The sequence below is a fragment of the Pteronotus mesoamericanus genome, unplaced genomic scaffold (assembly GCF_021234165.1).
Source record: "Pteronotus mesoamericanus isolate MK-2021 breed Mesoamerican mustached bat unplaced genomic scaffold, CSHL_Meso_final scaffold_651, whole genome shotgun sequence".
Classification (NCBI taxonomy): domain Eukaryota; kingdom Metazoa; phylum Chordata; class Mammalia; order Chiroptera; family Mormoopidae; genus Pteronotus; species Pteronotus mesoamericanus.
In genome coordinates this window covers 35202146-35346324 of record NW_026555325.1, presented here as the reverse complement: position 1 = coordinate 35346324, position 144179 = coordinate 35202146, and the positions used below count along the sequence as shown (strand labels likewise).

The 144179-nt window shown below is 36.1% G+C and overlaps 2 protein-coding genes and 1 non-coding gene across 3 annotated transcripts; 2 read left to right on the top strand and 1 right to left on the bottom strand.

Annotated features, from left to right (window-relative positions):
* Positions 1 to 44794: 44794 nt before the first annotated feature.
* Positions 44795 to 44897, bottom strand: LOC129062003 (U6 spliceosomal RNA). The gene has a single exon (XR_008528245.1). It is a non-coding gene; the product is annotated as a U6 spliceosomal RNA (small nuclear RNA).
* A 6882-nt stretch (positions 44898 to 51779) lies between these two features.
* ATP5MC3 (ATP synthase membrane subunit c locus 3) lies at positions 51780 to 55127 on the top strand. Its single transcript, XM_054562782.1, has 5 exons — positions 51780 to 51902; positions 52086 to 52197; positions 53401 to 53478; positions 54002 to 54195; positions 54867 to 55127. Exons 2-5 carry the CDS (start codon positions 52159 to 52161, stop codon positions 54979 to 54981), a joined length of 426 nt encoding a protein of 141 aa, XP_054418757.1. The 5' UTR covers positions 51780 to 51902; positions 52086 to 52158; the 3' UTR covers positions 54982 to 55127.
* A 10127-nt stretch (positions 55128 to 65254) lies between these two features.
* On the top strand, positions 65255 to 139630 carry ATF2 (activating transcription factor 2). The gene is made up of 14 exons (XM_054562532.1): positions 65255 to 65409; positions 76478 to 76578; positions 85481 to 85555; positions 87020 to 87089; positions 95566 to 95662; positions 98680 to 98798; positions 98927 to 99055; positions 101303 to 101481; positions 102702 to 102816; positions 104607 to 104693; positions 120354 to 120503; positions 123299 to 123505; positions 132174 to 132279; positions 137064 to 139630. The coding sequence occupies exons 3-14, from the start codon at positions 85524 to 85526 to the stop codon at positions 137288 to 137290; spliced, it is 1518 nt and encodes a 505-aa protein (XP_054418507.1). The 5' UTR covers positions 65255 to 65409; positions 76478 to 76578; positions 85481 to 85523; the 3' UTR covers positions 137291 to 139630.
* Positions 139631 to 144179: the final 4549 nt, after the last annotated feature.

The following is a 144179-nucleotide window of genomic DNA, read 5'->3' as shown; positions in this document are numbered from 1 at the left end:
AGTGATAGAGGGGCTAACTATCACTATAATAACAACCATAATATATAAAAGTATTAAATCAATGTGTTGTACACTTTATATTTACAGTGTTATATGTCAAATAGATTTCATTCATTCATTAACTAGTTAATTTATTAATTAATCAGGGGCCTGAAGATTCCTCCACATGGAACTTATTTCAGAACTGAGAGCAAGCTCAGGGACCCACCCTAGCACAGTTATCCTATCTCAGTTCCTCTTTTAGATGTTTAGAAGTTTGACCTTCTGAGTCCATCTGAATACAAACTACAAACAAAACAAAACAAAACAAAACAAAACAAATAGCTTTCTCCAAGAGTCTTTTATATGTTTTTCAATGGGGTAAAGCTGCCCTAGGTTTAAGTGCTGTGCTATCAACTGATGGGAGACAGAGATGCACCCTGGAAAAAGTAAGGCCGAATTTCCCTTTTTCATATTTTCTCTCAAACTACCTGCGGGGTGGCTGTTTAATTAATGGGCAAACAGTGTTTCTGAGAAATAATGGAGTCTTTAGTGTTTACAGGCATATAGTTCCTAATGTTTTTTTCCAGCAATATATACAACCACTTCCTACTATTAAATAGTAGGCTAATCTGAATATTAACTATCTGCCAATTTCAACACACCTCTCCTATAAACATTTCCTTCCTGGGTAGGGAGGAAGCCCAAATGATGTGGTCCTGTGTAGTGCTTTAACTTTCTTTTTTATGATTGGTGCAGAGCATCTGATTATTTCCAGGTGTTTCAGATTTTCTCATGGTCTCCTTGTTATTTCTCCCCTGTTTGAGCTCCTTTGGCAATGAATGTGACCGTGAGTCGAAAGCTATAAAGGATGTGTTCACCACTTCCCTCTTATGTCTGTCTCTTTATTTAACCACAAGTTCACTGTCTTTATCCATGTTAATTCCCTGAGGTATTCACACAGCATTTGTGTTGACTGCCTTAATTTTGATCTTCTCTAATCATTCCCTGCCAGATGGTAGTTAAAGTTTAATGGCCCCTGTAAAAATAGTTCCCTTTCTTCTTTCATCAGTCATGTGTGTTTACTTAGCTAACTGCTGGATGTTCAGAGTGAACACAGAGTGACCACCAACAAAATGAATTCAACAAACACATTGGCTTAATACTTTTCATGGTAGCTAAAGACGTTGCCTGCCATTATCCACTCAGCAATTATCCTTACCTTTTATCGTCTTTCCTTTCTGTATTGTTAGTTTTCTTTCCTTTTTATCTCCCTTTTCAGGTTGTTTGGTGGAAAACCACAAGACCGTTAGGCCTGGCAGCCATCAGTATCCAACAATTAAAGTGTGTGGATATGTCCAGCTACAATAGCACTTAAGTGCTAGACAGATGACATTTGGCATATCTGTAGAGCTTTCTTTGCCCCACCCATAAGATGTGGGTAAGCATCATTCGCTATAATTCAGATAAGCTGAGCTAACTCTCAGCAGGCCACACAAGAAGCTGGGATAGAAACTTGGCGTTCTTAAGAAATAAAATCAAGAAGCATATAGATATAACAAATTTCTCTCTATATAAATAGTATGCCCTTTGTGTCCTTAATGCATCTTACCATCATTTCTGAGCTAGCTAGCTCAAAAATAGCAACTAAATAAGAATTATGTTATTTGCCATTTTACAGATGAGGTAACTGAGATGAGTCATATTATATGGCTCTTGCCAGGCCACACACACATCTCTAGAAGTATCCTGTCACTTTGATTTACAGTCAATTTGTTAAAATATGTAGGAGCTATTTAAAAATAAATAAAACTAACCAAACAAAAGATTAGCAGCATTTTTAGAGCAAGCATTCTGGGTGACTTTATACACACATACCACTTAAAGCCTATAAAACATAGGAGTCCAAGGCAGGGGTCTGCAAACTACAGCCTGAAGGCCAAATTCAGCATGCTGCCTGTTTTTGTAAATAATGTTTTATTGGAACATAGTCACTCTCATTCTTTTACATATTGTTTATGGCTGTTTTCACACTACAACAGCATTGTTGAGTAGTTTTAACAGGGACTATATGATCTGCAAAGCCTAAAATATTTACTATCTGGCCTTTCACAGAAAAAGTTCGCCAGCCCTGCTCTAGGCCTTTGAATTGTGACATTGCATAAATAATTAAGCTCTTCTTATGATTCAGGAATGCTATTAGGTGTTGTTACTGAACATTGCTTGAAATAATGTTGATATTAAATGGCATTTCAAATGCAAAAGGATTCTAAAATCATCTACTAAAATTCTTATATCAATTGTACTGACCTTTAAGAGTTAAGAAACTACAAATGTTCAACAACTTCTTAGTAATTTGGGAAGCAGTTGATGGCCACCATACATTCTACAGTTGGTAATAACCTAGAATGTAAGCAAAAGATATCCCAACTATTACTTAAGGTGGGAAATATGTTACCATTTGGCCAGTTTTTGCAATTTGGGGCAAGAACCATAATCTCCCTGGGCTTTTGTTTTTTTATCTATGAATCAATGCTATGCATTAAATAATCTCTAGCATCTCTTTTAGCACATTCTCTAGTGTCCATATTCCTCTCAAAATGCAAGTAGCCCCCTTCTCCCCTCAAATCCCCTGCCGAAAGAAAAGTTTCTAGGCTCTCATGGGAATGCAGTTAGTCCCAGTTTTTAAACAGCCCTTGTAGGTAGATTTTAATTCTAGGCAACTTTGACCTGAATCTCAGGGGGAGTGAAGGAGAGATGATACTCTAAAATGAAGAGTATTAAGCACTCTCAGGCCAAATATCTTATCTATGTCTTTAAAAACAGGAGACTTATAGCCTGTAGACATGAGAAAGTGTTTCCAGACACAGAACAAATAAGGCATCAACTTTCCGCAAAGATTTTGAAGGGCAAATTAAGAAATGTAACTGATTATTTAAAAGCTTCTTTTTATATTAAAACAAATAAAGCCATGTTTCTGAAGTAAAACATTAATTTTAAAAGTAAAATACAACCCTTCAAGGGAATTTTGTTCATGAGAAAGGGGCCTCAGATTTTACCCCAGAGCCTTCCTCATTCTTTGTCCCATCACACAAAGGGCTGTTCAGTGTTCATGGTCCCTGAGGAACTTCAAGGGAAAAGTCAGAGAGACAGTACCTTATGGAAAGTGAATTCTCACTTCCAGTGTGAAGAATATCACTTGTACCTTTGAATCAGTGCACCAGAATTTATATTCAGACTTACTACTTTATCTGAAAACTTCTGACTAGCTCTGAGAAGTTTATGTCAACAATTTGTGTGTAAGTGAACATTCAGACTGGCCCAGATTTATAAATTCCCAGGAGTGTGTCTATCCTCTCCTGATTTTTCAATAAATTACTGTGGGTAGAATTCAAGCATCATACATCAACCAAATTATCTCTAAGTTCCCTTCCAAACAAGGGAGGCAGTGGGAGGAGGTGAGGAATGGAGTAGAAATAAAGCAGGAGGTTCTGCCACTAACTCTGGGTGTGAACCTAGTCAAGTTTAACAACTTTGGACTGTGGCTTCTTTATCTATGAGAGGTTGGAAATAGAGGCAGGCCAACATGTGTCAAATATGAAATTCTTAGTAAATTACATGTGCTATAAAAATGTTATTTGTCTTGTCTTCTACTCACTACTCTGTGTCTGGTTCAGGATACTCCTCTTATTTTAGTACAGAGAATAGTAAACACAATAAACAATGCAGGTATCAGAAAAATAACTTGGAACACAATAATTGAAAAAAAGGCATAGAATTATTATATACCTAAAGGAGCTACCATAATGAGACTCAACAATAATAAGGCTTAAGAAGCAAAGAAGTTTATGTCTCTCTCAGGTAACAGTCACAAGAAGATGGGCAGCTCTGTTCCACAGAGCCATTCAGATATTGAAGCAGATGACAGATCACCCTCTTCCACATGTAGCTTCCAAGGCCATTGAATGTTTCCATTCCAGCCACAGGGAAGGCAGAAGCCTGGAAGTCCAGAGCCAGGACTTCATGAGAAGCAAGACACTCACCTCATTTCCACCTACCTTCTATTGGCAAGAGTTTAACCACACATACATACCTAGCTACAAGGGGAACTGGGAAATGGGAAACCTCATCCTAGCCATATCTCCATCATTATGAAAGAAAAGGAGAATAGATTTGGGAGACAAGATAATCCTTATGATCATTGGAATTAAAGGAGGTGAAAGAGGCAAGTTAGTCAAGTTAGTCTGTTACTCCAAGTAAAAAATGTACATATATATATAAATGTTAATATTTTAATATTTCATTTTCATATCTAAAACATTCAGATAAAGATAAAAATTCTAATGATTATAAAACAAATTGAGGACTTCCGGCCAAGATGGAGGCGCAGGTAGATACACTTTGCCTCCTCGCACAATCAAAAAGACAACAACAAATTTAAAAACAAAAAATAACCAGAACTGCCAGAAAATCAAACTGTATGGAAGTCCGACAACCAAAGAGCTAAAGAAGAAACATTCGTCCAGACCAGTAGGAGTGACGGAGAGGGGAAGCAGAGAGGACGCAGGCAAGGCGGCGGCTGGAGGACCAGGCGTTCCCACATTTGCATGTGGATAAACGGGGAGGAACAGCTGGTGAGTGAGACAGACCTCACAACCCAGGGTTCCAGTGTGGGAAAAGAAAGCCTCAAAATACCTGGAGGTAAAGTTTGTAGGAGTTCAGCAGTGGGAGAAACTCCCAGCCTCACAGAAATGTTTATTGGGGAGACCCACAGGGTCCTAGAGTCTTAAAGGCAAGTCTTATCATTTTTCCCTTATGGGAGATATGCAGATTTTCAGACTTTCTAGCTCTTAGTCTCTTGGTCTCCAAAGTGGATATAAAACTTTTAATTCCTACCATAGCAAAGGATAGTTCCCATTTCTCCACATAGTTTCTTAAATGTGGTGTCATTTAGCATTTTAATGTTTGCTAAACTGATTGTGCAAAGGTACCTAAGTGCAATTTTAACTTGCATTTTCCTGATTAATGGTGAAGCTGAGCATCTTTTAATATGTTTCATTATCATTAGTTTGATCTATAAACTATTTATATCCTTTGCACAATTTTTATGTTGAATATTTGGCCTTTTTCTTGTTAATTTTAGAGACTTTTTATATATTTGATATTTTTAAGTACTAGGCATTAAATATCTCTCCTCCCGGGTGGTGGATTGTCTTTTCAATTTTAAAAACTGCCTTATTATGGAAGTCATCAAGCATTTACAATATAGAATAATATAATAAATCCCAATATACCCATCACCTAGCTTATCGATCTTGTTTCATCTACACCACCATCCTGTACTTCCCAACACTAGGATATTTAGAAGGAAATTCTCAGATACCAGATATTTAAATGTGATAGTCTGAGGAAAAGAATTCTTTGTAAACCCAGAATGATAATATCATCAGCCTAATAATACATTTAAAAAAATGCCTTAGTATCATCAAATTATTTGGTAAATATTTGAATTTTCCCAATTGCTTCCTAAATGTTTTTACAGTTTGTTTGTTTCAGTCAATATAAAAAAAACAATTAAAATCAATATCCAATAGTCAATAACTATTCAATGGCTGGTATGTCTCAAGTACATTTTAATCCATAGGTTACCTCTCCATCTTTTTTATTTTTTGGAAATATTTTTGTTATTGCTGAAGAAGCCAGTTTTTTTCTTGTGGAGTTCTTAAGTTTAGGATTTTGCTTTTTGAATCTATGTGGTATAGTGTAACATGTTCTTCTACTCCTTGTATCTTCTATAAATTGGTAGTTATACTGAGACACTTAAACAGACTCAATGGCAATTTTGGGGGCAAGATTACATCATTGATGGTGTAGTCTAATTCCATCAAGAGGTACATAACATCTAGTTGTCTTTTTTTGAGGTGCTAGCAGCCGTTAATGATCTTTGCCCAGATCTTTTCATTCAGGAGGGGTTGCAAAGTGGCAATATTTTAATGATGCCAATCCATCTTAATGTGTTAATTGAAATTCTTCTTTTAAAACACAAAAATTAGAGCAAAAGAAAAAGTCCCTTACAAACTATTAATAACGTGCAGTACAGTTCACATAGGAAAGGCAATAGAAATGCTATTCTCCAAATACTGTTTTCCACTAAACAAATGAAGGATCCTTGGATAAATGGCTCTCTCCTGATCTGGAACAGGAGATGTGTAGGGTGAGTCTACACAGCCTAACAGGGAGTAACAGCTAAGAGTCTGCTCACGTTGCATCAGTAGTGCTCAGGAGCCAACCTGAAGAGGTTTCCACTGACCAAAAATAGGGTCATTTGAGTGCTTGAAGAAAAAAATAATTAAAGGATTGAAACACAACTTACATATTAAAAGTTGTAAGTTCATAATGATACCAGACAGAAAACTCTTCATATTTCTAATGGGATTCTTCTCTGTCCAAATGTTTTTTAACCTGAATGTAGTCAGACTCATTCATATTTTCTTTTAAGTTTGTGCTTTATTATGTCTTGTTTAAGGAATCTTTCCTTACCTCAAAGTCATAAAAGTATTCTCCTAAAAAAAAAATTGACTTTCACATTTGTCTTAATCCAAACTACTTTTGTGTATGGTGTGAGGTATGTCTCAGAGTTAACTGGAGTCTTAAGAGAAAAAAATTGAAGAGAATCAGATAAGAAATCTTTGGAGAAATAGCAGATGGAATTTTTCTGGAATTAAAGTATAAATAAAAAGAAATTCATTCTTGGATGTATCATGTAAAATGCAAAACATCAAAAGAAAAATCTTAAAATCAGTCTGAGAGTAAAAAACAGTTACAAAGGAATGACAAACTGATAGTAGATTTACTAATATCTATATCAATATCTATAGTGAAAGCCAGGAGCCAGTATTTCTCTCAAGTACTGAGAGAGAGAAAAAAGTCAAGAATTGTGTAACCTACAAAATTACTTTTCAAGAATGAGACTTAAATAATGACAATTCAATTTAAGCAAAAACCAGGAGAGTTTACTACCAAAGACCTGCCCTAAAAGAGGTACTTCAGGAATAATGAAAATAATTCCATAATAATGATCTGAGATATGAGAAGGAATAATAAGGATATAAATGGTAATGATGTACACAATTGCTATCTGTTTAAATAAAAACAATAGTAATATCCAAATTGTGAGACTGAGAAAAGGACAAAACTGAAATACTGGAAAATCACCTGCATGACAGTAAGGGAAAGGGTACAATTTAAATAGTTCTAACGACCTGTATTATTCCAAAGGAAATTAAGATAAGAATTGTGTAACTTTAGGCTTTGTTCAATTAAATATATATAATAAAATTTTGAGGATAACCAATAAAAATAGATGGTATAAATCTTCTCTTTGTCAGCAGGGGGGGAGAATAGTGAACTGAAAGAGATACACATGAGGATAGACATATAAATCAAATGGAATAGAATGGAGAGTCCAGAGATTAACTCATGTTAAAATTGACTGTGCTGACGATCACACAACTCTGTGAATATACTAAAAATGATCAAAGTGTACACTGAATGAGTAAATTGTATAGTATGTTAAATTCCAATAAAGCCATTAAGAAATAAATAAAACAAAGAAAAATACAGAAAGAACATGGAGCCAATGCCATCAGAGCTCTTCCTCAACCTCTTTTCTCTGTTTTTGTCGCCATCAGCTGCAGATCTTTTTCAACATCGAGAGGATTCATGGCTAGTCAGGGCTTCCAGACTCCCACCTGCTTAATTCCACAATTAAAGAGGAAGGAGGCTTCTCTTTCTAGATTCAGTCTGAAATAACCCAGTAAAAGGCCTTGATTGGCCTGACTGAAGTATTGTTTCTGCTCTTTAAACAAATCACAGTGACCAAACAGATGAAAGATTATGATTGGTCAAGTTTTGGCCACTGGGGAAAAGCTGTTACCAGAAAGGAGAGGAAAACATGGAGGCGAAGGGGGAGAAAGAAGAGAAGGTGAGGAGACGTACTCTAGAAATCACTTGCCTATTTAGCCCCATCCTTAAATAATTTGTTTCTAACTCACAGCAAAAAGTCGTATTTGAAGGTTTCTAATGAAAACACTTGAATCTGAATGATGGACTCCAGCTCACAAGCCAACCTGTGGACGCCCAGTTATCTCTTACATGAACCTATTATAAACCTTGTGTTCAAATGGGAACTATTTTTGTGAGTATTACAAGATACATAAAGGTTATACAATTACATGATTTTGTCTGGCTTTATGATGACATTTATGTGACTGCTTCTTGGCAATGACTAAGGCCAGAGTTCCTCTGATAAATTAATTACCTTTTATACCACCCTTAATCATTCATGTACTTCAGGATTTACTTGTATTTAATTCGCCTCAATAAAAAAAAATCTTAATTTTTTCTTCAGCTTCACATTTATCTTGCTACTTAAAGCCAATTTTATCATTGGAAATTGCCAAAGTACAAGGATGAATGTCAGAGTGTCAAGGGTTTGTAAATGAATTCTGACAAGACAGAAAAGGTCAAAGCAGATTTCTTCAACATGTTCAAATGTGGTCCTGATTAAAGATTTTTACAAGGAGTATTTAGGTTATTTCTTAAAATGACTGCAGTATTCTGCCGTACTTGATGGATTAAATTTTTCGTGGAACTCTTCTCTCTAGGGTCCTCAACTTCTCCCTTGCTCATCTCTTCATCCTTCTGCTCTTGATTTAGATGTCATCTCTTGCAACAAATTTTACCAGGTTCCCCAAGATATAGCCTATTGTCTCTTCTAATATCCTCTCCATACTCAGTGTTTACCTCTATTATTACATGTATTACTGTTTTGAAATTACTTGTTGATTTGTGCAACTATGATTCTTTTCACTAAAGAACCAGTTTCCTGTGGGCAAAGACTGAACTGGACTAAAGTACCCCAGAGACTAGCACAGTGCCTACAAGAAGTAAGTATCTGCTATGCATTTGTTAAATTAAGAAACATTCTTCAAAACAATTCCCTTGTACTCCAAAAAGCGTCGAGGTCATGAAAGACTAAGAAACTATCACATGACTCTGATCCTGCACTGAATCCTGAACCAGAAAAAGAACATTAAAGAGACAATTGGCAAAACTTGAATAAGGTCAGTAGGTTAGTTCATGGCGTTGTATAAATATTAACTGCCTGGTTTTGATCATTGTTACTGGGTAAAAGTCATATGAGAATTCTTTGAATGATTTCTGCAATCTTTTTTGAAAGCCTGAAGATTAAATACATTAATAGGAAAAGAAACATGCATATATGTTGACTCATGAAGGAAAAGGAAGGGATGGCAGTAACGGATGGAGTTAGGGAAAAAGGAGGGGAGGATAGAGGGAAGGGAGAGTAGGAGTAAGGGGAACAAAAGCTAAAAGCTAAAAGCTAGCTGGCTTTTAGAAGTATAACTAAGGTAATAAAAGGAAAAATTTGAGAGTTTTCTAACCATAGGTGCCTCAAATGCCATATCATTACCGCATTCTTAGCAGCCTAATTAGGAAATGCTGTTCATGACCACAACCTTATGTAATCCTTTCTTTGCTGTTTACTCCTGAGCTTTGTCCACATGTTTTCAAATTATTCAGTTGGATTTAGCAAGTACTCCCTGAGTGTGCTATGTGCCAGGCACAGTGATGAGCCCTGAGGATTGATGCAAATGTGGTAAGATTTTTTCCTCATCCTCAGAGAGGAGCACAACCTACAGGGGAAATTGAAGCCAAAAGAAAGTGAACAGTGGCAGTACAGTGAGAAATGTGCAACTATTCCCACAAGTAACAAATCAAGAGGCAACACCTGAGGGTATTATGCTAAGTGAAGTCAGACAAATACCGTATGGTATCATTTATGTGTGGAATCTTAGAAAAGAAAAGGAAAGGAAAGAAAAAGCAAAGGGGAATGGGAAGGGGAATGGGAAGGGGAAGGGGAAGGGGAAAGGGAAGGGGAAGGGGAAGGGGAAGGGAAGAGAAGAGAAGAGCCCTGGCTGGTATGGCTCAGTGGATTGAGCCCTAGCCTGCAAACCAAAAGGTCACCAGTTTGATTCCTGGTCAGGGCACATGCCTGGGTTGCAGGCCAGGTCCCTGGCTGGGGGCATGAGAGGCAACCAATCAATGTTTCTCTCACACATCGAAGTTTCTGTCCCTCTCTTTCTTCCTCCCTTCCCCCCTTTCTAAAAAAAATTAGTAAGTAAAATCTTTTTCTAAAACTTTAAAAAAATAGAAGAACACAAAGAATAGATTGGTGGTTGCCAGAGGTGGGAGTTAGGGATGGGCAAAATGGGTGAAGGCAGTCGAAAGGTACACACTTTATTTTAAAATAAGCAAGTTCTGGGGAATGTAACATCCAGCATGGTGACTGTAGTTAATACGGTATTATATATTTGAAATTACTAAGAGAGTATATCTTAAAAGTTCTTATCACAAGAAAAATAAATTTATAACTGTACGGTGATGGATGTTAACTACACATATTGTGGTGATCATTATGTAATATACAAATATTAAATCATTATGTTGTACACCTAAAACTAATATAGTATTACATATCAATTATATCCCAGTTAAAGAAAAAGAGGATAACACAGGAAAATACTTACTTTCCTGGGAGAACAGAAGCTTCACAGAAGAGAGGATGCATAAGCTGGGTTTTGAAGAATAAATAGGGATTGACCAGTAGAAAAAATTGGGAAAAACATTCTATGCACAGAATGTATAAGATCTCATGGGTGGGAACCAGCAAAGTGAGTTCAGCACTGTTAAAATGAAAAGAGACCACAGAAAAATGAACTCTTTCTGAGTAGATTTATGGGGATATAGTTCACATATCATAAAATTCATCCATTTAAAAGGTACAACTCAATGGTTTTTAGTATAGTCACAAAGTTGTACAACTCTCATCACTATCTAATTTTAGAACATTTCATCAGCCCCCAAATTAAATACCTTACCCATTAGAAGTCACTTTCCATTCCCTACCCCAAACCCTGAGCAAGAGCTAATCAAACCTACTTTTGCTTCCACAGATTTGCCTATTCTGGACATTTCATATTATAAGTGGCTGCACCATTTTACATTCCCACCAGCGATATATGAGGGTTCCAATTTCTCCACAATTCCACAAAAATTGTTATTGTCTATCATTTTTTTTTATTATAGCCATCCTAGTGGGAATGAAGTGATATATTAGATTTCTAGGACTGCTGCAACAAATCACCACAAACTGGGTAACTTAAGACAACAGAAATTTATTTTTTTCACAATTCTGGGGGCTAGAAATCTGAAATCGAAGTGTAAACAATGTCACGCTCTCTCTAAAGGCTCTCAAGCAGGGGCGTCCAACCTGCAGCCCAAGGGCAGCTATGAATGCGGCCCGACACAAAATTGTAAATTTACTTAAAACATTACTTAGTTTTATTACTGTTTTACACTGTTTTATTATTTAGATATGTACATTTTCTATATTAGTGATCACAAATTTCAGACCTGCTCGATGATTTTAAGAGATTATCAAAAGGGCCACTGCATAATTAGGGTTATTACTTGAGGGCTTTTTTGCTTCTCTGTGGTGGCAGTTATCACAAAAATTATGCACAGACCTTTTTTTCGCTCATCAGTTTTTGTTAGTGTTTGTGTATTTATTGTGTGGCCCAATACCACTCTTCTCTAGTGTGGCACAGAAATGCCAAAAGGTTGGGCACCCCTGCAAAGGAAATGCTGTTTCATACTTTCTTAGGTTGCTGGTAGTCTTTAGTATTACTTGGCTTGTAGAAAAATCACTTTAATCTCTGACTCTGTTATTACATGGAGTTCTCCCTTGTTTCTCTGTATCTCTTCTCCAATTATACTTTATTAGGAAACACCCATCTTGACTTGATTACATGTGCAAAGACTGTAGAGTCAAACCTCGGTACTTGTCGGCTTCAGAACTTGTCAAACCCTGTGCTCGTCATATTTTGACAAAAAAAATGTTTCAGAACTCGGCACTTGCTTAGGACTCATTGCACCTATTAGAACTAGTATGAGCCAAGACAATGCCCATCAAGAGAAAATGTTTCATCATTCAGTATTCATTGGTGTCGGCACTCATCACAAGTTATAGAACTAATTAATAACAAGCATCACGGTGCCACTGTATTTCCAAGTAAGGTCATATTCATAGGTATTAGAGTTAGGACTTCAATATATGTTGGGGGGATGGCACAATTCAACCCACAAGTGGTCTCCCACTGTAGTCTCGATTTACATTTTCCTAATAGCTAATTATGTTAAGCATCTCCTCATGTGTTTATTGGCCATTTGTATATCTTTGGAGAGATGTCTATTCAAATCCCTTGTCCACTTTTAATTAAAATATTTGTCTTTTAGTTCTTGATTTGAAAGAGTTCTTTATATATTCTGGACCCTTACCAGTTCTATGATTTATAAATATGTTATTCCATTCTGTGGGTTGTTTTTCCACTTTTTTAAATTTTATTTTATTCCTATTTATTCTATTACAGTTGTCCTAAATTTTCCCCTTTGCCCTCCTCCGTCCTGCCCCATCCCCTGCGTCCACAGGCCTTCCCCACCCTGTCGTCCATGTCTATGTCATTCATACATATTCTTTGAATACTCCCTTCCCTTTCTTTCCACCCTTCTCCCCTACCCCCTTTCCTCTGGCAGCTGTCAATCTGTTCCCTGTTTCCATGTCTCTGGTTCTGTTTTGATCATTAGTTTATTTTGTTCATTAGATCCTCTTATAAGTGATACCATATGGTATTTGTCTTCCAGTGACTGGCTTGTTTCACTTAGCATAATAGTCTCCAGTTCCATCCATGTTGTCGCAAAAGGTAGGAATTCCTTCTTTCTTTCTGCTGCATAGTATTCCATTGTGTAGATGAACCACAGTTACTGATGAACACTTAGGCTGTTTCCAACACTTGGCTATTGAAAACAGCACTGCTATAAACATTGGGGTGCATAAGTTCTTTTGAATTGGTGTTTTGGGATTCTTATGGTATAATCCCAGCAGTAGAATTGCAAGGTCAAAAGGCAGTTCCATTTTTAATTTTTTGAGGAAATTCCATACTGTTTTCCACAGTGACTGTACCAGTCTGCATTTCCACCAACAGTGTACTAGGGTTCCCTTTTCTCCACAGCCTCGCCAGCACTTGGTTGTTGATTTGTTTATGATGACTATTCTGATCGGTGTGAAGTAGTATCTCATTGTGGTTTTAATTTGCATCTCTCTGATGGCTAGTGAGTTGAGCATTTCTTCATATGTCTATGGGCCATCTGTATGTCCTCCTTGGAGAGGTGTCTATTCAGGTCCTCTACACATTTTTTTATTAGATTATCTGTCTTCCTGGTGTTGAGTCATGTGAGTTCTTTATATATTTTGTAGATTAAACTCTTGCCTAATGTATCATTGGCAAATATGTTTTTCCATATTGTTGGTTCCCTTTTCATTTTGATGATGGTTTCTTTAGCCATGCAGAAGCTTTTTAATTTGATGTAGTCCCATTTGTTTATTTATTCCTTTATTTCCCTTGCCCTAGGAGATTTACCATCAAAAATATTGCTATGAGGGATATCTGAAATTTTACTGCCTATGTTTTCCACTAGCATTTTTATGCTATCATGACTTATAGTTAAGTCTTTTATCCATTTTGAGTTTACTCTGGTGCATGGTGTAAGTTGGTGGTCTAGTTTCATTTTTCTGCATGTAGCTGTCCAGCTCTCCCAACACCATTTATTGAAAAGGCCATTTTTTTCCTCCATTTTATGCTCCTGTCCCTTTTGTCAAATATTAATTGAGCATAGAGACAAGGGTTTATTCCTGGGCTCTCTATTCTCTTCCATTGATCTATGATCTATGTGTCTGTTTTTATGTCAGAACCAGACTGTTTCAATTATAGTGGACTTGTAGGATAGTTTGATATCAGGTATTGTGATACCTCCAACTTTGTTCTTCTTTCTCAAGACTTTTGTCACTATTCAGGGTCTTCTTTGGTTCCATATAAATTTTTGAAGTATTTGTCCTTGTTCTGTGAAATATGCCATTGGTATTTTAATAGGTGTTGCACTGAATCTATAAATTGCTTTGGGTAATACGGACATTTTAATAATGTCACTTCTTCCAATCCATGAACAGGGTATATGCTTCCATTTATTTTTATCTTCCTCAATTTCTTTCTTCAGTGTTCTATAGTTTTCTGAGTACAGGTCTTTTACATCCTTGGTTAAGTTTATTCCTAGGTACTTTTTTGTTGTTGTTCCTATGGTAAATGGGATTTTTTTTTCTTAGTTTCTCTTTCTGATAGTTCATTGTTGATGTATTAAAATGCCATCATTTTTTAATATTGACTTTGTATCCTGCTGTTTTGCCAGATTCACTTATTATGTCAAGCAGTTTTTTGGTGGAGTCTATAGGGTGTTCCACATAAACTATCATGTTGCCTGCAAATAATGACAGTTTCACTTTCTCTTTTCCAATTTGGATGCCTTTTATTTCTTCTTCTTATCTGATCACTGTGGCTAGAACTTCCAGTACTATGTTGAATAAGAGTGGTGAGAGTGGACAGCCTGGTGTTGTTCCTGATCTTAAGGGAAACACTTCAGTTTTTGTACATTGAGTATGATGCTGGCAAAAGGTTTTTCATATACGGCCTTTATTATGTTGAGGTATGCTCCATCTATTCCCACTTTGCTAAGTATCTTTTTTTTTATCATAAATGGGTGCTGGATTTTATCAAATGCTTTTTCTGCATCTGTTGACATGATTATGTGATTTTTGTCTTTCTTTTTTTATGTGATGTATCTTATTTATTGATTTGCGAATACTGTACCATCCTTGCATCCCTGGAATAAATTCCACTTGATCATGGTGTATGATCTTTTTAATGTATTGTTGGACCCAGTATGGTAGTATTTCATTAAAAATTTTTGCAGCTATGTTCATCAGAGATATTGACCTAATATTTCCTATCTTTGTTGTGTCTTTTCCTGGTTTTGTGATTAGGATAATACTGGCCTCATAAAAAGAGTTTGAGAGTCTTCCCTCTTCTTGAATTTTTTGTAATAGTTTGTGAAGCATTGGTGTTAGATCTTCTTTGAATGTTTGGTAAAATTCATCTGTGAAGCCATCTGGTCCAGGACTTTTGTGTGTTGGTACTTTTGTTTATTACTGCTTCAGTTTCACTAATTGTTACCAGTTTATTCAGGTTTTCTGCTTCCTAGATTGTATGTTTCTAGAAATTTATCCATCTCACCCAGGCTGTCCAATTTCTTGGCTTGTAGTTGTTCATAGTAATTTCTTACATTCCTTTGTATTTCTGTGGTATCAGTTTTTGCCTCTCCTCTTTCATTTCTGGATTTATTTATTTAGGTCCTCTCTCTTTTTTTCTTGATGAGTCTGGTTAATGGTTTGCCATTTTTGTTTTTCTTTTCAAAGAACCAGCTCCTGGATTCATTGATTTTTTGAATTGTTTTTTAGTCTCTATATCATTTAATTCTGCTCTGATCTTCACTATTTCTTATCTTCTTCTTGCTCTGGAGTTTGTTTGTTGTTCCTCTAGTTCTTGTAGATGTAGGGTTGGATTGTTTATTTGAGATTTTTCTATCTTTCTTAGGTAGGCCTGTATTGCTATGAACTTCCTTCTCAGTACTGCTTTTGCTGTGTCCCATAGGTTTTGGGTCATTGTGTGTTCATCTTTGTTTGTTTCTAGAAACTTTGGCTTCTTTCTTTATCTCATCGTTAACCCACTCATTATTTAACAACCTGTTATTCAGCCTCCATGTATTTGAATGTTTTTGAGTTTTTTTCCCAAGGTTGGTTTCTAGTTTCAAGCTGTTGTGATCTGAAAAGCTTCTTGATACGATATCATTTTTCTTGAATGTGTGAAGGCTTGTTTTGTGTCATACCATGTGGTCTATATTTGAGAATGATCCATGTGCATTTAACAAAAATGTGTATTTTGCTTCTTTGGAGTGAAATGTTCCATAAATATTAAGTCTATTGATCTAGAGTGTGAATTCTGCAATACTTTTGTTGATTTTTTTGGAAGACCTATTCATTGTTTACAATAAGGTGTTAAAATCCCCTACAATGACTATATTATTGTCTATCTCTTTCTTAAAGTCCTCCAATATTTTCTTTATACACTTACGTGCACCTACATTGGTTGCCTATATGTTTACAAGAGTTATATATTCTTGTTGGCCTACTTCCTTAAGTATTCTGAAGTGACCTTCTTTGTCTTTTGTTATTGACTTTATTTTGAAGTCTCTTTTGTCTGATATAAGCATTGCTACCCCAGCCTTTTTTTAAGTCCATTTGCTTGGGACATTTTTTCCCATCCCTTCACTTTCAACCTGTGTATATCTTTTGTTATGAGGTGGGTTTCTTATAGACAGCATATATGTGGATCATTTTTCTTATCCATTCAGCTATCCTATGTCTTTTTTTTTTTCCATTTACATTTAAGGTTATTATTGATAGGTACTAATTCATTGCCATTTTTTCCCTTTGTACCTGTGTGTTTCTCTCTCTCTCTCTCTCTCTCTCTCTCCCTGCCCCTCTCTCTATCTCCTCCTCCTCCTCCTCCTCTTCCTTCTTCTTCCAGTCCCTTTAGCATCTCTTGCATTGCTGGTATGGTGGAGATGTACTCTTTTTGCCTTCTTTTGTCTGAGAAGCTCTTTATTTCACCTTCCATTTTCAATGAGAACCTTGCTGGATAGCGTAGCCGTGGTGGCAAGTCCTTGCATTTCATTACCTGGAATATTTCTTGCCAATCCCTTCTGGCTTGTAGTGTTTCTATTGAGAAGTCAGCTGATAGCCTTATCAGAGCTCCCTTGTATGTTACTGGCTGTGTCTCTTTTACTGCCTTTAAGATTCTCTCTTTGTCTTTAAATTTTACCATTTCCATTGTAATGTGTCTTGAAGTGGGCCTCTTTGGGTTGATCTTGATTGGGACCCTCTGTGCTTCTTAAACTAATGTGACTTTTTCCCTCACCAAGTTAGGGAAGTTTTCCATCATTATTTTTTCAAACAGATTTTCTATCCCTTGATCCTTTTCTTCTCCTTCTGGTATCTCTATGATGTGAATATTTTTATGTTTCATGTTGTCTTAAAGCTCCCTTAGATTGTCCTGGATCTTTGTGAGTTTGTTTCATTTTTTTTGCTCTGTGTGTTTTTTTCCACCTTGTCTTCCAACTCACTGATTCAATCCTCCACTTCATCTAGCCTGCTCTTAATTCCTTCTAGTATGTTCTTCATTTCAGATATTCCATTCTTCATTTCCATCTCGTTCTTGTTTAATGTTTCTATGTCTTTTTTCATACTGATGTAGGTCCCGCTAAGTTCCCTGTAGTTTTCACTAAGTTCCTTGAACATCCTTATAATCATTACTTTGAACTCTATATCCAATAAGTTTCTTGCCTCAATTTTGCTTAGCTCTCTTTCTGGATATCCCTCCTTTTCTTTTGTTTAGCAGTTGCTTCTGTGTCTCCCCATTTTAATTGTCTCTTTGTGTTAGATTGATTTGTAAGATGTATTAGATTGATTTGCTCTGACTCTCTGTCTTGTGGAGTGGCCTTGTGTGTTAGGACTCCTATGGGACCCAGTGGTGCAGACTCTTTGATCTCCTGATCTAGTTGCTCTAGGAATGAACTCTGCATGGGTTATGTAGACTCTTCTGTTGTATTTGGGTCCTGATTATCACTGGCCCATTCATTACTGGGAGCTCCCCTCCCTTTGACTGGCTAAGAGGCTTAACTCCCACCACGTGTTGTGTGCTGTTGAATAGGTACTGGCAGAACAAAGCAAAATAACACAAAACAACACCAAAACATAAACACCCCTGCCCACCACAGCAATATCAACAAGAGAGCAAAGAATAATGGAAGTGAAGAGAGAAATGAAATAGTAGGTAAAGGGGGAAGGCGGAAAGAATATAAGACCACAGGAAAGAAAAGTGATTATGAGAGGAGAAAGAGGAAGAGAGCTACTATTCATAATGAATTGAAAGAGGAAAATGGGGTAAAGGAACACAGTTAAAGTAACACAAATAGTAAATGGATAGAGGAAGGGAACAGTGGAGTACTCTTAGAGTAGAATAGGAGATATGAGAGAAAAATTAGAGCACCAAAAATAAAAGAAAAATAGATAAAAAACATAAATAAAATGGCTGAAAAAGAAAAAATAGTTGATAATGAAAAAAGAACCAAGTGGGTTTGTCTTAGCACAATTTAGATCTTTGCCCTCTGGTTTATCCCTTTGGATACCTCTCTAATGTCTGTGTCTGGCATAAGCCAATATCTGGTGCTATCCATGACTGGCTCTCAGCCACCTCTTTGAAGCTACATGTGTCCCACAGTTTGTGGCTGATTCCTCCAGCTTTGGCTGCCCCCAGATTTTGCCAAACTGCTCTGCAAAGCTGGCTTTTATCGGCACTGGGTCCAGGGGTGTGTCAGCAATTGTCCCAAGTCACCACAGGATCCACCTCTGCAAGTCTCTGCCTGCTGGCCTGCTGTCAACCTTAACCTAGTTGCAGATCAGGCTGTTTCTGGGAGGGTTTCTGGCAGAAACAAGGGGCTGTGTTTCCTGGATCTCCCATGGCAGGTGCCTTTCAGACTTCAGAGAAGATGATGGGTTTGTTCCCCCTCCCCTGAGCCACTAGTCTGAGTCTGTCCAGGATTATCTCCCTGTACTTGGCAGAGTGAGGCCCTTATTAGGGTTCCTGAGCTCAGCTTTTGGTCAGATGCCTGAAGAGTGTTTCTGTGGCTCTCCCATGAGAGGGGAGTACCAGTCTGTTTCCCAGGATACTGTGTGGATTGGCTGCACCATACAGCCAGTGTCTGACAACCCTTAAGTTTGTTTCTGTTGCTGTCTCCTCAGCAAGGGTTAAGATGCAAGATGGGCGAGAAGGCACAGGAAAAAGAAAAAACAAAAACTTAACACCAAGACAAGGCAAAACTGACAACAGAAGAAAGAAAAAAAGAAAGAGAGAGAGAGCAAGGAAGGAAGGAAAGGAAGGAGGGAGGGAGGGAGGGGGGAAGTGCTGAGTGGAGCAAACAGGTTTACAGAGATTTCCAGAAGGTTGGGGGAGTGGTATTTCACAGGGTAAGGTGATTGATTGTCCCCAAGGAGGGGCTGGCTCTCCTCAAGAGAGATTGTTGTTGTGGAGCCCAGGTATATCAGGGCCTGAAAATCCCACAGCCACTCCCCCAAGACTCTCCCCAGTGCCTCCCACTCCAGACCATCCTCACATGACTCCAGACTGCACCACTCTGCCTTCACTGGAGCCTAAGATGGGTGGCCACACACACAAAATCTGTGCTTTGACCCTTTAAGGGAGAAAAAAATGGTGGATTTCTCTCCAGCAGTTTTTGTCTCTGCCCCCAGGGAGAGAGCCCAGTTATGTGTAGGAGCTTTCCCCCATCTGGCTGACTAAGGGGCTCAGCCCCCACCATGACCTCCTCTGCCTTGAAAGGGTTTCTAAGTTTGGACTGAATCCCCAATTGGGGCACATACAGGAGGCCACCTACCCACACTTCTCTCTTATACCCATGCCTCTTCCCCTCTCTCCCAAATTGATAGATTATATCCTGTATGCATCGTCTTCTTTCAGGTTTTATATCATCCTGTTGGGGTGGTGGAAGGAAGGGGAGTCCAGTGGCTATATTATAACAGAGCTGGGCTGTGGGTGCTCACGCTGCTTCCCTCCAGTGAGTCAGCCTCCGGCTTCGGCTGCTGAGCTGCTGCAGCTGCACTGTTACTCTCTAAGGGTGGTCTCTGCCACCAGCCTCTTCAGTCAGACTCTGCCCTGTTCATGGTTCCTGTGGTGCCCTGGGTTGGGGAGGCAACAGCTCCCTCCCCAGTAAGTTCCACAGTTTCCAGACCCTGGCTCCTGGCAGCGGCAGGATGTGCCTGGCAGTGGCCCTGCTTTGGGCAGAGGGTACTGAGACAAGTCTGGGCACCCGCATGCAGAATATCTGGACACTTTTCCCAGATAGCATATTTTAAAATCCTCAGAATGGCTCCTGCCACAAATCTGCACTGCCAGAGGCGCCGGGCTGGGCAGCGGCAGCTGTTTTGCTAGGAGAGCCTGGGCCACACTTTCTCACGTGCCCACACACTCACCCGTGTACACATTCACTCACACTCAGCTGGATTTTTGAGTTGATTGCTCTGTGGTTTAGCTGCGAGACTAGTGCGCAGCTGGGAGCAAGTGGACCCCTGTTTTTTCACTTTTTGATGGTGCCCTTTGAAACAAAAAAAAAATTTAATTTTCATGAAGTCCAATTTATTTATTTTTTATTTTGTTACTTGAACTTTGGTATAATATCTAAGAAATCTGACTAATTCAAGGTCATGAAGAATTTATGCCTATGTTTTCTTTGGAGAGTTTTGTATTTTATATCTTACATTTAGGTTTTTACCAGTTTTGAGTTAAATTTTGTGTATGGCATGAGACATAGATCTAAATGATTCTCTTGCATGTGAATATCCAATTATCCCAGCACCATTTGCTGAAAATAATATTCTTCCCCCGTTAGTTGTTAGGACACTTTGCCAAAATATGAATTGGCCACGAACATACAGATTTGTTTCTGGACTCTCAATTCTATTCCATCAATCTTTATATCTATGCTTATGTTAGCATAAGGATACTTTTTACTATATAGTAATGTTGATTACTATAGCTTTGAAATCAAGAATACTGAGACCTCTACTTTATTCCTAGTTTTAATAATTTCTTTGGTTATTCTGAGTCTTTTGCATTTTTATATGAATTTTAGGAACACACTGTCAATTACTGAAAAAAAAAAACCCAAAAAATTTTTATAGGTATTATGTTGTATCTGGAGATCATTTTGGAAAGAATTGCTAACTGAACAATAGTAAGCCCTTCAATCCATGTACATAGATGTTTTTTATTTACTTAAATATTCTTTAATTTCCTTCAACAATGTTTTGCGGTTCTCAATATGCAAGTCTGACTTTTTTGTTAAATTTACTTTGAGTATTTTACTTTTCAAGTTATAAATGAAACTTTTCTTAATTTCATTTGCAGATTGTTCATTGCTAGTATATGAAATAAAATTGATTTTGTGTATTGATTTTGTGTCTTGCAACTTGCTGAATTCATTTATTAGTTCAATAGCTTTACTGGACCCATTGCATTTTCTACATAAAAGATCATGTCACCTACAAATTGAGATACTTTTATTTCTTCCTTTCCAATCCAGGTGCTTTTTATTTCTTTTTCTTGCCAAATTGCCTTAGCTAGAGCCTCTAGTACAATAACGTTAAATAGAAGTGGTGAGAGTAGACATCTTTGTCTTTTTTCTAATTTTAAGAGGAAAGCATTCAGTCTGTCACCACTAAGTATGATGCAAATATTTGGGATATTTTAATAGATTTCCTTAACCAGGTTGAAGATGTTTCCTTCTATTCCTAGTTTTTTTAGTGTTTTTGCCATGAAATGTTGTTGGATTTTTTCAAATGCTTTTTGTTCTTCATTCTATTAATGTAGTGTATTATACTGATTGATTTTTAATATGTTAAATCAAACTTGCATTCCTGTGGTGAATCCCATTTGGTCATGGTGAACAATTCCTTTTATATATTGTCAGAATGAATTTGCTGAGTTTTTTGTTTAGGCATTTTACATCTATATCCATAAAGGGATATTGGGCAGTAGTTTTCTTGTGAACTCAGTTGATATGTGGGTAACACTGGTCTCACAGAATAAGTTGCAAAGTGTTCCCTCTACTTCTGTTTTTTTAAAGCGTTTGTAAAAGGTTGGCTTTAATTCTTCTTTAAATATTCAATAAAATTTATCAGTAAAACCATCTGGTCCTGATCTTTCTTTGTGGAAAGACTTTTTGATTACTGATTCAGTCACTTTACTTGTTCTAGAAATATTCAGATTTTCCATTTTTTCCTGAGTCTGTTTTAATAGTATGTAAATTTCATTTAGGTTATATAATTTATTGGTACATAGTTGTTCTTGGCATTTCCTTATAGTCCTTTGATTTTTATTTTTTAAGGTCAGTGACTTTCATTTCTGATTTTAGTAAGCTGAGTCTTCTTTTTTTTTTCCTTATTTAGTTTAGTTAAAGGATTGTCAATTTTGTTGATCAATTCAAAGGACCACTTTTCAGTACCCTGATTTCCTCTATGATTTTTCTATTCTCTATTTCACTTCTTTCTGCCCTATCTTTATTATTTCAATACTTCTCCTTGCTTTGGGTTTGGTTTCCTCCTCTTTTGCAATGTCTTAAAGTGAAAAGATATTTATTGAAATCTTTTTTCTTTTTTATTATAGACATCTATGGCTATAAATTTTCCACTTAGCACCACTTTAGCTGCATTCCATATGTTTTGATATTTGTGCTTTTATTTTCACTAAACTCAACTATTTTCTAATTTTCTTTTTTATTTCTTCTTTGACCCAAATATCCATGTGTTTGTGAATTTCTCAAAGTTCTTTCCATTGATAATTTTTAATTTCATTCTCAAAATATTTATGCTGACTGAAATCAGACAAAAATGAGTACAGACTGTGTGGAAATTATTTTATAGTAAAGTTGCAAAGTCTAAAGGCCAATAATGGCTTTAAAAACATTTATTGAAGTATAACTGGCACACGATAAACTTCAGGTATTTAAAGTATATAACCTGGTAGGTTTTGATATATGTACATACCTGAATCCATCACCACAATCAAGACAGTAAACCTATCCATAATCCCCCAAAATTTCCTTGTTGTCCCCTTATAATCCCTCCCTGTCCAAATTGCTCCTTCTACTGCAAGCAACCACTGATCTGCTTTCTGTCACTATTTATAATTTTGTGTGTTCTGTGTTTTATATGTTTGATATATTTAGCTTTTCCATTTCTTCCTTTCTATATACAAAGGTTGATTTATTCAGGTAATTAGAAATTGTTCTAACGGAATGTTTCCATAAAGTTGTAATAGAATAGTAATTTAGTCTATAAACTTCATAATATCCCAACTAAAAAGTGTATGGAAAGTATACCTAATGTGCTGATTTACTACTCATAAAACTTTTGTGCACAGATGATCTCAATTTTTAATAAGCTGTCTTTCCAAGCTCTGTATCCATGTCTAAGCTATGTGCTCTGTTCTTGGATCATATTTTCTCAATGAAATGATATTGTAAATGCTAGATGAGTACATAGGCTTATTCTTCAAATCCTCTTACAGTATAACCACAAATCCAACCTTGAAAATAAAAAATAAAAAATTTTTCTTGAAAACAAATTATTACTAATAAAGAAAATAGTATTTAATCATAAAAAGGATTTCCTGTTCATTTAACTCCAAGCTGCCCCTCTACAACTATGTGTAGTTGGCAACTTGTATACAGAAGTTGGAAAGGTCAATGGAAACTTCTATAGAAATCCTGAAGGAGACTTCTAGACACTTTCAAGAGCTTTGGAGACTAATAAGGAAAGTTCACTATTATTTCTCTTCTTTTATTTTTTCTTCTTGTATTGATCCTAGAGAGAGGGGAAGGGAGGAATAGAGATGGAGAGAAACATGCAAAGGAGAGAAACATGGATACAAGGAAGAAACATCAATTGGCTGCCTCCTGCCCCCAACCAGGGACCAAACCCACACCCATGCATATGCCTGCCCAGGAATCAGATCAGTTTTCAGGATGACACCTAACCAACTGAGCCTGGGCTGATTATTTATTATTTCTAAATCCACTTTTAAGTATTACTTTCTTCATCTAATCTCATGAGGATAATTGGTAAATATTATTTTCCAGAGTCACAATTTATTATTTAGCTTTGCTTCACATGTTACAGTAAGAGTTTCCTTTCCCTGGAATTTGGGGTACATAATGCTTCAGACCCCTTTTCAAGCCCATTTAACCCAATATGAAATCCAACTATAGTAAAAAAAGAGGGCTATCTCTTTCTATTTTTTCTTGCCCAATAATTCTCTCAGGGCTAGATTCCTTTGTACAATTCCAGCATAATCAGTATGCTTTCTTTTTCTAATTATATTTTACTGATTATGTTATTACAGTTGTCCCAATTTCCCCCCTTAGCCCTCCTCCACCCAGCACCCCCCTCTTCCTCAGGCAATCTCCATACCATTGTTCAAGTCCATGGGTCATGCATATAAGTTCTTTGGCTACTCTATTTTCTATACTGTATTTTACATCCCTATGTAACTTCTTTTCTGTAACTGCCTATTTGTACTTCTTAACCCCCTCACCTCTTCACCTATTTCCCCACATACTCCTCCCATCTGGCAACCATTAAAACGTTCTCCATATCCATCATTCTGTCTTTGTTCTCCTTGTTTGCTTAGTTTGTTTTTAGGTTCAATTGTTGATAGATATGTATTTATTGCCATTTTATTGTTCATAGTTTTGATCTTCTTTTTCTTAAATTAAATCCCGTTAACGTTTCATACAATAATGGTTTGGTGATGCTGAACTCCCTTAGTTTTTTCTTGTCTTGGAAGCTCATTATCTGTCCTTCAATTCTAAATGATAGCTTTGCTGGGTAGAGTAGTCTTGGCTGTAGGTGCCTGCTTTTCATGACTTTAACTATTTCTTGCCAATCCCTTCTATCCTGCAAAGTTTATTTTGAGAAATCAGCTGACAGTCTTAAGGGAACGTCCCTGCAGGTAACTAACTACTTTTCTCTTGCTGCTTTTAAGATTCTCTTTTTATCTTTGACCTTTGGCATTTTAATTATGATGTGTCTTGGAATGGGCCTCATTGCATCCATCTTATTTGGGACTCTGTGTGCTTTCTGAACTTGTATATCTATTTCCTTCACCAGATTAGGGAAGATTTTTCTTTCATTATTTTTTCCAGATAGATTTCTAGTTCCTTGCTCTTTCTCTTCTCCTTTTGGCACCCCTAAGATGTGAAACTTGGAACGCTTGAAGTTGTTCCATAGGCTGCTTACAGTATTCTCATTTTTTGGATTCTTTTTCTTCTTGTTGTTCTGACTGGTTGTTTTTACTTCCTTGTGTTCCAAATCATTGATTTGATTCTCAGTTTCATCCACTCAACTGTTGTTTCCCTGTAAATTGTTCCTTATTTCAGTTAGTGTTTCCTTTATTTCTGACTGGATCTTTTTTATGCTGTTTAAGTACCCAATGAGTTCCTTGAGCATCCTAATAACCAGTATTTTGAACTCTGCATCTGATAGATTACTTATCTCCATTTTTTTTAGTTATTTTTCTAGAGTTTTGATCTGTTCTTTCATTTGAGCCATGTTTTGTTTTGTTTTTTTCGTCTCCTCATTTTGGCAACTTCCCTGTGATTGTTTCTGTGTATAAGGTAGAGTTGCTATGACTCCCCATCTTGGTAGCATGACCTAATATTGTAGCTGTCCTGTAGGGTCCAGCAGCACAATCTTCCCTATCACCCAAGATGGGTCCTCGAGGTGCACCCTTCATGTGTGCTGAGTACACCCTCCTCTTGTAGTTGAGCCTTAGTTGCTGTTGGCAGGTCAATGAGTGAGATTTATCCAGCCAGTGAGCTTCAAGGACCGGCTGCGACCACTGACCACCAACCTCCGCCCTCCATGGAGGATCAGCTGTGCAGAAGCAGGGTGGTGGTGCTCTGACATGGTCTGTAGCTGTCCACCAAGTGTGCAGGCTCTGGGGTTTCCCTGGCAGTGCAGGCCAAGGTCAGCCCCAACCTGTGTTCTGCCCAGGCAGGGCCACCCTGAATGAGCTATAAAGCAATCTGAGATGGCTGCTACTTGTGCTTGTCTTGGAGATTCCCAGGCAAAGCCAAACTGTGAATCTAGGCTGGCTGCTACTAATGCCAGACCTGGGGCTACTTAGCTGTTGCTTGTTTGGAAGGATTTAGGAAGTTGTGAAGCATGAGCTAAGACCAACCATTCATGTGGAAATGTCATAGTTAACAGTTTGGATGAGCCCATAAGTTGGGTGGGACAGAGTCTCAGGGGATCTCCAGGGTGGGACAAACAATGTTAGCCAGATTGATGGAATCTCAGATATGGCCCCTGCCTATCAGCTCTGTGCCTTTGTGAGGGGAGGGCTCAGAAAAGTGACAATGGCCTCTGCCTGCCTTTCTGTCTGGAGTAAACTGTCCCCCAGCTCGCACTTTGATATCAGATACTTAACTTCCTCCCTGTATGCCAATGGTGTCTTTCAAGCCACCGCCAGTGGGTCTGGAGCTCAGAGGGAGTGTGTCTGTGTAAGTCCGTATGTGGGTTCTTTAAGGGGAACTGCATGGGACTCCAGAAGTTTCTTCCACTGACTCAATCCCTTCTACTTTTGCAGCCAGAAGTTATGGGAACTTATCTTCCTGGCACTGGAACACTGGGCTGTGTGGGGCTGGGATCCTTGCTCCTGAGATATCTCTCCCAAATTTTTATCCTCCACACGTGGGTATGGAACCAGCCCATTCCGCATCTCTCCCCCTCCTACCAGTGTGGATGGATGTGGTTTCTTTAATTCTGTTGTTGTCACACTTCCATTCAACTTGAGTTCTGACAGCTCTGAGTAATGGTTGCTCTTTATTTTAGCTGTGATTTTCATGTGCTTTTGCAAGCAAGTAAGCCATGTTGACCTATGCCACCATCTTGAACCTATATGCTTTCCTAAAAGAAAGAGAAAATAATATTTTTTCAGGTCTTGTAAAATCAACAGCTTTTTTCTTATAAATCAATGGATTTCTTTTTGTATTGTTTTACTTTTTATTTATTCATTTTAAAGAGCTCAATAAATTTTGATCCAAAAACTAATATTTTAATCTAAAAATGTTCGAAGATCTCCTCATAGCCCAGGTTTGATTATGGACAAATGAAATAACATATATACTTTTATTATAATCAATGTAATTGATTTTATATGTGATTGGAACTCTATAGCAGAACTCCCCTACTCCCAGTCTAAATTTATAATATGCTACTTCTGTATTTAAGAATACAGAAGAGTTCAGAAAACTGGAGATAAAACTTAAGGGGTAAAAATCTACCTAAAAACAGAGTGAAAACTAAATAAACTTTTTCTAAAGCATAAAGAGAAATAAATTTTAAAATTAAAAATTTTAAATGTAAATAAATATTTAATAAGCAAAAAAATGATAATGACATTTATAAGTGAATTAAGTACAGCTGATCCAAACCTCAGTTTTAAATCATTTCATATATAAAGTCCTTAGGAATGGCTTCCAGCTCACCAAAGAGACAGTGTTTCTCTACATGCCAAATTACAATGCTAAAGCAGATTGAGGGAAAACAATCAACCATTTGTTGATTATTTATTTTTTAATCATGTCCTCAAGCATCTACAGATGTAAGGAAGCATGTGGCCTCACACTGAGGCTGTTTGCAAACAGCAGGATTGCCTGGCCCAAGAAATGGTGTTTGCTGTGTGATGAAAGCTACCCCTTTATAACCGTGTTTGGTTAGCACCTATGCCCTGCTGAAACTGGCAGAGCACATTCTCCACGGGCACGCTGCCAGCCTAACAGATGGGCATGAATGTAGCCCTGCCAAAGAACCTGTGTGCACAGTGACTTCACAACCATGGTTAGATTTCTTTCCAAGAGTGTTGAATCTACTTAAGCTGCCCAGCAAAAAAAAAAAAAAAAAAAAAAAAAAAAAAAGGTATGACTTAGATGTAGCCAAATGGCATTAATGAATATGTAAATAATTCTCCAAATCAGTGGTTACCTGGACCAGCAGCATGGATACCATTTAGGAGATTACTAGAAACGCAGATTTTCAGGCCCTACCCCAGACCTAGTGAATCAGAAACTCCACGGTGGGACCCAGTGATATGCCGTTTAAAACAAGCCCTCTCGGTGATTCTAATACACCTCAAGTTTGACAGCTACTGCTCTAAACCACGTTCTCAAACATTTAAATTACTTGAGAAATTTTTTCAAATGCATGCCCAGAGATTCTGATTTAATTGGTGTAGGGTGCAGCCAGGGCCTCAAGAGTTTTAAAATCTTCCTAGGTAATTCTGATGTGCCACAGAGTTTGAGAAGCAGCACTGTTCAAGCTATTCAGACTACCTCCCACAAGCTGTGAGAGGAAATACTTCAGTCTTTTGCAAATGCAGATAAGTCTTTATTGAAAGAAAAGTTGTATAGATCTTTCCTTAAATAATTATTTGATAAGGCAGCTACATTTTTTAAGCCCTTAGATAAGATAAAATTTATGTGTTCTGTGGCTTTTGGCAAAACCCTGTGTGCTGTGAGTCACTTCCCTCCAAGATCACCCGCTCTCTCAGCACCATATGGAAGTTTGCTCCCCATTTCAGTATACTCTTCTAACCTCAACAAACCTGACGTGACAGAGTAAAATAACATCCCAAAACTGTGTTCTACTGGTAGCTCACTCCTCTGTGTCCCAAATATTAAAACCTTGCCTTCTTCCCAGCCACAAAAAGATCTGATTTCAGAAAATCTGAACTTCAAACAGTCTAAATTGAGCTAATCAAAAGCAAAAATAAAATTCCCTTTAAGCCTCAAGCTTACTCAGTATATATAGTATAAATATTTGACTAAAAAGTCAAGAGCAGGAAAACCTCCATTAAATATCCATTAATTTGCTGCACTTTTGATACTGAGAGATATAAACAGATCACTGGGGAGAAGAAGGGAGGAGCTGTAGGAGGGGTTTGCCGGGGCAATGGTAAGCTGTCTAGCACTGGATTGGCTAAACTGAATTCCTCCAGAGCACACGTAAATAAGAGGTTCAGCTCACTGGCTCACAGGCTCTGTGGCTGCTAGGCTGGCTCTCTCTAGCTTTCTGGTTCTCAAGCTCTTTTCCTCGAGGATGCTTGGATGATTGTGCTGCAGCTGCCTGAGCTTCTCAACAGACGGTATTTTGGATGGGAAGTAACTCTGGGCGCAGCCTAGGATTGGGCTGGCCTGCCAGAGGGTGGCAGGTTTATTCTTTGGGAGTTCTAGAGGGAACAGGCTCTGGGGCAGAAAGCCTGCCATTCTTCCAAAATTGTGTAGCTTTTGTATCTTATGCTGTTTTGGTTTGTAAAATAACCCTATAGAAATAAGATAATTAAAACTAACAGGGGAATGACAGGAGAATTCAGGTGTTAGAGTTTAGCCTTAATTGATAGGCCTAAGTGACTAATTCTTGTGGAAAGCTGTTGTTCCCAAACTGTGAAGCTTTTGAATAGGAACTTCTTTCCTTGATCACCAAACCTTTGCCTCTGGAATTTGGCCTAGAGGGTGGCAGTGGGCCGCAGGACCCCGACTGCTGTTCGGTAACGCTTTCACTACTCGATTCACAAGGTGCACATAGACACGACAGTACTTGAGGATCCCAACAGAGTGAATGGGAGAGGTTGCTGACTGCCTGGTCCCATGGAGGGCAGGGGAGCAGGATCTCACACACACTCGATTCACTGCTGGGGAGCCCCGAATTGATGAAGACTTGGCTTCATGGATGAAATCTTAATATAATTTTAGAAAGAACGAGAAATAACACACTAATATCTGTTTCCCCTTCCATTTTTCAGCAACTGATCTATTCTAAGATGATGATGGCCTTTTGCACTGCTGCTGACTCTGTTGATGTCCAACTGAACCCTGACACAAAACAGAGTGAGGTGAAAAGTTAAGTGACTAGACATAACTTCCTACAGTAGAATCTCAGTTCTGTCACTTACCCTCTGTGTGGCCTTGGATAAGTAAATGGCGTTGTACCTGAATTTCTTTACCTGTAGATGCAATTATTTCTGATAGGGGTGCTATGAAAATTAAATGAGCTAATGTATGGAAGCACATAGTAAGCTATGATTAAGTGATCGTTATTCTTTATTAACAGTGATTAGATGATGACACTGTGTGGACATATTACTAGCCCTCAGCCTCATTTCCCTTGTCCTGGTCTCCTCTGGCTCTGACATGTGGATCCAATGAAGGAGTAGCCATTGAATCATCCTCACATATGAACAGAATGGGGTATAGAAGAATCTAGGGAAGTGGTGAGCCATGCTCTGCCATGAGACAGCCAGGTTCCCGGCTAGGTTCAGCACAGATCTCCTGGGCTCTGGGAAGGCAGGCTGCCCAGCGGTTTTCACTTAGGACAGTCCAACAATCTCAGAAGTGTTTGGAAATATTTGAAAATATTTCTGGCTGTATACAGCTAAGAAATGCTACTGGCATTTAGCCAGTGTTGCTAAATTCCTTCAAATAAGTAGAAGTAAAATGGCAATAGCACCCAGATTCAGATCAAAGTCAATAGAGGACCAGGCACCTGGATGACAACTGGGACATAAGGCAGATCACCAGAACAGGGGTTGATAACAGAAACTAAGAATGAGCACCAAACTATAAACTGAGCCCCATGGCAAGGTATTTATAAAGAAATAGCTTTAAGATAAACACCTGTGGAAAGAAAGGGACTATCTTTGTCTGGGCTGCTATAACAAACCACCACCAACTGGGTAGCTTATAAACAAAAGAAATTTATTTCCCACAGTTCTGGAGGCTGGAAGGCCAGGATCAAGGCACCAGCATGGGCACATTTTTCAGGCGAGGACCCACTTCTTGCTTCCTAGCTGGCACCTTCTTGCTGTTCCCTCACATGGAGGAAAGGGTGAGGGCGCTCTTTGAGGTCTCTTTTGTAAAAGCACTATTCCAGTTCATGAGGATTCCACCCCCATAACCTAGCCACCTCCTGAAGCCCCCACCAATTAATACCATCATTTTGGGGCTTAGGATTTCAATATAAGAATTTGGGGGAGACCAAACATTCAGATCATAGCAGGGATAGAAGCCAAATCGGCCAGAGGGAGAAATGAAGCTGGCTCAGCTGACTCTATGAAAAGTGGCAGAGCTAGAATGGCCCTTCAGTGTTGTCTCAAGATGGCTTAGATGTCAATGTCTTTATATCCCCCATTGATTAATCACTGAGTATGGGCTGCCCTAGTAAGGGTGCGACCTTGGGCAAGGCCATTCTCCTTGGGTAGGTAATTCCTAAAGTGGCTGGCAACTGAAGGCTGTCTGCTGACAACACTCCTAACAGCTGAGTTAATAAGATCCATTGCCCTGGCCAGGTAGCTCACTTGGTTAAAGTGCCATCCCCATAAGCCAAGGTTATGGGTTTGATCCCCAGTGAAGGCACATACAAGAATCAATAAATGAATGCATGAATAGGTGGAACAATAAATCAACCTCTCTCTCTCTCTCTCTCTCTCAATTCAATTAATAAAAATTAAGAAAAAAGATCATTGAAGGGCACATAACAGGGATGGACAAAGTATGTAGAATAACATGGAATCCCAGCGGTCAGTGCCATAACACCGTCTTCCAGGTCAGCTTTCAGCATGAATGCCCTGATCAAATACATCAGTTCCATGTCCAGAGTTTAGGGAAGCTGCATGTTCTCAGGACAATGCCCCCTTAGCCTTACATGAAATGGTCTAAAACAGGGGATTGGTTGATAAAGCCATGGAACTTCTCCAGGCTTAACAGCAGGCACTAGATGTTGCATTCTCTCTTCTTGCATGCTTGAACCCAGAAGCAAGACAATTAACACAGTCAACCTTTGGGTCAGTCCCACAGCATCGGTATGCTAAAGAGAACTAAACATGGCTGTGTTTCGGTACTGCTTCTCTCTCCTTTCATCAGTCTTGCCTGAAAGAGATGAAGAGCATTTTTTTTCCATAAATTACATAGAAATTCAGTTGGTAGGAGTGAAATTTTGATACCAGTTTTGGTTTACCTAATGTTCCAGCCCTGTCTTGAATGTGTTTATTTGGTTTCAAATGTATCAATCCACCTAGTCCTAGTCGATCTATTTTTTTGCCTGTACCTGGACCATGTGCCTAGGATCTTGTTTTCTTCTGAACCAAAATGATATCACCCATTGGGTATCACCAGCATGGCTACTGCTCAGAGAATCTGGCTGCAGGATCCCATCTTACCTTATCTGATACCTTAATTTGGATTTTGTTTGGACTTCATCCATCCTCCTTGGCAAATGGTCAGGTCATCCCCCACAACTCGCCTCATAAAGCTTAAGCTTACTCTCATCTCCTCATAGACCTACTGTTTAGGATCTAGGATGACCTCTGGCAAAATATACATTTTAGACAATTTAAAGATTCTTAGAGAGGTGTTTCAAAAGGATAGTCTTCAGGAATCATATTGATATAATAATTCTGTGCTAGCCAATTAGAGATGGCAGATCTTAACCTACAATTTCTTTGGCTTCCTATCCTCTCAGATCTTAATCTTCCCTCACCCCCCACAGATAGAATCATTTTACTTTATACAGCAAGGAGGCATTGCTCTGAACATAGCAACCTCTTTGCTAGAACATGGCAAAAGACCTTTGCTCAACATCCCAGACTCCCTTGGGGCTTCCCACTCAGGTTTGGTTTCCTGTCTGGTTCACATTCCATCTGCAGTTGATTGACTGAACACAATAAATAGTCTACACTTTCCAGGCTATTTGGGATAACTCCAGCTCCCCCAGAACTCTGGGCAGTGCCTTTGTCACTTACAGGTTTGCTTTATATATAATATCTCAACTATTTAATACCAACATTTTTCATTCACAAAGGACATGCAGAAATTCATGGATACAGAAGACTGAATACTGGTTGCCAGGGGCTGCAGAGAGTAGACAGGGGGAGTTATTGTTTAATGGTTACGGAGTTTGGGATGATGATAAAGTTCTGAAGACAAATAGCAGTGATAGTGGCACAACGATGTAAATGTGTTGTACTTAATGCCTCTGTACTGTACACTTAAAAATAATTACGGTGGCAAATTACATGTTATGTATATCTTACCACACATTTATTTAAAGACTCTGGAGAGATTTTTTTGAAAGACTCCTATTCTAGTTAATTTCTTTGGTTGGAGGGGGAAATGATATTTACTCAAGTTTCCACAAGTAATGCTATTTATTATAAGACTCAGTATGGAGTCAGGATCACATATCAGTTAAAGAACAGGGACCAGACTGTAACAAAAACTGGAACTGTACCCATGGAACCTCAGGTGCAAGAACTATGACTCTTCTCTCAAATGCTCCATAACAAACAAGTCTCTCCCTGTCTCTGCTTCTCCTTATATGTCTTCTTGATACACCTCCCAACAAAGATTGGTCCCTCTCCTGTATCTTTTCTCCTTGTCATAGCTTCTGCTTAACTATTGTCTCACCTTCTTCGCAGTTCAGCCTTCTTATAACCTAGCTTTGACCTTCACCTTTTTTCTACATTATACCCCCTCTGTACCTCCTTTCATATCAGTTCCTCCTGTTACCCGCCTCATTCTGTTTCCCAAATCAGGTTCCCATGACTGAGCATGTGACTGTTCTGGTTGTCCCTCTATGAGTAGAGCTTTTTGATCCAGGTGATCCCATAAGCTGCTCTCCAGTCTACACTTTGGCTCATTCCATTGCAATCAGCCATATGAGAGGTAGACTTATTAGGTACAAAACATGGTTGTCTTCATCTGCCTCTTGAGCAACAGTGGTAGATATAAAAGACGCTGTGATAGCCATGTCCAATACAACCTAATTTTCTTTTTTATTTATTTTTATATTTTATTGATTATGCTATTATAGTTGTCCCAATTTTTACCCCTTTCCCTCCCTCCACCCAGCATCCCCTACTCCTTCCAGCAATCCCCTCTCCTTTGTTCATGTCCATGGGTCATGCATGTAAGTTCTTTGGCTACTCCATTTCTTGTACTGTGCTTAATGTCCCCCTGTCTATTATGTACCTACCAATCTGTACTTCTTAATCCCTGCATCTTTTCTCCCATCCCCTCAGGCCCCCTCCTCACTGTCCACCACCTCAATGTTCCCCATATCTATGATTCTGTTTCTGTTCTGCTTGTTTGCCCTGTTTGTTTTGTAGATTTAATTGTTGAAAGTTATGTATTTATTGTCATTTTAAAGTTCATAGTTTTGAGCTTCTTTTTTTAAAATAAGTCCCTTTAACATTTCATAGTAATGGTTTGGTGACAATGAACTCCTTTAGCTTTACCTTGTCTGTGAAGCACTCTATCTGCCCTTCAATTCTAAATGATAGCTTTGCTGGATAGAGCAATCTTGGCTGTAGGTCCCTGCTTTTCATCACTTTGGATACTTCTTACCAATGCCTTCTAGTCTGCAAAGTTTCTTTTGAAGAATCAGCTGACAGTCTTATGAGAACTCCTTTGTAGATAATTATCTACTTTTCTCTGGCTGATTTTAAAGTTCTCTCTTTATCTTTAATCTTTGGCATTTTAATTATGATGTGTCTTGGTGTTCTTTGCGTCCACATTGTTTGGGGCTCTCTGTACTTCCTGGATTTGTGTGTTTTTTTTCCTTCTCCAAATTAGGGTAGTTTTCTTTCACTATTTTTCCAAATAGGTTCCCCATTTCTTACTCTTTCTTTTCTCCTTTTGGCACCCCTGTGATGCAAATGTTGGAACATTTGAAGTTCTTCCAGAGGCTCCTTACTATCCTCTATTTTTTGGATTCTTTTTTCTTCCTGCTGTACTTACTGGATGTCTTCTTCTTCCTTATGTTCCAAATCATTGATTTGATCTTTGGCTTCATCCACTCTGCTGTTGATTCCCCATAAATTGTTCTTTATTTCAGTTAGTATATTCTTCATGTCTGCCTTGATCTTTTTTATCCTGTTGAAGTACCCACTGAGTTCCTTGAGCATCCTTATAACCAGTGTATTGAACTCTGCATCTGATAGATTGCTTATCTCCATTTTGTTTAGTTCTATTTCTGGAATTTTGTTCTGTTCTTTCAGTCGGGCTATATTTCTTTGTCTTCTTATTTCAGCAACCTCCCTGTGCTTGTTTCTATGTATTAGGTAGAGCTGCTATGACTCTTTGTCTTGGTAATGTGGCCCAATGTAGTAGGCATCCTGTAGAGTCCAGTGACACAGCCTTCCCTATCTCCCAATCTGTGTACTCAAGGTGCATCCTCCATGTGGGTTGAGTACACCCCCTTCTTGTAGATGAGTCTTGATTGCTGTCAGCAAGTCAATGGGAGGGATTTACCCAGTCCAGACAGCTATAAGACTGGCCGTGACCCCTCGCCAGCAAACACCTCCCTTCGTGGCCTGTGGAGGTGGCTTGATGGTGCTCCGATGTGGTCTGTAACTGTCCACTGGGTGTGCAGGTGCTGGGGTTTCCAGGGTAGTGCAGGCCAAGGTCAGCCCCCACCTGTCTTCTGCCTGGTGTCCCTTGGCAAAAGCTATAAAGTGATCTACATATGGCTGCTACTAGTGCAGGGCCTGGGGCCACTCAGTGAGAGGTATGGAGGGCTGGGCTCAGTTGTTGCTTGTTTAAGCAGATTTAGGAAGGTCTGAAGCCTGGGCCTAGCCCAGCCATTCATGCAGAAAAGCCACTGTTACCAACTTGGGTGGGCCCATAAGTTGGATGAGGCAGACCCTCAGGTAATTGTCAAGGTGGGGCTTACCAGGTGAATCAGGTTGATGGAGATTCAGATATGGTGCAGATGCACTGTGGCTCTGTGTGGGGGAGGGCTCAGAAAAAGTACAAAGGTTGCTGTCTGTTGTTCTGTGTAGGAAGAAGCTGTCCCCCGGCATTTGCCCCGATGCCAGATACTTTGGTTCTTCCCCATATGCCATTGATGCCCTTTAAGTCGCTGCCCTGGTGCTGGATCCTAAAGGGAATGAGTCTGAGTGTGTCCATGTGTGGTACAAAGCCCTTTAAGAGGAGAGGCCTGAGAATCCCACAGTTTCTTCTCCCAACCCAACCCCGACTGGTTTTTATAGTCAGAAGTTATAGGGACTTATCTTTCTGGTACTGGAACCGTGGGCTGGGTGGTCTGGTGTGGGGGTGGGATCCCTCACTCCCAAGATATCTCTCCATTTTATATACACCACACATGGGTTTGGGACCAGCCAGTTGTGCATCTCCACATCTCCACCCCTTCATCCCTCCTACCTGTCTGGATAAGTGTGGTTTCTTTAATTCCTTAGTTTTCAGACTTCCATACAGCTCAATTTTCTGATGGTTTTGAGTGATGGTTGTTCTATATTTTAGTCGTAATTTTGCTATGGTTGTGAGAGAAGGCGAGCCATGTTTACCTACGACTCCATCTTGACAGGACAAATAATCAATTTCTCAATCTTCAGTACAACCTAATTTTCAATTTCTTCACTCCTTATGCTCTAGAATACCCCTTCTGAAAGAGTCACAGCAACTGCATCTGGATCAATGACATCTTTGACATCAGTGTATTTCAGGGGAATTTCTACTATCTGATGCTGCTGAGGACCAAATGTCTGACCTAGAGATGAGACCAGCAGCAGTACTTGCAGAAGTTTTCCTTGCTCTATGAAATACGTGTGTGGGTGTTTACACACCCACACACATATGTATATGTGTGTGTGTGTGAATATATATATGCATGCCAATGTCAGAGAGCTTGCCTCTGGTATAAACACAAGCAAGATCAATTTAAAACACTTAGTTTGATTTTATGGCACATTTTCTCACCTGCTGGTTAATTATTATGTTCCTAATTTTGGCATAACTTAAATCCAAAAACTCCATTGGATATAACTCCTTTTTAATCAGGAAATTATTTTTAGTTCTTGGTCATTAAATCCTAATAATGTGTCTAGGATATTTGGCCTCTAGCAAATGCACCAATTATAGTTTTTTGTGTGGGCAACATGCTAAATAAGATATTCCCCAAACGTAAAGATATAGGAAGCTATTCCTTGAGACTTCAGATCTGGCTCAGTTCTGTACAACAGACAATTCTTCAGCTGGCTCAGCTCCAGCTCTGCAGGGCTTGAAGCTTCTGGGCAGAACAGGCAGAATAGCTGCATTGTGGGTGCCCCCAAGTGGGTACATTTTGATGTGCATGCTGAGGATTTTTCTGGCTAGCTCCTCTAGCATTAGCCTGTGAAGTGTTTATAGGAATGCAAAAAAGCTATAAAGGTATGTATTTTTTCAGCAGGTACCTCATATAATACCAACTGAAACAATATTTAATGTTTTGGGTTATCACAGATCATTTATTTTCTTCATTTTTTTCATTCATTTATTTCATTTATTTTACAATAAAGTATTCAAGTTATGCTACCATATGTATGGAATAGAAAAAGGATGGACTTTAGTGTCAGATAAAACTTGGCTTTGGATTCTCAGCCCCTTTTCAGTTGTGTAACCTTGGGCAATCCACTTAACCTCCCCAATCTACAACTGTCTCATTTTGAAAATAGGATTTAGGAGTATTTACCTCCCAGGACTATGTTTTGGCAAAGATAATACATGTAATATGGACAATGTCCAGCACATTATAAGTGCCTAATAAATATTACTTATTATTTTTGTTTGCAAACAATATTGTTTGATATATATATGTGCAAAATAAAATGTATTTATTGAGATATGTCAAAGTTCTAGCACCTCCCAATACCTTTTCAATAAATTCTTTTCCTATCACAGGAATGTGAAGTACAACTCAGGAAATATAGTCAATAATATTACAATAACTATGTATGGTGTCAGGTGAGGACTAGACTTACCAGGCAATCACTTTTAAGGTATACAAATGTCTATTCACTGTGTTGTACACCTGAAACTAATATATTTCAACAGTAACTAAAAAATTTTAAGTTTTTCTATAAAAATAAATGAATGGATGAATTTCTTTCCTGCTTAAGTTAACCATAGGCAATTTCTGATATTTATGATGAGAACTGAGTAATGTACATGATTATGGCAATGAAAAAGAATGAGGTTGACCTATATTCCTCAAAAATGTCAATGTCATGAAATACAAAGAAAGGCTAAGGAAAGTTCTAGATTATAACCGAATAAGAAACAGAACAACTAACTACAATACATGATTTTGGACTGGATCCTGTACGAGAGGAGAAAAACTCTATAAAGGATCTTATTGGGACAACTGATGTTATTGGAATGTGACCTATAGATTGAGTAAAAAATATTTGTGAATCAAGGCAAATGGTAAACAATAGTTCTCTGCACTTTTCTTGCAATTTTCCTTTGTTTAATATTTAAAGTTAAAAAATCTAGGTTTGGAATTTTTTATATCAAAAATGTAAAAGATAGTGATATAGTCCCCCTAAATATATTAGATAACTATCCAGTACTTTGAGACAAACCCGCAAAACTATTGCAAATTAGTTGGGAAATAAAGTATGCTCATGTTAAAGGAAAACCTACTCTCCAAAGAACATTGGAATATATTAACTAATTCTTTTTGAAATTGAGAATTAAAGCATAAATGTTTTTTGTGAGCAAGAAAAGTTATGAGCTATAAGAGCTCAAAGGGACCTTAGAGATCACCTAGTCTAGGCTTCTTTCCTAGACAGAAAATCATCTAAATTTCCTTAAAAATATATCACCTGCTCTTAAACTATGGGATAAATCAGTCTGTATCCATTTTCTCATGGCTTAAGATTATATAGGACTCATTATTCTGAAAACTGGTAAATAAGGAGAAAGAATCGATAATTTATCTTGGCTTCTCTGCCCTAATTATAATTCAAGGTAAAAAAAAATAGTTGATATGAGGAAGTTTTTCATAGAATAATTCCACCTAATACAGGAAGAAGGAATGATAGGGGAAAAAAATCACCATATTTCAATCATAATGAAATAATGGACCCAGGAAATAATCATCAGTGCCCATTAAAATCATTAAGTAAAAAGCTGGTGGGGAACTCTATAAGGGATAAATCAAACTGACCTCATTGATCAATTTTAGTATCAGAAAAAAGACAACCAGACATTATATGCCTCCTAACTGGTACACATAGGAAGTATACAATACCACCTATAAAGGATATTTTAAAAAGAAGAAAAAAGAACTAAGCAATCCTCTAGTTCTAGCTACCAACTTACAGAGTTCAGATGAACATGTTAAATAGCACCATGAGGATAAAATTAGCAAAATCCAGAATGTAGGAAACTCTACCCAACAACTGAGTTTCTTCCACTAATAAATTTGAAAGAAGAGTGAGAATACATAGATTCAAAGAGACTTAAAAACATAACTATTTACAATGTGTAGAACTTGTTCATATTCTTAATTTTAACAAATCAACTGTTAAAATAATGTTAAGGGGCCATCAGGGATATTTGAACATTGGCTACATATTTGGTGAGATGAGGAATTATTATTAAATTTTTAGGTATGTTAATGGTATTGTGGTTATATTTTTCAGAAATTCTTATGCATAGTCATACTTAAGCATCCATAATTTTAATATTATGACTTCTGGAATTTGTTTCAAAATAACATGGGGCAGAGGGGAAAAGAAGTGGATGAGAGGGAGAATGGAAGAAGCAAGATTGACCATGTGTTGATAACTGTTGAATCTGGGTGATGGGTGGGAATTTAACATACTATTCCCTTTACTTTTGAATATATTTGAAATGTCCATTATAAACTTTTAAACATTATTTTGAAGAGATTGAGGTAGCTAAGTATTTACTGGAACTAAATTACTGCCAATACACATTCATTGAAAAATCAAGATACAATTTTTTGTTTTTTTAATATGGTAAAATGTACATAACACTTATATTGTAATCATTTTTAAGTGCGCAGTTTAGGGGCATTCAGTACATGGACATGTTGTACAACCATCACCATGATCCATTTCCAGAACTTTTTCAGCATTCCAAACAGAAACTCTGTACCCGTTAAACAATAACTTCTCATTTTCCCTCCCTCAGCCCTGGTAGCTTCTACTTTCTGTCTCAGTCAATTTGCCTATTCTAAGTACAGCATATAAATAGGATTATACCATATTTATATTTTGGCATCTGGCTTATTTCACTTAGCATAGCATTTTCAAGTTTCATCCATGTTGTAGCATGTATCAAAATTTCATTCCTTTTTAAGGCTGAATAATAATCCATTGTATGTATTTATATATCACATTTTGCTTATGCAGTCATTTGTTGCTGGACATCTATGTTGTTTCCACCTTTTTGTTATATGAATAATGCTGCTATGAACACAGGTTTAAAAGTGTGTTTGAGTTACTGCTTTCAATTCTTTGAGTATACATGTATACCTACAAGTGAAATTGCTGTATCATATGGTAATTCTATGTTTAAGTTTTTGAGGAACCCAACAGCAGCTACATCATTTTACATTGCCACCCTTAGTGCACCAGGATTCCAATTTCTCTACAACCTCACCAACTATTGTTATTTTCCTTTTTGTTGTTATTGTTACTAGCCATTCTAAAGGATGTGAAAATAGTATCTCATTGTGGTTTTGATTTGCATTTCCCTAATGACTAGTATTGTGCATCTTTTCTTGTGCTTATTGACCACATGTATATTATGTCTGGAGAAAGATCTTTTCAATTCTTTTGACCCATTTACATTAGTTGGTATACATTTTATTCTAAAGTTTTCACCAGAGAAATTGGAAAGCAGTCTCAAAATCATATATAATAAAATGCTTGTTGAATGTATAAATGACACATGAATCAGAAAAAGAAAAAAAAATGAAGACAAATAGACTAAATAAGAGAAGGCAAATACGAGTAAGATTTTTGGACTAAATAGAGTGGTTTCACTGGGGGAAGAAAAAAAAGAAATGGATAAGTCCTCTGAATAATCAAGAAGTGTGAATCCAGAAGCCTATGACTTTTACCCTCCAGGAAGCTATCAGTAAAACTGATTCATTGTTGAACTTACACTGCCTCACTCTGTTCCCTTTCAGGCCAGCGCCCTATCATATTAGACTCTCCTCTGGCTGCCTCGTCCTGCAGGGTGTTTTACCCTAAGAACAACTTCGAGACAAATCTGAAAACATATTTCCAGCTTTTCTTTTAGAAGTCAGTGTGGTTCAAAAAGTGTTCTGTTGCTTTATGCTCAACAGCATTTCAGCAGCATTATTATATGTCAACTTCCTATGTCACCTTGCCTGGAAATATTAATCTTTACTTCTGATAACTGCTATCCAGTTTCTTGGGTACCTGGCTTTATTTCCTGTCCTCCCAAATTCCGGGTAACTAGGGTGAGCCTGGTCCTATGACCTAGTCAGCTGGCTAGTATACCTAATATGCTCTTGGAGATCATGCCATCATTTGTCAGAGCACATGCCTGCTACCTATCTCCCTGGCATTGTACTAAATTAGGATGCATAATGAATGACCATATGACAGTGGGCACCTTAGCTGCTTGAATTCCAAAATCAAGGTTCCATTCCATGTCCTTGATTTCTACTTCTAGATTAATGACCTTTACCTGGAATCACACAAGTTTGACTACTGTATTAGTTTCCTACTGCTGCTATGACAAATTACCACAGACTGGATGGTTTAAAACAATACACTTTTATTAGTTTACAAATTTGAAGGACCGTAGTCTGAAAAGGTCTCACTGGGCTAAAATCAAGGTATGGGCAGAGCAGCACTCCTTCTGGAGGCTCTAGGAAAGAATTCATTACTTTGACTTTCTAGATTCCGGAGGTTACCTGAATTCCTTAGCTGGAGGCCTCTTTCTGCATCTTCAAATCCAGTAACATCCAGGAGTCTTCCTCATGCTGCATCACTCTGACGCTGCTTCCAACGTCTCGTCTCCTTCCCTGACTCTGACCCTCTAGCCTCCCTCTTTCACTTATAGGGACATTCTTAATTAAATTGTACTCACCCAGGAAGTCCAGAATAATCTCCTATCTCAAAATATTTAACTTAATCACATCAGCACATTTCCTTTTAACACATAAGCTAACATTCACAGGTTCTGGTCATTCGGACATGGACATCTTTGGGGAAGGGCATCATTCTGCCTACCAAAAGTACCCTCTGAAACTTATCTAAAGAAGTCCCAGCCTTTCTGTGGGGAACTAAGGTATCACTTAAGGTCCTGAGTTCAACCTGAACTCCTCCTACCTGGTCCTCCCTACTCTCTTCTGGTTCATTGCCCAGAGCTCTCAGCATGCTATATGATCAAATGAGGTTAACTGATGCTGATCAAATATAAGGATATGGTGTAAAAAACATTAATAGTCTGCTTTGAGCCAAGAAGTTGAAAGATAGTATGGAAATGGGGTAGGGACAAGGATTTGATTAAAATTAACTCTTGAGAAATTAAAATTGTTAAGATCTTTTAAAAAATGATTTATATATTATTTGCCATAGTCTAATAAGTATTCAGAAAGGTTTTTTTTAGAAAATTCTGTCCCTGTTGTTGCATATTAATGTATCCTCTATTAGCCAGGGGCCATGGGATGAGCGGGCAAGAAAGAGGAAGGTCTGACAATAAATCTTTACCACTAAAGCTGAGATTCTTGCACTCTCAAAGTAGAAAATGGTGGGGTACGAAGTGAGCCAAACACAGAAAAGCATGACCTAGTCCCACATATATCAATTTTACTAAAGAATAATAACAGGGAGAATTAAGTAATGTAATTGCTAAGTACTATAAAAGCATTTTAAATTATATCAATGTCTACAATAGAATGATATATTTTATGTTTTTTTAAAATATGAAATAGTATGGGGGCCTGTTTCACTGGTCCTTTGAAGGGATTGTTTTGTGCTTCTCTGCTGGTAGTTCTATGGTAGAACAAGTTGAGGGGACTCCCTTAAATGGTCAAAAAAGGCAGATGGAATCTGGCCAAAGAACAACCTGGAACAACTGATAGAATTGGCAATTAAATAACATGTGGCTGCCATGAACATATGGCCATTCTCCTGAATGATTGACCGGCCTGTAAGATTGTACAACACTGAGCAAAATTATGACCAGATCAAATACATGCTTTCTGTGTGTGGATTTCCAAACAAGAACATTCTTGTCACGAGGAAATCAGATTCTCTAAATTAAAGTCTTCATCTACTATACAAACTTTGTTTTCCTTTCCTGTAGTCATTGATCATGAGTGTTGAACTGGAAGTTTTCTATTTCAAGTTCAAATACAAGTTTTTACATACTTGCACATTTTGCTTATGCCCTCCTCTAATTCAAATCAAGAAAGGCAAGTACTCTAAATTAATCCTTGAGGCTTAAATGAACCTTGAGGCTTCCACTTACAGACCCCATTTTGTAAAATGTGTCTCCTTGACATTTTGCATCTGAAAACCACACTTACCTTAAACTTACTAGATAGCCAGCCATCACTACTTTAAGTCAAGTTCCCTAGCTTAGGGACATGACATAGGAAATTAACCTTAGTATCATAGTTCAGAAATTCTTAGAAAGGTGAAATGGGTAAGGAAAAGTCAAATACTATGTTTGAACAAACTTCATACAGGAATAATTGACTAAAATCAGTGATGTAAAAGTCGGCCAAAGAAAGAATGATTTGTGCTGTGTAACCATGTTATTCCTCTATAAAGTCATGATGATCCAAAAGTGGAAAGAAAATAAAGCATTACTTACTACGATATATTTCTACCAAATGGAAACTGTAACTACAGAAATTGATGTAAGACTCTCATATATCACATGGCACTAGGACTAGGAATATGAGCCTTACAGACCACACTGGGTCTAGAATAGTAGAAAAATTTGATGAACAGGAATCCTCTCATTTATTTTAGCAGCATTGTAAAATTTCTTATTTCTTAACATAGATTGAATATCTGGGCCCACTAAATACGGATGGATTTAATTTCTTGTAGGAGGAGAATAAGGACCTTTACTTGTAACTGATTATCTTTAAAAATAAATGAAATTGATAATAACATCTTGTTATTACATACAAGAAACTCCAGACTATATAGATAAGAAGGTACACACATACACAATGCTTTACATGCCAAATAGATTAGAGTTTGAATATAATTTGAAAGGTATTGGCAGGGTTATTGCCTAAAAGAATGCAAAAGCCCATTACCAAGATCTGAAATTCAACCTTTAAGGATGCTTCCTTTGGGCTAATTAATGCAAGCACCATAGAAGGGATAATATAACAAATTTTATCAATTATTGTGAATTATTAAAAGTTTTCTAATATATTGGTTTTTAAAATTTGAAAGTAATTCATGCACATATCAAATAATATAGAGGTGTGTGAAAAAAATGTTGTTACTCCCTTCGTTCTCCAATTCCATTGCTCAAAAATCTGTTGAGTGCCTATTAATGGGACTCATTAATGTGGATACAGCAATGAACAAAGTTTCTGCCCTCATGGATTTATAGTCTAACATGAGAGCTAAACAAACAAATAATAAATAATTCCAGGTAACAACAAGCACTATGAAGAACTATAAAGATAGGTAAGGTATCTAGGAAGGTATCTCTTAAAGCAGTGATTTGAGCAAAGAGGTGAATGAAGTGGAGATATGAGCCAAGTGAATATCCAGGGGGAAGGTGTTCTAAGCTAAAGCAACAAAAAGTACAGCTCTGTGAGGAGGAATGTGGTTAGCATGCTGGAGGAATAGCAGAGGCCAGAGCCCATGAAGCAGAGAGGTCAAGGAACTGTCTTTTTATCCATTTATAGAAAATTTTTGTATATTCCCTGTATAGTTATGCTACAACTAGATACAGTTAAATTCATTTGTTTCATTTACTTTCATTTTTTAGGAATTTATAAATTTAAAAAGTCAAATTTTTACATTAAAAAATTAAATTGAATTTTAAAAAGTAAAATTTAAAAGTAAATTTACAATTTACTTTTATAAATGGTTTGCATGGTTCCACATTTGAATCTACAAAACAAAGTATATTGAAAGAAGTTTAGCTACTATAGTTGTTCCCTCCAACCTATTTCTTCCCCCATAGGGAACAATCTATGACCTTCTAGTTTTTAAGTATAGGAAATACGTTTGTAATTTTCTTCACTTCTCCTGAGAGGTAAATGGTAGCATACAGTAATATAGACTACTTGATGAATTTGTATGGCATCTTTGCAAAGGTACCATGCTAATATTCTCTGAATTGTTTTAATTTTGGCATTTCTGCTGCTGAAGCAAGCACTAAGAGATTAAGATTTTATGTGAATAAGAGTTCAGAAGCTAGACACCACCTGAAGACAGGTGGCTTACCATGGAGGGCCTTACGCATTCTGGAGATACCATGAAGACACCACCTGCCTCCAGAGAGAGAAAATTGTCTAGGGATGGACCACAGGCATTGAGAAAAAGAAGTGAGAGGGTAACCGCAGGCCAGCATTGCCTCCACCACAACTCGGCCTGCGGCTTAGCTCTGCTTCAGTTTACGTCCCACCCCTGCCAATATTCTATTGTATCACAGAATGGATCTATAAAGTGCTTTAATGTTTTGGATTTTTAATGAATTCTTTAGGCCTATGAGAATATAAACACAGAAACCTTCATAGGCACACAAAAACATTTGTTTGAACAAACTCGTGCCACAAATCAAAAAATGTTCCTTGGGTTCTCCAAGTTTGAATTTTGTAATGCTAGAAAGAAAAAGATATTCTAGAGGTCATTCTAATTTGGCCAAACTGACTAAAATCTTAGTTAAAAGGGAAGCATATAGTTATTGCTTACTCTGTACATTCTAAGCCCCTTATTTATTACTGAACAAAAATGTATTGAATATGTTTAACACTCCATGTTAGGTGCTATAGAAGACATAAACATGAATTAGACCTAATCCCTGCCCTTGAGAATCTTACCAGCTGTGCCAGTTACTAACTTGCGACTTCTCAGCTACAAATGCATCCTTCTCTGTCTTGCTTCCTTATGCTAGAGAGCTGGACCTTGTAGGCATTTCTGCTTTGACAACTGGCAAAATAATAGGCTTTGCCAATAGAGGGCGATGGAAAGACATTGTGAGGCTAGAACAGGAGGAAAAAGACTTGGACTGTTTTACTTTGGAGTCAGTCGATTGGTTTGCAGGAGATAACTGGTTATGTTCACCTCAGCATGGCTCATATTCACCTGAGGCCCATAGCCATGGACTGTACCTTCCTCTCCAAATTCCTCCCTCCCCTCCCTTCCTTCCTTCCTTCTTTTCCTTTCCTTCTTTCTTCGGGCCCTTTTTTAAACTTATTTTTCCATTACCATTTATCACTTTTATACCCTCTTCCACCTTCACCCACCTCCCTTCCACCCACCAACAGTGCAGTCACCACAGTGTTGTCCATACTCATGATTTCTCTTTTTCTTTTGCTCAATCCCTCTGCCCTCCAACCCACACCCATCCCAGAGCTGTCACCCTGCTATTAGTCTGTCTCTATTTTGCTTGTTAGTTCGTTTGTTCATTAGATTCCTCCTGTGATTGAAATCATATGGTATTGTCTTTCACTCACTGGCTTGTTTCACTTAGCATAATGCTTTCCAGGTCCATCCATGCTGTCACAAAGGGCAAAATTCTTCATTTTTACGGCTGGGTAATGTTCCATTGTGTAATTGTACCTTAGCTGTTTTATCCACTCATCTACTGATGGACACTTGGACTGATTCCAACTCTTGGCTACTGTAAATAACACTGCAATGAACATAGGGGTACATATATTCTTTCAAATTAGTGTTTTGTGTTTCTTCGGATAAATTCTCAGAAGTGGACTTCCTGGATCAAAAGGAAGTTCCATTTTTTAATTTTTTGAGGAAACTCCATACTGTTTTTCCACAGTGGCTGCACCAATCTGCATTCCCAGCAACTGTGCAGAGTGTTCCCCTTTCTCCACATCCTCATCAGCACTTGTTGATTTATTGATGATATCCATTCTGACAGGTGTTAGGTAATATCTCATTGTGGTTTTAATTTGCATTTCTCTGATGATTAATGATGTTGAGCATATTTTTAAATGTTTTTCAGTCATCTGTATGTCTTCTTTGGAGAAGTATCTATTCGGGTCCTTTGCCCATTTTTTAATTGGCTTGTTTGTTTTTTGGTATTGAGTTTTATAAGTTCTTTGTAAATTTTGGATATTAACCCTTTATCAGATATATTGGCAAATATGTTTTCATATCCAGTTGGTTGTCTTTTCATTTTGTGAATGGTTTCCTTTTTTGTGCAAAAACTTTTTAGTTTGATGCCATCCCATTTGTTTATTTTTTTATTTTATTTTGCTGGCCTAAGGAGATATAGCAGAAAAAATATTGCTACGAGGAATGTCCAAGATTTTACTGCCTATGTTTTCTTCTAGGGGTTTTATGATTTCAAGTCTAACATTTAAGTCTTCAATCCATTTTGAATTTGTTCTTGTGTGTGGTGTAAGAAGGTGGTCTAGTTTCATTTTTTTGTACATATTTGTCCAATTTTCCCAACACCATTTATTGAATCCCTCTCTAAATTTCTAAGTCCTTCCTTGCTGTTCACTCTTCCTTAGCCAAGGGTAGAGCTAATCCCACAGTTGCTACTTCTGTATCCCTTAGTCTACTCTATCCTTCTTAGATAGTTAGACACCTTTTACTGGTTAACAATCTTTATATTAAATTTTCCTTGTTCAAATTACTGATATGGTTTCTGTCTCATGATTGGTCCCCAGCAGTTATACCATGGAATAAAGGAAAAGAGACAGATGTATGTTAATGTAAATTCTGTGAGCGAAAGGCCATTTCTGCTGTAATCACAACCCAAAGACTAAACAGCTTCAGAAATGTAGACCTATAGAATTACATATTGGTTTGGGTTGTATTCAGCTGCATATAACAGAATAATTTCTTTAGTGGCTTTAGCAAATAGAGATTTATGTTCTCATGTAACATAAAGTCCATATATAGGCAGTTAAGAGCTATTGTAACTATTAAAAAAAAATAAGAATTCAGGCTTCTTTTAGTTTCCAGCTTCTCCATCCTAATGTGTGGCTTCTATACTAATGGGTGCAAGGATGCTACTTCACCTCAGATGCTGGGTCCATATTCCAGGCAGAAAAAAAGAAAGGGAAAAGGAAAAAAGAAATGAGCCAGTTGAATCTATCCCCTTTCAAAGCATTCTAAGAGGCTTCAACCCTCCCATTACTAACCATTCCTAACTGTGAGGGAACCTGGGAAGCTCAGTGTTGTTTAACTGTGAACAGGGTTCTGTAGGTAAGAAAAAAAGAGAGAGAATGAATATTGGATAGTTATATCCAATGGATATTGAATATTGGATAGTGTCTGGAATAAATTAATTGAAAAATGAGTAACTGATTTATGAGATGGGCAAGAGTCAGCAGAGGGCCTTGACCTATATCCATATACTTATTTTCTTTTTACTTAAATAGTCTTTCTATGTTAATTATTGACCATGACATAAAATTTTTTCTCAATAACTCAAAATTTTTCTCAAAATTTTTTTGGTAGGAGAATATCCTATCCCAAAAAAAGGATAGAGTAATATTTATTTTATTAGTATATTATTTTCATGTAACTCTAAAATATAAATGTTAGCCTAGACCCTCTGATCATCTGAGAAGACATGGAAAAATATATTTACTTTTAATTCTTTACTGAATTATTTGGAATTCATTTAGTAAATATTCTATTCCACTATATTAGATGGCATGAAAGTAGCTAAATAATTTGTATAGGAGTCAAAAATGAAGTTTAAGAACAAAAATTTCTGTACCATAAAGTGATTAGTAGTCTAGGCAGTTAGTAGATCTGGATGTTTTAATTTTATTTAAGGGATCAAAAAATACAATAAAATATTAAATCAATCAATCAATAAATACAAGAGATCCCCAAGAAATCTTTGTGAACAAATTATCCCATCTCTCTCATCCTAGTTCAACTCTGAAGCATTTTCTGAATAGGCTCATCTCTTTTCTTAAGCTATTTCCTTTATCACACACCACACAACTTAGTCCTGAAACACTTACTGATTTGTACTTTTCTGCAATTTTATATACCTTAGTCCAATTTTTCATATAACCCAATGATACTGTAAACTATTACATTTTCCTGTATACTCACCATGTTCAAAGAGAGGACATATTATGTGGAGCTCACTTTGATTTAATGATCTAGAATAAATGCAGGTGTAGAGGCTTATTTTTTAAGATAAATTGATAGCAAATGAAGGAAAATGATAATAAACAAAAAACTTTTAAAAGAAAAATATTACAACTGAGCCCACAATATTTTTGTCTTACTTTTCTTATTTTCAGTTCATAAATAGTATTTTTTTAATCACACTAACATGAGAAGAATGCTGAAAACTTTACAGGCTATTAAAATTAAAACTTCTAAAAGTAGATAATTTAAACATCTTTCCATATGTTCGGGTCAGAATTATCTTATAAGAGTTTTAACAACAGCAACCCTACTCTACCGCAGTACTTCAAGGAAAGGTGAGTCAGTCACAGAGACATTTGCTTTTCTCTTTCTGGTCTGCTATGAGCTCTACATGGAATTTTGAATTGAAATTTCCCATTTTAAGAAACTTCTGTGCTTCTGCCTCCCCACAGCCGCCACCACCTCCACCTTCTCCCAGGTCTCAAAGGCATAGAGAATATTTGGTGGGACAATATCTCAATTTTCAGTTTTCTACTGCTATATAACAAACCACCCAAACAACAACCCTTTCTATTGCTTTTCACTCTGCAGGTCAGGAATTTGGGCAAGGCTCATTTCTGTTCCATGTTGTGTTGGCTGGGAAGGCTTGACTAAAGCTGGAGAATCTAAGAGGGCCCCACTCACAAGTCTGGGGCACTTTGGTTCTCTTTCATGAGGCTTTTTTCTGCCCATGCAATTTCTTAGCATTTAGTAGTTTCATCCATGTTTCTTGATATCATGGCTGGCTTCCAAGAAAGTGAATGAAAACTATGGGACCCCTTAAGGCCTAGTCCAGAAGTCACAAACTGCAACAACCAATACATTCTCTTGGTCAAAGCAAGTCACAGGGTCAGTCCAGATTCAAGAAAGGAAACACTCCACTGCTTGATAAGTGAATACAAAGGGGCTTGCAGGATAGGAGATTGTTGCAGCTATATCGGAAATGATTTTTCAGACTTCTCTTTCCTTCCCCATGATTATCAGCCAGGCTTATCAGATAACAATTTAACATATTTCTATAGTCTAAGAAAAAAAATACAGAAAGGATTAAATACTTCATAAAAAGTTCTCAATTCATCTTTATGGTCTCACTGTGCTTCTCTCAGAACTTTTCTCCTCAAACTTCCTCAGTACAAATATACACTCCCTATCAACATGGGTTGGTGTCACTCAAGATCCACTCCCTCCTTCTGTCAGTGTAATATTAGGGTGCAGAGCCCAGTTAAGTCTGAGTAAATTGATCTAGAGAGTACCTTGGAGACATGACTGTGGTCACAGCCCTCAGCTGTCTGGGCTGCACTTCAGAATCCTAAATCCAGCTTCTAGCCTCCAACCTGTGAGGTGGATATACTTTCTCATTCTTTAAAGTCTTTCTTCCTCCAGCAAATAATTACTGGATCCTTTCTTTCTCTCTTTTTCTCTCTCTGTTATACACACACACATACATATAACATTCTCAAAGATTTATCTGTTCTTTGAATACCTAATGATCCTCATAAATACTTGAACTCTGACTGATAGAACCCAACCAAAGACCTATTCTCTCCTTTTCTAGGAAAGTTCATCTGCTTATTGATACGTTGACAGTGCAGGGCCTGAACTTAGACTTCGCCTCTCCCTGCCATTGGCCTCTGTCAGAATGTGATCCAGTCAGGAGTCGTGGCTTGTCTCAGGCCTCCTCCTCCTCTTCCTCAATAGTTACTACCAATGATTTATGGCTGAATAGATAGGAACTTTCCTTAATCCATCTCCATGCTCAAATCCATTTAGAATAATTTTCCCTTAAGAGGATCTATTATTGAAGTATAAGGCATGTGACGGGTAATTTATGTATCAATTTGGCTGGCCACAGGAGTGCCTAGATTAAACATGATTTCTGGGTTTGTCTGTGAAGGTATTTCTGGATGAGATTAACCTTTGAACCTGTAGACCCAGTAAAGTAGTTCAGTAAAAGCCATTTTTATGAGATATTTCTGAGAAAATGATTTGTCCAAAGTTAGCAAAAATCGGTCTTCAAGTTGGGTACGTTTTGAAAGTATTCAGGTTTTCTTTAGCCCAAGGCCCTATACATTACAATCCCTTAATTCTTCCAACCATAGAGGTGGAGGAAAAATTGACCTTCCTCACTCTACCAAGAGCCGACCAACATTGTACCCAAATTCACAAATCTCTTAGATATATTCATTTGCTCATTCCTTTGTCACAATACTTCTAGGTTAATACTAAAGGATTAGCCATGTCTCTGGAATCTTTCTCCAGATTCCTTTAAAGACATGCATTCACTTTGCTGACACCCTAATTTGTTCTGACAAGTAGGGAATGAACACTTTATCCACACACACCAAGTCCTATTTTACAGAAGAGTGACCAGGAAGGAAACCTACTAAAAAGCTCTAAAACAATGCCAAATCTCACAAGTATTATCACTTCCCTCCTCTGGCTCAGATCAAAATCTGTTCATTTGTCTCTGCCAGGGCTACTTCTCAACTTCTTATCCCTCCTTTACTACCCCCCATCCACCCGCCCTTGGGCCGGGGACCTGTACCGGTCCAAGCGCTGCCAGGAACTCCGTGAGGGCAGCTCGCCTGAGCTCCGCCTCCGGTCTCCGCCCCGCCCACTCCCCCCAACCCAGTCCACAGCAGGCGGTGAGAGGCAGTGAGCTACTGAAGCTCGCCTGAGCTCCGCCTCCTGACAACCCCCCACCCCCTCCCCGGCCTGAGCTCCGCCTCGCATCCCCCGTCCCTCCCCTGGTACCCCCACGTCCGTGGAAAAACCAGTCCCTGGAAAAACCGGGCCCTGGTGCCAAAAAGGTTTGGGAGCGCTGTACCAGCCCATCATCGATGACTGTCAATGTCCTTCCCAACTGGTTACCAATAAAGTTGTTACAAAGTGACCTTGAGCGTCTTCCCTACCGCTGCCGACTCCCCGCCTTCTCCATCCGGGCGTCACAGGGCGAATAAGAGTGGGACCGCGCCTGCGCGCCCAGCCCTACTCCTTCGACCTCTGCCGCCGCAGCAAGCTCCCGGAAAGGTAAGTCGTGGGTGCGGGAGCAGGGCCTGGTCCGGGCGGAGCGGTGCCCACGGGGACCCATTCATTCTGCGGGCGCCTCGCTGGGTGCGGGGTCCAAGCTGACCGCGTGCACAGGAGCCAGCGGGACGTGTCGGGGAGGACAGGCCCTCAGAGGGCCCTTGACCTTAAGCCTCTTCTCCGCAGAGAGAAAGCGGGAGAGGAGCTCACGTTGCCTGCCACCCAAGCCCTGCAGCCGCGCCGCCCCGAGGAGTGTAAGATGTTCGCCTGCGCCAAGCTCGCGTGCAACCCCGCTCTGGTGCGTAGCCCCGCCAGGCCTGGCACGGTGGGCCCAACCTGTTGGCCTGGAGCGTACACGTTGTTGAATGGGCCACGTTGCGGCTGCGCCCACCGCCCTCTCGGGACAGCTCTCCCCTCACCCCTTAACCCCGTATCCTTTTTTCCGTTTTCTCCTAATTCCGGAGCGCCTCACTCTGCTCCTTCCCTCTCGGGGCGATGGAGGGCAGCCGAGGCCTAGCTGTCAGGCCCCAAGCGGTGTAGGTCAAGCCCTCCTTGCCTGCAAGCCCGGATCGGCCCCCTCCCCCTCCCCCACCCTATCGGCCACGCTGGCGGGTTTGGGGGTGACGCTAAGGTTTGGGTGCTGTGAGGGATGTAGGGGACCACTGAGGCCTAGTTCACCGCGGCAGCGCTCTCCATTGCCTTTCTGTAGGTCAAACTTGCTGCTGCAGAGGGAGGGACTTTGCCTCACCCTGCGTGGGCGGAGGAAGGTGGCTGAGCAGCTGAAAGTCTTTCTGCCTCTAGAACGTTATTTCTATAACCATTTTGGAGGCTTTCTGTGAAGGGAAGATCACGGGGTTTTGCCTTAGAGAATCAGATCTTGGTTCTGAAGGGATTTTGTGTGACCTTAGTTTAGTGGACACTCAAGGGCAGGAAGAGCAGCTGAACTGGAATATGTCCTTATGGTTAGAGTGTTTCGATTATTCTTGCTCTGATGTAGAATCGTTTAAACTGCTTTTTAATTTTATGATTATCAGACATACTGGAGTATCTTGGAAATGGTGGGAGCTTTTAACTAATGGGCTATTTTAAATAAGAAGCTTATATAGTGACACTCCTAGTATACTCACTTGTTGCTCCACTTAAACTTTCCAAAGAATGTATGATGTTTATTGCCGTTTTCTGATCTGAATTGGGACACTGCAGTAATTGAAAGTTTAAAAGCAATACGTGTATTTTTTTAAGTGATTCTTAGAAGTTTTGTTCAGCATATTGCAAATACTTTATGAGGCAAGCTTTAAAATTTCGCTAGCAACTTAAAAGGTATTAAAATGTCTTCATGTATTGAAAATGACCAAAGAGCCAAGATAAGTGTCAATATAGAAAAGTCATGAACTTGGATACCTTTTTGCTGCTTGCTTTCTTAGAGCTTGTGGTCCAAGAAGGATCATTGAAGTCTTACCTGTATCCTTACTTATTACATGGAATCTTCTTTCATTAATAGATCCGAGCTGGATCCAGAGTTGCGTACAGACCAATTTCTGCATCTGTGTTATCTCGACCAGAGGCTAGGACTGGAGAGGTAATAGTAATAATAGAAATTGACACTCTTAAATAAGTCTATGGTTTTGATTAAAGTGAAGAGAAAAAATAACACTCATTAATGAATGGTTTGAAGGCAACCCTTTCTACCTTTTTATGCAAAGAAATGCACAGAAGATAAGCCAATAAAATAAACTTGTGTCCAAAACTTATCCACCTGATTTGGCTAAGAAATACAGTCTGTGTATATTTAAGTGTATATGCTTGAGTTGCCTAGATTTAAGATTATAATAGCTGAAGTTACTGGAAAGCATACTATATTAAAAAGCATATGCACATATATTGTTCCTTAATTTTCAGCAACTTTATGGGATGTAGATATTGTTATTCCTATTTTATGAGGTTGGAATTATTTTAAGCCCTAGATTTTTCTATTGTGTTACACTACCTCCTACTCAAACTTGACTACAAAATTAAGAACTAGTTATCATTTTGACAGTACAGTAATTAAAATAGCTAACAGTGATTACTGATTTGACCTTTCCTTATTTCCTGTTCTCTAGGGCTCTACAGTATTTAATGGGGCCCAGAATGGTGTGTCTCAACTAATCCAAAGGGAGTTTCAGACAAGTGCAATCAGCAGAGATATTGACACTGCTGCCAAATTTATTGGTGCAGGTGCTGCAACAGTAGGAGTGGCTGGTTCTGGTGCTGGTATTGGAACAGTCTTTGGAAGCCTTATCATTGGTTATGCCAGGTAATTTCCATTGCCAAATAAGAGAATGCTTGAAATGGTTAGAAACTTAGAAAACTAGTGGAATAATAATAGTTACTTTGTATTAAGTGCCTACTCAGTGTCTTACATTATATTTTGAGGGCTCTGCATGCATTATCTCACTTAACTCCCCACAACACCTGTTGGTGGTAATAGTCCGATTTACCTATAAGGACTAGGGACACAGTCTCAAAGTCATAGCTAGTAAGTGTCATAAAATAAATTTTAACTCTTTTTGAATTCACAGTCTGCACTCTTTATTGTTAAACTACATTGGGAATATAATTAAGAACACATTCTTTAAAAGTCAATTTCCATTTTATTGTTCAAAACCTTATTTCTAAACTATCAGAACTTAAAAAGTATAGAACATACTTTCACAGGCATAAGAAGAATGTCAGACTCCCCAAAATGAATGAAGACTTAACTATTTTGTGTTGACACACACAGACAGCTCTCTCCCTTTTCCCCATATGATTAGGATTGAGGAGAAAGGAATGTCAGAAGTGAAGCAAAAGAGATCTAGGCAAATACTCTTCTAGTACTTTACAGTTTACAAAGATCCCCATGCTAGGAATCTGATTCTTTAACATTTACCAAACATACTGAAATTCAAATATTTCAAAGTAACAAATGTGTTGTGTCTCTTTTAGAAACCCTTCGCTGAAGCAGCAGCTGTTCTCATATGCTATCCTGGGATTTGCCTTGTCTGAAGCTATGGGTCTCTTTTGTTTGATGGTTGCTTTCTTGATTTTGTTTGCCATGTAACAGAAATTACTGCTTGAAATGCTGGCATTCATATTAATTACGGATGTAATTCTGTGTACTTTACTGTGACTCCGAACACTGTAGTATTGGTGTCATGGAAATAGACGTTATTTCCAAAGTCATTTCATTAAAGATGAAAACTTTAATTTTTGCTGTGATTTGTACTTAACCTAAATTTAGACCATCACAAAGAAGGACATGCATTCAGGCAGATGCCGTACAAGTGAGAGGGAACTACAGCAGTTGCCTCACTGATGAAGAAGATCCTAGTGTAATTTTATGGGAATTTTTTATATAGTGTTCTGTGCATTGTAAATGGTAAGGGTTTTGTTTACTCATTAAAGGAGAAATATATGAGTGATTTGAGCTGCTATAAAATATGATTAAACTGAGACAGTTAATTGCTCAAAGTGGTTTTGAGTTTTTAAGGGCTAACATGAATTCAGTACTTGGAAGCAGGATCACCTTCCAAGAGTTAAGTTGGCTGGTCTCACACGGCTATATCTAAATATCATGTCAGCTTTTTAGGACTTGGAGCCTTGTTCAATGGGGTTGGGAAGCAATTTTTACTTTTCAGTAAGTTTCTAAGCAATTGTGTGTCTATAATGAATAATCTTCCCTGTTTTCTAAGAAGAAACTCAATCTAGCAGCTAGTTTCTTCCTTAAACAAGGCTCTAATTAAAAACGAAATATCAAAAAGTAAATTGAATTGGCTACATTTTTAAAGCCAAAATTGATACTAACATGTTTTTAGTAGGAGTATTGGAAATAATGGTTGGTTCAACAGTGTTTTGTTTGTGTATGTTGCTTCTTGGTCAAATTTTTCCTACTAAAGGGAAGAAAATAGTGCTACCATAGAAAGACTGTTTTCTTCTAGCAAATATATTGTACCACTACGTCATTTGTCATCTCCATTTCAGGATTTCCATGAAGGTTAGGATGACAATTAGGAAACCTGCATTTTACTCTTTTAACATCCTCTGCCTAATATGATTTCAGTGAGTCATCAACTACTATATTTTGCCGTGTATAATGTGCTCCCATGTATACTCCACACCCACATTTTGGCCCTGTCTTTGAGGGGAAAAAAGAAATTTTGTTTTAATTTTTTAATTCAATTTTTTATTTATTTAAATTTAGAAACAAGATCGATTATATTCCAGGGTATTATTTTGCATATGGCTATCGTTATTTTTTTCTAGAGTTACACTTTTAACACATAAGCATAAATAATTAAAAACGTTTATATAGATGTGGAATTTAGTACTACCCATGTATGATGTGCATCCTTATTTTTCCCTAAAAAATATGAGCAAAAAAGTGCACATTATACATGGCAAAATATGGTACCAGTAGTGTGGGAAGACCACCTCCATCAAAATCACCTAAGATGTCTATTTAAAATACCAATCCTCAAGTTCTGGACCTACTGAGTTGGAATTTTGGCCATGAGACTCAGCTTTCTGCATTTTTAAAAAGGTTTTCCAGGTAATTTTTGTGCACACTTAGAGAATCTCCAACTCACATGTATCCTTCCTGCTGTCCATAAAGTAAAATGAGACCACAAAAAACTAGAGCTATTACTGCTTTTTGGTTGGTTAATCCTCTAGTCTGTAACATCATGGCGCCTTCACTCTTGTTTTAATAGTACTATCGAGTTTTTGAACTCAGCAATGTAACTTAAAAGTAGTGTGTTACATGACGCACCAATTCCACACCTTGGTATATACCCAAAAGATTTAAAAACAAGTGTTTCAAGCAAACGAGTTTTCATAGCACTATTCACAATAGGTAAAGAGTAGAAACAATCATTCATCACCTGATCAATGGGTAAATAAAATGTATATATCCATATAGTGGAATATTGTTCAGCCATAAAAATGAATGAGGTACTGATACATGCTACATCAATGAACCATGAAAACATGGTAAGTGAAAAAAGCCAGACAGAAAAGACTTCATACTATATGTGATTCCATTTATATGAAACATCAAGAATAGAACAAATCCACAGATAGCAGCTGGGAAGAATAGGGAGTGACTGCATATGGGGGTTCCTTTTGGGGTAATAAAAATATTCTGGTACTACATAGTGGTGATGGTCGCATAATATTGTGAATGTACTAAATGCCACTGAATTGGTACAGTTTAAAATGGCAAATATATTTGAGTAAAATTCTGTTAACACAAAGTACATAGTATATATCATACCAAATTTTTTAAATCCTAGGGAAACAGATTAGTCCTTTATTCCAAGTTTGTTTAAATAAAACCAACTTGTGTTTCAAAACAAAAACTGTTCTTACTGCTGTTTTGGAGGTTGGTTGAAGAGCCCTGAAATGCTGATTTTGGAACAGGTTTCCTGCAAGAGATGCCCCTATAGCTGAGGAAATTGAAAATGGATAGAAATACCTGGGCTGCAGCTGTGTGACTTCCCATGTTACTGAGGGGGGAAAAAAAGGTCTGTGGAGAGTCATTATAAGTATAACCACAGCCTATTTCACCTAAAACGCAAAAGGACATTGAAAGGATCAACATCCTGGAGTATATCCCTCCACTGTATTTTAATTTCCAGTAACACATTTCTGATACTGAAAGTACCTCACTGGGATACATCTAACATCAGAGATGTTTAGTGTGTACCATTTTTACAAGTACCACTTTCCTTAGTTCATGAGCCTTACAAATACTAATATATGCTTTTCACCAGCTTTCCTTAGTTTCTTAAGAGAGTCCAATAAGATGTTCACATCAAACAAAATGAATTCATATTGATAAGAATTTGGTCTTTTTAAAAGGTCCAATAGGTAAGAGCACAGGAGAGTGGTAGAATGTCAGTTCAACTATATGTATTCAGAATATTTTTCCCAAGGGCATTTGTTTTCCAGACATACTTTTTGGTATTAACTTTCCTTGGTACAAAAGTGCAATATTATTAATGCCTTTAGGATTAACTAAAAGGTTTGAGTATGAAATGTATGAACTAAACAGAAACTTGCCATCTAGCCTTAAACACTAGATATATATTGAAAATAACTAAAACTCAAAGTAGAATGGTCAGTTCCAGAAGAGCGGCAGTTAAGTAGTAAGATGTTCAAAGTGGGTAGAAAGAATTTCCAGTGATGGAATCACATTAAAAAACATTATTTGCCTACAAATAAGATAAACTTTTAAGGAACCAGTGGAATGAACGCAGGCAAGAAAGGAGGGTATCCTGGCTAATATATAGCATCAGGAAATGTGAGAAACAAAGCTACCTACCTGGGTATGGGAGGGAAATAGTGTGAGATCAGGCTGCAAAGGAAGGCTGGGGCCACATTATGTAAACTGGCAGATATTGGAGTGTGAGTTTTATTTGGGTGACTACAGCCAGGCCTTGAAAGTTTAGAGCTGTGGTTTCAGGAAAGTCAATAATTAAGACCAGTGTGCAGGAAGGACTAGGGCCAATAATAATCAGTGGTAGCTATACTAGCTTTGTTAAGAGGTAATGAGGGCCTAGTCTAGGATGATGGCAATGAGTTGTTTTGTTTTTTAATAGAGTCTATAAAAGTATCAGGATTTGATGTCTAGGTCTTGGGGACTAGTTAGGAAAGGAGAGGGTGGTACATCAAATAAGTCATTTAACCCTCATGACAACCCTGCACAATTGGGATTACTTTTCAAGATGCAGAGAAAAATAGGCTCAGAGGGGTTAAGCAGGTCCCAAAATCACACAGCCATTAAGTGGCAAAGTCAGGATCCGGATTTAGATCTTCCTTGATTCCAAAGTCCATGCTTTGATTTTTAGCATGATTATGTTAAGGATGGCAAGCAAAAAGCTGATTTCGAGGAAGTGATTATTTTGTTACAGAATTTTAAATACAAAATTGTATAATTTTACAAAGAAACTTGTGGGCTTGAAAAGAGTCGAGTTATGGTTTATGTTACGGAGTAGATGTTAATAAAAGAAGTGCAGAGCAGCAGTAAGGACCCAGCTCCAGGTAGATAACATGATTTGCAGTGAACCTACAATTTGTGGCCAAGTTGATGAGTGGCTAATGTTGGGTAGGAATGAATGTCATCGAAGTTAAGTTTAAGGAGGAATTGCAGACATGAAAAGTAGCATTTGAGAACCAAATAAACTATACTCGTGCTTCTGCTAAGTTTTAAATTTTATTAAGCAACACTAGCCAATATGGTTTGATTTGGGTGATGTGTTTGGGAGAGGAAGTTTGTATTGGTGCAGTACTATCTTCTGCAAAGCCTATTAAAATGTGATTTCTAAACACAATAAATGAGTTGAATTTTCTACATACTGAGCATATATTTAGTAATTTCATGGCATAACTCCACTGATAACATTATGAACTTAAGTCCCAAACAGAGTCCATGAATAACTTGCCTGATTCTGTATTAGGGGCAACAGTTTTTTGTTTTGTTTTGTTTGACCTAATGCCATCCTCCTTGCCTCAACAAACATGGCAGTTGGATGCTATCTCTGTCAGTAGCAACATTATGCCTTAGCTTGCTTTGATATAGAGAGTTAATAAGTGGTGGCCAAAACTTTCAGGATTTATAAGAAAATCTTTTTATAGGTTTTTTAAAAACATGTTTGTTTACATCTTTCTTCCCTCTGCCCATCCCTATCCTACCCTCTCCCCCCACCCCACTGCCCCCAACACACACAAGCTCACTTATGTGTGCATTTATAGGCTTTCTGGTGATGTATATAGCATGATATACCAGAGCATTGCTACTCAAAGTGAGGTCCATGGGTCAGCAGCATTGGCATAACCTGGGAGCTTGTCAGAACTACAGGTTCTAGAGCCTTCCCCCAGAACTTATGAACCAGAATCTGAATTTTTAATAAGGATCTTGTGATTTGTGTATGCATTAATTTTTGAGGCGCACTATACAAGAATACTGCAATTTCCAACATGCCATGACTCAGACTCTATCTTTCAAAAAGCTGTCCATTCACTGGAAGATCTCCCTCTCAGTTCCTACTGGAATGTAGTGCTAATTCTGTGATTCTTAAAATGTGGTCTGAGGACTTCCGAGGCTTCTGGAGCCTTCAGGAGTTCCACATATATAGCTGTGTGAGACTATTTTCATCATATTCTTCCAACTAATGCAATGTATTGCAACAGATCAAACGCTGAAGCAGATACAAGAATGCAACTACAAGCAGCCTCTTTTTATTGAGCTTCACTTTATTGCACTTTACAGGTGGTGTATTTTTTACAAAGTGAAAGCTAGACCCTCCACCAGCAAAAAGATTACGACTCATTTTATTGTGATACTTGCTTTATTAGTGTCTGGAACTGAACCCACAATATCTCCCAGGTACGCATGTATCTTCTTTTCCCCTAGGTTACATCCTTTCAGTTATCAATCTGCTTATAATCTAAAAATTGGCCCAGGCTCCCGGTCAGAATCTGTACTTATTTCTCTTGACTGGTTAGTAATCTGTCTCCTCTTAGAAATTTGGTACCTTGGAGCTCCTTTCTCATGCGTGCTTAAATATTAAAAAGGGGAACTGACATAAGATCAACAGGGACTCGTAAATCCTAGGGCTTTTGATTGTTCCACCTATTAGCATGAACTAACATCTTACAAAAGATCTTGGCAGACTCTTAGGGGAACCTATGGCTGTTGGCTGCCATTCAGCAACATCTTTTAGTTAGCAGTTCCCAGCCATGAGGACCCAGGATCTGCTCCTCCTACAGGAAACTCCCAGGGTTTGCTTCCTCAAGTAGATACAGATTGGCCAAGTCTTTCAGCCGCTGGACAGCTCATATTATTCCCTTAATATAATACTTGTAAAGGACAGCTCGAAGAGTTTATCTGCCTCTCTAGAAATATCTAAAATGTCTAGCTCTCAAGTCCTCTAAAGTTGTATAAACTTTACACTTAATACTGCATGTAACCTTAATACTGCATGTTATCACACCCCTGCTATATTTTCTCCATAGTACTTATCACCACTACTTAAATTTTTATTGTTTACACATGTATTATGTCTCGCCTCCCTCATAAGAGTCTCCTTAACAAAGACTTAACAGACTTTGTCTGGTTTAAGTTTGTAGCATCAACACCAGGAACAGTGCCTGGCATGTTTATACTCAATAAATCTTGGCTCTATGAGTAATGAACTTGAGACAGAGCATTTGACTGACGGTTAATCTAAAAATCTGTGTCCAAGGTAAGAAAGTAATCGGAAGGAGCAAAGTATTAGTCTAAGGGCCCAGTAGAGTCCCTGTGACCAGACCTTCCTTGGTTCCTGGCACAGGAATTCATGGCTTGGGAATTACGTGGGCCTCAGTTTGATTAGACTACCCATGAAGGGTAAACACTGGAATGCCAGACAAAATTTTTTACCCTAGGAGTGGTTCTATTTTTACTGGTAACTTAATAGTGTGTGGAAAGCAGAATATAATGATGACAAGCCTTCTTTCTAGTGAGTGGGATGAGACAGAGATTGGAGGAAGTATTGATGTGATAGATGAAAAGAGCCCATAGGTTCCATTTTCCACCTGTGGGCTGGTCTCACTGAGGCTGGCATAAACTATAGTTGGTATGATTTGAAGATAAATACAGCCCTTTAATTTTTCCCCCCACAAAGCCACACAGAGTAAATAATAAATTATTTTGAGAATCCAAAGGTTGGGAGTGGGAGGTGGACAGGTGCACTTGAAATGCTCTGAATGGAAATTTCCATTGTGAGAACAGACACTAAGATGTAACTATAAACATAAGTCATTTCAACACACCCTGAGTAGAAGCTACCAAAAAAAAAAATTCAACTACAATATCTAACGCCATGCTGGGGTATACTAGGGCCATGTCTAGGGCATGTCTAGGGTCATCTCATCTCTCTGCTATCAGGTGGGTAGATAATTGTGCTTTGCTTATTCCACCCGTTTCACACCACACACACACACACACCTGATCTCACTAGCAAAATCCCAGCTAATGCACTGTACTGGATTGCATCTTGAGGATACCTGTGTAAATGCAGAGGATCTTTCCCTGAGTCCAAGGCAGACATGAGGGATGCCCTGGAGTATGTTATGTTTTGTTTAGCTTCAGAAAAACAGAAGCTATGTTTTATAAATTAAATCAAACTCTCTCTCTCTCTCTCCCTCTCTCGTAGAATTCTTATGAGCAATGACAGAAAATGAACTAACAACCACCTAATACTTCTAACCAAGGCAGAGAATACTATATTCTGTGGCATTTGGAAGGTTTTGAGTACTAAGAGGTTGCCATTGTTTCTTGTGGTATTTAATAATAATACCCTGTGGGCATGCAATAAAAATAACTTTTCTTCAAATAGCCTCTCCTGGAATCTAAAGGATGCCATTTTTATTCAGAAGTTGTGCTGAATTCTTAAAGGAGGTTTACCAGAACCTCATTAGTTTTCCTAGGATTAAGTTGGGTAGATGCATGTATGGAACAATAAGACAGGCAAAGAAAATGCCCAGAAGATGATTCCTGCATTTGTAAAGAGAAGAGTATAGGGAACATTAGGCTGTTGGGGGATATTGAGGAATGATGTCAGAAAAAAATTGAAAAGCATTTTATGAGAATATGGATAAATATAAGACTTATAAATTCACAGAATCAGAACTGAAACTACACTCATTTTGTCCATGGTGAATGTTTTCTCCATTTGGAGAAAAGCTATAGTCAATGAACTGCTGTAGAACTAGAAATATGTAAATAAAATAAGACCCTTTGCTAACTGCCAGGCTGCTAACATGCATAGAACAGATTTGAATAATTTCCACCTGTTTTCTCCCCATCTTCTTTATTTTATCTCACTTTATACAATCTCTTTAGAAAATTAGCTATACCTGCATTCTCATAACAGATCAGAGAACTATTTGTAATACTAAATGACTTTTTTCTTGTCTAAGAGGACTCCTGAAGGACTTTATTTAAAGTAACATGTCCCTCTAGTAGGTTATATAGATAATTACTTGACAATACACTGGAGAAGTAGGGATGAGGAGGAGAAATTTAAAACCAAACCTACAGTCAACAGAAAATGAATCAAAACTGGAGAAAAGAATTTTACATTTTTAATGTAAGTGAGTGAAAAATAATTGTTTAAAAAATTGACTCTAATTGATTTCTTTTGAAATGCTGTAACGTTTATAGGTTTTTTTCTCACAGTAGACATTCTGGGGGATGGAGAGAAGCAGCACCATATTAGTAAATGTACTTTAGACCTAACAATTTGTTATTTATCAACTGCACATTTTGTCCATCATCATGTTCATCATCAGTAATCTGAGCTGCTGAGGTTTTGTTGATATAATTAGTGTTACACTACACTAGTCCTACTTCAATGTTACTGATATTATATAGGGATGGTACTTTCATTTTAATTTGAGAAGTAATAGAGTTAACAACTGGGCTTCTTTCTGGTCTCTTAAGTAATGAAATTAGTTTTAAAAGTGAGTTGGCTCACATACATGCATACAGGCCAGAAACCTGTTAAAAGATTCACTTCTATGCCAGATACTATTATTGATTTGCAAGTTCATTAACTCTCAACTACTATCCCTCACAATCTTTCAACAATTTCAGTTCCACTTCGATTTAGAGATAATGTTTGTGAGTACATTTTATGTTAATCCATACATTTTATTCATAATTTTGTCATAGACTAGAAATCAGCACTTAATGAAAAAACAAGATACTGAAAAAACTTGCCTTTTTAAAAATAGTTAAGGCAAATTTTCCACAGGTGCCCTGATCATACTTTTCAATTTATGGTAGTGTGTATTTATTGAAAAATCAATATCCATATACTTAACACTTAAACATTTAAGTTGTATAGAGGATCATAGAGCAACATTAAAAGAAATAGTTTCAGTACCATACTTACTCATTTCTGTGTTTTTAGTAGGTTATCTGTGTCAATAGCAAATATGTAAATTCAGAAGTGGGAAAAAGTAGGGAAATTACCAGCCATCACTACCTAAAAGATACATCATAAGCATACAAAATAATAACAATAAAAGATAAATAATTCAAGGTAATAATACATAATACAAGAATAAACTCTTATGTTTCGATACTCACTAATGTAAACCTATTTGCCCACCCCTGTATGGTCTCTTGTCGCTCATGTTAATTTAATCAAATGCTCTTCCCCTCTTCCTCCTTCTTTTAAAGTTACTTTCAAAACTTGACGGATGTTTCTTTGGCACCGCAGAGACCTATTAAGCAGTGGGGTAGTACTGGGTAAAAAAGTGCATCTCTATGCCATATTCTAATTTGGTGCCCTTTAGCCCTCGCTAAAAAAGAAGTTGTTGATGTTTTAAAAGTTTGAAATTATTTCTACTAAAGTAGTTATATTATCTATGACTACTAAGTAAAGGAAAATCGATGAAATAGGATACACCATAATATGGAAGACTTACAAGTTCTTGCACTCTTTTAAATTATGGTGTTATAATGGAAGGCACTGTATTTCCTTTTCATAAGTTACTTATAATTACAAGCTAATATCATACATAGTACTAAAAGCTTAAGAGCCCGAAGGATCTGTTTCACTTATAGTTTAGTAAAATCCGAACAAATGCAACTCAGAGCAAATGCTTTTTCTTTTCTTTCCAGAACTGACTTTTCTGGCTGTCTCGCTTTAAGCAGGTCGGCGGCTGGGGGGTTATTTCCGGCAAACCCCGCCTCTCCCAATCCTCAGTTTAACAGAAGCTCCCCCCTCTCAGGCTTCAGGGTAGCCGGAAGGTGGGTTTAGGAGCGCGCTTCCCTACGCTTTACCCTTCTTCCTACCCAGGGCCAGGAAGTGACAGAAACGGAAATACCAGGCTCCTGGGGCTGGGCTCGGGGGTCCCATCCCACTCTCTCTCTGGCTACTCACAGCTTTTGCTCTTCGGACGCCGTCAACCCCTTTCTGAGGCCTCAACATCCACCTGCTCCAGTGCCCCACACCCAGCCCGCCTCCACCTAGTTGCCAGTCATAGGTTTCCGCAGGTCCTGTGCTACCTAGACACCTCCGTTTTTGCTCCCTGGTCCCGCCCCCTCCAGGACTGCTTCCCGCCCTTCGGGCTCTTTGTCCAATCATCAATTACTGAGTGTCCTTTTCTTCCCGCCCCTACATCCCCGCCTTCCTGAAGTCCCGTCCCCTTTTCTTAAACCTGAAAGAATCACCTGACCCGCAGGCTCTCCATCTGAAAGAAGGCAAGAAGGGGCGTGTGCATTGAGGGGAGGGGTACGAGAAGAAAAAGGGGGATGCCGGGAGTGGGGCGGGGAGAAGGGTTGTCAATCCGATCTCGCGAGAGAGGACGGAAGCCTGTGGGAGCCCGTGGCCTTTAAAGTGCTGTTCAGCCCTTTCCTCCAAGGGTAGTTTGTAAACACGGCTGAGCACAGGCCTCCCTGGCGACCGAACGAAGCATGAATTAGTGACTTAGAAAGGTGAGTAGTGGTGGGGAGAGGGTCGCAAGACTGGAGACTGTAGGGATACGGAGAAAGAAGGCACTAACATGGCGACGTCGCTCACCATAGTCCCCACCCCCCGCTTCCCATCACCTCGGGCGCTCCTGCCTCGGTGCCTAGCCCTCGGGGCGGCTGTGACTGTGCTGCCACCTCAGCAGCCGCGCAGTGTCGGTCTCAGGAGCCCGACCGGCCAGGCCGGACCGTTAGGTAACTGGCGTTCGTTGTTCCAGCCCCTCCCCGCTCGCGCGCTTTCCTAACGAAGAAGAAAAAGGAATAACGGCTCCTCTTAGACCCCTCCCCCCGATTTATTTTCTCATCTCGTTAGTTCAGGGGTTCCTGGGCAACATGTCAGATCTGCTCAGGGATCATGGGGACCCCCCTTTCAGTCCTTGGATTGAGCAGGAAGAGGGTTGGCTCTGGCCTTCCCACCTCAGGACTCAGTGGTTGGGGACCTTGTCTGTGATGGTGGCGGGGATGAGGATAGGGAGGCGCGGCTGAAAATAGGGTCAGAGTCTCTTGCTGCGGGGGAACGGGATGGAACAAATCGTATGCATAACGTGGGAGTTGGTAGTCTTGGCCTTTTCCGTCCTTTCTGCCCCCTCACTCTCCCGCCACCCCCCACTTTTTCCCGGCGGGGCGGGGCTGAGGTGTGGGTGCGTATTGATTCTTGCGTTTCCCCCGCTGTTCTACCTCCCAGGGTGGACTGCAGAGCTTCTGTTGGAAAATAACCTGTGCTTTTATTGATGCCCTAGGGACCAAAGCCGAGTGTTTCCTCGTTGAACCGCCCTTGGAAGGAGGGAGAGGGTGGGGGAGCTGGGCACTATTTTGTGTGCTCTGAGGTAGTGTAAAATTGTCTTCGCCTAATGGGGAGTCTTAAAACTGAAAGCCAGGAGTAACACTACAGTTCATGTGATGGAGTAAAAGGGATTACACCTGATGGAATTTGGGCCTATTGACTAATCCATAATTGTAATATGAAAGATACAATTTCTTAGGGATTTTAAATCACGGAAACGGTAACAATGCATAAGTTGAATGTATATATTTGAAATCAGAACAAAAACTGTTCCTCAGAGTACATTTTGTCCTATTTGGAGAAATTCATAATCAGTGGCGTGGTCAGTAATAGCCTTTCTAGGCATAATCTTTAACTGACCATGTAACCTAGGTCTTTTGTACCCAGGCTATGAAGGTGAAAAGCGTGTTAAAAAGTCAGCCCTGCAGGGTTAAGTGCCATGAAAGACACATACAGTTGCAATTATATCTTAATTAAACTTGTTACACTGAGTTGAGGAATACATTGTAAACGCTTTTTTTCAAAATTGCAGGAGCATTGATGTAAAGTATGTTAGAAAGAAAATAGAGATGCCTTTCCACAGGTCAAGAAACAGATTTAAGGCAGTTCATGCATCTTTAAGGCCACTAATAGTTGAGTTACAATTAAGAGTCCTAGTCTTTGCAGAGTAATTAGAAGAATCTTCCAAATTTATGGTGCTGTGTATGCTGCTTTCCTAAAACATGTTTAATCTTCCTTTGAGAAGATGCTACTATTAAGTTTTTAATTATTTAAAATATGTGGTAATTCAGAGTTTAAGTGTTCATATTTTAATTGTCAGTAAGGAAGGAGCTTTCAGGGACTTTGTATATTTTTAAGGTACAGAATGTCTTCTGTCGATCTGTTTGCATTTCTTGGAAGCTCTCTTTTACATACTTAATTAGATTGTTTATTTCATATTTTGGGCCATATATTATAATCCATTAAACATGTATTCCAGAAATTCCTGCATTTACTTTTTTACTTGGGATGTTTGTTTTATATTTGTAAACTAATATAATAGTAGAAACAGTATGTCAGCTCTTTAATATTTTGTAGGGATGCTTTTTATTGGAAGCTGTATGAATATCAAAAAATTGTATGCTATGCATCTAACTCCTAGTACCTATAACTGACATTTATTAGATCAGGTTTGTGGATATTACCATTTGTATCAACCTGGGCAAATAATAGAATCTCTCTTTTAAAACCCAGTGAATAACAATAGTTGGATATTCAACTGATCCTAATAAAAAATCAGTACATATAATATTGGGTTGGCCAAAAAATCCATATGGTTTTTTACATAAAATAAAAGACACGTTTTTCATTTTCTCCAATAACTTTATTGACTTCAATATTTTGAGTATATCTGCTGTCTTCCACTATTGGCGTCTAGTGCTTAGAGGCCAGAGGTGCTGCTAAACACCTTCTAATGCATAAGACAGCCCCCACAGCAAAGAATTTGGCCAAAATGTCAATAGTATCTAGAAACTTCGCAAAAGAATTTCTGACATGTTTGATCAGTGACAGCACCGTCCCCATATACTGCACAAATCTTTTTTTTGTATTTCAGTTGTGTTTTTACATTTCTTGAAATAATAAAGCATAATATGCCTACAATGTTGCTTATTTTCTTCCACCTTCAATATTAAAAGGGCTGCATAAAAATTCAACTTCGATAAGGTTTTTTTTTAAATGCATGCTGATATGACTGCTTATGACAGCTGTCACAATACATCTAACAAAATTGTTTCAAATGAAGTTAAAGATAACTAAGCACTACTAGAGCCATTGTATGGAAAAAACTAAATGAACTTTTTGGCCAACCCAATAATAAGCAAAAGCCATTTGGCAAAATACCTAGTGCATTTTGGTTATTTGGCACTATATATGCTTATCTTCATGTATATTAAATTTATAAATATGTTCCCTAAATATTCTTTAGTTTGCCTAACTTAACATAAACCTTTGCTTTTTCAATTTTATAGCTTTTCTGAAGTTTAGGCTAGTGTGTTTCCTTTTAATTTATTGAACATTTGTTAGTGTTACTAGAATCAATTCCAGTTTTGCCCTATTAACAAATACTTGTATATTATTTTTGTCACCTTCTACTTTGTGTATATATATCACAGTTTTACAGAATTCTAATAGTTTTGTTCTATGTTTCTAGCATTAGCATTTTTCCCATGTTACCTAACTTTTGTAATATTTAATGGTTACATGACATTTACTAAATGACTATTAAAATGTCCTCAATTTTATGTGCCCAACAGGAAAATGATTATCTTCAGTTTTTGCCTGTTTTAACACTGGATTGAGCATCTCTGTGCACATATCTTTTTACTTATTTTGAACTGTTTCCATAGGGTACTAATCTCCAATGGTGTTCCTAGGTCAGAGGATATAAATGTTTCTACAGATGCCAGTTCTTGCCTCCCCAAACATTTGAGCAAATTTACAACATTGGAATATGAGTGCACCAACTTTGTCGTAATTTCACCAACTTTGGAGTTGTACTTATTAATAAAAGATTACTTAATTAGGAATTACTAATGGGAATAAGTTACATTACTTAGTGGTTCAACCTTAGTTACCTGTGTCAGTCTGTAGCTATTTGTCTACCAATGATCTATGTGCTGAGACAGATACTATACTATTTCCTGTCATTTCACTGACTGTTTCTCATAAAGATTACTAAAATTTTTAAAGTCTAATAACAATAATTCTTAAATTTATGCAGTTTTACATAGTTCACATGTTGGATGTCTTATGCTAGCTTTTTTCTAATTTGACTTTTTTAAAGATTTTATTTATTTTTAGAGAGGAAGGGAGGGAGAAAGAGAGGGAGAGAAACATCGATTAGTTGCCTCTCAAACTTACCCTAATTGGGGGCCTGACCGGGAATGGTACCGGCGACCCTTCGCTTTCCAGATCGATGGCCACCGAACAGAACCACACTGGTCAGGGCAGTTTGTTTTAATATAAGACCTACTTTCTGAACTATGGATTTATGAGCTATTAAAATTCGTAGTGACACTCCATATAGGTAACCTTTGAAATAAAGAATATGCATGGGATAGCCAAATTGAGTTATTGTTTCCTCAGTATCATTTTCTGGCACATAGTATGTAATCATTGTTTTAGGGTAATTATTAAGAGCCAGATTATCGTGGGTCTACCACTTACCATCTGTATCACCTTGACAAATAATATAACTACACTGTGCCTCAGTTTCCTTATCTTTAAAAATAGTTATATTTAACTTCCAGCTTATTGTGGTAATTCAAATAGTTAATGTATACACTATGCTTAAAACAGTGTCAGGAACTTTAATGAGTATGCAGTATGTGGTGTGGTAATTATTGTTAAAGTTCATTCAGAAATAATTATCACAGCTCCTCCAGGCACATGTGGTATGTGGCTTGAAGGCAACACCTCAAACGTCTATTTTGTAGCTTTGGCAATATAGTTGGGTTTCCCTAGGAATTTATAATTTGTAGTAGAACTTCCTTAGAATTTTCATAAATCCATGTGAAAAAATATCTTGTATTTTTTTTTGTTCATATACACCTCTTCCCCTCAAATCAGATTTTTTCTATATACATAAAGCCCATGCAGTATAGTTTCTCTGTATTTTGAGATGATAGAATTGTTATGATTTTTACATTTCAGAGAGACTTTCATTTCTTCCTTACTATAGTAAATGAGCTGATTAAATTAAAATACTGCATTTCTAACATTTTTCCTTTTGAATTCTTTTTAAAATTTTTTAAAGTATTTTTTAAAGATTTCATTTATTTTCACAGAGAGGGGGAAAGGAGGGAGAAAGGGCAGAGAGGAACATCAATGTGAGAGAGAAAAATCAGTTGGCTGCCTCTCGCGCGCCCCCAGCCAAGGACCTGGCCAGCAACCCAGGCATGTGCCCTGACTGGGAATTGAACCAGCAACATTTTGGTTTACAGGCTGGCACTCAATCCACTGAGCCACGCCAGCCAGGGCTGAATTCTTTTTCTTTTTTTAATTTAAATATTTTATTGTTAATGCTACTACAGTTGTCCCAATTTTTCCCCCTTTACCCACCTCCACCCAGCCAGTCCCTCACTCCCACAATCAATCCCCATATGCTTGACCATGTCCATGGGTCATTCATATATGTTCTTTGACTAGTCCCTTCACCTTCTTTCAACCAGTCCCTACCTCCCACCTCCCCTCTTAGAGCTGTCAGTCTGTTCCATGTTTCTATGCCTCTGGTTCTATTTTTCTCATTAATTTTGTTCATTAGTTTCCACTTGTGAGATCATATGGTATTTGTATTTCACCAACTGGCTTATTGCACTTAACATAATCTCCATTTCCATCCATGCCATCATAAAAGGTATGGATTCCTCCTTTTTTACTGCTGCTTAGTTTTCCACTGTGCATTCTTTTGCAGTTCTTTACTAACCAACTAATATAACTACATTATAGATTCTCAACCAGTATGGAGAATCACTGGTGTCTTTATCATTTTGTAAGGAAGAATTTTAATCATTGTTGAAATATGGATGTTTGAGGGTTATTCACTTACTTGAATTTTGACATCCTTTGATAGGAGGAGAGAGAAGTGAGCTTACCTGTGTTATAATGGGAATTGTACGTAATTCACACCCTATCTTATTTGCGCCTCTCATAATGAGAAATTATTTATGTACTCTTTAATAGTGATGACACCTATGAAAATATTGTAATACTTGGGGAGCTGTGAATTTGTTTTCTTTTTACTTTACCAAAGACCATTTTTAGTAAGAAAAAAATAGATAAGTACATTTTATACAACTACCTCAAGCAAAAGTAATGCATTGCACATTATTTCTTATACAATTACAAAATCTAAATGATGTTAGTAAAAACTTGCATTCTCATTGTTCGTATTCATAACCGTTAAGTCTGTAAATTCTTTGTATATTTCTAATGTTCTGTTGTAAACTACAAAACAAGAACTTGCTTACCTTTATCCAGTGATTAGAAGTCTGTGAGTAATCAAAACTCACTTTAAAAATGAAGTTAACATAAAGCCCTGGCTGGTGTGTCTCAGTGGAATGAGTGACAGCCTGTGAACCAAAGGGTCGCTGGTTTGATTCCCATTCAGGACACAGGCCTGGGTTACAGGCCAGGTCTCCAGATGGGGGCCTGTGAGAGGCAACCACATGATGTTTCTCTCCCTCTCTTTCTCCCTCCCTTCCCCTCTCTCTAAAAAGAAATAAAATCTTTTAAAAAGTAAAAAAATAAAAAGTTTAACATAAAAATTGGACTACTGATTTTTATTAAAGAATATTTTGAGATAGTGGGCTGACATCACTATTCAGATACTAATGTACTTTAATGAATACAGTATTGAGAAAAGTCTGTGATACACTTTAGCTGTTTCATCAACTTTGAGGAATTTCCTCAAAAGTTCAGTATACTTGTGAGTTATGATATGTATGAAGGACATCTGTCATGTCTGCTGTGAGGAAAAATTAAAAACTGCTGCTTTCCTCAGTAAAGCTGGCCTTACATTTTTCTCACATCTGAAGAGTTTGATTTCATTACATTGGTGAACTAAATGTTACATACCAAATAACATGTGGGTTAGAGATTAATGTAAAAATCTTCTAAGAGTTAAACTACACATGTAGTTCTGTTTCTGGCTTTAAAAATAAAAAAGGTAGTGCCCTGGCCAGGTGGCTCAGTTGCTTGGAGCATCACCCTGTGCACCAAAAGGCCGAGGGTTTGATCTGCAGTCGGGCATGCTGGAGGCAGCCTGTGGAGTCTCTCTGTCTCTCTCTCTCACCACCGCTCCCCCGCCCCGCCCCACACCATTCTTCTCTAAAATCAATAATCATATCCTTGGGTGAAGATTAAACGGTAAAGAAAGAAGGTAGTAAAATTACGATTAATTAAGCATTAGGAAAATGAACGTTTGAAGCCAAAATACAGTAAAACTTCTAATAAACAATGTGTGATACTGTGTGACTACCATCTACTGTACTATGTATTTTACACATTTTTTTTTTGACAACCCAGAAATGTGTATTGTTTTTTATTGGAGAGGATTGTAGTGAAATCATACTCTTTAAAATTTTCCTAATATAGAAATATAAAGATACTTTAACCCTGAAAAGGAAATGAAGTCCTACCAACTCATAGCTAGAGGTTTTCAAACTCTTAGGTGTAAGGTGGTGGTTATGCCCATTTTGCTCTTCCCATGATGAACTCTAGGATCAGTTTTTGCATTTTGTGATGCTAGACCCCAAAATACAAGGAAATTATAGCAGAGAGAAAACTCTCCTTCTCTAAGAAGCTGATGCCCTTGAAGCCTTGGGGACACAGGCTTATTCTACTAGGCACCGTAACAGTTTTTGTTGTATTATCTAATTCCGCATCACAAATTACACTTACTTTATTTTACATCTTAAAGCAGTGCAAATATGCCTCATGGTTTTTACAGGTCAGAAGTCCAACTGGACTCAGCTGGGTCTTCTGCTTAGGGTCTTACAAAGCCAAAATCAGTATGTTGAGAGGACTGCATTTCTTTTTCGGAGTCTCTGGGGAAGAATTCACTTCAGGTTCATTCCGAAAGCAGTTGTAGGTCTGAGGTCCCTCCTTCCTTGCTGACTGCCAGCCAGTGTTGGTCCTTGCTCCTGGAAGCAGAAATGCTTTCGATGCTTACCCCACTCCAGTAATAGCAGGTCAGGTCTCTCCCGTGCTTCTAGTCTCTGTGGCTACTGCTGCAGCTGTGGCTACTGAATCGCTGGCTCCAGAGGGAGCAAGTTCTCTATACATGTAATTAGATTGGGACCCCTGGATAACCCAGGTAATCCTCCCACTTTAGGATCTGTAATTTTTTTATTGTGCACCTGCAGTGTTCATTTTTCATAAAAATGTTTCATAACCTATTCACAGGTTCCAGGGATTAAGGTGTGCACATCTTTGTGGTGGGGGGCATTCTACCTACTACACTCACATGCATCTGAAAAGAAATTTGATTTTAAAAGTTGAAAAATATAAATTCTGGCTTTTCTACATATTGATACCACTATTTTGTAAATACCCAGTTTCCATGGTGATTTGATACTATCATTGATTTTAGAAGACAAACGACTTTTCCTGGTGATAGTGCTCTTATAAACATTGTGAAGTTCCTAACCCGCCAGACTTCCTGTAAGTGTGTGAAGCATGAACCCCACAAAGTGGCACAGTACAAGAAGTTCAGGATTCTCTGTATGCACAGGGAGAGCAGCCTTATAATGGGAAGCAGAGTGGCTATGGTGGGCAGACTAATCCGATTTTCTGCAAAACGCTAAACCTACAAAGAAGATTGTGTTGAGGCTTGAATGTGTTGAGCCTAACTGCAGATTTAAGAGAAAGCTGGCTATTAGGAGATGCATGCATTTTGAACTGGGAGGAGATGAGTTAAAGGCCAAGTGATCTAAGCTTCGTATTTTGTTTTATTATGTGACAATAAAATGTTGATATGTTCACTTAAAAAAATTCATCTTTAATGATTGGAAACTTTTTTTCCTTTTTCTTACTGAAGTTTTATTTAATTTCCATTTTCCCTAACAATTTTATTTGTATCCAGTGATTTTTAATGTTTTAAAGCATTAATGGATCACCTTATTATCTCTGCAACAAATATAAATAAAACCTTTCAAAGTTTCTTACCAATTTCCTGTTTGCTTCGTTCTCATGGAGTTCTCTGTCAGGACAATATTTTGAGAATGGAAGAGGCAATTATTAAATGAATGTTTTTATTGTTCCTGTCATTACACTGTACAATATACCTAAATTGAGAGCATTCCTAAACATAGGGCAAAACACCATTCTTAAAGCCTTGCTTTTCTTTAACAAAGATATAAGAAAGGAAAGACAAGCCTGAAATTTAATGGTGCCTTGATTAATGGAAGCTTTTAGACACTCTTGTTTTAAATTATCCTCTTGTTTTGTTCCATGAAGTTTTCTATAATCTGGGGCATCGCATTGTAATAAGATTTGATCTGGGTGAGAGACATGGGTTTCTTTGAAATGTGGAAGTTAGGAGGACTTCAGGAAAGTAGGCAGATTGTTTTTAGGAAAGCAAACATAGTAAATTTGAAGCTACGGAAACTGATTTTCTTAAAACTTACATTGTTACATTGTTCAGATGTCCTGTGGAGAGTCTTAGGTACCTTCAGTAGTACATACATCTGTTTGAACACTGCTGCCTTGAGAAACTGTCTGCTTTTGGCCCAGCTCCTGTTCTCCCACAAGGCCAGATGCCATCTTCTCTTTTCCGACCAGGATTGCCTTTGAGTATGTTAGACACTCCTGAGTCCATGTCCAAGAAAATTAATTCCTTTATCACTCTGCCTCTTGGGCCATTTCCTGGCAGAATATCTACCTTTTTCCAGAATACTTGCTATTACTGGTTATCCTACCCCTTATCCACAGGTTAGTTATATCCAACTATAAGAAATACATACACAGTAGCTAAAGTAGGGTAGTAGTAATTTATCTCTACCTAGAAGATGGGACCCTTTACACTATCCCACAGAGGCACTTGTTTGAATTGCTGCTTCATTTATAGTCCCAATCTTACATTTATGTAGCTGAATATATCCTGTTTGGGGTCTCTTTCCCTATATGAAACAGTCTGTATATAAAACAGGATTTTGTTGCCAGCTTTGGAATGAGAGTCTTTCTAGCTTCTGGTATTTGCATCAAAGTTTTAAACATATTAAGGCTATTTCAGCCAACTTTATTCAAAGTAAAGTGCAACCTTTCTTTCCAACAGTCTCTACAAAAGGGAAATCTCTGAAGTTCATACATGGCCTAATAATGGGAGAAGAAAGTGTACTTTCCCTTCATCTTGCTTCTGGGTTGACTGCCTTTCCCTAGTGCATTTCGAAACTGAGCTTTCTGCCAAGTCCTTACCCAATCTCACCTTGGCACTCCTGTTACTTACATAATGGTCCTGTGTAATTCTGTTCTGTGGACTGCTTATATGTGTTTATCCTCCCAAAGTACAATATTTAAGTGGTTTCTTTATTCTGGTCTTCAGATTTTTCCCTTCTGTCACCATAAATTAGCTTTGCGTATTTAGAAAAGTCCTTTTGAACATTGGTCTTGCTCTTTGGACACTTGACAGGACTTCTCTGTTTTTGAGAGCTCCCTTCAGTAAGACTGCTGAGGCAGCTCCACAAGGTATCCAGCCATCTTACGTTTTAGAATGAAATGAGTATGATGACAGAAACAACTGATTGTCCACCAATATTCATATTCTTTTTCCTTATTAAACATTTTTTTTAGCTGAGCATATATGGTGGAATAAAGAATATATTTTCCAGCTTTCCTGCTAGGTATGGCCATGTGACTTAAGTTCTAGCCTACTAAATGCAAATAGATGTTTCCTGTGAGGTTTCAGAAAAGTTTCCCTAGAGTCTATTGCATATCTCCCCCTTCTTCCTATTACATCTGCAGATGTAATTACTAGACCGTGAGCAGTTATTTTAAACCATGAAGGGGACCCCGCATGTTAAGGATGGCAGAACAATAGAAAGAGCCTGGGCTCATAATGATTATGGTTCTGGACTGCCTATGTTTGTATGAAAGAAATAAACTTCTGAATCAGTTAAGCCTTTGTTATTTTGAGGTTTCTGTCACTTACAGCTGAACCTAATTCTAACGGATTCCAGTATAAAAAAGTCAAGCTTTTTCCAAATAACAAGCATGTAAATGGGGCCCTGTGGGGGGTGTTGTGGTGCATCACTGACACAAGAAACACTAATTTTCACTAACAATTTGGATGCTTGGATGCAGCACTGCCATTTCACCTGTCACCTATGACTACCTCTCCCTTCTATTATGGTAAAGAGCTCCATTTTTCTCTTTTCACCAAGATTCCTCTGCTGAATGGATGTATACCTTGGAAGTATACCAAAGATGGTATACTTCCATCCTTGAAACGTATACCTCTAATAAGTGGCAGTATGTCTGGAGTTATGGGAGGCCATAGGATAAACATCTTCCTGGAGCATTGAAGACTTCGGAGGGAACCCTGATTTTTATTTTAAAAAATTAGAATGGAAAGCAAATTTCACGTGCATTTTAAAATATAAAATAAAATACACAGTTTTTAAAAGTAGTGAATGGAGTTGAACTGCATGAGGGATTTTCTTTAGCTCTCACTGAGTAATGAGTTCAGTCTTTTCTGCCTCTCCTTTGCCCTAGGGGTACTTAGAAGGAAACCTGAGAAGCACTGCTTACTTGATTAGAGCTGAGGGATTCGAGGCTGCAGAGTGAGTGAAACTCATGGCCCACCAGCTAAAAAGGTAAGAGATTTTAAGCTTTTTATGCAAAAGTGGTCTTTTTATTATGTGATTGTCTCTCAAATACTGAATTCAACAGATGTTTGCAGACAGTAGTCCTCAGAATGCTAGCGTTCTACCATATTGATAGTGTCTAGGTAAAAAATCTGAGGTTCAGCAAATTTGAAAATGTCCTTTCGGAGCTACTGTGCATAGCAGCACATAATAGCACAATGAAGACTTACGTGGAAGTGTTTAATTTTTTTTAACCCAGAGGCTCCCAAACTCATCTGACAAGGGAGCCTTCTATGTAGCAAAGGGTCTTACTATAAAAGTACCAATTCTAGGATTTTATAAGGATAGTATGGCGGACAAAAAGTATTGCCCACTCTAAGGCTATACTAGCTAACTAAAATGTCAAATTTATTTGCTTTTGGATTGAATTATATCAACTAAATTTCGTACCATGATTATTACATGCTGATCAGAAACACTAATAGAAAGTTATACAATCAAACATTTACCTTTATTAATTATGTATGTGGCAACCACAGTGTGCTGATATTAAAAGATACAAAGTATAATGATTTCTGGTGTCAAGACATTTATATAGTTTGGGGGTGTAGCTTCTAAAAATGGAAAGGAAATACTGATTTAATAAATGTGACCTGGCATACAGAATCGTTCAAAACAGTGTGGTGTAGTGATGGACTTTGTCAGATATATGAAGATATACAAGCAGATTCGCCTATGCTGTTACACCTAAATCTGGAGGTTCAGATCAAAAGAAAAACTGTGTGAAAGTACATTTACTCTAATTTTGACAAAAACTTGGAAAATAATTTAAATGTACTATGTATTTGAAAAAGTAAAAAAGTTCTCAGCAGGTGTAAGGTGGCACTTGATAATTTTTTATACACATTGATACCTACGTTAAATATCTTTGAGTTACTTGTCCAACCTAAATGTTCAAGTCTACTGATTTGGTTAGAACTGTTTTCCATAAAATGTAAATCCCATGAGGACAGGGACTGTGTTTGTATCATTGTACTTTGAAGTCTAGCACAATTCCTATCCCCATGCAGCTACTCAATAAATGTTTATTGACTGAATGACTAAGTAAATGAGAGATCTGAATTTCAGGGTAGGGGGATAGTGGATGTAGGGATATCAGAGGTGAGTGGTGTTAACTGAGAATGAGATGGACGAGTGAGAGGTAAGGTCAAGAGAAGGAGCTGATTAAAAACCTGCATAACTAGAGCCAAGAGATGAAGAGGTGGCATAAGACTGGGATAGGGGACAGGGATCAGTCCATGCAAGGGTCCGGAAACAATGTTAAGGTCTTATCCTAAGACCACTTTTTCGTAAACAGGTTCTTTCCTCTCATTTTGATTGGCACTGCTTGAATTCAGGCCATCATTCTCTTCCCTGAGGTTAGCAATATCTTGTACTGGTTTTCCTATGCATAGTGTTGCCCGCTCTAATCAGCCCTCCGCACTTCTATCAGTGATCTCACCAACATGACCCTTTCATTATCTAGTTCACCTGCTTAAATCTTTTTTTTTTTTTTTTTTTTTTTTTTTTTACAATCAGGTTAAGCAAACTCTTTCTTTAAAGGACCAGATAGTAAATATTTCAGGCTTTATGGATGTCTCTTTTTCTTATTCTTTCCTCCACCAACTTCCAAACCAATTTAAAATGTGAAAAACTTTCTTAGCTTAACATTTCGGCACTGGGCCCTCATTCATAACCTCAGAGTACAGGTTGGATGGGGAGGTAAGGATGGAATTGAAGTTCCTTGCAAGGGCTTTAAAGGCCGCTCAAGGTATGCTTCCTTCTCTGGCCTCATCTCTCTTCCCCTCAACATTATGTTCTGCACTTCAGCTGTCAGAAGTTCCCAGAGATTCTTCAGTACTCTGCTCTATTGTGCTTTGCACATGGTGTCTCCTCTGCCCAGAACATCACCTGTAACTGGCTGATGCCTCCTTTATTAAAAAGACTAAGGTCAGGCATTGTTTCCTTCAGTAGTCTTCCCAGACCCTCTCTCTAGGGTTGGCCAGGTGCTTGCCTTACTTAGGGGATAGAAAATCAGGTAATTTCAGGTTTTAAAAAAGGCGGGGGGCAGGGGGAAGGAGCCTCATACTCAGGATTTAGAAGACTCTCTCATCACCCAAACATAAGCATAGTTAGGCATTACAAAACTATGTTCCTTCATCTTGGATGCATGGTTTCTTATCTCTGTTTTTCTGTGCCTACTTCATTCTGACTTTCATTAATTTCTTACCAGTATGAACATGAGAGAACATATCCACCAGTCCTGAGTATAATTTTGAATTGCTGGTGCTCACCTCTGGCTGATTTTTAACTCACATTTTATATTTTTTTTTTAAAAAAGGAAACTATCCTTTTGGACAAATAATTGTCTAATATCACCCCTGAGTTTTTAATTGTCTAATATCACCCCTGAGTCTCTATTCAAATATGGAAATTGTTCTACTATGGTATGATTGTTTGCTCTTAACCTTGCAGTACAGATCATAGTTTTTCTACTCTTCAATATCTAATAACATGAAAGTTATAAGTCAGACAAAAGTAGAGAATTGTTAGAGAATCCCAATATTTTGTAGTATTTTTCTCATGTAACTACTGCAAAAAACTACATAATAATTATATAATGGTTATATAGTAAATTATTGTAGTGCATATTATTTATATACAATGTAGACTATAAGTTTTTTATTTTGAGTTTTTTTAAATTTTTAATTCCTTTTTGAAATTTTTTAAGTTCAAAATCTTAAAAGTTGCCACCATGATGTCCCATCATCCCCAAATACTTTGTTTTCTACAATAAGACATTCTCTTTATAACTGATTATAAAACCACAATACAACCATGAAAATCAACAAATTAATATATACAACCATCTAATTTGCACATCACTTTTAAGTTTTGCCAGTTATTCCGGTAAGGTCCTTTATATTTATAGCAAAAAAAGTTCAGGCTAGAATCTCAGATTGCAGTTAGTTGCTGTATCTCATTGGTCTTTTATGATCTGAAACAGTTTCTCAGTCTTTCCTTGATTTTGATGACTTGGACCCTTTTGGAGATTATAGGCCAGTTATTTTGAAGAGTTTACCTCAATTTGGAGTTGTATATTTCTCCATGATTAAATTCAGTTAATGTATTTTTGGCATGACTATCATGTAAGTTATAATATATCCTTTTTGCATCCTATCCAGGCACATGGTATTGATTTCCTCTGTTTCTAGTGTTAATTTGGATCACTTGAGTAAGGTGATGTTTGCCAGGTTTTTATACTATATATTATTGTTGCCTTTAGTAATTAAAATGTATTTATAGGGTCATGCTTTGAAGGGATGTAAACATTCTGTCTTGTTAAACTTTCAGTTTATTTTATATCAGTATGGATTAATGGAATCTTATTTTATTCATGATATCCATTACTGTCATTATTTATTTTGATTCTCAAATTAGCCTGTATTTGGCCACTTTCTGGCCAAATTCATATGTAAGTCCTTTACTTTCTGGCTCAAAATATTCAAAGCCTGTGCATTCCCTGCCCCAGCCCTAAAATCAGCTGAATTTTCAAGGAACCCAGGTTACTTTTGATGGCAAGTGGTATCTAGACAACATCTGGGTGCTAAGAGGGCTTATTGCTAAAGGGGTATCAGTGTTCCCAGGCCCTCAGGATGCACAGCTAGGGAAATATATGAATATACTCAATATATGCATATTTCTGTATACATTATCTGTATTTCTGTATCTTTATATTGAAAGTCATGAGTTCACACCAATATCTTCAGATCTCATCTAATATAAGGGTTCATTACGTATAATTACCTTCACCTACCACATCCTTGATATATTTACCTGTTTTGTCAATCTCTGTGCTTGTGTATAATGAATTGCCTATTGTCATCAGTCCTTCTCCTCCTTATCAAGTAGATATCCTCCTGCTTGGGTCCTGATATCCTTTGCTGGATGGTGTCAGCCCTGTTATCTCATGTGGATGCCTCCTCACCCTGCTTGGGCATTGATCCCACATCAGGATACCTATCCTCGCACACACTGGCCTCACCCAGCTCAGACTCCCCTCAGGCCCAGCCCCCATTCCCACCCATGGACACCTTTCTCTAGGCTCTGACACTGCCCTGGGCTGTCTCTCAATGGACCAAGTTGCCTCTTAGCAAGACACCTCTTTTTTCCCTGGAGGCTTGGCATATATTAATTTTAAGTTACAAGAAATGGTTTGCCAATTAATTTCTCCCATTTTCTTCTATTCATCTTTCCTTAAAGTTGCTGTTCTTTCCTATTTTCTCATTGGCATTTATATTATGTGTGATTTTATTTGATAAAGGATCAACTGTATAACTCTACAAGTCCTCAAAAGAGTCTGCTTTGTTTTTAAAGGTGGTTTACATAAGATTTTGGTATAATTGGTAGCCATCGAATAGCAAGGTATAACAGTTGATATACTTAGTAGAGCAAGGCATTCCAGTAGATAGGCACAGTATATATAGCAGTTGAAAGGTTCTTGTTTCATTTTTTATTTTGAGTGAATCATGCCACCCTTGGGGACCTACTTTTGTAGGTTGAGTAGTTAGGACCAGATCAGGAACACAATAAAGTACATGACTAGAAATTCATATTGTAAGGAAGAGCCTGTGATCTATATTCAAGAAACAGAAGTTTGTACTAATACTTGATTTTCTAAGAATCAGCAAAAGAAGCATTTTAGAGATAACTACAAAGGACCATTTTATATATGTGAAAAAGTTTAACCTTATTAGTATGTCAAGCTATGCAACTTTAAAATTAGCTTTTTTCCACTAATCTAACAAAAATGTTTAAAAAATAGTACTTACTGTTGGTGTTGATATTGAGAAATGAGGCCTTTTTTTACCCTGCTTGTAAAGTAGAAATCAATATTATATATTTGAGGACAGTTTAGAAATGTAAATCAAAAGCCTCAAAAATATGCCTTCAAAGCCAGAAACACTAATTTGAAATAATATATGCAGCCCCGTGTTCATCTAAGCATTATTTACAATAGCCAAGCTATGGAAGCAGTCCAAGTGCCCATCAGTAGACAAGTGGATGAAAAAGCTGTGGTACATATATACAGTGGAATGTTACTCAGCAATTAAAAAACAAAAAGAATCATATTTTACCCTTTGTGACAGCATGGATGGACCTAGAGGGTATTATGTGAAGTAAGTCAGTCAGAGAAAGACAGATATCATATGATTTCACTTATATATGGAATCTAAAGAACGATATAAATGACCAACAAAACAGAAATAGACTTATAGACTGTAGCACAGACTGATGGTTGTCAAAGGGGAGGGAGATTGGAGGACTGTGTGAAAAGGGTGAAGGGATTGAGAAGCACAGATTGGTAGTTACAGAAGAGTCATGGAGATGTAAAGTGCACCGTAGGAAATGTAGTCAATTATAGTGTAATAACTATGTATGGTGCCAGGCGCGTGCTGGAAATATTGGGGGGGTCACTTTGTAAAGTGTATGATTGTCTAACCACCTTGCTGTACACCTGAAACTAATACAAATTATATTGAATGTAAACTATAATTGAAAAAAATAAACATTAAAAAAATAAAAACATATGCCTTCACTTTGACAGCAATTTCACATCTATAAATTCGTCCTATGGAAATTATTACAGACATTGCACAAAAATTTGACCTCAGGGATATTTATTGATGATAAAAGTCCACTAAAAAGAATTAGTTCTAAATAGATCTATCTTTATGATGGAATACCATACAGCTATTAAAAACGACATCTAATAATTAATGATACCACTATTTAATGATGTGGCAGAATTTAGATAATTGCATTTTAGAGGAAGTTGTGGTAATGTTTTTATAATTTTTAAAGTTATATATCTCCATACATTGATAGGACTGGAATATGTACTCTGGAGTGTTAAACAGTAGTTAGTTCTGAGTGGTGCTATTTTGGGGGACTTATTTTTGCTATATTTTTCTGGGAACAAATTTAAAGTTACTTATAACATCGTAGTTCAGTAGGTGCGATTTAGTTCATATTGTCAGGAAATAACAATGACCTTCTGAACCCTAATTATAACTTCAGCTTTTAGGGATTTTTAGTAATTATATAAGATTGATCATTTGGGTGGGATACATATTAGTGGAACTTGCTCTGGCTCTGTTTTAACAAATAAAATTCAAAGTATACCTTTAGTCAAGTTTGGGTTCCAAAATAAAATGCCTTATAGCAATGAAATACAGAAAATATGAGGAATATTTCCATGTTAATATATTGAACACTGGAAAGAGGAAGTCTGAGCTGGATCCTTGATTTGTTAGTGTAAGGTCCCTTATTATCCTGGACACTTTTAAGGACAGGAACTTACCTTCATGCGCCACTACATTCTTAGCATCTGGCATAGTGCTAAGAAGACGACACTCATTCATTTATTTGTTCACTGAAAGAAGAAAAGGGTAAATTACTAGCTTATGAGGACAAGGAAGGTAAAAAGAGTGTAAGAAGAGTTGAGAAAGATTACAGAAACCAAAGAAGCTGATTTCTTTTAAGTATTACCTAGAACTCTCCTGTGTACTCTTTATAACAGTGACTTTCCCACCATTATAGGTAGTAGATGCTTGCCAGAGATAGTGGTATGGTATATTAACCGTTCTCTCTCTGCAGTCATTGACTTCCTCAACAATGTACGGTTGAAGAAAAGCCTACTTTCCACGCTTTCCTATGAGCATATCTCCAACCGTGCTGTAAAAGGGAAACAAGCCTGGATTTAGAGGCTTGAGATTCAGTTGGATTAACAAAGATATGTCCCGAAGTAATTAATTACACTTATGTCTCAAAGTGCTTCTACTGTTATATTTATAGCTACCTCAGCTAGGTATTAGAAAAGTAGTAATAAGGAATGGAAATTTTACTTTTTCTAAAGATTGTATTTATTTTTAGAGCAGAGAAGAGAGGGAGAAAGAGAGGGAGAGAAACATCAATGGTTGCCTCTCGTGCACCCCCCCCTACTGAGGACCTGGCCTACAGCCCAGGCGTGTGCCCCAAGTGGGAATTGAACTGGCGACCCTTTGGTTAGCAGGCTGGTGCTCAGTCCACTGAGCCACACCAACCAGGGCAGGAATGGGAGTTTTAATTGGTTGACTAGGAAATAGCTTGATACGTAGGTAAGGACCTTTTTTTAAGAGAAAGGGGACAGTTGTGGTAGGGGAGGAGTGGAAAAGATGAGAGAGGAGGGTACAGGAGTTAAATCTTATCAGAAAGCATTTCTAAAACTGTCAGATTGGTCCCTGTGCTACCTCTGTATTCTCATAGAATTTTAACTCTCATTTGTACTAAAAGAATTTAAATTATAGTAGATTTCTGTATTCCTCCTTTTTCTGCTAGTCTGAAAATTTCTTGAGTGCAAGTGCTGTTTGTTTTTTGGTTGCTCCCCACCACCCCACCCCCGCCCTGAAAAATCTTTGTGCTGTGGCATGTATTTGGTGTTTAAATGCTTCTGGAACTTAACTAAGTTTAAATATTGCTTTGTTTTTTTAATATTTATTTGACTTGTTCATGTCATACAGCTGTTTATTCATTCCCTAATATTTCATGAGTAAATGTTATGAGCTAGGCACTGTTTTAGGTAAACCAAAAGATAAGTTCTTTGTCCTCATCGAGCCCACATTCTGTTGGTAATAACAGAAACATAACTTTCATAGGTTTCCTTTGGATTATTCTAGTGTTCTTTTCCCTCTTCCCACAAACAGCATGGTAAAGGTGGATGTGAATGAAGAAACGGAATCTTAACACACACAAGTTTTGCCTGGGGCCAGGGAGCAAACTTTCTTCTTCCTATCTCCTGTACGACATCACTCTTGACTCCAGGCCTCAGAATTGCAGCTATTATTTACACACTTCCCTACAAGAACTACCCACCGTTTCTGAGCCAAGACATTCATGACACCAAAATTACAAGCAAAATTATCAAAAAATGAAGTCTTTCTGTATCGTTGGCTTATTTGAGTAAGCATATATAGTTACTTTTTTCACCACTAGATGGGGCTTCAGTGAATATAAGATGAAATAGTACTAGAGTTTTAAAAAATGGGCCACTGACCTGGATAGTTTCAGTATGTTACTTGTCCTTAAGCTAATATCAGATAAGTTATAAAGTTACGGAAGATAGAGCTTCTTATGTAGACCAGATACATTATGGGACAAATAGATTTTGATGAGTTAGGCTGAGTACTTGACCACCATGGACTACAGTTTTAAAAACTGAAAAGCCTTCTGAACAGACTTTTTGAAATACTAGCTCTCATCTTTCTCATTAGACTTCAGAAGTCAGGCTTTTCACCCTTTAATGGCTGCTCTTCGACCAGAGTCATAAAGGCCAAAATAAATGGTTTTGCTTTTCCCCTCTTTGTGGTGGAGTTGTATATATTAATATATACATTTTTGTGTGTTTATATAAATGACATTTACATGGCTGTTCATATTTAAGAAGCAGTACTCTATTAAAAAGATTCTTAATAGCGACTGGATTTTTGGATGACAGTAACGTTACAGAATGTCATTATTTGAGTGTTGTTTTTTCCTACAGTGTTTCAAGAAATGTTTCAAAACTAGCTCTGACCTGCATGGCCCAGTGGGTTGGGCATCCTCTTGCAAAGCGAAGGGTTGCTGATTCAATTCCTAGGGCCTGTGCCCGGGCTGCAGGCCAGGTCCCTGGTTGGGGACGTGTGAGAGGCAACTGATTGATCTTTCTCTCCCACATCGATGTTTTACTCCCCCTCTTTCTTCCTCTCTTCCCCTCTCTTTAAAAATAAATAAATAAAATCTTTTTTAAAAAGTTTTCAAAACTATTAACAGTGGGGAACCCTTTGTTTTTCAGTATCCTTGCCATGAAAAAAAGGACGTGATAAGTTGTTCAACTTATGAAATTCAAGTTACATGTGAATTCTGCCAGGTATGTAGTCAATATTTGATATTTTTAGCCATTTTCAATATTTTAGAGTAAAACAGTTTTAGGTTGTTTCTAGGTACGTATTCTAATATGTTTTCCATGAATGTGAAAAAATATTCTAAATGTTTTTTTAGTCATTTTGCTGGAACATGTTGATGGCTCTGAAAAGTCATATCCCCCCCCTCCCCCAAAAAGTACTCTAGCATTCCCAATTTTTTTTGGCCACATACCTTTTTTTCATCTAATAGCTTTTATCATCCTTATTGGAAGTGCTTTGGGAAACATTGTTCTGAAGTGTTAACAAGCTAGTGCTGAAAAGGACAGAATTTTTAGTGGAGTCAGGTACAGTCATTATATATAATTTCTAGAAAAAAAGCAAAAGCAGAGACCTACGAGTTGATAAAAGGAGTAATTGAGAACTTTAAATCAAAAAGTAGGAAAATGATCTTGACTCAAAAATGTCCTTTTGTCGTCGTTTTGTTCAAATCAGCATCCAAAAATGTCACCGTATTGCATTAAACCTCTTTTAACCTAAAACAGTTCTCCCCGCTTTCCACTCACCCCCACCCCCGGCCCTGGCCCCGGCCCTTTGGGGTCCCTTTGCTATTTATTTGTTGAAGAGACCAGGCAAGTCCTATAGAATTCTGCTAACTGCAAACTGTTAGTGTTGTTTAACATGTTTTCCCGTTGCCTGTATTTCCTGTAGTTGAATCTACAGAGACTTGATTACATTCAAGTTTGACATTTTTTTCCCCAAGAATACTTGTGCTTTCTAATGCATTGTATCAGGAAGCATGTAATGTCTTTTTGTGCCACTTTTAGTGATGTTAATTTGAGACTGTTCAGTAGGTTTAAGTGCTATCAGCTCAATCCAACCATTATAAAGTTCCCATCACTTTTTTTCCTAATGGTTTTATCAGACATGGATAGTAGTTGTCTAGATAAATTATTTTATTGAAGGTTAAAGTGGTGATTTTCTAACAACAGCATTTCATTCTGTCTGTACTCTACTATTTAACAGGAAAGATTTAGCCTGACAGACCCTTTCTTTCTTACCGTGTAAAATTTGGACGATACACATTTGTCTACTCATAAGATAGAAGATAGGATTAAAATGTCAGTAAAAGTGTATGATTTCACATTCAGGTAGGAAAAGTAATAAACTTAGTGAAAATCAAAAATTATTACATTTTGCCCTGACCAGTGTGGCTCAGTTGGTTGGGTGTTGTCCCTCAAAGCAAAAGGTCGCAGGTTCAGTTCCTGGTCAGGGCACATGCTTTGGTTGCGGGTTTTGCCCAGAATCGGAGCACATATAGGAAGCAACTGATCAATGTTTCTCTCCCTCTCTTTTCCTCTCTCTAAAAATAAATAAAATCTTTTTTTAAAAAAATATTACATTTTAAATTAATCTTTATTTAAAAATCTGTATTGTAAAATATTTAGCCATCTCTTAATGTTTTATTATAGGCAATACAAGGACCTGTGGAATATGAGTGATGACAAACCCTTTCTATGCACTGCCCCTGGATGTGGCCAGGTAATATATAGATTACTTTAAATTATTTTTTTATATTTATATTTGTTAAAATACTGACAATAGTCATTAAAATGATTCCCTTACAGTGTTTTGTACAGTTTCGGAGTTAGTTAAATGAAAACAATCCAGAAGAACTGAGGGAAGAAATTCTTCTTTTTGCTCAATAGCATTATCTGAGTTTTAAAAACTTCAATCTAATATGGGAAAAAAGTTGTCTTATAATGGAAAGATGGAAAACCTGGACAAAATCCAGGGTTTAAAAGTATTTTCATTTGACCATTCTTGGTTGAAAATCACTGTAAACCATCTAATTGGAAATTAGATGTACATTTACTTATATGAAAATTACTTATTTGCTAAACTCTTATGAAATTAGCTAATATTTTCCTGAGAGCATTACTAATGTATTAATGTTCTTAAGTCTAACATTTTTAATACAGAGCATGTTTGGATGCATTTTCAGAAAATAATACTTCAGTGTTGTTTCAGAAAATATTTCAGTGCTTTGTAACAGGCTATTAAATTATTAATCTATTGCTATTATAATTATTCTCATCTTAAAATAACTATAGGCACTAAGGAATTAAAGAATAAATGTGTAATGTGCAGGGAAATTACAGAGTAATTAAATATACAAATTATACATCAAAAATAAGCATTAAAGCATTTTATTCTGGTAAATCACATTTACTCCTTGAATTTGGTACTGAGTTAAATGGAAAGTGAGGAGTTATTACTTAAGTCATCCATTTTGCTGGAGTGGATCGAATGGACACAACATGATTCTGTAATCCTCTGGATTACTGTGAATACAGTACAGTTCTAGCATCAGCCTTTGGACAATGAGCAGCTTTCCCTATGTTGTTTAGGAATTATTCTTCAAAACTAGTCTCAAACAAGCCCCTAATTCCTTCTCCTATTTTTCTCTTAAAATAGTAAGAATTGTTTGTTATTTTGTGATTGATTCTTTTACTAATACACATGCCATTTTTTAATAAAAAGCATTACATTTAAATTTGCTTAAATTCAACAGAACAAAAAGACACCGATTGCTGATTATAAGAATATATGTTTGTATGTGTTTCGTAAGAGATTGTTTCTTAAAAGACCTCTCTACTATTAAAAAATAAAACATTAAGAGTTAGAATTGTTTTTTAAACTCCCTGTTGTGAAAGGATTTAACATTCGTACTTCCTTTTACCTCTTCTTTTCCATCTCTTGATGTCTGATCATTATTCTATTTTTTACATTGTCAAGGTTTGTAATACATTCTGTCTAGTAACCTGTAATTCCCATATTTGCTTAATTTTATTTCCATACTTAAATAATATAGATAGAGAAGAAGGGGAAGAATTAAGCTTTAAGGTACTCCATATTTAGAAGTCAGAAAGAGGGGGAGGAATAGCATAGGAAGCTGAGAAGCAGCGGATAATAAAGAAAATTGTGTCCTGGAAGTCAAGTAGAAGTGTTTCAAAGTGGAGAAACAATGTAGTCACACAGTTGATAGGAAAAGGTGAGAATTCAGTGTTTACTATCAGATTCAGAAATATGAAGATTATTAGGTGAACAGTTTCAGTGATGCCACAGCGACAACAATGTGATTGTAGTAGGTTGAAGAGAAAATGGGGAGAACCACAAATGAAGGCGACATTGTAAGACAGCTCTTTCATAATTTTTTTTTTAAATTTTAGAGAAGAAGGGAGGGAGGGAGGGAGAGAAACAAACATCGATCTGCTGCCTCCCATGTGCGCCCTGACCCGGGCTCAAACCTGCGTCCCTTTGGTGTACGGGACAACACTCCAACCAATCAAGCCACTTGGCCAGGGCAGGACAGCTCCTACTTAGAGTTTAGCTTGAAGGAAACAAAAAACATAGCTGGAGTAGGATTGAAGATGTAACTCATTTGTTTTGCATTTTACAGTGAGAATATCACAGCATATTTGACACTGTGGAGAGAGGGACTGTTTTAGGACTGGGGCCCTTAAATAGGTAAAAGGATGGGATCTGGTGCTCTAGTGGAGGGACTGGCGTTAAATAAGACCATGGGCAATTACTCCATAGTAACAGAGTAAAAAGGGAGGTGGGAAGAAGTTTGGAATGTTCAAATAGAGAAAAGAAAATATACAGACATATTTCCTCCAGTATAGTTACCATAAAAAATAAAAACAAACAAACCAACCCCCTACATTTCTGTTTATTCCAAAGAAATTACATTTAGAAGCTATGGCAAGCTGTTTTAAATAGCCTTAGAAGTGGCAAATTTTTAGCCCCTTTTTTTACTTAGGATGCTGGTTAAGACAAAGACTCAATCTAACAATAGCTTGAACACTTTGATTTTTTTCACATAACAGCCTAGAAGTAGGAGTTCTAAGGCAGGTTGACTACTATCCTCAACATACGAATTCCATTTTTAGATCCAAGATGGCTGCTCCAACTCCTTCCATCAAGTTCACATTCCAGCCATAAGAGAGGGAGAAGGGGAAGCAGAGCACACACAAGCACTTGCTATTTTATGAGTATTAACTGGAAGTAATGCATATAAATTTCATTTATTCCTTTTGATGAGAATTCAGTCACATGGGCCATCTTATTGCTAAGGAAGTTACAAAATGTAGTCTTTGTTCTGGGCAGCCAGATACCCAATTAAAATTGGGAAGTTCTTTTATTGAAGGGAAAGTTTTGAGTAATAGAGGTTGAGAGACAACTAGAAGTCCTTGTCATAGTTTTCAGACATGATTTTGAATTTGGGGACATACCAATAAGTCATTTGGAGCCTGAACTTGGTTAAGCTGGGTACAGTAAGTCCTCAATTAATGTTTTTGATAGGTTCTGCAACTTTATGTGAAACGATATATAACGAAATTTTATCATAGGCAAGAATGAAAGGGTATTCAAGGACCTGCTATAATGTTTTTGAAGTTTAAAACAGTTACCAAAGTCTGGAATTTAGTTATCAGTAAAGTGTCTGTTGGTTTCATCAATTTGATAAATATGGCACAGTAAGGTAAGATGAGAACAATAGTGAGAACTGAAACTGGTTTCAGAGTGTGCAGGAACTCTCTGTACTATCTTTGCAAGTTTTCTGTAAATTTTAAAGTTTTCCAAAATAAAAAGTTTATTCAGTAATAGTAACAACAAAAACTCTACCCCAGAAACACACACACTAAAGATACCTATGAGCCATAGAATAGAGCTTTCAGATATTAAGTGTATACTGTATCTTATTTATCTGTGCCCCAACTTGTTTCAAAAAGTATTTGAGAATTTAAAGGTTCATACAATAGTTAGAATAATAAAAACATGATAACATTTTTTGACTTAGCTAGTCACTATTCTGAGAAGCTTATGTGATTATGTTGTTTAATACTTGCAACAGTCCTATGAAGTGGGTGTGCTACTGCCTTTATTTTACAGGTGAGCAATTGAATGTAAACATTTAAGAGTTTCTCTGAGTCATGGGACCAACAAGTATTGGAAATAAATTTGTACCCAAGTCTACTCTTGTGTTGTACCTGTAAATAGAATGTTCGGACTTCAAGGTATATTTGAATACAGGTCTTTGTATTTGTTATCTTCCAGTTAACATAAAGTTTTTATTTCCTCTTAATAACAAAAGTTTCACAGAAAATGTTGACAGGCCTAACAGTACAAAACAAAATCCAAAGAGGACTCTGTTAACATTTGGAGCATTTCGTGAGTCCTTCTCCTCTTTTATTTTTAAAACAAAATTAGGACCATATTGCACTTACATAGTTTTGTATTTTATTTGTATGTAGAGCACATTATGTGAATCATAAGCATTTTTTGTGTTAATTGAAAACATGGTCCTATTTGTGTTAATTGAAAGTACTGTGCCCTATTCTATTGCCAGATTGTGTCCCATAATTTATCTACCCATTTCTCTATTATGGGCTCTGATAATTTTATAATTTATAAAATTTTTGTAAGTAATTTTATTATATAATGATATATACAGATTATGAGTATATAGAATATAGCATATTATAATTTTTATATAATTTTGTAATTCCAGTATTATAAGCAGTAGTGTAATGAATATCCTACACAGCCTTTTATATGCATCTCTAATTTCTTAAAAATACAGTTTTAAAAACAATTACTTGGTTCAAATGTATATACAATTTTGAGGTTCTTTATACATTTTGCCCTATTGTTTTTGAAAGCTAAATCAGTTTTTTTATTTTAAATGTTTATTTAAGCACTGGTTTCATCATGAATACCCCAGTTTTGGGTATTACTACTTTTGGAGGGGGGCTCTATTTGTTCCCTAAGGGATTTAAAATAATCTTGATGTTATAATAACTATTACTGATCAAAATAGTAATCTGGCTAATGTCAGCATCCATTTGTTAAATCTTGCTGAGAACAGAAATGGAATAGTCTCTCTTTAGGTTCAAATAATATTTCCTAGGAAACCAAAACTTCTAATAAGGGTTGATTTTAAAAGAGATGGTGGTGCAAATTATTTTTTGTCACAAGTAAATAATGACTTGATTTCAAATTTGAATTTTAGCTTTAACACACACTTTAATAGACTTAAATTTAAAGTTTCAAATAGATTTTTCTTCTTTTAATTGATTTTAGAGAGAAACATTAATTTTTTGTTCCACTTATTTATGCATTCATTGGTTGATTCTCATGCAGTCCCTGACTGGGAATCAAACCCGCTATCTTGGCATGTCGGGATGTTGCTCCAGCCAACTGAGCTACCTGGCCAGAGCTAAAATTTAATAGATTTTTAAATTTAAAAATATTTTATTCATATGTCATTTCAGAGAAAGAGACCTGTAGAAATCAATGCAAAGCATTTTAACTGTTGACTCTTGCTGTTAAATCTTTTTTTTTAATTTGTCTCAGTCACTATTAGGTATTTCACAGAAAGAGTTCTATTAATTTCATTTGTTTTAAAGTGGTGTTCCATTGAATTTGTCCAACAAGATAAAGTGAGATAATTTAGTAAAAGATTCATCGAACAGAATCTTCTATTTTATTGATAAAATTTTGCTTTTGGTAACACTGTCATTGAAAAAAAATTTTTTTCCCTGACTGGTGTGGCTTAGTGGATTGAGTGCTGGCCTGCAAGCCCAAGGGTCACTGTTTCTGCTCCACTCGGGGCACATGCCTGGGTTGCCAGGTCCCCTGTTGGCATGAGAGGCAACCAGTTGACGTATCTCTCACACATTGCTGTTTCTCTCCATCGCTTTTGCCCTCCCTTCCCCGTCTCTAAAAGTAAATAAAATCTTTTTTAAAAAAATTTTGGTAAAATGTTTATACATTATAAGCTCTTTTATGAAGGAGTTAAAGATTCATTTTATTTAAAGTTTCGGGGGGGGGGTGTGTGTGTGTGTGTGTGTGTGTGTGTGTGTGTGTGTGTGTGAGAGAGAGAGAGAGAGAGAGAGAGAGAGGGAGAAAGAGAGAGAGAGAATCAGTAACTTCCTGATGTTGGATACATCCAACTAGTATTGTCCTGGTGGTTTTATAACTTAGTTGAACCTATTTATCTATTAAAACAGTAATAATAATCTATATCAGGTGTGTGAATTAAATGCAGAATGATTAGTTTCTTAGGAAGTTAATTCTAGTAAAAGTGTTCAAATCTTGGAATTACAGATTTCTGAGATATCAGAGCTTATATCAATTTATTATAGCAGCTTCTCATTCATCTCTCTCCAACATGTCAGTTACCCTTTTTTTAAACCTTTTAAGAGATGATTATCCTGTTCTACGCTTCTTGACTGCCTTTCTCATTGTTTATTCAGCTATATGCTTGAAGTCTTGTTTAACACAATACTGTGCACATTTCACATTGGATTTGTGCTCTCAATGTGTTATTACCAGCAGTATCATTACAATTCTCTTCAAAATTTACTTTTAGAATAAACTTTTTAATTTGGCTGGGATAGCAATTCAAATAGATTTTGCAAAAGTAAGCTTGCAGTTGTAGTGCAAAGAGTACAATAATTAATAAATAATAATACAAGAATAAACTGTCACATACAACTGTAAGGCTACTTGTGCCCACTCCCATGCATATCTTTTCTTGGTGACTGCCTTTTGACAAGGTTGCCTTTTGTCACTGTCTTTAACTTTCTTGTTAGAGGGAAGTAAATTTTCTTACATGACAATCAAGGTTAAACTCACCTGTATCAAGTGCCAATTTCAGTGCATTTTATCCATGTATATAAATTTATATCACTATATGATTGATATTTCCTTTCTTACTAGCATTTAGATCAATTTGATCCGGATATCCTACATTCATATTTCTTGCATTTCCATTTTAATATTAATATGACCCTAAATTTTTTTAGGGTCTTTTTAGCTGCTGCTTTTCACTATTTTTTGTACAAAACATGTTATTTATTCTTCATGTAGTTGCTCTTTGATTTGAATATTTGTGGTCAAGCCAATCCAAGCAGAAGATACTGGTAGAATAAAATTCCTGGGAGACTATTTTCCAAGTTCTTTTCTATTAATTATGCTCATTTTGCCACTTTAAAATCTAGGACCTCTGCCAAAATACATTCACTTACAAATGTTTAATGGTTCTCTTCTGTGGAGAAGCCACATTATTAGGTTATTTGTAACAAGTATATTTTTGCTTTAAGATTCTTTTAATGTGGAATGTAAGACATGTACATTTAAAACTGTAATGCAAAGTTAAAAGCAGTGAAATGTCAGTAAACTCTACAGATATGTGCGTTTTTCCAAGAGCTTTGTTATTCTTCAGTCTGTCAAGGATGACTCTTTCTTTAAATTGGGAAGGGATTTTTATAACAATAAAGCATAAGAAAATAGCACTTGAGTGGGGAAGAACTGGGTTACAGTCTCAGTACCTTTAGTTGATGCTTAGGAAATGTTTGAAGAGAGAGTGAGTAAGTCAAGTCAAGGGATAGAGATACTGTTGCACCTAAACACTCACCTTCAATGGGACCACAGCAAGTTCTGAAAGAGGGTGTCATATAATAATACACATTTTTCCATTGGTGTGTACAGTAACCTACAGACTTAGTGGCAAACCACCCATACCACGATAGCAAAATGGTCAAATTAAATGAAAGTTCAATTCACCTTACTGAACAGTCTCTAGTTTTGGTGGGTTTCATGTTTCTTCTTTAGACTGGGCTTGAAGGTTCAACTGTTTCATTGTAAAGAGCTTATTCTTTCAATTTTTATTGAATACTTATTATATGTTAACTTCGTAGGAGCTCAGATGATAGGAACTCAGCCTACTTAAGAGGACAGACATACAAAATTGTTAATATAATATTGATAGGTACTATAACCATGGCATTGTGCAAAGCATAATTGGTATAATGAGAGAGATTGACTTTTACAGATTGAAGATCTGGTTGGCTTATAAGAATAATATAGGTACTCAGTATCATACTTTTAGAAGTAGAAAATTTCAGCATAAAAAGCATAATGGAAAAAATTTTCATTCTTTTATACTGTTTTAATGTTACCATAAAGCTACTATTATTTGTTGCATGAAAGGAAATATTAAATTGGGTAGAAGGAAGGAGGGGCCACAAGAGAAGGAATCCATTTTGATGGTTATGGGGAACTAAGTTCAAATGTGTATAATTTTAACAATCCCATTTATAAGGATGTAGTCTAGAGAGTAAGTTTAGTCTCTTATTTTGGTATTTTAGAGTTACTGCTCTGAAATAACAAAGAGTATATGCTCCCAATTTTCAGTTACAAATATTGCTTAATAAAGACTATCTTCGTAAACATTGGTGTCCAGACATTCAGGAGATATTTAAATTATGTGTTATGCTGTAATCATATATGTTCCTTTTGGCTTGCAGGACCTATCCAAGTTAAATGTAGCTTTAAAAATAATTTTGTTTCATTTTTAATATAAGAACTGTGGTGGGAAAAAGATGAAAAAAATCAATATTTTAAGTTAAAATTTTATTTTTAAATTATTATTGCATTGGTTGCTATTTCCTAATTGACATGACAGAGGCTTTTTTTTTATATGTGGTAACAGGAATCTGATTTACTTCTTAATTTACCCGAGAGTGACATTTTTATTAAAAAATGATTTTAAAAGTGGTAAGTAACCTGAAGTCTTTGTAAATACAGTACTTCTTTCAAAAGTCTTTATACCATGGAGCATATATTTCTACTGTGACAAGGCAAAAATTAGTAGTGATCTATTTTTAGTGTCCAATGAAATTTATAAAAAGTTTCTTTGCCTTGGGTTTTGCTTTTATATGCTCTCAAATGAGCTGTGTGATCTAGTACTGTATCAGCATTGGTTATTCTTGGGTAATGGTTATTTGAAACATAGTATGTTTATCTATACTAGCAATAGATTCTCTTACAGTTAACAAACTATTTCATTGTTAATGGTGGTTTTACATGTTGTGGAAATGAATTTCCTTATTTTACTTATTTGATCAAATTGAAAATCTTAACTGTATTTTAAAACTTTTTGCCACAGCGTTTTACCAACGAGGATCATTTGGCTGTCCATAAACATAAACATGAGATGACACTGAAATTTGGTCCAGCACGTAATGACAGTGTCATTGTGGCTGGTTAGTATATGCTTTTATTAATAGCTTATATACATATTTCACCTGGAATGTGCACAATTTTTGTGTATTCTATGTAAATAATATAGTCTGGTGATATTCCAATGACTTCATTTACAGTAAATGTTGGCAACATGTATTTTACCCATTACATCTCCATGTTTCCTTCTGATCATTCATTTCACTTTTTTGTGTGGTTTCCAAATATACATTTCAATGTCAATTTTATGGAAATTTATTAAAACCCGGGAGCATTTATACCATCTCCAAAGTTTACATTTACTAGATAATTAAACTAATGTGATGTTTGGTCATTGTTTCTTTTAGCTGTTCACACCTGACCTGTGGTGCTGTGTGAAGATAGAAAATTATCACACTCCTCCTATTGGAGAAAGAGCACTTAGCACTTAGCCTGATATGTTCATTAGGATTTTATTTCTGTTTCTTTTTGGTACTAAACATCTGTGATAGTAAAGTACTCTCCTAAATTCAGTCAGTGTTTTTGTATGTTGATTCTATGAACATACGGGATCACCTAAGCAGACATTATCTTTCATATATGTGAAGAGAGAAACCCAACTTATGAATTGGTTTATTGTCCTCCATGCTGTTAGTTGCCCCTTTTTTGTTATTTAAATATGTATTAGAACACATCTGTATATATGTACACACACTATGTGTAATTCAGTGAATTTTACATATTTTATAATTGTGGTAAGAAAAAGTCTATGTGAAATTTAATATATAAATTTCAGACTTTTAGTGTCAACCCCAGATTTACATATCATAAATATTCCTAACAACACTAAATTCTTTTCTCTTGTAAGGCTTAGGTTGTTACACTCTTTGTATGTCTGTATTTATACCTGAATGCTGTATATGATTAATACTTTTAAAAAATTACCCAAATGTAGAGATCAAATTTTCATATGCAGTCTTTGGAAAGATAATGAGGCAAATATCGGATCATTCTTCTAGTACTTTTAGCATCAAAATTTTTGTAATGAAAAAAATTGGAGGTAACAGAAAGTTGGTAATTTATCAAATTTATTTATGAAAAATTTAGGGGAATTGTCAATATATCTTCAATTCCATTAAGTAAAAGGAAGCAGAAAGGAGTGAGGTATGCATTTCTTCAGAGTATTGTACCTCAGATATGAGCCAGAACCAAAAAACAAATGAGCAGTATAACAACAACCTGGAATGTTCACTCTCTCAGGCATGAAAGTCTTCACTTCTCTAAAACTGACTGCCTTAGAGCAGTATCTCTCTTTGTAATTTTTTAATTCAAAGGAGTTTGAGATTGCTTTCTAGAAATTACTTTCCTGTTTGCATTTAATACAATAGAAAAATAGAATACACTCAAACACAGCACTTAACCGTTTTTTTACTAATGTATGTTGAGATGAGTAGTTTAGCATTACTGTATAAATAGAATGCATGATGTGTGTAGTATATATTTGATGATCAACAGTCACAAGCCATCTGCATGTTTAAACAATTGTGCCTGTGTTGACTTCTCAAGCCTGACCATTCCAGTAATCACTGGTAAAAGTGACTTAATGCATTTTAAGACTTTTCTCTCCCTTTAATACAAATTAGGAGGCTTTTGTTGAGCCTAGATAGGTAAACCTTTTAAGTGTGAACAGAAGACCCAAATTATATTCCGTTTACTAATTCAGTCATGATAGACCTAAGCTGATATATGTACAATGGGCCTTTGTATAATACAATATTGGAAGTCTTTTGGGGAGTAGATGATATATAAGTTGCAGACTAATAGGAGAAAGGATAACACAATGAAGTCTCTTTATTAATTCTGTTAATACTAATAGCATCTGAGATAGACCTACATTATGTGTGATGTGTGACAAGTAGTCATTTTAGTGCTAACTACATATGTAGTAAACATATTAGTCCTCTAATACAATACAGTATTAGTATATGTGTGGGGACAAAAATAAAAAACATCAACTAATGCCCACTTTGAGGACAATAATTAACAAATATATTACACAAAAGATTTTATGAGTATTTTATCTTAAATGAAGAATCATCCTTATACATTTATTTAGTTTAAGCTAGATTCATTATATAACCTATAAAATTGATGCCTTAAAATATATAAAATGTGAATAAAATTTGTGCTACCAAGGGTGATCAACATGAATAGCCTTGAAAATAATAAGCCTTAACAGGCAAAACTCATAAATTTACTATTTTTATTACATATGGACCTTAATAAGTCATTTGCTCTGTAACCAACACATGTACTTACATACATTCAGAACATGTGTTAATGCACATAGCATGAGTAATATTCAAATATAGTAAAAATATTTCAAGTTTTGAAATATTTTGACTTATTCCTCTGCTGCCTAGAAATTACGCTAGATCATTCCCATAGATATGGAACTCTTACATAGCTAGCTCCTCGTACAAGTTTGAAAAATGCATTAAAATAGAAAATTAGCTTCAATAGGTAATAATACGAGGGGTTTTGTTTTAGTTTGTTTTTGTTTTAGGGCTTTTATTTCAATCTGATTTTTCCTTGTAGTATTTGATTTACCTGCTAAAGACTGTTTTATCTTAAGCATGCTTCTACAATAGATTACCAACACTAGTGGAAGGGCCACATTAGAGTGAATATACATGCTCTGCTCTTAGTTTTCCCCAAATTGCATGTATTTTAAACACAATTTTTAATGTATTAAAAATTTCTTATTGTGCTGAATAACAATAATAGTTGATCTCTGAGTAGATGTTTATGTCACCCTACTCTGAAGGTGTGGACTAAGGAACAGGAAGGACTTCTTTCATGGTTCATAAACTGGAGTAAATATCTTGAACTGCAACAGGTACTTAACCAAATTTTGTTTGCTTTAAAGGAAGAGGACTTTCCAAAGAGAGAATTAACAGCTGACTGAACCAGTCCTGCTAATTTGTTAATTTACTACATATGTTTTAGGGGTCTTTATGATATTTAAATCCGTGTGATTGCTGCTTGACATTTATTTCAGATCAGACCCCAACACCAACAAGATTCTTGAAAAACTGTGAAGAAGTGGGTTTGTTTAATGAATTGGCAAGTCCATTTGAGAATGAATTCAAGAAAGCCTCAGAAGACGACATTAAGAAAGTATGTTGTTAACTATAATATTAAAGAGTACTTCTGACAGAAAAACAGTTTACACTTCTTTAATTTAGATAGACTAATTGGGTGTTTTTTAACTTCTAACTTTTTTGTAATGTTTACTTTTATCTTAGATGCCTCTAGATTTATCCCCTCTTGCGACACCCATCATAAGAAGCAAAATTGAGGAGCCATCTGTTGTAGAAACAACTCACCAAGATAGTCCTTTACCTCACCCAGAGTCTACTACCAGTGATGAAAAGGTTAGAAATTTGTATTTATGGTAAAAACACAAACCAAGTGTTTTTAAAACTAGCACCCTAAGTAAATATTAATACTTAATGTACATAAATATTAATGTAATAAATTGTACATAACTCAGTGTCAGGTTGTAACAGTAGTATATGTGAAAGCCTTTGAATGCTGAGAAATTTCAGGGAAAGAAGATTCTATCTTTAGAAAATTTAAGCTTTTTATTACAGAATATAAGGGAGAAAAGTCATTTTAGAGAAAACTTATTTTTAAAAGGATATGTAAATTTATAGATTTAACTTAATTTTTCTGGGTTTTGCTATTTTAATTTTAACAACTTTTATACAGTGACAGCTTAATTAAGAATCTTTACAGTTAGAAATTGAACAGGCTATTTAGGTGCTTAAAGGGTTAACAGCATAGTTACTCATTCTCAGCAGTGGATCTTGGGTAGCAGCACCTAGGATGATGATGATACTGTTGTAGTACAAGGCCTTTAGTAGGTGATTTAGGACCTCATTCCTGGATCTTGAGTGGCCTGCTAACTTGGAATCACCTGGGTTCTCATCTTAAAATTTCTGCGTCTCAATCAGAGCCCTTGATTCTTTCCACAGTTTTTCCTATCTCAGTATATTTTATTCCAACCCATCTTAATTGCTCAAGTCAAGAACCCTTAATTTTTTCTTTTCCTTTACACTGAAACCAACAGTAAATCTTACCAAACCTACTTCCTGAATATATCAATTTATCCTCTCTTGTCTTCAGTGCTTGAAATACTTCAGTGGTTTCTCATTGCATTTAAGGTAACTCACACTCCTTCCATAAGCCCTCATTGATCTGGGTTGGTTTACCCATCCAACCTCACCTCATGCCACTCTCTGGTGTTTTTATCAAATATTGCAAGCTATTTCCTGGCTCAGAGACATTACTCATTGGTGTTGATTCCTTCTCCCTAAAATGTTCTCCTCCTTATCCTTTCAGTATCAGTTCAAATACCATTTTTTTCAAAATTCATCTTCACTACACTATATCAAGTAGCCAACTCCAACCTTTCAGTTAATCTTTTATTTCTTAATAAAAGATTGTACTTTTACTGTATAGCACATTTTAGTCCGTAATTTTGTTTTATTTGTTTGTTGTCTGTCCCTTCTCATTAGTTCTTGAGAGTTCTTATAAATTCTCAAACTTGTTGGGTAGATGAAATTCCAGTAGTAATAATTTATCTTTCTATGTAGCTTAATAAGGTTTTGATAATAAGTGGCAGCATAAAGGCCAATTCAAAGTACACAGTACACCCAATTTTTATATTAACTAGTTAAGGAGTTCTGGGGAAGACCCTTAATCTGTTTGTTTCCTAATCTGTAAAACTGGGAAAAAGACCATCTATAAGGGTCCTGGCTAAGTCACACATTCTATTTGGAAAGTTCTCATGCCATTAACTATTTATAATTGAATCATTATTATGTATTTTATATTCAAAATATCCCTATTTTTTGGCCTTTTGATACTGAGAAATTATTGATAATGGAGGGGAACCTGCCTAAAGCAAACATTTGCACTGCTTTAATTTTTTTTTTTCCTCTCCAGAGGACATGTTTATTGATTTTAGAGAGAGGGAAAGGGAGGGAGAGAGAGAAACATCGATGTGAGAGAAAAACATTGATTAGTTTCCTCTTGTATGCACCTGACCTGAGACTGAACCCATAACCAAGGCATGTGCCCTGACTGGGAATCGAACCTGCGATGTGTTGGTTTACGGAATAGTGTTCCAACCAACTGAGCAACACCGACCAGAGCACATTAAATTTTTTTTAATGTATTTCTATTATTGAATGTATCAGCTGTAACACAACCTCCCTAGACCGCTTTCCTCTTTTTTATCATAATGATGCAGCAGAATTAAGCAGTTCCTTCTGGATTTTAAGTTCTATGATTCCATGAGAATGGATTGTATTTTTATTTTTTTAATAAAATTCTCATTGTATAAAAGCTAATAACTTATTTCTAGATTGATAGGAAAACAAGTTGTACTGAAAAAAAAAACACTCATGTTTTTAAATTAAAATACAAACATAGCATTTGAAACTTTAGAGCTGCCTCTAAAATTTTCTTTTAATTAACTTTAGATATTAATTTACTTTGGCGGGTATTAGGTATTATCCTGTGGATGCTTTTTGAAGTGTGTTATATTCTGTTCATTACGGTACATGAATTGACCTGCATTTTTAAATTCTACTCTTTTTCTCATTATTAAATAGGAAGTACCATTGGCACAGACTGCACAGCCAACATCAGCTATTGTTCGTCCACCATCATTACAGGTTCCCAATGTGCTGCTTACAAGTTCTGACTCAAGTGTAATTATTCAGCAGGCAGTACCTTCACCAACTTCAAGTACTGTAATCACCCAGGCACCGTCCTCCAACAGGCCAATTGTGTAAGTGATTTGGGCCAGTCATTGATCAAATGAACTGTTATGTTTTTATTCTCATTATTGTTAAAATTGTGACCTTAGGGGTGTGTGTGGGAGAAAGAGGGAGAAAGAAGGAGAAAGAGGTGGGGGGAATCATATTCTGCATGCTTTGGTTTTTGGAAAAAGCACTTGAGTAGTCTTTTTTTAAATATACTAGATGCATGTGTGTATATATGAGGTCTATCTAGAAAATATCCAACCATATACTATGTATGAAAAATAGAGACATTGAAGAAGATACAAGAAACATTGTACATAGGACAATGATGCCTCAGTTCCCTTCAAAGTAGGCACCTTGGGACCTCACACAGTTCTCCCAGTCACCATCAGCTGCCCTGCTGTATTTTGCTGAATCTCATCAACAATCTGAAATCTCTTCCCTTTCAAAGGTGATTTTAGTTTTGGGAAAAGCCAGAAGTCACAGGGAGCCAAATCTGGCCTGTGAGGGTGCTGAGTCACCTCAGTGATTTGATGTTTCACCAAAAAGCTCTGCACGAGATGTAATGCATGAGCAGGTACTTTGTTGTGATGAAGCTGCCAATCACCAGTCGCCCACAGCTGCAGCTTCTAAATCATCCAAATAGTTTCCATGGAAGAACGTTCAAGCTTAACGCAAAATTTGATGCAGTTCATTGCTCTGCTCACTCATTTTGAATGTGTTGTCCACACAGTACACATGCTCACTCAACAGCATCTACTTCTGCCACTGACTAGTACAGTGAAGTCATCACTGTTCACACACATGCATTCCAGTCCACTCTCCTAGGCTGCCAGGTTACATTAATGTCATGCAGACCATTCTAGTTATGTTAACAATGGCTGGACTTTTTCTGGACAAACCTGATATATATAAAATTAGAAAATAAATATCTAAAACTTAGATGCTGTTTCTTTTAGATGGGTAGTTCTTCAGAGCTTTCTAATAAGAATTTTTTTCATTTAATATATTGGAGAGTGTCCTAAGTAAATCCATAACTTTTCCATTTTTTCCTGTTTATTTTTCACACTTGCTACATGTATTACACATTTAAGATGCAATTAAAAGTAATTAAATTTTGCAATTTGCTTTTCATTGGTTAGAAAATTTATTTTTAAATGCTACAGTAGTAGGAATAAAAATACTCTTTTGGTTTTAAAGATGATTGATACAGATTTTTTTATTTCCCTTCTTTTGTTTTTCTTAGTCCTGTACCAGGTCCATTTCCTCTTCTGTTACATCTTCCCAATGGACAAACTATGCCTGTTGCTATTCCTGCATCAATTACAAGTTCTAATGTGCATGTTCCAGCTGCAGTCCCAGTGAGTTTGAGATTTACACTATTTAAATTTTTTTGTTATAGCAGAACTTAGAATGAAGAATGTTATTCCTAGTCAACCCATTTGAATTTGACTATATTTGTAGAATTCAAATATTAACACAGATTTCTATTCTTTAAGAGGATATTTATACTAGAACACTTGTCAGATACTCCATGGTATTTCACATAGTGTAGAAAATGTTTATGAAAACATTCTGTGAATTTTATGGTCAAGCTGGGTTTATAGAATTATTCAGAATGATTAAGCATGTGAACATCTTAATCAATCTAAAACAATAGTTAGTCCCCCACTTTCCTAATGAGAAAATTTTTTTTAAAAAGTTGTTTGAAGGGCATGTTAATTATATTAATTTTAAAAGACATAGGCAATAGTTAAATATTTAATTATAGTATTTAATAATTTAGTGAATATTTAAAAATGTGTGAAATATTTTTCACACATTCTTTGGAGTAACGTAAGTTAGAAATAATGCTTTTTTCCTGTTTTCACATTGCGTAAAACAATTTTTATTTGAATTCTACAAATGTGTCTTCAACATTAAAGTCTTCGTCATTAGAACCACCTTTTAAGACATCTGGCACACTTTTCCAAAACAATTATTTTGATTTTTACTTAAGTAATTTCAATATAATACTTTATGAATCTGTTATTCTCTTTCTGGAAGTCTTACTCCAAGCCCTAATACTCATTCATCAAATAAAAGATGTTTCTTGTTTTACTCTGTAGATAGATATTTCTGTTTAGTACAATATAATCTTTATTGTATAACTTTTTTTTTAAAAAAAAAGAGATTTTATTTATTTTTAGTGAGGGGAAGGAAGAGGGGAAGAAAGGGAGAAAAGCATGGATTTTGAGAGAAACATCCATTGGTTACTTCCAGTGTGCCCCCAGCCAGGGACCAGGCCTGTAACTCTGCATGTGTCCTGGACAGGAATTGAAATGACATGTGGGAAGGCGCCAAACCAACAGAGCCACAACCAATCAGGGCTATTGGATAGCTTTAAAAAATTATTTTTAAAAGCCTACTTACAGTAACATCCAACACTTTTGGTGAGATTATACCAAAATAATTTGAGAAACTTTATAAGAATTAAATATAAAGTAACTACTTCCTCTTTTCTGTGGATATTCTTTTTCTGTGGAAACATTTTTGCCCTGTGTTTGAGATTTATGGTTATCCTGTGAAATGTAACTGTGATGAATGAAATGAAATGAAAAAGATGTATACTTTAGTTACATAATAGCTAATCACTTGGTGTTGATACTGTGTTTAAAAAAAGGCAAAAAATAAAATGGAAAAATCTGTTCTGGGCTGTTAGGGAAATTATTAGAGGTAATCAGGGCTTTTTTTTCTGGTCATTATGCAGTATGGTAATTTAGCAAACTATTGTTACATAGTTTAGAAATCTTACATATTTTAGAAAAGCATAATTCATTGTTGAAATCAATTTTTATGCCTAGCTGTCACAAGATTTGATATTTTCTTTCACACTCAGAATGGAAGTGTGACAGATAAGTGAGAAGTTGTGCCTCAATCACTTTGAATACTGTGAGTTTCTATAAGAAGAAACCATTTTAAAAAATTTTGAAAATTAAAGACTGGGGAAGCAAGTGTCTCAGAAATTGACAACTTTTAAAGGATAAATCAGGATGTAAGATATAGTTTTCTGGTTTGCAGTCTCAAATTATAGCAACAATTGTGAAAATAAAGTGCAAATCTCATTTTGAATATATTCTCCAACAGTTATTTTTTAATATCTTTTGCATAGCTCGTTCGACCAGTCACCATGGTGCCTAGTGTTCCAGGAATCCCAGGTCCTTCCTCTCCTCAGCCAGTACAGTCAGAAGCAAAAATGGTAAACATTTTATTTGTTCTGTCTGTTTCTTGAGCCGGTTTTGAAATAGTTTTTTTCATTAAAGCCTTCCTCCGCTGCACAAATTAGATCACATTTTATGAAATTATGGACTATATTACACTAGTAGAAGAACCAGAAAATTTGGAAAAGGAAAGCTTCCACTAGCATGGTGACTAGTTCATGGTGCTTTAAAATAAATGGATGGGGGATATATTTCTAATTCTTGTCTGGTTTTTGGCTGTGGCTTTTTAAACAAGCTGTCCTCCTAGTGGAGGCTAGGAATATTACAGCTGAAACTAGATGTAATCATCTGACGGCAGTGCTGATAAGTAGTTTTAAACAGTGATGTTACATTGGTAGAACAGTATTAACAAGAATTCTGAAATAGTATACAAATTAGTAATTTAAATGAAAACCATATTTTTGAGTTGTGTTTTAGACAGAGACAAATTGGTTTTGTTTAAGGAATGAACTACAGATTAGCAGTCAGGAGACGTAATTTTAATCATAACTCTGCTATTCATTACCCTCAACCATCCACTTTAACTCTTCTGAGGCTCATTTTTCTCATCTGTAAAATAAAGGATTAAACTTAGATTTCTTGGGTTTCTCTTATCTCCAAAGCCTATATAAATCTGCTAATTTTCTTGCTAGAAGACATGAAGCTGCTGCTTTTTTCTTTTTTAAATTCTCTCTACCCTTCATATGTCTTAAATTTCATCCAGTGCCTTTCTTTAAAATGATGGTAAACCCTACTTTCTATCATATATAAATGAATCCCCTAAGAGGCCTTGTGATAATCCTTGAAGGATAATAAAGCCAGAATTGAGTCATGGCTTTGGGCAGAGGACATTGTTTCCTTTTCTCACTTGAGTTGTGAACCTTTGAAGCAAAGGGTGGTAGGACCTGAGAAGGCTTTCAGCGCATATTAATTCATGCTGCTCTTTCATATGGTGTCTCCAAGAATATTTTTGGGATAATTCCGCAATTACATGTGCTCAGTGACATAACTGAGCTAACTCAGTGTGTGGTTTATTTCATTACCCGCCAAATCCCCTGACACTAAGCCTCAGGACCATAGTAAACTAACTCCCTTGGAGAAGCTCTCTGCAGTTTGTGGGGTGAGAGGGAAGACAGCAATTTCTTTATGCTGAGCTTGTTAAATAGGAAGCATGGATTTCCATCACAGCTTTGGGAAGAGACCTTACAGGGCCCATATGCCAAAAAAAAAAAAAAAGGAAATAGAATATCCCATTCACCTTTGGGGGTAAATACCAGCTGGGGTCCCTCGCATTATGCCATGGTCCCCCTGAATTCCAGAATGGGAATGGAGGTGCTTTCCTATCCTTCCACAAGCAACTTGCACAGCAGCCAGCTGCTAGGCTGGTTTTCCAAACTGCTGTACAATACAGCGCCTCTTCTGTACATCATCATGTTTTTTCTCCCTCTACAGTTTCACATACTTCAGGGCAATTTCTTAACGGCAATTAGTGGATATATCATTAGGGGATCAATAGATAGAAGGTATTAGGTACCTATTACTTGCTTCACTTCAATACTAGACACTACCTTAATGATATAAATTTGTAACAATAAAACCATTATATATTGCAAGTCTTTAAATTTTTTGTTGCTATCCCCCATTAATGCAAATAACCAATCTGGAATTAGCATGTGATGACTTCTTTTTATAATAAAACTTACATATCATCTGAATGAATAATAGGTGGCTGAGTAGTGTAAAAATTAGCTGGTTATTGATTGTAGTGAGAGACTTGAAACCTGAGAGGGAAATTTTTCACATAACAGTATGATTAAGACAAAGCTTCAGAAATACTGAGATGAATCTTCACCTGATAGCCGAAGAGCTTCACTGGGAATAGTTTTTATACTTTTTACTTTAAGCATATTATACTAATGGAAAATTCAGTTAGTGAGAACTGGTAGTAGAAAGGGGAATTAAAGAGATCATATTATTGTACACTGCATCTAAAAATATTTTTACCTACTCAGTGGGCTTTTTTTCCTTAAAATTAATTCAAAGGGAACAAATCTGATTTAAAGGAATACTCTTGGCTTACAAGAGTAGACCGTATTTGTAGAAACTATTAAATTGAGTACTTCCCTAAATAACTTTCTCTATTATCAGGAAATTAATAATAATAAAAGTGTTTTTGTATGCTTGTATATTAAAAAACACCAACACTATAATGTTCACAAGTTATATATGGAAAACAGTCCTTGGTTGAAGGACCCCAAAATAGCATGGGGAGTCACAGATTGCCCCACTTAAACTTAATAATCCAAATAAATTTCTTATTAGACGTTTGCTAATGTGAAATAGCTATATTTAGATGATTGCCTATGTTAATTGGTATAATAAATTTGTCCTTTTAATTAAATAAAAAGACTCAGAAATTAGGTTATTTCCTTTTATCTTTCCATTTTGGAAACTTTTAAACATATACAAAGTAAACAGGATAATAGAATGAACCCTCACATACCCATCATCTAGCTTCAATTATTAGCAGTATAACTATTATTCTTATTTTATTTATACCTCAGATTACTCCCTACTCTGACTCAGTTGTTATTAATAGGCATTTTTAATGTAAAACTTACGTACATTAATATAATGAAATAAACCAATTTTAATTATAGTTTTGATAAGTGCATTCATGTAGCACTCACTCTTATGGTATAGAACATTAACATCTACCTGGAAAGTTTATTTTCCTTCCCAATCAGTTCACCTCCCCTGACTGCTCAGATATTTGTCACCAGCAATTAGTGCTAGAATTTCATATAAATAGAATCAGTATGTACTCTGTGTCCAGCTCAGAATGCGTCTGTGAGATTTAGCCACGTTGTTGAATTTATTCTAGTTGGCTGCTTTGTATTGCTAAGTAGTAGTCCATTGTATGTATAGAATATACCACAATTTCTTTATCCATTCTCCTGTTGATGGACACCTGAATGGCTTTTAGTGCTTAGCTACTGTGAATAAAACTACTATTCATGTTTTTATATAACTCTCTGATGACATATGTTTTCATTTAGTCTATCTACCAAATAGAATTGCTGAGTCAGAGAATAGGTATACACTTAACTTTATAAGAGCTGGTTTACATTCCAACAAGCAGTATATGAGAATCCCAGTTTTTCCCACATTTTTGCCAATATTTGGCTTTTACCATTTTCCTTGTAGGTATTCTAGGAGTGTATAACAATATCTTATTGTTTTTATTTGCATTTCCAATTTGACTAGACTTTTTTGTGGTATCTTTTGCCTGTTTTTAAGTTGGGTTACTTGTATTTTATTATGTTATATGAATTCTTTCTATATATACCAGATTCAAATTTTTGTTATATGTAATCTTACAAATATTTTTTCTCAGTTTGTACCTTGCCTTTATTTTTCTTAATAGTGTATTTGTACTATTTTTGAGTGCTACTGCTATCTTTAATATTCTCTTATCTACTTAATTTGCTTATCTTTTATTATCTTCCTAAAGTGGAGCTTATTGATTTAAATCTTTTTACCTTTTTAATATAAGCATTTAAGCCATATTTTTCCTTTGCACAAATTTTGATATGGTATCATTATCATTCATTTTCTAACTTCCTTCATGATTTCTTCTTTGAACCATGGGTAATTTAAGTGGGAGTAGAGGGAGCATACCTCAACATAATAAAGGCCATATACGAGAAACCTACAGCCTACATCATACTCAACGGGCAAAAACTAAAAGCTTTCTCCCCAAGATCAGGAACAAGACAAGGGTGTCTCCTTTCACCACTTCTATTCAACATAGTATTGGAAGTTCTAGCCACACCGATAACACAAGAAAAAAATAAAAGGCATCCAAATTGGTAAGGAGGAAGTAAAACTATCATTGTCTGCAGTTAACATGATAATGGACATAGAAAACCCCATAGGCTCCACAAAAAAAACTACTTAACCTAATAAATGAATTTAACAAAATGGCAGGATACAAATCAGTATTCAGAAACGGAAGGCATTTTTGTACACCAACAATGAAATATCCAAAATAGAAATTAGGAAAAAAATTCCGTTTATTATAGCAACAAGAAAAATAAAATACCTAGGAATAAACTTAACCAAAGAGGTAAAAGACCTGTACTCAAAAAACTACAGACCACTGAGGAAAGAAATTAAGGAAGACAAATAAATGGAAACATATACCATGTTCATGGATTGGAAGAATTAACATCATTAAAATGTCCATACTACCCAAAGCAATCTATAGATTCAGTGCAACCCCTATCAAAATACCAATGTCATATTTCACAAATATAGAAAAAATATTTCAAAAATTTATGTGGAACTATAAATAACCATGAATAGCCACAGCAATTTTGAGAAAGAAGAACAAAGTAGAAGGGATCACAATATTTGATATCAAACTATATTATAATTCCACTGTAATCAAAACAGCCTGGTACCAGCAAAAGAACAGAAACATGGATCAAGGGAACAGAGCAGAGAGCTGAGAAATAAACCCATGTCTCCATGGTCAATTAATATTTGACAAAGGGGGCAGAAGCATAAAATGGAGTAAAAATAGCCTCTTCAGTAAATGGTGTGGGGGGATCTGGACAGGTACATGCCAAAAAATGAAACTTAGATCACCAACTTACACCATACACCAGAATAAACTAAGGGTAGATAAAAAAAACTTAAATACAAGTCATGACACCATAAAAGTCCTATAGGAAAACAAAGGCAGTAAAATTTCAGATACCCCACACAGCAATATCTTCGCCAATATATCTTCTGGGGCAAATGATACAAAGGGAAGAATAAACAAATGGCACTACATCAAATTAAAAAGCTTCTTCATGGCTACAAAACATATCAGCAAAATGAAAAGGAAACCAACTGGATGAGAAAATGTATTTGCCAATGATACTTTGGATAAGGGTTTGATCTCCAAAATACATAAAAAACTCACATGACTATACACCAGGAAGACAATCCAATTTAAAAATGGGCAAATGACCTCCCTGAACAGACACTTACTTCTCCAAGGAGGACATACAGAAGGCACAGAGACATGTGAAAGAATGTTCAACATCACTAGCCATCAGAGAGATGCAAATTAAAACCACAATGAGATCCCACTTCACACCAGTCAGAATGTCCACCATGGCCATCATTAACAAATCAACAAAGGAGTGCTGGGGAAGATTGGCGGGGGGAGGGAACGCTGGTGCACTTCTGGTGGGAATGAAGACTGGTGCAGCCACTGTGGAAAACAGTATGCAATTTCCTCAAAAAACTAAAGATGGAACTGCCTTTTGATCCAGTGATCCCACTGTTGGGATCCTGAAACATATTCCAAAGAACCTGTGTACCCGTATGTTCATAGCAGCATTATTTACAATAACCAAGTGTTGGAAACAGCCTAAGTGCTCATCAGTAAACGAATGGATCAAAAAGCTTGGTATATTTACACAATGTAGTACTATACAGCAGAAAGAAAGAAAGAGCTACTATCCTTCGCAAGAGCATGGATGGAACTGGACAGTATTGTGCTAAGTGAAATAAGCCAGGCAGCGAAAGACAAATACCATATGATCTCACCTGTAAGTAGAACCTAATGAACAAAACAAACGAGCAAAACAGCACCAGAGACCTGGAAATAAGGAACAGTGACAGTAACCAGACGAGAGGGGGGAGAGGGATAACAGGGAAAAGAAGGGGAAGGATCTAGTCAAGAAACATGTATAAATGACTCATGGTAATGGACAACAGGGTGGGCATTGACTGAGGGAGCAGGGGATGGGAGGGGGAGGGGAGAGGAATTGGGGAAAATTGGGACAACTGTAATGGGACAATAAAAAAATAAAAAGTAATCAAATGAAATGCAAAAAATATATAAATAAAAATAAATGGATTTATGCAGTATTTACTCCTGTGCCTGTCTTGCTGTACTCAGCATAATGCTTTTGAGGCTTACTCACATTGTTGTGCATTTCATTTCCTTTATTGGTGAGTAATATTTCATTGTATGACTATATTATACTTGATCCACTCACACATTGTCACACGTTTGGGTTGTTTCTGTTGCTTAGACATTATGAGTTAATCTGATATGAACATTCCTGTTTAAGTATTTGTGGAAAGATATGTCTTCATTTTTGTGGGTAAATATCCACTGTGGAGTTTTAATGTTAGTTTTTACCTGCGTGACTAGAAAAATACTGGGAGGGGGAAAGAGAGAAACATTGATTGGCTGCCTCTCCCCCTCCCCATCATGTGACCCGACTGGGGATTGAACCTGCCACCTTTTGATGTACGGGACAGTGTTCCAACCAACTGAGCCACCACTCCAGATCTCTTTATCTTTTACAATTTTGCATTTGTTAGTAAATGTTAACAATTAGAATATTTCCACATGAAAATACAGATCTTTGGCTTCTCATGAAAAGTTAATCTACTTTTTGGGGGAAGGGGGGTTATATTTTTCAGTTTCGAAGGATTTAATAGTCCTGCATAAGATGTATTTATTAATCAATCTAGAGTTCAACGTAAGCCATTTTTCTAATAAGATATTTCAGAATTTTTTCTCTCATTACTTTGTTTCACTTTTTTCATATAAATCCATTCATATAAAATTCTAGAGCAGGTAAAACTAATCTTTGGTGGAAAAATATCAGAATGGTGCTTTGTTTAGTGGGATTTACTGGGAAAGAGCATGGGAGAACATTCTGGGTGTAGCAGTGTTTATAGAGGTTTTGGTTACACAAGTGTGTACACTTGTGGAAGCACTGAGTGGTATACTTACGATTTGTGCATGTTTTTATATGTATATTTCAGCACCAAAAGATAAAATATTTAGGTAGATATGTACTGATATCTGCTACTTACTGTACTTTAAAATGCACCAAAAAAATAAGTTGCCTTTATGAATGATGGACAGAGGAGAGGAATTGGTTTGTGAACAGATGTATGATAAGGCAGTACAGTAAAATGTTAGTGGTAGACTGTGTTGGTGGATATACAGATGTTTATTATATAATTTTTCCATCTTGGATATATATTTGAAATTTTGGGGGATACAATAAAATGGTAAAGGCTTCATAGTGTTTTCAGAAGAGATGAGAAAAAAGGGGGCTAGCCTGAGGATATATATGTCTTAGACTTTCTGAAATACCTGCTTATGTGCCTTTTAGATAACTTTAGATGAACTGACATCCACTTCCAGTTCTTGTGTAAACTGGGTAGCTTCTTGGCAATATCAGTGATCTGCTTTTGGACCTCAGGTCTCTGCATTTTCATAGCACTCCTTGTTTGTATAGGATAAGTGAAACTGGAAGCAGAAGTGAGAAGCAAGACTTTATTTCCCAAGGCTCACCAAAAAAAAGATTAAAAACAACAACAATAATTGCTTAGAAGAAAATATTTGTTACCTGCCCTTGAAGCTCAGGTACCTATTTGACTTATAACTTTCTCTGGATAATTATCCCAATTATCTTATCTGGCTTTTATTTCAATCTTCATAACTCTGTATAATAGGTGGTATTGTTTTATAAATAAAATAAAACTTAGATTAAGTAAAAAAAAGTATTATATAATTTCCATATATTTTGGGGCTTTTCTCTATATCTTTCTTATTGACCTGTATTTTAATTATACTATGGTTTGGTAACATACCACCTTTGATATGTTTATCATGTTTTCATTTCCTAATATATTGTAGGTATTTGACTCATTTGTGGAAACCATAGTTGTTCCCATACTATTCGAGTAACATGAAGGGGTAACAAAGTATCAATTGCCTGGAATGCTAAAGGAATTATGATTGATTGGGGGGTTGTTGTCATGTACAAATTATTTGATTTCTCACCTCACTATTGGCTTGATATTTTTATTGAATATTAGTTTGTTTTTCCTGTCTTAGTAACATAGAATGAACATTATTTAGTATCTGTTCAAAAATTTTCAGTGCTTGCATGTCATTATCATCGACATCAACTATACTTACATATTATACTTACAGAAATACAAAACTGCCAGCCTTAGGGAATAACCAGAAATAGTTTGGTTTTTGTAGTTTAATTCATGCTTATATATTTTACCTCAGTCTCATTTAACAGCTAGTTCTATCACTTGTTATTTAACAAACATTTCATGGATACCAAGAAATTCAGCAGATGCGATCTTAAATTTTGAGGTTTCTTTCCCCCCAGATACTGCCCGTGATCATCAAGAGAGTCAAAAAAAGTCTTACCTTTAAGAAGGACCTTATTGATTTTCTTTTTCCAGCAGGTACTGACAGGATTATGTCACATGATTGAGATGGTTTTGTTTTTGATTTTTTGATGCTTTTTATGGTAACTTTTTTTGCACAAGAATCTTTTTTTCAGGGATTCCTTTTGTAAAATATTAGATTTTTTTAAATTATATTTTATTGATTATGCTGTTAGAGTCATCCCAGATTTTCCCCTTTTGTCCCCCCTCACGTAATCCCCATACCTTTGGGGATAAAATATTTGTTCATGTCCATGGGTCATGTGTGTAAGTTCTTTGGCTACTCCATTTCTGATACTGTACATTACATCCCCGTGGCTTTTCTGTGACTACCAATTCGAACTTAATTTGCTCACCTCCTCTTGCATTCCCCTAAACCCTGCCCTCCCGTCAAAACACTCTGTGTGGATGATTCATCTCTGTTCTTCTTCTTTGCTTAGTTTTTTTTAATTCAGTCGTTGATAGGTATGTGTTTATTGCCATTTTATTGTTCATAGTTTTGAACTTCTTTTTCTTAAATAAGCCCCTTTAACATTTCAAAGAATAATGGTTTGGCGATGCTAAACTCCTTTGGTTTTTTCTTGTCTGGAAGCTGTTTATCTGCCCTTCGATTCTAAATGATAGCTTTGCTGGATAGAGCAGTCTTGCTTGTAAGTCCTTGCTTTTCACAACTTTGAATATTTTTTGCCAATCCCTTCTAGCCTGCAAAGTTTCTTTTAAGAAATCAGCTGACAGTCTTATGGGGACTCCCATGTAGATAATTAACTGCTTTTTTCCTTTTGCTTTTAAGATTCTTTTTATTTAACCTTTGGCATTTTAATTATGGTGTGTTTTGGTGTGACACATCATAATTAAAATAATATTAGATTTATTAAAGTTTTAAATTTAGTTCTTCCCTAAGTTGTCAAGGCCAATTTACACATCTAATTATATAAGTATCCCTTTTAAAGGGCTTAAAATATAATTAATATTAAACATCTTAAACTTTATTTTAAACTTAATATATCCTGTTTCTTTTTATAGGTACCTCTGTTGCTTAACAAACTTTCCCAAGTACTTAATAACCTTTAAATTTAATTAAACTTAACATATAATGAGGCATAGTTTATAAAAATATTCCTTTATAACTTAGGAGCTTAATAAGATTATCTTTGCTCCTCAACTAAAATCACAGGAATAAATCAGTCTCTTAAATATTTCAAATTGAAATCCAAGTATAATCTGTTATTTTAGGTACTTTTAGAACATAAAGTACCAAATAGGTACAGATTATTTCTAAATTTGAATTAAAATGCCACTGTCATAGATTTACTTTTTTAAGCTTCAGGGAGCTAAAAAATAAAAGGACTTATCAAATGAAGAAATAATTGTATCATCCCAAGTGAAGAAAATTGAAACTGGGTTCATGTCCCAGTACACAAAGGTTTCTTAATGACCAGATAAGTGATAATGGGACTTTATCCTTTTCTCCATCAGTGATAGAACATCAAATCCATGCTTTCCAAATACATGGATCGCAGTTCACACCTCTATATTCACATTACATGATAATTAATTTTTCTGACTGTTTACCAGTCTGCAGCTCCTCATTGAAACTTAACAATTTCTTCTTTCACTGCTTCAGTTGGGTTTTGCTTTGGCGTTTTCAACTCTGAAAATACTTAAAACATTCTCCCTTTTTGGTTCTCCATCTCTTCAGTATTTATTTGACCTTTGTGGTCACAATCCATTAGTGACATGCTACATACTGTTGCAGTGCTGATTCTACTATAATGACCTGTGGTTAAAAAATAAAAGAAATGGCAGCATCAGAACACACAAAATGAGTAGCACACTATATAACTGAAGAAAAACTTGCTTGTATCCTGAGAGATCTAAGGATACTTTCGTGGTGCCCTGTTTTTCAGATGCCTAGTGATTACAGGAGTATATAATATTTACATTGTGTTTGTGTCCACTGTAAATATTGAAATATCCTCCTTTTCTGCTAAAGAAGTTTCTTCAGAGCAAGGGTTTTTTTGTTTGTTTTTTAATTTTAAGAACTTTATAATAAGACATTGGAAAAGTAAGAATGTGTTATTAAAAAATGTAGGGGGGTCCACAGACACAAGATTATCTAGTACACAAGAATTAATAGAATCTATTTCACTACAAAATTGCACTGTATCTCACCAAATTTAGGTTTAGACGTTTTGTCAGTAAGTACATAAACCGTAAATAATTGCTGTCTTTGTTACTCTTCCAATAGAACAATTTTCTTAAATAATATTTGTGATCAAAAAGTAAATCTTATGAATGTTAATCATCTAGGAGTTTTGTTTAAGGTGTAGAATGTATTTAAGTAGTATTCTCCAGAATCATTCCTTTAAGAGTTGTGTGACAGAAATATCTTTGCACTCAGTGGGTAGCCAGTAGGTTTTCTGCAGGGGGTTTCTACTGAGAGCTGACAGAGGGCATCTTGGCAAATGTTCAGAAACTCACATTAACTTAGCTGGGCCCTGCATGGAACCTCATGTTCAGCAGAATTCTTCTGACCTGCCTCTGCATGCTAAGCTAATCAGCAAACACCTAATGAGCCCACTCCAAAGAAACAGACTCTCTCCCAACCTACTTCATTTTCATATGTTCTCTGGGGGAGGGGAGACAAGACTTTATGAGGACTGATGATGTTGCAAAGACCACAATAATGATAATTAACTTGCTGAATTTAGAAGATTATGCTGTTAATTAGTTGCAAAATAAAGATAAGTAATAGAACAGCAGATGGTAGGATAACACCCAGGAGAAGGAGGGTTATTACTCTGATGAGCTTTTGTGGCACATATGAAATATGGATCTGACTTTTTCATAAATTGTTTCTAGAGAACATTGTTTTTTCTTTGAACTATGATGAAATAGTTTGTTCCTACTAAGTTCTGACAGATATGATAAAATTTCAAGAGTATAGTATGTAACAATTTGAATAGCAAATTTTTAGCAGATTACCTCTTTAAAGTGAATATGTCAGATCAGCACAACAATATCTCTTAAGAAAGAAAGGTTTCAATATAGTAGTTGAATTTTATATTGTTAAAAATTAATTCTAAACATTAAAACATTAGTCTGCTTAGAAATATAGTAATAAAGATATTTTCATTTTCTTTCAAACAAGGTATATACCTTTAGTTTAAAATTAAAATTGTTTTATTGTACATGTTGGAGAATACAGACTTTTAAATATTATTTAATTTTCATTGAGCACTCGCTTTTTTTACTTATATTTATTGAGAGAAATTTGGATCTTAGCAATGGACTGATATCCTTATTGATTCCTAATATGATATTTAATAGTAAACAAAAGTTTAATATTAACTATTTTGACGAAATTTTTGTTTAAAATATGTTCAGTGAACTAGGAGTCAACAGACAGAATTTCTTATTAATTTTCAAACCAAATTATTAGTCCTTTAAAGTGTTTCTAGCAAATACAGTACATATGGGTAGATTGTAGATATTTTATATTAATTGTAAAATTTATATGAATCATATTTAGTGACAACTTTTTTACCAAACCCATTCTAATTTTTTAGTTTACATGTATATTTGTTGCTGTTTTAAAAATCTGCATCTCAGAGCAGTATTAATTAACCCTTGAAAATCTGTAAAATTTTGTACCCAGTGGCACACTTTCCAAGTCAGACTCATTGTAATCAATGTAACAGCATGGAGCAAACATTAGAGCTTCTTCACTGGATGAGTACTGTATACCCTAGGGCAGTCAAGAGAGGATAATGAATGAATACTGATGCTGCTTTTAAGTGCTCTATAAGGTAGTAACTTGCCCTACTAAAGATTATTCAAGAGAGTGATGTTTATGTACTTCAGACTCCCATGTGTGTAGTTACTGTATTTCATTAATTCTAAGAGTTAAGCTCTTCACTATTAAACTTTAAATGCTTTTCAACTCTGTGATGTTTTCTACCTAAGGACTTAAAAATGTTTTACCAGCACTTAATTTACTAAGTTTCACTTACATTTATGTACATTTTATATCCATAAATGAAAGCCCTAACCTAACACTAGAGACTGGGTACTGTTCATTGTATTTTGACGTCTGATATTTTGTTTTTAAAAGATACAATTATGCAGAGTGACCACCTCTCCAGATTCTCCTCCTTTCTTCTGTTTATATGACCCACACTTTCGAACTCGTATCATTTTACTTTTAATTTTTCTTTGACCATTTAATGTAAATATTTCTACCTGAGTATAGCCAACTACTGCTTTGGCCGCTTATCTAATTTTAATTCATCTACTTCCACAGTATCTCATCAGTTATGAGTGTCCAAAGTTTCTGTATTTTAGCCACTAACGTGGTGGTTCCTGCTTGTTTAAAAAAGAAAAACAAGAGAGGAACCAAGAATTTTATCTAGATTCTGAAAGCTGTTGTGTTTGATGTGGTTTTGAGAATTCAATTTACATAATAAAATATGTCTGAGGCTAAACTAGTGATTAAGATGACCCCTAAGTACATTTTTCCTAAGTGTAGTTTGAAAATACAACTTTCCTGTACGAACTTTCCTGGTTCTTTGGCATCTCCACCCACACCTGTACAAAGAAAATAGAGGCTATTTTTGAAGAAATAAAGAACCCAACATTTGAGAAATCCTTTTATGAGTCAGGTACTTTTGCATATTATATTTAATCTTTACCTAAGTCCTGCAAGGAAGTTAACATTATCCATTCCCAGTTTTACAGATAAAGAAACTAAGACCCAAAGATTACTGTATTTTGCTCTGTATAATGCGTACTTTTTTGCCCAAATTTTTGAGGGGAAAAGAAGGATGTGCATTATACATTGGTCTAATGACTATATACCATGGATATAATAATGAGCCTAATCCCATGTATAATGCACACCAACTTTTTTTTGTGCATTATACATGGGAACACAATATATGTGACAAAATACGGTAAATGATTTGTTCAAAGTCAAACATAGTTTGAGGCAGAGTTAAATTCTGAACATAAAGTGTCAGCTGTATATGATATGTATACAGTATACATTATATATACTAATCAGTCAAGATACTAAGACTTTACATATTGTAGTACTCTTTGCAATTCAAAAAGAAGTACTCTGTCAGAAAAGAGAAAAAAAACCTACCTCATCCTCCGATGGTGTGGCTTTAGCAGTTGCAGCATCAGACTTCGCATTCCTAATCCTTTGTAATTGTTTTCTGAACCATTAGGCCATCCGGCCTCAAATTTTATTTCTTGATCACTCCTTATGTGTTTTGGATAAATCGAGGATTTGAACTTGCTTAATGGCTGTGTGACCTTGGGCAAATGATCTCTGGTTTCCTCATCTGTAAAACAGGGATGTGGTCCTATTAGAAACTCATTGATCCTACATAGATCCAACATGAATGGATCTCAAGTACATTATGCTAAAGGAGAGAAGCTGGATTCAAAAGGCTATACACTATATGATTCCATTTATATGGTATTTTGGAAAACGCAAAACTTTCAAGATCAGAAAACAGATTAGTGGTTTCCAGGGGCTGGTTGTGTGAAGAGAGAGTGACAGAAAAGGAGCATAAGGGAAACGTGGGGTAATAGAACTGTACTATATCCTGATTGTGGGAGGTGGTGCTACAACTGTATGTGCTTGTTAAGACCCATCGAACTGTACACTAAAATGACTTCATTTTATTGTATTGAACTTATAACTCAGTAAACCTTTTTTTACACTACTGACTTTGTTTTTAAAATCAGTCAGAATCTACAATGATTAGCAGTAAAGAGAAAATATCCACTAACAGTTGTCCAGGTATAATTATTGCCTAGTGGAAATTTTGTTGATCTTTTCATATATGTTTCAGTTTTTTAAGAATCTAGATTACATATAGAAAGTAAAGTACGCATAGATGAAAGTAAAGAAACTTCAAATTTTTGAATAGTTGTAAATTTTCTAAATTGTTCTTAGTTGGCATGAATGAAAGCAATTGTACTAGAATTTGGGGGACTTTTTTCAATAGCTCTTCTCTCTTACCCACCCATTTCTGCTATATATCCAGAGAAGAAAGGAAGAAAAGGCTACCAAGAATGTTTTTAACATGTAACATCCAGGCAGTTACTTCTAGAAAGTTTGGGAAGCACTGGATAGACTGCAACATAGTTCTCATACCAGTATTTGTAGCCTCTCTCTCCTGAAATTTGCACCTGAGGTGTGGATCTTAGGGAAAGGTCATGGGCATATTTCTGCATCAAATTTTGTGAGAGAACTTTATTTTGGGCTCAAGGACTACATCTCAGTTAATAAGAATATTATCAGCAACAATAGTTCCAGGTCTTTCAGGTGCCTGCAGTCATTTTCATTGCTGAGATGGTATAGTATGATTACCTGTGCTAATTATTTCAAAATACAGATCATAACAATAAAACTACCCCCAAAATCATATGTGTCATTTTCGCCAAAGAAACCAATTTATGTTTATTAGCAAATACATTGGTTGTTTACCTATGTAACAGTCAGTAATGTACCAGTTGCTAGAGAGGATGCAAAAAAAATAGAAGGCAGTCTCTGCTCTTAAAATGCTTATGGTCTGATTGGGGAGATAATATGATACATTTTTGCTGATAGAATATCAAGTTGTATCTGTAAAAAGAGATATCCTTAAAAAGAGAATGAGGTTCTAGGACCTCATTCTAACACTAGACCTTTCATACTCTTGATAGTGGGTCAGGTACAGTGCAGTTAACAGGCAAAATGGAACACAGTGGAACAGATAGACTTGGAAGTAGAGATCTGCTTATTGGAGACAGGGAAGACCTAAGGGATGCAAATCCAGCTGTAGGTTCTCAAAGGAGGTTTAACCTGACAGTGTAGCAGCCTAAAAAAGTGCAACATCAGGTCATTGTCAAAGTAAGCACTGACATCAGACCTGCAAGCAGAAATCAGATGGCCCATATCTGGAAAAGAAGAGATTTTAGTTTAAGAATCTAAGCGTCTGAGAATATTGAGACAGGATACAGGAATGGAGTAGAGAAAAATAAGTGTATATAATAAACTTGTATTGCTTGTATTAGTTGAACAAAGTTATTTTCAGTCAATAGTATTTTTATTTTTTACTCATTCTCAAAATTGATTAGGAGCAACAAAGTTTAGAATCTCTAGTCAAACTAGACAAAAGACTCAGGGAAGCTTTCCAAAGGTCCTTTTGTTTATCTTACTGATATTTATAGTGATCTTAGGAATTATGATAAAGCTAACTTTAAGGCTGAATGAGTTTTTGCATTCCTTTACAAATGTCTTTTTTGGTTAATCAAAAAGTACATTAAGAGTTGGATTTGAGTGGAAAGTAAGAGAATATTTTTTTTAATTGGTGTTTGCATTTCAGAGATTAAAAGCTGCTTTGACCCAGCAACATCCTCCTGTGACCAATGGCGATACAGTAAAAGGTCACGGTAGCGGACTGGTCAGGACTCAATCAGAGGAATCTCGGCCACAGTCATTACAACAGCCAGCCACGTCCACTACAGAAACTCCAGTATGTGTGTTGTTTTTATCATTCAGCACTGTTATGGTCCTTAAAAAACACATACAGTATAACTTAAATGATGTATATTTTGAAAAAAATTATTTCTGGTTGTTTTTATTCTGAAAATATATCAAAAGTCTTAAGAAAAGATAGTTCAGTGTAAAAGTATTAACATTAAATAAAGTCAATCAGTCTAGTCCATCATTCTGTCAAGCAATTCTTACTGTGTAGGACACCCTATATACACCAACATATATACGCTGTATATATGTTGGTCTGACATGGTACAATATCCACCAATACTGTATAAAGGAAATATTTTTTTCTGTTAATTATATTCAACAAGTAATGAATATATGTATTACATTACTAGCATAAATCAAACAATTCTTTAATTAAAATTTGTGAAACATCTCCAAAGGAAAAGAGATGCCATATGGCAGCTGTTTGTACTAGAGGCCCTGTTCACTTCTCTAGTTTGTGACTGCCTCTTAGATGATCAATATTTCTATATGCCCACAGTGTATTTCTATAGTAAAAGGTTGCTATACTTCAGTTAATGTTTCAGAACTCCAGACCTTTTATCTTCTCTACCCTAAGAATGTTAGCATTGACATTAAAAAGCAAAACTTTGCATTTAAATAAACAAAAGTATACAAGTTTTAGAATGCCTCCTAAGCATAGGTATTTAAGTAATTCTATTTTATCTTTATGAAACTTATGACAAAGTAGAATGTAGTTGTGGTTGCCATCCACTGAACAACTTTACTAATTGTCTGAGAGGGAAAGTAAATAAGTATGTTTTAATGTCAGGGGTTAAATATGTTTAATTCAGGGGTTAGCAAGCTGGCTCACAGGCCAGATGAAGCCCAGGTGGTTTTAATGTATGGTCTGCAAGCTAAGGGTTGTTTTATATCTTTAAAAGTTTATTTAAAAGAAAAGAAGCAAACATAATTTACTCTTTTATACTGGCAATAGTTTTCCTGTCTAATTTTATTTGTATCTTTATATTTTATTTTATGAGATGAAAGTTCCACTGCTGTATTCCTAGTTTCTATATTAGTTCATATATGTTTTTAATGAAGTGGAATGAATGAATCAATGAAAGAGAAGAGAGGAGGTGGTACTTATGCTTCTAATTAGCCTCAAGTCCTTGTTAGGGGTAAAAATATACACATGTAACTCTGTAATAGTTTCCACTTCTCATACTTAGATCTAGCCTTTGCTGTGGTAACTGAATTGTCAATTAAAAAAATAAAAAACTGTTCTTTCCTATTTAGCCAAATGAATAAAAGAAACAAACCTGCTCTAAGTTATGAGGATAAGGTAAAGAAAATATTTCAAGCTTGCTATTATTGAAGCTAGCCATAAAAATATTTTTCTAAAAGATTAACTTGTAATTATTGTGTAAAATAAACAATCTAAAACTTGATCTTTATGATAATTAAAATATAGTATAAATGGAATAACCATCATCATTTTTAATGCCAGTTATTTAGAAAATGAATTATAACATATAACATATTTTTTGAAGTTCACAGAGTGAGAACTAGTTTGGTGATTTTCCTTCAGAACTTGTCTTGAGCTTATATATAAGACTTTTGCTTATTGTATACATTAGGAGAAAGTAGAAATTTAATCTGTTCACACCATTTTAAAATAATTAATTACAGGTAAAAGATCGTTTAAGGCTTCTTCTTTGGATCATGTACCAGTGGCCACAAAGTGCTATTTCCTTTGCACTCTTTCCAAGGGTTCACTTCCTGTCTTTCACATTCAGGTGTTCTGTGGAACAGTTTTGGGATTTGTGAGAGGCTTGGAGGTATTTATTGTTGTATAGTCCTAGACATTAGACAGTATCACTGGTGGTGAAGATTTCTGTCTCTGGCTGATCTGAGATAACCAGGCTAATCTGCAGAGAGGTGAGGGAATGAATTATAATGAAAATCTGGACTCCTGTGGTGGGATCCTACTTGCCAGGAAAATGAGCATTAATGAACCTGACCCTTAGAAAAAGACTGACCCTAGATTTCAAAAACTGAAGAAAAGTTGAGTAGAATCGCATGCTACGTAATGACATTTCAGTTAGTGACGGACTGCATATATGGTGGTGGTTCTATAAGATTACTATATATGCTTACAAGCAAATCTATGGTGAAAAAAAACAAAACAAGCAAAACACCAAACTACCATGGACATGTTTCTGAAAAGAGTGACACCTCCTTCCAGAAGAGCCTCAGGCAGGTCCTTCAGGAAGGATTCCAGGAGAAGGTATGTTATAGGAGATGACAGCCTTTGAACACCCTCCAGTGGGACAAGATGTGGAGGGTGGATGACAGTGGCATTGATGATCCTGCCCCTGTTTCGGCCTATGCTAATGTGTGTGTGTCTGTTTTTAACAAAGAAGTTTCAAAAGTAAAGTAATTTTTTTAATATCAATAGTAAAGGTTATAGAATAAAGATACAAAGAAAAAATATTTTTGTACAGATGTACAATGTGTTTTAAGCTAGGTATTATTACAAAAGAATCTAAAAGTTGTAAAAAGTTCAAAGTGTATAAAGTTACAGCAAGCTAAGGCTAATTTAATATTATTGAAAAATGTTTTATAAATGTAGTATACAATAAGTGTATAGTTTTTATAAAGTCAACAGCAGTGTATTGTAATTCCTAGGCCTTCACATTCACTCACCATTTACTCACTGACTCACCCAGAGCAACTTCTAGTCCTGCAAGTTCCATTTATTGTAAATGCCTTATACAGAGACACCACTCACTAAAAAGCTTCCATTTCTGTTTATTATAGGCTTCTCCAGCTCACACAACTCCGCAGACCCAAAATACAAGTGGTCGTCGAAGAAGAGCAGCTAATGAAGATCCTGATGAAAAAAGAAGGAAGTTTCTGGAGCGAAATAGAGCAGCGGCTTCAAGATGCCGACAAAAAAGGAAAGTCTGGGTTCAGTCTTTAGAGAAGAAGGCAGAAGACTTGAGTTCATTAAATGGACAGCTGCAGGTATGGTGCATAAATGTAAATTTTGTTTTATTTATTTTAATAATCATGAACACAGGTCTTCCTTTTTGTTTTCTTCTTTTCTTTTTACGACTTTATTTATTTTTAGAGAGGAGAAGGGAGGGAGAAAGAAACCAGTGTATGGTTGCCTCTCGCATGCCCCCTGCTGGGGGCCTGGCCCACAACCCGGGCATGTGCCCTGACCAGGAATCGACCCTTTGATTCATAGGCCGACACTCAGTCCACTGAGCCACACCAGCTCAGGCGCTTTTTTTTTTTTTTTTCCTAGTTAGCCATCTAAATGTTTTAGATGGGACCATTGGGTATGTAGAGAACCTATATAAAGCCTAATTTTATAAACCTATTTGGATACTGAGATGAAGTAATAGAAAACTTTCAACACTGATACAATGAAGAAATTTTAAATGTGTTTAACTGTGTAGTAGTAAAGTACTTAAAGTTTATAAAGTTGTGACACAAAGTTCAAAGAATCTTAAAATTAAAAATATCAGTGGTATTTTACTTTTCATGTTCATTTTCTGGTTTATATCACAATAAAGTTGCTTTAGTAGTGGTATTCTTAAGTTATTTTCTTTGAATTATAAATTTTGTTTTGTTTTGTTTGTTTTATTTAAAGTGAATATAGTGCTCAAGAAAGGTGCCAGATTGACAGCTTTGGAAACTGAAGGACTCTTATTATCCACAGAACAGGTACAATATGGCCAGTGGCAATAGAAATCATTTTATACTGCCCTGCCAATGTGCCTCAGATACATTTCTTAGGAACCTCATGGGTATAAAGGTTTAAGGCTCCTTCCCATTCAGTCTTTGGTAAGATTTCCAGCGGGGGAACACCAAGTCTATTTTCTTCCTTCTTTTCGTTTCTTTTTTTCTTAAATGCTGTGAATGTTCTCCAGTAAAATCTTGTAAACTACCAACCAATGAGCATCAACTAGAAAATTGATGTTAATGAATTGTAGTTGTTATTGATCAGTCTTCTGAGTTAATTCATTTCCAGTTAAAAACATATATTTCTATATAATTGATGATAACTACTACTGTCTTCTTAAATCTGTCTATCTTTAAAGATGTCACTAATAGATAAATGTCTATTTAAAATGCTTAGGAAAAAGTTTTTAGCATCAAGGATAGCATTTAACCAAATATAATAGAAATTTTATAACTTAAAAATTTTTCATGTAAGGCAGACATCTTTTCTGTGTTGTGATTTGAATATTGACATGTTACGTTTAGAACACATTGTCTTACGAAACATATTTTAACCATTTAGAAAAAATTTAAACATGATTTACCACATCACAGAGACTTCAAATATATACTTATATTTTTTAGAAAATATTTTTAGAAGATATATATTAATATTTTTGGAAAAATACGAATTTTTTTCTCTTCAGTTCAATGAATCAGATTAAAAATGCATATGCTTTACCAGGTCTCTGTTATAATACTAACTTTTTAAAAAATTTTCTTTTTTACCTATTTTATCTACTAAATTTTCCAATAATATTCATTTTACATTAACAAAGTGATTTAAGTATACATATTTTGTCTTTTCTGTTTTTAACTAACAAAATCATTCTTTCAAATGACTAAGGCTACATATAGTTGTAAGACATTAAACATACCATCTTTTGTTCGCCTCAGTTGTCTTATCCATAGAATAGAGATGATAACTGCTAATCTACTTCTCTGGGTTGTTGCATAAATCGATTGAGTATTTTCAGATACATTAAGTTCTTAATTGTAGTGAGATAAATTTATTAATATTTTCCTATGTAATTTAGCTTACTTGCCTTTTTAAGAAGTGAAAATGTTTGAAAACTATAAATGGTATATAAATATAAGGTCTAATTTACAAGGATTGGACTTTAGGTTGGGCCAGTTCTGCTTTGACCCAAGTTTTTGCAGTATTGACAGCTCTTAATGAGATATTGCTTTTTCCTTAGTTATACTGTAGAACTGGTCAACATTATCAATAGCGATGGTATTTTATTATTTAACAAAACCTTGGAAAATTCAGTATTCAAAGTAAATGTAATCTTTTTTTATTAATTACATTTTGTACTATACAAACTTATGATTAAAATATCATTGTAAAATGTGTGATATTTTTATATTTCCTAAGTGGGTTAGAAATTTCTTGACTGGAGAAATGCAAGATTTAATCATCTAGGTACAAGTTAGCTACACATCATTTTCAAAGCATGAGAGTTTTAAATAGAAGTCAAATTCAAGAAATCACTAAGTTAACTAAAGTTATATTCAACTATAGGGCTTTATTCCTTAAATTACAAACAGAACAAGTAAAATCAATATTTTTAATCATTAGAAACTGTTGATGATGGCATCATAGTTAGATACGAAACTGTGCTCAGTTTTAGAGGTGCATGCCAAAATACGAAGACAGTGAAATTATATGTTGTCGGGGATGTCTTTAAAATGATAACACAAAAAAGAAAAAGGTTAAGGTCATTTGTATGTATTAACCTGGGAAAATGTCTGTAATTTACTGTTGTGGACAAAAAGAAAGTTGCTGGAAATAGCCTAAATGTCCATCGGTGGATGAATGGATAAATAAATTGTTATATATATATAAACATACAGTGAGATTTTTTTAGGCATAAAAAGGATTGAAAGCACATGCTACAATGTGGATGAACCTCAAAACATGCTTCAGTGAAAGAAGCTAGACACAAAGCCATGTATTTATGTGACTCCACTTACATGAAATATCTAAAACAGATAAATCCATAGAGACAAAATGCAAATTGGTTGTTACAGTACACTGGGAGAGGATAAAAGGGAGAAACTGATTAATGGGTAACCAGTGTTATTTTAGAGGGACAGAGTTGATTTATAAGTAGATTTGTAAATCTACTTTGTAAATGTACTAAACACCACTGAATTACTATTAGAAAGAGAAACTAAGAAAAAAAAATTCAGTCCCATTAACAGTTACCTCAAAAAAGAATAAAACACCTAGGAAAAAATTTAACCAAGGAGGTAAAAGACCTGTATTTAGAAAATTATTAGACACTGAAGAAATTGAAGCTACAAATAAGGAGAAGCATATACCATGTTCATAAATGGGAAGAATTAACATCATTAAAATGTCCATACTACCCAAAGCAATCTATAGATTCATTGCAATTTCTATTAAGATGCCAGTAGCGTATTTCACAGAACTAGAACAAATGTTCCAAAAATTTATATGGAACCACAAAAGACCTCAAATAGCCTCAGCAATCTTGAGAAAGAAGAACAAAGTTGGAGGCCTCTCACTGCCTGATATCAAACTGTATTATAAAACCATAATAATAAAAACAGCATGTTAACTGGCATGAAAGCAGACATAGATCAATAGAACAGAACAGAGAGCCCAGAAATAAACCTACACCTTTACCGTCGATTAATATTTGACAGAGGAGGCAAAAACTTGCAGTGGGGTAAAGGTAGTCTGTTCAAAAATGGTGTTGGCGAAATTAGACAACCTTTTTATGCCTCGCACAAGAATAAACTCAAAAATGATTAAATTCTTAAATGTTAGACTCGAAACCATAAAAATCCTAGAAGAAAACTTAGCCAGTAAGATCTCATTGCTCTACTCAGTCATTTTGAATGTGACAGCTACACGATCACATTCAGTAAACGACTAAAAAAAAAACTGGATACTAAAATGTATACCATTAATCTTTTTCATTAATAAAAGATTTATTAATTAGATGGTTGAGTGTGTAGGTATGGAAATCAGTATAGAAATGAATCCCTAAATATAAGTAAAATGTTAGGAATCACATGTACCAGGAAATTAACAGTGGTAAAGAGAAAGGGTATTGGTAAACATGGATGGTGTGGGAAGAAAAGGTGCCTCACTTATGACTTTATTATTTCAAGTGGATATGATTTTTATTGTGTTTTAGTTGTCAAAAAGTTATAAAATAGAAAGTAATAGACTATAGTTTTCACTGTATCAAGAGGTAACGTAGTAGATTCAGGGAGAAAAATTTTCTTTCAGTCTGCCAACAGCAAAACCACTAACTGAAAAACAGAATGACTTTGTAAAGAAAATTGAGTATCAAAGAAATAATTCAGCTGTACTTGACATGAAAACATTCATCAATTCTCCTTTTTTTTTTTTAATAACCCCCATGTGACATACAGACTTAGCCGATTGGTATAATGGGCAGTAGTGACTCCTGGTTACTTATATACTACACAGGGTCTATCCAGAAGTATCCATCCATGTAATATGAAAAATAGAGACATTTATTGAAGAAGATGCAAGAAACATTGTACATAGGACAATGACACCTCAAGTCCTCTTCAAAGTAGGCACCTTGGGAACTCACAGTCCTCCCAGTCACCCTCAGATGCGCCATTGTGTTTTCCTAAATCTCATCAGCAGTCTGAAATCTCTCCCCTTGCAAAGGTGATTTTAGTTTGGGGGAAAACCAGAAGCCACAGGGCGCCAAATCTGGGTTGTATGGGGGCTGAGTCACCTGGGTGATTTGATGTTTCACAAAATAATTCTGCACGAATTGTGATGCATATGAGTGGGTGCATTGTCACGATGAAACCACCCATCACCAGTTGCCCATAGCTACAGTTTCCTGAATCATCCAGATAGTGCCCATGGAGGAATGTTCAAGCTTAACACAAAATTTGGTGCAGATTCGTTGCTCTACTCACTCAGTAATTTTGAATGTGATGGCCACACAATACACATGCTTACTCAACTGGCATCTACTTCCCCAACTGACTAGTATAGTGAAGTCGCCATTGTTCACACATGCGCATTCCAGTCCACTCTCCTTGGCTGCCAGGTTACATCAACGTCGCACAAACCATTCTTGTTATATTACAATGGCTGGACTGTTTCTGTACAGACCTCATACACAATAAAAAGTTTAATGAATGCTGAGATATGACTTCATATTTTTACCAAATATATATTAGGTTTTTAAAAATATTAATTATTCAACCTTATTGCCCCAGTCACAGAATTTAATTATATTTTAGCTTTCTAAAGTCATTGCTAAAAATGCAATTTCATCAAATTGTATTAGAGACATTTAGGATAATCTTGACCAAGAATTGGATGCTGTTTATTATAAATTATATTTTTATGGTAACACGTGATTTGTTTTTTATTTGAAATGGTTTTAACCTTTTTTATGGCTTTGTCTTTCAGTTATAGTCATTTAAGGGGGTTTTCACCTTACAATATCAGCATGTTTCCTTTATGAACAAAAGGCTGACTCTTCTCTTTACTAACAGTAATTCCTTAACCATTAATCTGTGGGTAAAACTTTGGGATTTTGTTGTGGATTTTGGTTTTAAAACTTAAATATTGCAAAATGTATGTGGAGTAGAAGTTCAAGAAGTTAATAGAAGCATTCTTTGATAGCTAGATGTGTGAGGAGTTTTATTCATAGGTTAATGATATGGAAATGGTTTTGTTTATTGGTCCATTGACTTTACAGGAAATGGATCAAATCTTTAGTATTTATCACTTGAAACAGAAAGGAATAGCAACAATTCAAGATGCTATATAATGCCTGTTTTAATTCCTGGGTGGGGGCATGGTGGGTGGGAGCGGGGAGGAACAGTATTCTATTATATAACTGTCTTCCGTTTTTTCCCCCTGACTTTTTAACTGTAGAAGAAGGTGCAGAGCTAGTAGTGATGCCACCTGTACCTTACGCTTTTTATTAGGATTTGGAGACCTAGTACTTCTTTTTATTAGCCTTCACTAAAAATCTTTCTGAACTGTTACTTTCCTATTTGTCAAAGTCATAGAATAATGAGGGAAGATATAGAAAAGTATGTTGTACCTGTGCTATGCAAATACTAGTTACTTACTATTCATCCTGTCTTTAAGCCTCCATTGTGTGCAGGGCATGTTATTAGACACAGGAAATAGTGAAAAAGACATTGTCCTCGTACTTGTAAAATTTGTGGTCTAGCGTAGGAGACAAACATGAAACAAGTAATTACAGTATGAGAAGAGGGAAGCATCATTCCTGTTCGTTTTGCAAAATATTTCCGAAATGGAACACTTATCAATATTCCTATTGTAAACAAAAAACTATTTTGTTCCCAAGTATAACGTTTTGTATCCATGACAACCTTTGGAACTGTTTGGTAGGAATCTTGATACTTGATCATTGGCTTTTATTAAGACTGTACAAGAGAAAAAATATATCTTTAGCAATGGGAAATTCCCCAAAGAAGAAACCATCTAACTTTTTTTTTAATTTTGGGGGTAGTGACTGGACTTGTAAGTCAGAGATCATAAATTTATGGATTACCTGGTAACCAATCTGTGGCCAGATATCAGGGAGAGGTTTTGACTGATTGATCAATTGGCTACGCTAACATGATTTCATCAGTCTGATCTGCTGTAGATAAACTGTAAAATATATACTTACTTGTTTATTAGTATATAATCAATTTTTGAGTAGCTAAAAATTGAATGGAGCACTAGTAAGACAATGCCAAAATAATGTACATTTTATTTTTGGCCAGAATAATTTTTTCAGCATCCGCTTTATCTTACCAAATACCTTTTACTTTGATTAGAAAAAATCAAAATTACTCACATTTGAATGGGACTTTGACATTCTCATGTTTTCGTGTCTCTTACTTCACTGCACCTCTTTTGGGTTTTTTTTTCTTTTTTCCCCCCAGACATAGAATTTCCATGGTCCTCTATAATATAACTATGTACTTAGTCTGTGCCAGGCTGTCCTATGATGCTCTGAGGATACAAAGAGCAAGATAATCCCTGCCCTTGAGAAAACTTTTCCTAGTCAGAGGAAGGGGCAAACTGGTAAACTAAAAATTACAATCCATTGTGATAAGTACTATGTTAATACACACACACATATATATATGGCTGTGGGAGCAAAGAAATGGACATGTAACTTGTTTTCCTCTGCAAACTTATACTGTGTTCAGTTGACTGTTAAAGTGAAATAATTAGCAAGGCAAAAGGAAAGATCTTCTAGGTAGAGACAACAGGATGTGATGTGCTTAGTTAGCCATATAAAATTTCTATTTTTTATAAGTAAAAATGATTAAGTATTAAAGGTTCAAACTAATGTGAAGGATCGCCACAGGTACCAGATTATAAAGATTGTATATACTTGATATACATATCCAGCCCTATTTTATATTACCCAAATTAATGAGAGAAATTTTAGACATGAGTCTCAAAATCAAGTTGACTCAACAGACAGGGAGAGAAACTTTTTTGGAAGTATTATGTTGGATTATTCATTACATGTTTCTCATCAATAGTGTCATTAATAAGGTGCTATAATTCATGATATTGACACTAATGACTGCAATATTTCATAGAAGTGAGTTTTCTAAATGAGTTTATTTTTAAAGAAAAACGTTTAAGTTTTCCCTTTTGTACTCTGATTGCTACAAACCCGTTCTTGTCTCAAATAAGATATTCTAAACCTTTTTATAATGGTTCATATTTATTATAAGCATCAATTTTTGTTGTATGCTTTAAAATAGTGTTGTTCATAATTATTGAGGTGTAGGAACTATTTGACCCAACTGACTTGCCTTTAGATTGCTTAACTTTTATTCTTTTGATTTTTATGTTTGTCATATATCACCTCAGGAGGCCTAATGAGTCAAATCTGCTCAATTATTTTACATTAAGAGACTGAGGGGTGGAAAATGAAGTGCCTGAACTTTTATGTACACTCATTTGCTGTATTTATTTATTTAATTTTGGGTTCATCGATGAAATCTGCATTAGTTAAGGTTAATGTAAGTCCAAATAAGTAGAGATGTTTGTAAATTAAAATTTGTATGTTATCAATTTATTAAATTAATATTATTTCTAACTCTTGAATAGCGGTAGTTATCACTCACCTATATGTCTTTAATATTCGGGGGTGACCAAACAAAATTAACTGTACTCTCTCAATTTGGAACTTTTACAGAGAATCTTCAAGATTAATGTATCCAAAACAAAAGCTGATATGTTCATTGTATAACAAGGAATAGGAAAAATCACCATTGATTTATCAGACTTAAATTTAGATATGAATGAATTACCTAGGTAGAAGGCAACTAAGCCATGTAGATATTACATCTACTTCGATTGCTTTCACGTCCAGTACAATTCCTTGCAATGCGTTTTAGTTATCCATGATTTATTGATTATTGTGGTTTCCCATATGGAGCTTTTTCAAATTTCCAGAAAACTAGAAACTTGAGTTTTCAGGATAAATTTTTCCCTTTCAAGTGAAGAGAGAGAATGAAAAATCTATCCTGACTCCTTCGATGTTTCTAAGTTTTTAAAAAAGAACATATATATGATAAAATACCTTGTATTAATATATATAGTAGATAAAAGTAGTCCCAAGGCAAATGGTAATGTAAAAACTGAAATATGCTATCCAGTTGCAGTGCTGTCTTAAATTTTTATAAATGTTGCAGTTTTTATACAATGCTAAAATATAAAAACTGATGTGTACTGATTAAACATTTAAGCAGCATTTTTTTTATTCCTTGATATTCTATTGAAGATACCCAGTTCCACTATCTTACTCTTCACTTGTTTTGAACAGTAAGAAATGTTTACTCTGATGTTGGTAAGGTATGTAACTTGTTTCTTCTCCAGAGTGAAGTCACCCTGCTGAGAAATGAAGTGGCACAGCTGAAACAGCTTCTCCTGGCTCATAAAGATTGCCCTGTAACCGCCATGCAGAAGAAATCTGGCTATCATAGTGAGTAATGGTCCATTACCTGTAGCCCCAGGCTACATCAGTGAAATACTGCCACAGTGAACCGAGCTACCATTAAAAAACTGAAATTTTCATATTTAATATTAAATATCAGAAGTTCTTTGAGGTTATAGAATCAGGGTATACTTCTTAGAACATAGAGTTTTTGAATTTTCCTTTTTCTAGTTTTTTCCTAGGGATTGCTATAGATCAACAAAATGGGTTAGTTAATTTAAAATATACTGTAAGTACTGGTGATTATTTTGTTTATCTTCCCAGTAATGCTTTGTCTTAGATTGACAGGGCGAAACATTTCTTTTCCAGCCTTCGTTCAGTAATGATATTTTTGTAATCAACTGTTTTCACTTAATATATAGCATTTGTTTACAGTAGCAGATCCTGTTGTTCTTTCTTAGATACCAGCATTGTGCAGTTTTTTTTTTATTGTTGTGGACCTTAATATTGAATCTTACTAGTCATAAAAATGCTAAAATAGAACAGTATGTAAATTACCTGCCAGTTTCCTCTTAAACGTTTTCCCTAAAAATGAGATTCTTCCGTTTCCAGCATTTTAGAGGTTAATTTTGGTTTTTCCTTTGTACTATCCTTCTTTTTGATAATATGCACAGTGTTGAAACCAGCTGTTACTCTTGAGTAAATGGCCAATTTTGTCCATCCTAACCAAATTTGTAACAAATAACAGAGCTGGGAATGCATTAGGCAACATTCATAATATATAACCCACAGCTTTCATTTTTATGATTTAGTGATATTTCAGGATATTTGTAAATGTGAAGATTGTTTCAACCATATGTATCCACTTCATTTTAATTTGCCAGTGTCAGTAATTCAAAGAGAGAGAAACATTTTGTATTAGACGCAAACAGTTCCTCAGGTGCTCACGATAAAACTTAATGGCCACCGTCTTTTCTTGTAGTCATTGTAAGCAGTTTCATCAGAATGGGCAATATTTTTTAATTTAAAAGCTTCAGTAGATTTAGCATCTCTCTATTGCCATATATATTTAGGACATTGATTTTTGTCACTTTTGAGCAAATAAATCTCAGTCCTTTGATATCTAGTCATTTTGACAGGGTGGTGAAACACATTGTGGAGTAAATTGGACCCATATAGAAATATGTTTGGAATTTGTATTAACAGTGATTGCCGCAGGGATGAGGCCATTATGGCTCCCATCTGACTTAACAACGTAATTTCCTACAGAAGCTACCGAGTTCAGCATTATGCATACGTGATTTTCTTAACAAGAGAGTTCTCTTGAATTTTGATAGTTCGAAACAAATGTACAATTGAGTCTATAAAATTAGAAAGAAAATTAACTCATTGCGTTCAGTTCAAAATTATCTGCAATTTTTAAATCTTAGGTAATTTGTTGGATAATCCCAACAGTTTTCTCTCTGTTCTCTATGCAGTATTTTATTGAATGTAAGCCAATTTTTCATTTTAAGAAGTAATTTATAAAGGAATTTTTAAGTGTATAGATGTATGAATTTATGTCCTATTCCTTTAAATAAACTAACTGAAAACCTATATTAATAAATTTTAGTGAATATACAAGGTCCGGCAGAAGTTAACACCTACTTAAGTGTGGTTGATAGGGTAATAATATGGGTGTAATAATTTATAGTTTTAATTTGAACATTTCACCTAAAATGTAATACGGTATGCTTGAGTGTGATATTGATATGTTACAGAATTACATGCTTATGATTTTGTAATAAAAGGGGTGTTATTTGTGCCAGACCGTGTATATTATACTAAGTTGTGAGAATGCAAGACATTTTTGGTTTTGGAAACTATACCTACATTTTTTCCTATCTAGTCATCTAGATAATCAGATTAACTGAAGTATAGTTCTAGCATAAAATTAATTCTCTTTGGCTCTTGGGAGATAATAGGATTTTGTAGAAATTTCAAAGTAATTTCTATTTTCAAATTTGTAGTCTTTGGAAAAAGATCTGACTTCTCTATTGTTTAGTAATTAAGGTAAATATAGAGATTGACTAAGTGAATATTTAAATCTTTTAGAAAATATAGGGAATTTTACAAATACCTAATACTGTTCATCATGTTGCACACAGCAATTGCTAATGGTGAACTGCAGTGCTAGTTAATTCTTTCGAAACATTTGATAGAAATAACTAAGGTTTAGTAGAAACTAAGGAATATTACAAAATTTTGTGAGTAAAGGTGACAGTCACATTGTCACAGGGTCACAGTTTTAACACTAAAAGTCGTACATCCTAGGAAACTCTCAGTCATGGGGAAACTGTGACAATTGGCACTTTAACAGTCAAGTAGTATAAAATGAGAATGAAGATATGATACATTCTAAATGTTTGGCTTTCATGAAGAAGAAAGCACAAGAGTGATCCTGTTGCCATTAATTCATATTCTTAAGATCACTGAACATAATTAAAATTGTATTATAGTTGTTTCCATCATCGTAAGTGGGAAGAAAAGCTTTGTGGGCCCCAGACATAATGAAGACTTTATACATTTGGGGCAAAAGTAAGTTTACAGTTGTGAGTTCACGAAACAGAGTTTATTGTATTATTTATTAGTTATTAATTGTATCATTTTCCATACGAACAACTATAAACCTACTTTTTCCCCCACCCTGTATTTTCAGTACTGAAAATATATACGAACAGATGTAGGAAAGAACTTCAGAGTGAATTGTCAGACAGCTGGGTTTTTTTAACTTATGTAGGCCGAAAGTGGCTCTCTGAGTGCAGTCAGATCTCTTCTACCTTTCTAGTACTTGTGATCATACTAGTTATTTTTTTCCTCTCACCTTCTAGAAGTAGTCATAGGTGCAGATATATCACATTATAAAGGTATTTATATATGAAATTTATAATTACAAAATGTATAACTGAGTACCTGTTCTTTGTACATACAGACTAAAGATTTGCTTTACCTAATTCTGAAAGACTAGAGATAATCACTTGTCGCTCAGGATTTACTGTTTAATTTTGAGTCATTGCCTTCACTATATATTTACATTTGCTTGTTACACTCATCACAGATTAGCCTCTTTATTTTTGAGAGTTGGTACATCCCTAGAATTTAACCTTGAGAGAAAGGTTAGTTTGTTGTCCTGTTGAAGAATAGTGGTAAAATAAAAAAAGAGGGCTTTTTAGTCATCCCTGGTGTTTTCTCTGAACATATAACTATTGTGTTGGCTATTCACTAAATTGTGTTTTATAATATTTAGTACAATTTTAAAAGAATTACTGGTTGTGATTTTTTTTATTATTATCCTGAAGTCAAATTTTTATACAAGGGTAGGTGTTGTTTTGCATTCATAGCAGATTATGGCAAAGATGGGATTTTATCTCACATATATTTTTAAACCTGCTTTTCAAAAATGCATGAATTGGGTTAAATGTGTCAACATTCTATTGGAATTACTATATTCTAGAAAACCCTCAAAATAAGGAATTTTATTTGAACAAAAGTTGTGCTTTGCAAGGTTCCTCCCCCTCCAGCTTCTATATCATAAATCGTAGGATAGGTCCTGCTTCATAGGGTCCATAGTCTTTTTTAATAATTGACTTTCCAGACAAGGACTTGGTCAGTAGTAAGCAGGCTAGTATGCATTCAGATTTGACAGAAAGCCTGCTTATTGTCTCTTCTAAACATTAAATAAAAATTATTTCAATGCCAAGTGAGTAAAACAAGGTGCAAAAGAACATATCCAGTATGGTACTGTTTTTAGAATGTTCAATAATTAAACAAGCTAAACAATGTTGTTTAGGTATACATACCTATTTGCTAAAACTTCACAGAAAAAAAAAAAAAAACAAGAGAAGGGTTAAAGAAATACCAGAGTGATGATTATCTTTGGTAAGGGGAGGAGCTTCCAGGAAACATCACGGTATTGGCAGTGTTCTCTGTCTTAAGTTGGGGGCTGGGTTCACAGGTGCCCATGTTATCATTGTGTCTCATAACGTGCATACACTGTAATTACGTCTTGTGCATATCAAAATTTTCAGTAAATGAAGTTACTGGATTAGATTCTCAAAGTAAGAAAGATATGAGAGATTTGGTATTCAGGCCTACAAACGGGTAGATTTATTTTCATAAATAGTTATAGAGTACCCTTTCCTGAATTTCTTTTCAATTGCAATATCTAGAGTTTTTAATAGACTTTTATTTGAATCTCAATTAATTCATGCAGCTATAACAGCTGGTGGCATTTGGATTCTAAATACTGCCTACTCTCACGTGAATGAATCATTAGAATCAGGTGTTGTAATCATCCATTGCTGCAGTAGATGGAAAGTCAGAATAAATATAGTTCTGGAGACTGTGGAAGAAATAATTTGAAGATATAATTTGTATGTAAAAATTCATTTTGTTTATGCATGTGGAAGTACATTTTTTTATCTGTTAATAAGAATGGGTTGTAGCTAAACAGATTGGTTTGTTAAATGGGTAGTTTGGTAAGTGTGTGCTTACCAAATCCCTACCACAGTTTCTTTAGCACTATCTAGTAGGCATTTTTGCAGCTCTGTTTCTGAGGCACTGGGCACCCAGGTGTTTTCACATGCATGGTTTGCCTGCCTTCAACCTGCTGGAGGTAAAATTGCCCACTTCATGACTTACAGCCGCCTTTCAGTTACTCAATTACCATCATACTGACTTATATAAATGATTTTGTAAACTACTTTGTAACTTTTTACTGTTTATTGACTCAGCTGCTGATACCTTCTTACACTATTTTAAGAAACTGAGTAATTTTTCATTTTTCTACTCAGCTGCTGATAAAGATGATAGTTCAGAAGACCTGTCAGTGCCCAGCAGCCCACATACCGAAGCTATACAGCACAGTTCTGTCAGCACATCCAACGGAGTCAGTTCCACCTCCAAGGCAGAAGCTGTAGCCACGGCGGTCCTCACCCGGATGGCGGACCAGAGTACAGAGCCGGCCCTGTCACAGATTGTTACGGCTCCTTCCTCCCAGGCCCAGCCCTCAGGAAGTTGATTAGAAACCTGCAGTGCAGCAGCTTTAGATACTTATTAGTGACTTCAAAGGGAAATCAAGGAAAGACCAGTTTCCACTTATGCGAAATCTGTGGTTGTAAATTTTTTTTTTACTTGAAATTAAATTTGGCCCTAAAGTTGGTGTAGCAGGAGTTGATGATCAGACTGAACAACAGTTTTTAGTCTCTGGAAAAAGACTGATTTTGATTTTTTTTTTATAAATATTGTTAGATTTATTAATTTTTCTGTGCTCAGTGTATAAATTGTATTATAATTCATCGTGGTTTATTTCATTTTTAATTTGGTGGTGTTTTAAAAAATGGGGGTGTTACTGAATTTCTCTTCCCACTTCCATTTCTTTTGACCACCTCTTAACCCTCAACTGTGATGGTAATATTGTTATATCATTTATACCAAAGTTCTGCTTAAATCCCTGTTGACTTTGTAATGTTAACAAAGTCATAAAGCACTAGCAAGAGAAAGAAATTTGCTTTTAACCTTTTTGCCTTTTATTTTGCACATTATGCAAAAGGAAGAACATTAGAGAACACTTTTTAAGTGAGTGAAAACATGGTAAAAGACATACAGTGCTTTTATGCACGCTCTTAAACTAAATCAAGATCATTCATAGTGCATTTTTCTTTTTAAAGATTTTAAGGAGACATGAATTTTGGAATCCTTATCATTTCAAAAGTGACTATTTTTCAAGTCTTAAATTCAGTATTTTAAATCTTATGTTTTAAGGCTAATATGAAATTATGTAATGTACAATACAGGGTTATCAGATATCTGATAATTTTTTTTTAATTCGGATTTTGGTTTTTTTGCAGATTTCAGGTTACAAACTACGAAGTTTATGCATAATCAAGTATGGTATGGTTGCCAGAAAAGCCTAAAAATTACTACTTAGAAAATTTAAGACTGTTTACCCCCATTGTCTTGTACTTGCAAGCTAACTTGTACTTATTCTTGTGAAAGCACTGTCATCTTTTAGTAGCAAATTTTGATAATGTTTCTTGTGGGAAAAAATCAGTTATCTTTAGAACAATGTAATTATAATGTGGGAAGCAAGAGTGAGTGAGAGAGTGAGTGTGTGTGTGTGTGTGTGTGTGTGTGTGTGTGTGTATGTATGTGTGTGTATGTGTGTGTGTGTGTATCTTTCAATAGTTTATGCCAGCAATCTTTGCTTGAATGTTTAACGATGCCTTCAGTGTGATGCTGGCCAATAGGTGATTGCAATTTAAAACGTCATTACTGTGCAGGCTTGGATAACTAACATTCCATGATGTAGTTTGTTTCTGATGAGATGATTGTAGGTACACTTTTCTCATTATCCAGTCATCTGTGGGATACTGAGTTTTCTAATGTGCCATTATCTATTTTTATTCTGCAGTTACGTTCAAAATACAGTACAATATTTTAAAATAGACTAAATTGTTAAAAATTTAAAAGTAGTAGACGTGTGTAAGAAAACTTTGTAAAATAGTTATGAGTCTTACCCAGTAGCAACTTCTGGCATTCAAGCAGGATTCCATTATGTAAATATCTGTAATGCATTTATAGTAAGTTGTGTAGTTTGTTCTGCATCCATACTACACTGTTTGCAAAAGTCTCAGTGCCATCTCCTAATGAGACTGACATTTAAAAACCTACATGGAATATCCTTGATAATTCAAGGAAATACCCCACCTGCCTAAGTTCCAGACTGGGAAACATTCAAATTATACAAATGACATTTCAGGACTTTTAAGTTATGAAGATAATAAGAATTTTATTGTTTGGCTTATTAAAACTGAGAACATTTTTAGTTGATAATTCTACTTTTAATTTTTTTTATTTTTAACTGGTTTTATAATTTTAAAGTAATCAATTTCTAATCATGATTTTGCCATAGTTATGCTAAGGAGTTGATCTCAAAGGCACAAAATATGAATTCTGCAAGAAGGCTATTTTTTATTGTAGTTTGAATGGGTTAGGAAAAGCCTCCTCAATTTTTCTCTCTCCTAAGTCCAGTTCAGTGCATTTTCCTTTCATTTTATTATTTATGCAAGTTCTTTGATAACAGGAATTCTTGCAACTGTAAAATAAAGCTACATAGATGTAAGAAGTCATGTAAACGGTTAATGAGCTTACCAACGTTAGCAAAACTTTCATTGTAAATCAGTCTGTACTCAGCGAATAAAAATCATTATTAGTTGTATAAACACAAATTTCATTTTGACTTTCAGGATGTCACACTACTTCTGTACCTAGCATTTTGAGTCCTTATATTTGCAATGTTATACAAACTGTACTATTTTCTTTTATGTGCAGTTTGCATGAGTAAACCATCAGAGAATAAATTCTATCTTTAAATTATGTTCATAATTTGCTTGTTCTTACCTATCTTTCATAAAATAACATCACCTGATAATGTTAAATATTTTTTCTTCAGGGCATTTATCACCTGAGAAGACCCTGATATTCTATTTCCATGATAAAATATATTCCTTTCCAAAGACCTTTTGACTGCAGGGCACTCAGGCATTATTCCTCTTTCTCAGCATTCACTTTAAGCCCCATTTATTTACAATGGTCTTGTATGTCCCTAGCCCAAAACATTTCTTCAGCTTCAGCCACACACAGATCCACCACCCTTTGGTATCTTTCAGTGCCTGCCTAACAAAACACCTTAAATATAATATGTCCAACACTGAACTCGTAATCTTCCCCAACGCCACCCTCAAATGTAATCCTCCCACAATCCCTCGTAAGTCAATTGATGACAGTTCCATTCTTCCAGTTGCTTATGCCAGAACCACCTTACCCTTGATGGCTCTGCCATAACCCACACTCAACTCATCATCAGGAAACACACTGCTTTATCTTCAAAATAAACCAAAATTCAACCACATCTCACCACTAAACACTGCTATCAGCCTGATCTGTGCCATCGTTTCTCACCCAGATTACTGTGTCTGCATCATACAGCCCCCCTTAACTGCATCCAGCCCATCAATACAGCAGCTAGAGGAATGCTTTTCAAACATACAGCAGGTTCAGCTCTCTAAGTCTTGGAGTGGCTCCTCATTGCACTGAGAGCTGGTTCCTTACAATGGCCTACAAGGCCTAGATGATCTGTTCCCCCATTCCCATCCCCTTAACATCGACTTCATCTCCTACCCATTGCTGTATTCACTGAATGAGTGCTACCAGGTGTCACTCACTGTTCTAGGCACTTGGAATACACCAGTTGCCAGGACACAAATCCCTGCCTCTGGGAAGCTTACATTCTACGTGGCAGTAGGGGGATAGAGATGTATGTTGGGAAACAACACAATATGTACATTGTGTATTATGTTAGAAGTGGTAGCTGCTAAGTGAAGAAAAAGACACTGGTTTTGCTGGAGAGTATGTAATGTTTCAGTCTGTCAGATTGAACCTGAAGAGAGAAACCACATGGCTATTCTTTTAAGGTACACATTCTAATGAGCTTAATCTAGATTATGTGATACTGGATAAATGATTTCATGGAGACAAGGTGATGTGCTTCTCTCAAAAAGTTTGACAAGTAGAGCAAAGTCATATTTATTTTAAAGGACAGGAAATAAAATCTCTTATCTCTGGCTTGTCCTTAGTGTTAAGTGTAGTTTTGGTAATTCTGCATCTCTGAGACTATATAATTTGATGCTTGACAGTAAGAATTTGTGAGAATGTTGTTACACAAACATTCCTAGACCTTCATCTTATGTAAAGATACACATGCATAGATAAACCCACATGCCTGACGAACACTGAGTTATCAAAGCAGTTCTAAAATAGATTTGGAAGAAATAAAACAATCTGACATTTTGTGATTATGTTACCACAGGATAATAGTTTTGAAGCAGAGTTACATCATTTTGTTTTCGTCTGATGTAACCGTAAAATGTTTTTTGAAAATTTTAATAAATACAAATAACTTATCTGTAATTCTCTCACATGGCTTAAAAAACAAGTGCAGGTCTTTCCAGGCTACCTGTAACTACAGATCAAAACTTTGGTGTTCACTGAAGCAAATAGTAAGATCCTAGAGAGCTAGCATCCTATTTAAGGGAACGATTATAAGATGTAAAAGACCTTCCTGAAAAAATGTAAGTGGCCTTGTTGCCGATTACATATTTTGCCATAGGAAAAGTGCGATCAGTGAAAATGTTTCCAAAATGAAAGGACTTAATCGTTCTGAAATGACAAAGGCCATGTGACATTGGAACCTACAAGAAAGGGGGATACATGTGTCGTTCGTTCTCCTGCCGCAGTCCAAAGCACCAACTCAGATGCTAATTATAAAACAAATTATCCAGCATGTCACATGTCACCACACTCCAACTAGAAGAGTTCTGTTATTCAGTCGTGAGCCAATGAGGTCCTCAAAGGTGTGTGCAAAATTCCCAGTGGCTCCCTGAGACGGGGATGCCCTCGGTACACGCTTATCCTGGATCACAGTGCCTCCCGTGCGTCTATTTTGCATTAGATTGTACATCTAAGGCACCATTTCTTGAACTATTTTTTTTAACAGAACAGTTACCATGGGAAAGTATTTCTGATTCTCAATCTTATTTTTGACTATGTCAATCATGTCAAATAAGGATTGGTTTACTTCATTTAATTAATTTTACAGTCGGTTTTGCTTTCTGTGAAAGAACACAGAATGTTCCCCCCAAAGAGCACTTTTTAAAATTTTTTTTTGCTTTAATAAGTTCTAAGGCAGGCAAATGAGGAAGATACATGGTTGTTTTTCATAGCCTGACCCAAAAAATTAGGCAAACATTATTTAATGGTGTTTATTTAGCAGGATTTAAGATAATAGAGTTTCTTATAACTGAGAACAAATGCATTATGTGAGGTCTATGAGGAATAGAGAATATTTGTTAACACCATTATTCTTCAAAAATAAACCCTTTTGTTTTATACATTAATACTGTTGGTGGCATTGTAAATTGGTACAGCCACTATGGAAAATAGTATGGAGTTTCCTCAAATAATTAAAAATAGAAGTACTGTACAACCCAGCAATTCCACCTTTGGGAATTTACCCAAAGAAAATAAAATACAAGGAAAGGATATGTAGCCCCTATGTCCATTGCAGCATTATTTACAGTAGCCAAGATAATGTAGCAACCTAGGTATCCATCTGTAAATGAGTGGATAAATATATATATACATACACACACATAATGGAATATTACTGAGCAATAAAAAGAAGGAAATCTTGCTACTTGCAACAGTAAGGATGGGCCTAGGGGGTATTATACTAAGTGAAATAAGAGAAATACTGTATAATTTCTCATCTGGAATCTACAAAGGAAGAGACAAAACAAAAACACTCAGAAACAGAGAACAGACTAATTAATGATTGCCAGAAGAGGGGATGGGAGGTAGATGAAAAGGTGAATGGGAATAAGGAATACAAACTTCCAGTTACAAAATAAGTCACAAGGAGATGATATAGAACAGGGACTATAATAACTTTTTTTAAATTTTATTTTAATTTATGTTTTCAAATACATTTGTCCCTACCAACCCCCCACCACTTTCCCTTGCCCCCTCCCTCCTTCCCTCCCTCAGCTCTTCCCCTTTGGTTTTGTCCATGAGCCCTCGCTATATGTTCCTTGACTTTCCCCTTCCCTTCCTTGTCCCCGCCCCCCCTCCCTCCTACCATATGATCTCACCTATAAGTGGAACCTAACCAACAATACAAAGATGCAAGGAAAATAAGACCAGCAACACTGAAAGGAAAAGAAATCAACAGAGACAAGAGGGAATATAATAACTTTTTATATCGACAGATCGTCAATAGACTTACTGTGGTGACCATATTGTAAGGTATGTAAATGTTGAATCCCTTTATTGTACATAAGAAACTAATATATTGTATGTCAACTATAATGATTTTTAAAAGAGTAGAATAAGAAGTTCCTGCATGTTTACTTGCAATTCCAAAAGGAAAGAAAGAAAAGAATGGGAGAGATTACATTCGAAGAAATAATGACAATATTATCTACTATAAATAAAACATGTTCTCATATACAAGGAACAATTTACATAAAACTAAGTCTCTACCTAGACACATCATGTTAATACTTTAGGAGACCAAAAACAATCTTAAAAGCAGAGAAAAGATACCATCCCACAGAGAAAAAGGAGTAAAAAAAGTGACAACTGACATATAACAGGGGTTAGAAGGAAAATAATGTCTCCAACATGCTAAAGAAATGTTGAGAATTGTTAACACTGGGTTATCTACTCTGTTTTTGAAAATTTCCATAATACACAAAAAAAGTATTTAAAAATTTTTAAAACACTGAGGTCAAAAATTACAGTCAACCCATACTATTATCTAACTGTTATTTAGAGTGAGGACAAACCCCAGAGATTTAAAACCTGATGTCAAAACGTGTGCGTTGCTACTTAATCAACACATAACAAGAATTTTATAAATAGGAACAGAAGGTGGAAAATGAGCTAACTATATAACAGTAAAATAATAATCAAGAAAACAAAAAAAGGATAAAGGAAAATAAAAATGGAAATTAATATTTTAAAAACAATAGAGAGGAGTAACAATACCCAAAATTGGTTTTGAGAAAGAAAAGAAGGAAGGGAGGAAAGGAAGGAGGTCAAGAGGGAAGGAAAGAGACAAACAACTGAGGGAGAAATGTAGCATCATTTACAATAGCCAAGATGTAGAAACAGTGCCCAAAAGTAAAAGCCCAGAGAAGGAAGGAAATAACAAACATCAGCATGGAAATAAATGAAATAGAGACTAACAAGACAATAGAAAAAAGATCAATGAAACTAAGGGCTGGTTCTTTGAAAATATAAACATTTTCAAAGATCAAAACTATAAAGAAGAAATCAACAATAAAATG

Excerpts from the sequence above, each read along its gene's own strand:
- ATP5MC3 (XM_054562782.1), top strand. The coding sequence starts at position 52,159 with ATGTTCGCCTGCGCCAAGCTCGCGTGCAACCCCGCTCTG. Across the intron at positions 52,198-53,400 it reads TCGCGTGCAACCCCGCTCTG|ATCCGAGCTGGATCCAGAGT; the intron begins GTGCGTAGCCCC and ends TTTCATTAATAG. Across the intron at positions 53,479-54,001 it reads CAGAGGCTAGGACTGGAGAG|GGCTCTACAGTATTTAATGG; the intron begins GTAATAGTAATA and ends CCTGTTCTCTAG.
- ATF2 (XM_054562532.1), top strand. The coding sequence starts at position 85,524 with ATGAAATTCAAGTTACATGTGAATTCTGCCAG. Across the intron at positions 87,090-95,565 it reads CTGCCCCTGGATGTGGCCAG|CGTTTTACCAACGAGGATCA; the intron begins GTAATATATAGA and ends TTTTTGCCACAG. Across the intron at positions 101,482-102,701 it reads TCCTCCAACAGGCCAATTGT|TCCTGTACCAGGTCCATTTC; the intron begins GTAAGTGATTTG and ends TGTTTTTCTTAG.